Genomic DNA, 144,179 nt, shown 5'->3' with positions numbered 1-144,179 from the left:
TCTAGGGATTGTACAATGTACGAGAGAGAAACTAAAGACTTGATAAAAGTGTAATTCTATTCAAATACCAAGATGAGTATACTCATGGATTTTATATGGATTAATATGCCTCTTATACCATGTTATGTGAGTGAACCACTATTTCTTATATTTCAGATGCTTTGTGATTGTTTATGATGTTTACAAGTATTGGATTTTTGTTTTATGCTTTAATATGAGTAACATGCCATGTATGTATCATGAGTTTAGAATTATATGAATGTGATGAAATCCTATGACAGCATGTGTTAGAATCTCATTCAGAATATAAGGAAAGAATTGGAAATAAAGTCCTACAATCAGACATTTAGAATTCAGAACTAGAACCCAGATTGCACCCCTTTCCAACTGGGGATTAAGTGCTGGATGAGGAACCAGAACAGAATTGAGGATAAGACCTCCCACAGGGAGCACACTATCCTCCAAAACCAGAATCGAATCTAGACCTCCCACATGGGAGCGTTCTTAATCCCAGACCTGGTCCCTATGGTGTTCAACCGGGTAATACAAGAAATGGTAGCCTTCAGATCAACGGTCGTGTTCCTCACATTTACTAGACGTGCACATGCAGTAGAACAAAAAAGACTTGCATTAATGTACTTAGTTTGTTACTATAATCCATGCATTGTTTGTATGTATAAGTTGTGCCTATTAATGCATGTATTATTTGTGTTTTGTCTCACTGGGTTGTCGAGCTCATCCCTTTATTTTTCAGACACAGATGATAGAACATGTCAGTGCACAGACTGCACAGGTGACCAGGAGCAGCAGGATGGTGATTATGATGCTTGTTAGGATATTTTATTAATTGAATTTGAATTTAATGGTTGGATGTGGCACAATTTGACTTAGATACTGTTTATTTTCTTTTATGTTAGCTCTTATGCTTGTGAGATGAACATATAATGATTATTTGGAATTGCCACCAGATTTGGACGAAAACATATATTTATTCGATGATATGTTGCTTGATAATCTTCTGTGTAGTTAGAAAAGGTGGCATGCTTGTATGCTAATAAAATATAAAAAAAAAATTTAGCCAATTTTTAGACACATGCTAAGTTAAGAAATCGTTCGTAAGATCACCGCCCGTGAGGGTTGTACTCTTACCCTTATCCCGGGTTTGGGTCGTCACAGCTGTACCTCGAAAAGCGGGATAGAAGCCGACGGAGCGTTTCATGTAATGAAGCGGGAGAAGATGCGTGGAAATGAAAAGTTGTCATCCTGTCACATGTCATCTCAAAAAGGGCAGGTGGTTGGAGAAATTTTCGTGACCGAATAGGCGTGACTGTCTTGAACTTTATAGCCCCGTTCAAAAAGGTCACGAGGGGCATATTGTTTACGCCCCAAAATGGTTCGATCTAGAAAATGAACCTAACGACCCAAGAAATGGCCGGTCCAAGGTAACTAATGACCATCAAGCCTAGGGGAACCGTCACGGCCCATAAAAGAAAGTGGCCCAGGAGGATTGGAGCAAACAGGACTCTTAGTAGCGGTTATCAACGAGTGGGCAGTTGCAGCTAATGATAGTGTGCATTGGGAAGTGGACATGACAGCTAAAGGGTAGTAACTGACTGCGTTGAGGGAGACGTAAGGAGTTCAACCGCTATAAAGAAGAAGCGAGAAGAGATAGAAAGGGCCTTCAACTGATTATCCAAATCTCGCATTTAATTTCTATCTAGGAGTTGGAGTAACTTAGCATAGTGTAGTAGAGTTCTTTCCCTTGTTGTAAGGATTGTTGATGTATTGTTCATCGTTCTATGCAACCATTTCAATAGAGTACTCTGTTTTTTGCCAAATATTGAGTTATTCTTTTGTTTTCCTTGCCTTTGTGTGTATTCAAAAGTCCTTTGAGCAATTGAGGCAAAGGTAGAATCCGTCTATTGCCTGAAGAAGGGTGGGATGATCCCTACCCCCAACATCTTAGTGGTTCTCGATCAGTAGACCAAAAATTTTCAAAAATACAAATATGTTCTATAAAGTAATTGCCCGCTTGATAACCTTACGGGTGTTTCTGTTTTGGTTATGTGCTGAGAAACAGCAAAACAATTTTTTCATTTTCTGTGCTGAGAACCGGTTTTGACCCGCTTGGTAAACCTGTTATTGGAAACAAGCAAAACCCTTTTTTGTTTTTTTTTTATAAAAAAAATTAACAAAAGGATATGTTTAGCACACTTTTCCAATTTTACAAAAGAGCATAGTGAACGAATAGAGGAATTTTTACGGGCATATTTTTTCAATTTTCAGCCAAGAAACGACAGAACATATTGGACATATTCTGTCAAAAGTCTTCCAGGGAGCATAAATTTTGATTTATGTTTCCAAAAACACTGACAAAAAATATTTCATTATCAAGCAATTTTTAGGTGTTTTTCCGTTTCTTAGAATAGAAAAACACCAAAAACTGTTTCTTGTAAGGTTATCAAACGGTTAATTCCTTCTTTTTCTTCTTAACATTGTGATTAAAAGCCCTTGGAGTGATCGAGACAATGAAAATAACTCATTCTTTCTAACTTCCGAGCTAGAAGTCAATTTCACTTAATTTTTGAATCCTTGCAACTCCCGCACGCCCGCACATTTTCAACTTATGCCGTCGTTTGCCGAATAAAAAAAAGATGACCGATATCAGGCCAATTACAAAATCCTTGCCTAGTAGCCCGTAGGTCAATTTTTATAAATAATTTTCATTTTCCGTTTCCTTGACCCTGGGAAAAATAAAAGTTCCCAAACCGCCGCAGGTTAGCTGCTGACAAAGCAAAACCCGATTTAACAAACCGGCACCTATCTAGTCCGACCGGTCATTTAATCCTAACCGTTGCCATCCTTATCGCCTTCGGTTTGCTTACATAACGCTGCAACTTCGTAGTTTCATCTTCCATTGGGATTGCAATTGCATCGGCGTCCTTCTTCGTCATTGGAACACTCATCAAGCTAAGGTCTTACCTCTTACCTTTTCTAGGCTTTGATTTCCTATTTCCTAATTTGTATTTCCTGTTTATATACTGATTTGTAGAGACCCAGAATTAACATTTAGATATTTTTTAAGGTGCAAAGGCTGATGCTTCCCATATTCTTAATATTGGAATAGCAGACGTTTGATATATTTATCCATTTAATTCTATCTATAATCTATAAAGGATACAATCTGGATGCTCTCAGCAGGGTTTGTTTGCTTAGGAGAAAATAAATTTTGCTTTAGTTGAAGTAACTAGTTACTTTGGTTATGCAAACTCATAACTGGAAAACAGATGGTTTTAGGAGGGGGGGGGGGGGGGGGCGTCCGCTGCTATGCATGTCAATTAGTGGATCGTTTGATTACTTTTGATACGTATTCTTATTCCTTATGTCTAATGTTTACATATTTTTATGTTTTGATTTTTTACGAACCGAGTTGCAGCGGACTCGCCTGGACCCTTGGCTCAGCCTGATCCTGAGTGAATTTATCTTTTGAGTTTTAAACTATTGGACCAAATTACAGGGGCTCAAAAATCATGTATGTTGGGGAGCTGATGAGTGGTGATTACTCCACGGAGAAGGTAAGCACCAGAAGAATAAGTTGGACAAAGGGGAAAGGAACTGGACCTATCCATGATTATTGATGACTAAAAGGAAGAAGTAAGCACCAGAAGAATGAAATGGGCTAAGGGAAAAAAAGAAACTGGACCTATGCATGATTATTGATGACCCTTCTATTTGTGAGATATTCATTCCATAGGCTTATAAATCTTTGCCTGAGCCTAGAGTTTCTACAGTGAAGGTATTGGAATAGTCAGGCCTCATTGGGGAGGGGGGGGGGGTTATCAATTAGTTTTGTAGTTGTTTGGATCCTTTTTGCTTTTTCTGGGGTACCGAGCTTATTAAATTGTGTGTGCTTGTGTGTGGAAATGGCTGAAAAAGCAGTAGTTTTCTCTATAATAACAGATTTATCTATTGCATTAGTTTGGTGCTTATTCCTTGTTGCTTGCACAAATTTGATTAGCTTCCAAATGTTCTGGGTCTTGTGAATGTGACTTAGTGACATCTTTCATGAATAACTTGATCATAATTGCAGCTCCCATTTATTATTGTTGCTTTTCAAAGTTTTCCTTCCAATGTTCTCAATATGCCAAAGTTATGATCTTATCCAAGTCTGCCTGACTTCTATTAATTTGGCATTATTTGAACACTAAAAATGGATTTGATGCTGGATCAGGACATGATTTAAAGCATCCCTGACAGATATCTGCTTTTCTCCGTACCCCGCCCCAGCCTGTCATGAGATGTATCTGGTTATATGCTTTATGCTAACCACTTGAGCTCTAAGGTTGGCTTAGGTCTCCTGACTCAATTTGATTTGATGGGTTTTACTCTTCAGATTTATTTCCTAGATTTTCTAAAATCTCTTTAGTTGCTGAACCCTGAAATTCAGCAAGTGTAGGATGATCTGACCTATTCATACAGTAACCATTAAGGACCATAAAAGGCTGTAAGCTGGTGTGGGTCCTGCTTTTTCAGGGCAGCAGGGCCCTGGGAGGGGAGGATTGGAAACAATCCTTAACTTTGGCATATTTTGCAAAGAAATGGCTGCTTTGAAGACTCAAATCTGCATCTTCACATTGGTAGCCTGAGGGTTTTACCATCTAACCAAGGAAGTAGAAAATTAGAAGATAGAACCAATCAAATGCATAGTTTTTTCCATTCTTTCTATGCAAATGTATTCATTTTTAAAGCTCTTATGAAGCTGCAAGCTATTGCTAAATTTGTTTAGAAATATGAGATGAAGCCTCGTGCAATTGGAAGCCAAACAAAGTAATTTACAAAAGTGTGCAAATCCAGGTATGTGATTATTGACCAAATCTGATTTGAGACAATTGATCTACTCCTTTGCTCTATTTTCCTCAATGGCTGTGTGTACTTCATCTGTAACCATAGCTATCACTGCGACAACGCGACCCAATGTGGTGGCCAGGCGCCCAGGCACCTTGTTGCCTAGGTTTCTTAGGCTTGTCATGTAAAGTTGGGGGGCGGGGGGTTGGGCGTAAAGTACCTTATTTATTGTCCTTACATTTTAATCTTAAAAGAGGGTTTATGTCTAAAATTGAAAGTTTGTTTCCTTTATTTATAAAAACATAAGGATTTATTTTTAAAATGAATAAATATATCCTTTTATACAAACACCATTCAGCCATAATCCTGTAGTCGAGTCCACCAGTGTCTCCGCAACAAAGAAGAAGACTTACCTGTTGGTCAGCCAGATCATCGCAGACTCACCAGAAGAAGCCGTAAGCTGCAGACAAGGGCTTGGAGTTTTCGAACCTTTCGGTTCCCCCGTTGTTCCACACTTCCATGATTCCTCACCTCCTCCCTTTCTATCTTTTGCTGTTGTTTTTTTTTTTTTAATAACAGAGGCATGATCCCATGCTCCACACTTCACATAAACAGTGTACGCAAATCCAATCAACATATTAGGAAAGACATTAACTTTATGTAACCAAAAAAAAAAGAAAAAAGAAGAAACAATCAGGCATTCATACAATAAGGCATTTGAACACCCAGGTCTTGGAAGTACGCTTTGCTGCCTAGGCAACGCCTTGACAAGTATGTCTGTAACTGTTTCTTTTAATGAAGTTTTCATTGTTGCCTATCAAAAAGTGGGAAAAAGGAACTTGTTATTCAAGTTTTAGCCTGATTCTGAATGAATCATTGTTGATATTTTGTAGGTTACTTGTATAGGTACTCAAAACACTTGGCCTGGCCAAAGGATCTGCATGGCAATAGATATGCCTATGTTATATCAGTTCCCGGTACCGTTGCCCCTCCTAAAATATTTCCAAAGCTCAAGTTCAGTGTCGCAACTGCAAAATCTCCATTCATTCAGGTTTAGCTTATAACTTTCATCATTCTGAATGAAATTGAGTCAAGAAGTTAATATGGAACTTAAGTTGTAGACATGGGGATAGAATTGCTGTCAACATAGGTCCTTTTGCCCCCCACTACGACGCACGGGTGGGATTCTTGTTTATCTCATCAGCTTACTTCAGTAGCTTTTGTACAGAATCAGCAGTATGGACATTTGGCACACCAGAAAAACTTGGGTTAAGGGGTTTCAAGACAAACTTGATCCACTAACAGTATGCAAAGTGTCAAGGAGACAACTGTTGGAGTATACGGGATTCAATACAACAGTATTTTGTGTACTTCCTGCTCTCGCGGCACAACAGCTAGATGTGATGGAGCCTGAATTTATCAGGTGAGAAGCTTTTATTTGTTTTCTTTCTTCTTTCAAGCTCTCATTTAGCTAAAAGAAGTTTTGAATACATTAAGTCTCTACCTTTTGATACTTGTGATTGGTTCTTTATGAAAATTGGGTGCATCAAATCTGAAGCATCCAGGACTTGGAAGCTGGACAGTGGTGTGAAAGTTCAAGGTGAGAACTTCATTCCTTAATTTTATTTTCTTGGTGATTCCCAAATGGCAGGATATTTGTTTATCAAACTTGTTTGTGAGATGACTTAAGTGGCACCAGATGAAATGTACGCCTAGGAAAAAGTTCATTGAAGTTTAAGGGGAAATTTAACCCTCTCCTTTCCTTTATTTGACTTATCCTCCTTTCCCCTTTTCTGTCTGCAGTTCCACCTTTGGCGATTGTTGCATCTCTGCCAATTTATCTTCTTGTCTTGTCTCCTGCGATCTATCTCCATCTCCATCTCCATCTTCGGAAATGTCAATCCCTTGATGTCTTTGATGATCTCTATTCCTGTGTTTTGCCAGCATTCTTTGTGCAAGTCTGGTGATCTCTCTTACTCTTTCTGTGTCAGTGATATTTTAGCAACTTGGGCAACTTTGTTGATGGAGGGTTTCATCACTGACGGCTAAGTCCACAGTGGGGTTAATGGGTTTGGGCTTCAAGAATAAATTTAAGATTTAGGGTCTAAGGTTCAGGCTTCATGACATTTTTGAGCTAAATCGCTAGAGAAGTAGAAGACATTATGAATGATCCACCATGAAGAGATTTGGAAATAGACAGTCCTGATCCATTTTGTCACAAAACAAAATGTCACAAACATCAGCGTATTGGGACCCATGAATTTATTATCTATATGGACTCTGTTGTATAAGATAATCACATTGAGCCTGATATATCCTTATAAATGTTTGAAAGCATTAACAATTTTCTGGTAAAAGAAAAACAGTGCCTACCATGAACACACTGCAAAAAATTTAAAAACAGAAGTTGCTTCTATATTTTTTCCAGCTTCACCTTTTGTTTTCCTTTTCATTTTCATAATGCTCAATATTTTCAGTGTAGTAGGGCCAGCATCTACAAAGGGATGAACTTTCTCATAGTATAACACCTTGTTAAAAATAATACATATTTAAAGCCTCTTTCTGTGACATGTGCTTCTGCATTTTAGGATGATCTACCCTTATCCAACACCACCCACCGCCTTTGTTTCAAATCATTACGCGACCTACTTGCCTTTTTGTCATGTTGTACTACTCTTACTTGTTTCCTTCCATGGCTCCTCTAGGATTGTGTTTGTACAAAAAGATAAGAAAAAAAAAAAAAAAAGAAAAGAAAAAGAAAGACCAGTTTGAGACAAGAATCACCTCCCCTTGTTAAAGAAAGGCTTTATTCCCAGCCACGGTTGGCAGGGTAAGAGGCCTGGGTGAGCAGACCTATTGCCCATGTTCATTACACCAAACAAGACGTATGTAGTCAATATCTGAAGAAAGCATACATGTCCCAAAGATGGATCTCCAGTAATCTCCGAACTATACTGTTGATGCTTGTGAATTAATCATGCTCAGTCCATCAAGATGTAGCATATATATTCACATAATCTAGGAGGGGTAGGAGGGCACCACCTAGTTCCTTTGAAGATCCTTTTATGGACGATGGACAAGTAATTGATGACATTTCAGCATGCTATTTTGCATATCATTCTTAAACTTTATAAGTTTCGGTTGCCAGACATTGTTGAGGGGCAAGGGCCAGAAGCTCATGAAGGAGATACGGTAGAAGTTAATTATGTATGCCGCCGTTCAAATGGATACTTTGTTCATAGGTAGAGTGTTCTCAACACCCCCGATTCTGTATGTCCTTACTAACATTTCTTTCCTCTGTATTGTTAATTCTGATTGTACTTTTTCCTAAATTTTTTTTATATTTATTTTATCCCTGTAATAAAGGATGCCATCTTGAGCTTTAATTTCTATTATGTTTTAATGTAGCACTTTGGATTCATTCAGTGGAGAAAGCACACCTGTGATACTTACTCTGGACAGCAAACAGGTTAGTCTCTGTCGTACCATTCCATATTTCGTGGTATCATGAACTTTTCATTTTTTCTCTCCTTTTTTTTCTGGACATGGGGGGGGGGGGGGGGGTTGGTGTTGAGAATTTAAATTCAACAGAAAGTTAATAAATACTTGTTATTAGTCATTGAATATTCTATGCATATCAACATGTTGGTTATATCTTGCTCCTTCAAGGTAATTTAGAATCCTGAGAAGATTATCCTCCCTCTAAGATAGGAAAACTTTTCCTTAATAGGTCCGAGATTGTCTCCTTTTTGTTAAGCGAGAATACATATAATTGGGAAATGGAAGTCAAATCTAGAACGTCAGTTTTGAAGCTGTGTTACCTAGTCCCTTAAGCCTTTTTAGGTTCTACTTATCTTGTATGGCCATTCTTTTGACAGATCATACAGGGCTTGAAGGAAGTCTTACTTGGCATGAAGGTTGGAGGTAGGTCTCCCAGCTCGAGCTCTTCTTGTTTCTTTTTTGTTTGGGAAAATTACGTTTACCACCCCTGTAGTTTGAATCTATTACGTCTCCCACCCCTGAAAATTTTCAAATTACGTCTGTACCCCTGTGTGCTAACTCTGTTAGTTTTAATTTGAAAAGACATTTTTGCCCTTCATTTTTTCCTCCATTCAACGTCTCTCTCTCCCGTCTCTCCTCTCTGGCTCTCTCACGAACGACCTGACCAGAGTTCTCAGAGGTGTGGTTTCCCTCCCTGCGACGGAGAAACCTCACGGCGGCGCAACCTTATGCGACAGAGCATCCTCTCGCCGGTGCAACCTCATGCGATGGAGCACCCTCACGTGAACTAGGCTTCGAATCCACTCCTCTATCTCTCAGGGATTGTGGTTTCCCTCTCCGCGACGGAGAAACCTCACGGCGATGCAACATCATGCGACGGGGCACCCTCACTCGACTTCCCTATTTCTATCATTCCCGGTTCCTTCTTTCAAACCCTTTTTCCCATTTGATTTTCAAAACCCCAACACCTTTCCAAAACCAAAACCCATTTCTTCTATCCTATTTTTCCCAAAACCCATCGACTAAATCCCTGTACCAAACCCAGCCGAATCCATTTCTTTGATCTTCCATTTGTTTCCCAAAACCCACCGACCTCAAAGCTTTCTTCTCTTCCTATTTGTCCTCTCCATTTCATGTTCCCATTTCTGATCTCCATCTCCATCACCTAGCACAGGAAGTGGTTTTGGCCATCCGACAATGAAATTAGGTACCTTTTTCTCTGGAAAATTGAGGGTTTCAGAGAGTAGAATACCACCAGTTGATCCGGAACCGTAGGTGATTATGTAAGGAGGGCAGATCTGTGAACAATTTCTCGAATTGGGTTCGTAACCACTGCATCTTGATTGAACGTCAGAGCTGTGAAGCCAACTGCATTTCGGATTTTCGCAGCCTACAATCTTGACGGAAGACACGACAATTTGGGGATGAAAGTTGGGATACTTGAGGGGTTTTGGTTTACGAAAGAACAGTTCACACAGGTATAACAGTGGGTACAGGGGAATCAGACCAGATCACTACCTGTGTCCATGATAAAGGGAACGGTCTGAGGTGGAGTACCGAAGCTGAGGGAAATGGAGTATCCTCCATAGCTGTGAGGGAAAAGAGGGGTTTTAGAGAGAACAGAGCTTTGAGGGTTCTTTAGGTGTTTCCGTGTTTGGCTTTGACTAAAGTGAGAGAGAGAGAGAGACAGCCAATTTTCAAGTCTCTCTCCACCAACACGGATAAGCTCACCTCTCACAACCTCTCTCTATCCTCTTCGTCTTCTTCTGCTTCTACTTCACTCAACCTTCCCGTGTTGGGAACTTCTCCTAACACAAAGGAAGAGTGGTCATGGCACAGTGTGAGGGAAGGTCGGCGATGGGAATGGCTGGCGATGGTGGCGTCGGTTGATCGGAGATGGGAATGGAGGCAGAGGTCCTCTGTTTTTCATTTTTCTTTTTCAGTTTGAGAAGATGATGTTTTGGGGGTAAAAAGGTATATTACTTTATTCCAAGTGGGGGTAAATAAGGAATGAGGCTTTATTAAGGGTAATATGGGCATTTAGATTAAAATTGGGCGATGCCATAATCACTTAACTGTTCTAATCTAACGGTAAGGGTACGGTTGTAAGGTTTTTCCAAAATACAGGGGAGGTTTTTGAAATGGATTAATTTACAGGGGTGGTGAACGTAATAGAATCAAACTACAGAGGTGGTAAACGTAGTTTTCCCTTTTTTTTTGGGGGGGGGGGGAGGAGGATGTGGGATAAAGCTATGCTATTGGGTTCTGTAATTTGTGAAACAGAGTATAGTAACATGCAAATTACAGAAACCTTGTCCACAGGGAAGCATCGTACACTACTTATTCTTAAAGATCCTACTTTATGAAGCCATTCTAGTCTCTCGTTAACCATAATTTGGTTGTTCTATTTCCCCTACCCATGCAAATACAATATGAGCTTCCCAGTTATTGAACCTTGGGCAAATAGATAAAAAATAATATGCTAAAACCTATGAAGGAACTAAATACTTCCCACAACCACGAATCAAACTGTGTCTGGTAATCAATTCCTTGGCCTGTAAGGCATCAGTCTGTTCTTCTAGTTGTCTCATGTTCACAAGACAAGCTTCCCCCAGTCCTGTGATTGCCTGAACCTCCATATCCAGAACTGTCTCTGTGCGGAATACTGGGACCAAGCCCCAATGAACACCCTTATCACTTATCATTGATCAACCACATGATCCTTTACCTCTGATGCATCTTAAGGTGGTGCAACTGGATCTTTTTGAAGCAGCAACTGTTCTTCATGTTCTTTCTCCCTAACCTCTTCCACCATTAGCTCTCTAGTAGATATGCTCTCAAAAATGTTACTGTCCAGGCCTTGGTCTGTGAATGATGATTTATACTTAAGATCTCCCTTGGATTTGGTTCTATTGTTTGGTTGCTACTTTGTTTCTATGATTCCAAATTTCAAAGCAAATATTGGTCACGTGGTCTAAGATTGGAAGTTTGTCTTTCGTTATTTGACATTTGTGGGGAAAGATACTTTATTAAATCAGTGAAATAATTTATTGGAACTCAATCTGTGTTACTTCCCAAAATGGTGGCTGTAACAGAAAGCACCACTAGAAAACCAGAACTGAGAAAAAAAGAGGAGAAGTGGGAGAAGAGAGGAGAGCTGTCAAGAAAGATAGAACTTGTCTGTCTCCCTCAAACTGCTTGTATTTACATGAAATAGAGTACAGTCAAAAGGGGAGGGGGGATTCCTAACCATATTAGGAATCCTTGTTACAATAGAAAAATAGAAACCAAAGAAGAATTAGAACTAGGACTACCAAAATAGAAGAGGCACATAAGGGGGGGGGGAATCTCTATCAGAATAATGGAATATTCTAATCGAGATTACCCTTCTTCTTATGTGCTCAATCCACTTCAACACTCCCCCTCAAGCTGGAGTGTACAAATCACCTAGGCCTAGCTTGGAACAACTCCTACGAAAAGCAGGTCTAAACTGTGGCTTGGTAAACATATCACCAAGCTGATTGGTAGTGGAAACAAATGGAGTAGAAATCAACTTCTGCATAACGGTATCCCGAACAAAGTGACAATCGACCTCAATGTGCTTAGTCCTTTCATGAAACACTAGTTGATGGAGATCCATGGGAGTATCTACTGGTTTGGAAGCAAGCATTCCATAGTCAGTCAGAAGGTCAAGAACATATTTCCTTTGAGATAAGCTAACACCTTTCTTGCTTCGTAAAACTTCAATACCAAGGAAATCCTTGAGAACACCCAAGTTTTTCATTGGAAAATGTTGATGAAGATATGATTTAACTTGAGCAATACTAGAAACATCATTACCAGATATAATAATATCATCCACATAGACTACCTTCACCACCAACTTTGAACTCAGACGATGAACAAAAACAAAATGATCAGAATAACGTGTGAGAACCCAACCTGAGTGACAATGGAGCTGAACTTATCAAATTGTGCTCTTGGAGATTGTTTCAACCCATAGATTGCCTTACAAAGCTTGTAAACCTTGGTAGAATTCTCCCCTTGAGCAACATACCCTGGAGGTTGCTCTATATAAACTTGCTCTTGAACATCACCATAGAGAAAAACATTTTTAATATCCATCTGATATAAGGGTCAGTCGAAATTAACAACCAAAAATAAGAATATGAACTGAATTCAGGCGGGCAACAAGTGAGAAAGTCTTAAAGTAATCAACACCATAAGTTTGAGTATAGCCTTTAGCAACCAATCAGGCCTTTAGCCGCTCAATAGAACCATCCAGATTGTATTTGATGGTATAAACCCATCGACACTTAACAAGTTCCTTCCCAGTAGGTAGTGAAACCAGAGTCCAAGTATTTCTAGATAATAAAGCATCCATCTCGGTAACCATGCAGTCTTCCGTGAGAAAACGCCTCATGGTGGGTTTTAGATACAAAGTTAGTAGATAAAGTATAAGCAAGTGGGTGATATTGGGACAGAAGATGAGAATGGAAACATACTACTCAATAGGATAAACAGTTAAGGATTTGTGGGACTTGTGAGTACAAGAGCAAGTACCTTTACGGAGAATGACTGGTTACTCGATGGAGCCCTCAGCATCAGAATCAGATTGAGTGTTGGGAGGAGCAGCGTCTGCTGTAGTAGATGGTAGGTCCGGAACACTGAGAGCAGTGTGTAATGGACCGGTATTGTTGTTGGGACAGTGGGGGTTGGTATAGTAGTAGTGATGGATTGTAAGGTCAGTAGTCGACGGCGGGGACAGTGATAGACATGAACCGGTTGAGGTGAGGGGATGGGAATGATCACAGGTAATGAAGGACCTAGAAGATCTTCATTATTCACTATAGACGGTATAGAAGAATGAGAAAAATAAGGAGTGTATTTTCATAAAAGGTGACGTCAGCACTAATAAACTGTTTATTAGAAACTAGATCAAAACATTTATACCCTTTTTTAGTCTAAGAGTAACCAAGAAAAATACATTTAATAGAACGCGGAGATAGTTTATCAATGGCAGGTTGAAGAATGTGAACGAAACACACGCAACCAAAAACCCGTAGTGGAGAGGTAAATAAGGAACTATCCGGGTAAAGAATAGAAAAAGGAATTTTATTATTTAAAATAGAGGACGACATATGATTAATAAGGTAACAAGCTGTAAGGACAACATCACACCAAAAACGATTGGGGACATTCATGTGGAGCATATTGGACTGGGTCACTTCTAGTAAGTGCCTATTTTTGCGTTCGGCCATTCCATTTTGTTGTGGAGTGTATGAGCAACTAGTTTGGTTAATAATACCATGAGTAAGGTAAAAATCAGAAATCTCAGTTTGAGTATCCTCAAGAGCATTATCAGAACAAAATTTTTTTATGGATGTGACAAACTGAGTTTTTATTTCCTGATAAAAACTTTTAATACAGTAAGAAATTGAGTCCGGTATTTCAATAGATAAACCTAGGTGGAACAAGAATAATCGCCCACAAAACTAACAAAATAAGAAAGTTCTAACCTATTAGGAACTCGACATAGACCCCAAATGTCAGAATGCACAAAAGAAAACAATGAAGAGCTTCTAGGTGTAGTACGGATAGGAAAGGAGGCACAATGATGTTTGCCTAGTTTATAGGCTTCACATTCAAGACGAGATGTAGACTTGCAACTAGAAACCATTAATTGGAGTTTAGGTAGAGACGGGTGACCAAGACATAGATGCCATTGCATTGTAGATGGTATGGTAGTAGATGTAGCAGTAGTAGAAGTTCCTATGCCATTTAGGTAATACAGCCCATCACGCTCAAGCCTCCACCAATCATCTTCCTTGTCTGAAGGTCCTGAAAAACACAGTCAGAAAGATAGAAAGTTACCGAACAATTAAGAAACTTAGTAAGTTGACTGATAGATAAAAGACTTAAAAGGTAATTTAGGAACATGAAGAAACCAAAGTTGGTTTCAATACCGACTCAAAGTTTGAGTGGGGCCCCCTCAATGATGTCAGGAGGACGCCACCCAACAAACTCCCCCTCCGACTCACGAGAAACTCCAGAAATCTTTCATGTCAACATCTATGTTTCCCTGCAACATAGGCTTTTCACCATAACAAACATCAGACTTCTCATATTGTAGGAATGCCCACTGCATCTTGCCAATCCTACAACATGGTTCCTTTGCCACTTCAAATAGCATACTCACTTCATTCTTTACCATGCGCATCCTCAGTGCATGTATCATTATGTGTGCATCACTGTCTAAGCATGCACAATTCCGTATACACCACTATCAGTGCCATTCCGCGTACACTATTTGTATACCATTTTGTGCAACACTAGTCCCTTAAATGAAAAACTCTGGATCATGGAACGGATCAAACATCGTACCGATCAAGGCTTGAACTTCATCATGCAACTACTCTGTTAAGAATAGTTGTATCAGGGGTATCTATGTACATAACCCCTCTTTTATGTATTCTTTATATCATTTGTATGAGGCCAAGGGCCTGTGTGTAATTATATATTCTTTTCAATATAAGCATGTTAGTCTCTTGTTTTGAGACATAACACACCAAACCAAAACCGTGGCTGCTCTCTTGAAGTTTCTTCTCTTCTTCTTCTTCCACTCTAAAAGCTAACATGGTATCAGAGCCTTGATCCTGCTGTTTGCAAGTGTTCGAAGGAAGTTTGGAGTGTGAAGAAGGGTTTCATTCACCTGTTTTTTGCTGCTGTTCGAAGGACTGGTTAGGTCATTCTTCTCCAGCTTGTTTCTCTCTCGTTTGGAATCCAAATGGAGTGCTTCTTGGTGCTCTAGTTTCGTTTGGGGGTCCTCTTTGATCTCTTTTGCTTCTCTCTAACCTTCTGCAAGCACCCATTCATCAGGTTTGCATCTCGGTTTGGCTGTTCTGCCCAGAATTTCCGCCAGCTAGAGTTCTTGTTTGGCACCTGCTCTTCAATAGAGCCTTGTTTGGCCATTTTTTATGGTCCATTTGCATCGTTTTTGGGTAAGGAGCATTACTCATCTTTACTCCGCTGCTATTTGAGTATTTTCTGAAGATCTACTAGTGTTTCAAGCCTTTTTTGGCTATTGTTTGCCCTGTTTTTGTGCCTACTGTTTTGAGACAAACCTATTTGCTAGAAGTGCTGTTGTTTCCTCCTTTTAAGTGGCTGATTTGAGATCAAATATGGGTGAGAAAAATGTTGAAACACCCTTGCAACTTGTGGAAACAACTCCATCTCTCCCTTCTTCCTTTGAGAGCCCCAATATCCAACTTCCTATTGCCAAGCTTGAGAACCACAACTATTTGGATTGGTCCCGATCCATGAAATTGATTCTTTGGTGTAGGGGGAAGATGGGGTACATAAATGGTAGCATCAAGGCCCCCCTCCCTTCCGAGCAAGGGTACTCCAAATGGGACACTGAGAATTCTCTTGTGATGGCTTGGCTTCTTTTCTCAATGAAGCCTGAGATTGGAAGAAGGTTTATGGGCAAGGAGACTGCCAAAGACATTTGGGACAGTGTGACCCGTATCTTTGATCGGGTTGGGGACTCTACAAAGGTGTACAAACTTCTCCAACAGATTGTTAGCCTGCGCCAGGGTGATAGAAGCATATCTGACTACTATAGTCTTGTTGTGGGCCTGTGGGAGGAGTATGATCACTATAGAGATCTTCAGTTGTGTCCTGATGATGAGGTCAAGGTACACCGGTTGCTTAAGAAAGAGAGGGTCTTATTTCTCCTTGGCGGCCTTAATTCTGACTTTGAACCTCTTAGGGTACAAATCCTTGGCCGACCAAGTCTTCCCTCACTGGAGGAGGTGTGTGGATATCTACAGAGTGAGGAGACCCGTAGGGGTGCCATGGGGACTACTCCCACTGTTGAGCGTTCTGCTCTTGTTTCTTCCACCACTCAGGACTCCACTAAGGGAGCTACGAAGGGCCGATTCTTATGTGACCATTGTGGCAAATCTGGGCATACGAAGGACTTTTGTTGGGGTCTCCATGGGAAGCCCCCTTCTGGTTCCTTTGGGGGACTGAAGGGACAGCGGAAGAAGGGGCCTAAGGCTCATGTTGGAGTCATTGAATCTGATCCATCCTCTCTTTCTAAAGAAGACATTGCTGCATTTCGCCGGATTGTGGCCCACCTGGATGGTTCCTCTGCTACTCCTACTTCCACTGCACTATAGGCCTCTTCCTCCTCCGGCACCACACCTTGGTTCATTGACTCAGGTGCTATGGATCATATGACCGGTAGGTCTCAGCTGTATAATTCCTACTCTGTTTGTTCTGGGAAAGATAAGGTAAAAATTGTTGATGGTTCCTTCTCTTCCATTTCTGGTAAGGGAGATATCCAAGTTACACCACTTTTACCCTTGAAGTCTGTCTTTCATGTTCCCAACTTTACCACTAACCTGTTTCAGTTAGCCAATTGACTAAATCTTTGAACTGCTTTGTCACCTTCTTTCCTACCCATTGTCTTTTTCAGGATTTGGTGACGAGGAGGGTTGGCAGTGGTCGTGAAACTAACGGCTTGTATATTTTAGAGACCGGTGCTTCCCTTGTTGTGCAAGCTCAGTCCTGTGTTTGTGGGCAAGAAAGTGGACGTACTCAGGAAGCTTTGGCATCGTCGTTTGGGGCACCCTTCTTTTTCTATTATGAGAAAACTGTTGCCACATTTATTTACTTCTTTTCCTATCACTCATGTTTTTCATTGTGAACCTTATCTATTTGCCAAAAGTTGTAAAACAGTTTATGCATCTAATGGTAATAGATCTATTTCACCTTTTCATCTTATCCATACTGATGTTTGGGGGCCTTCCCCTGTTACCTCTTTGCGTGGCTTCCGCTGCTTTGTTTCTTTCATTGATGACTATTCTCGGGTTACTTGGGTTTACCTTTTGAAACACAAAGTGATGTCTATGTTGCATTTAAAAATTTTTATGAGTTAGTGTATACCCAATTTCAAACTCGGATCCAAATTGTTCGTTCTGACAAAGGTGGGGAGTATATGTATAGTGGTTTGGAAACCTTTTTTTCTGACCATGGCATTATTCATCAGGTGGCCAATATTGATACCCCACAACAAAATGGGGTGGCTGAAAGAAAAAATTGCCATCTCCTTGAAGTGGCTAGATCCCTTTGGTTTACCATGCATGTTCCAAAAACTTTTTGGTCTGATGCTCTCCTCACTGCTGTCTTTCTTATTAATCACATGCCGTCTAGTGTCTTGAACTTCAAGGTTCCTCTTGATGTCTTACCCTCACGGTCTTCTTCTTTTTCTCTTCCTCCAAGGGTGTTTGGTTGTATTTGCTATGTACATATTAGCAAATCTGCCCGCACTAAATTGGATCCTAAGGCTCTAAAGTGCATCTTTCTTGGGTATTCCTACACATCCAAAGGGTATAAATGCTACCATCCTCCTACTCGTCGGTGGCTTCTCTCCAAAGATGTCCATTTCTTTGAAACCATACCGTATTTTCAGTTACCTCTTCAGGGGGAGTGTTCATCTCTTGGTGGTGGTATTGAGGGTGAAGAGGTTTCCGAGTTTGTTTCATTTCCTTTCTCCTCTCTTGTCCCTATTTCCCCTTTTCAAATTGACAAGGGAAAGAAAAATTTTGTGGATACTATTGTTGAGGGGGAACCTTCTGTGGATACTGTTGTTGAGGGGGAGCCTCCTAGTGCACAGGTGAACAGAGAACAAGGGGAGCTACTGGTGTATACGAAGGACAGGAGAATGCACAGGTGAACAGAGAACAAGGGGAGCTACTGGTGTATACGAAGGACAGGAGAAATCCTTCTTCATGGCTTCCTATAAAGAAGGCCTGCCAAAATCCTTCTTCGTCTCCTCATCCTGAGCCCCCATCCATCGAGACAGGTATACCTTCCTCTACTTCTACATCCTCAGACTTAGATCTTCCTATTGCTCACCGCAAGGGAACTCGGGCATGTACTAATCCCATTGCCAAGTTTGTTTCCTATGATTCTATCTCCCTTACAGGTATAGCCTTCACTGTAGCTATCTCATCCATATCTGTTCCCAAGAATGTAGCAGAGGCTATGGCAGATCCAAAATGGAGAGAAGCAATGAACACAGAGATGTTGGCTCTTGAGAAGAATCACCCTTGGGACCTTGTTGAACTCCCTAAAGGGAGAATCCCTGTTGGATGCAGATGGGTATTCACAGTCAAGTTCAAGTCTAATGGTACTGTGGAGAGGTATAAGGTAAGACTTATCGCCAAGGGGTATACACAGGTGTATGGCATTGACTATCAGGAAACCTTTGCTCCGGTGGCCAAGCATAACTCCATTTGTGTACTTCTCTCAATGGCTGCAAACCTTGATTGGCCATTGTACCAGCTTGATGTAAAGAATGCATTCTTACATGGTGACCTAGAAGAAGAGGTATATATGCACTCTCCTCCTGGGTTCAAGCATCTGGTGACAATGGGAAAGTGTGTCGTCTTAGGAAGGCTCTCTATGGACTCAAATAGTCTCCTAATGCTTGGTTTGAGAGATTCAGACAAGCCCTCCTGCAAAATGGATATACTCAAAGTCAAGCTGATCACACATTGTTTATACAAAGGAAGGGCAGCACTATTACGGCTCTCATTGTTTATGTTGATGACATTGTGGTCACGGGAAATAGTGAAGCTGAAATCTCAAAGCTTAATCTTTATTTGGCTTGGCAGTTTGAGATCAAAGATCTCGGTCCATTAAAGCATTTTCTGGGGATTGAAGTTTCAAGATCCAAGCAAGAGATCAATGTTTGCCAAAGGAAGTTTGTTCTTGATCTACTTACAGAGACAGGCTACTTAGGATGCAAACCAATCTCCTCCCCTATTGAGTAGAACCACAAACTAGGGGAAGATTGTGGTGAACCTCGTGGATGTTGAAAAGTATCAGAGATTAGTAGGTAAGCTAATCTATCTCTCCCTCACCCGGCCTGACATCACCTACGCTATTGGAGTGGTGAGTCAGTTTATGCATGCACCCAAGATGGGACATCTTGATGCAATTTACAGGATCCTCAGGTATTTGAAGTCATGCCCTGGAAAATGCCTTCTCTTCTCTAGGAATGGTCACTTGAGAATTGAAGTATATACAGATGTTGATTGGGCCGGATCTATCTCTGATAGAAGATCCACCTCTGGATATTGTACCTTTGTTGGGGGAAATTTAGTCACCTGGAGAAGTAAGAAGCAACCTGTGGTAGCTAGGTCAAGTGCTGAAGCAAAGTTTAGAGCCACCCTCATGGTGTGTGTAAACTCTTGTGGTTGAAGAAACTTGTTCAAGAATTGGGATTTGAGACGACTGAACCTATGAGTCTATATTGCGATAACGAAGCAGCCATAAGTATTGCTCACAACCCAGTTCAACATGACAGGACAAAGCATGTTGAGGTTGACAGACACTTTATCAAGGAGAAGATAGACTCTAAGACTATTTGTACTCCTTTTGTGAAGACAAATGAACAAGTGGTAGACATCTTTACCAAAGGACTTAGCTTTCATCACTTTAGTTTTATGTTAGACAAGCTGGTTATGTATGACATATACCGCCCAACTTGAGGGGGAGTGTTAAGAATAGTTATATCAAGGGTATATATGTACATAACCCCTCTTTTATGTATTCTTTATGTCATTTGTATGAGGCCAAGGGGCTGTGTGTAATTATATATTCTTTTCAATAGAAGCATGTTAGTCTCTTGTTTTGAGACATAACACACCAAACCAAAACCGTGGCTGCTCTCTTGAAGTTTCTTCTCTTCTTCTTCTTCCACTCTAAAAGCTAACATACTCTTCTTGCATGGCTTCAAGACTCATCAGTTTTGCTTCTTCAAAACACTCCAGTTTACCTTCATATATTGATGTGGGGAAGGAACTCTGGTAGATAGTTGTCGCTTCTTGGTAGATCATCTCATCAACTGAGGTTCAACTGGTAGCTCTTGAGATATCATCATCATCATCACCATCATCTGCATCCCATTATTTTGTTGTACATCTCCCTTATCATTACGTGCCATGGGAAGAGGATCTGAAACAAAATCAATGAGGTCATTAGTACGAACACCCCGGTGAGGAGGTGTGATAGGATCTAAATAATATCGTCATCTGAGTAGACAACAGTGGTGGAATCATTTTCATCTGTCTTCTCCTCATCCTCTTTTTCTTTCTTTGAATCTCTTTTGAGCTTCCTGGACTTCTTTTTCATTGACCCTTCCTTTTTGTAGTAGTGACATGTATTCTCCTTGATTTGTTTTTACTTTTCCCCCGGTTTTCTGTGACAAGTGTTGTTCGCTGAGGTGAGCCCAAGGTTTTCCTTCTTGTCTCTTCATCCAACAGACTTCTTGTTACTTGACTCATGGAGAGCATCCCATCTGGTGCAGAATTGCTAAGAGACACCACTAATGTCTCCCAACTATTAGCTAATGAATTGATAAGTAACAAGGCTTGTACTTCATCTTCATGGAGGAGAGTTGATTCACAGTACTTTGTGCTTCGTTCAAATGTTCTGCAACTGAGCTTCTTTCTCTGCACTTCTGTTCACAAGCTTTCTAATCAAGAATTTGTTGCTAGCAATCTTCCTTTCATACATCCCTCCTAATTTCTTCTACAATGAATGCGCTGACGTCTTTGTGGATACGTGATGGAAAATGGTATCATCCAAAAATTGATTGATAAATCTAACGGCTTTCCCATCTATGGTCTTCCATTCAGCATCAGTCATCTTTTTAGAATTCTCTGTATCACCCTCTATAGGTTTGTACAAATCCTTATAATTTCTCCGTATCACCTTCCATTTAAGTTGATCATCCTTGTTGTGGTGTTTCGTCCAGGTAAAATTTCCACTATGATACATAATGGGATTACAATATCTTCTCTCTAGACAATACTAGAGGCTACCAAAACATCCAGAACAATAACCCTTCTTGGATTACAAAGCAACTCACCAAACAAAGATGGATCCACAAGATCACAGTACTCTCACCTCAAAACCCTGATGTGACAAATACGGAGAAGCCAAAACACCTTCCCTTTCTTCCCTTGACAAAGAGAACGTCGTCACACCGCAACCCAATACAAGGAACACAAGAGAGTACCTTTTCTTCTTTCTTTCCTCTCCTCTTTCACCCATGATGAAACTAGAGCCGAAAAGAGATCTTACGACTCCACCACCATACACCCTCTTACCGTTATTATATATGTAACAGAAAAAGAATCCATAGCTTAATAGGATACAGCGGTATGGAGAAACCAAAGTTGGTTTCAATACCGACTCAAAGTTTGAGTGGGCCTCCCTCAATGAAGTCAGGAGGACGCCACCCAATACTCGTATCATTTAGCTCCCCTTTTTCTTCACTTTCTTCATCAGACAAGGTGGTGACTTCACTCTGAAAAGGGTCCCAGTACAGATTCGTTTTGTGTCATCCATTCAAAATTGCTCAGAGAGAGAGAGAGAGATCATTTATTTGTGAGAGATTACTGAAACTGTGGCTTTCCTTATTTTGCAGGGAAGAGGAGAGCATTGATACCTCCTTCTGTTGGATACATAAATGAAAACTTGAAACCAATCCCTGATGAGGTTTTTCCTTTTTATTGTTATTTTTGCAATTGACTAATTTCTTCTTAATAGACTGCTAGTTTATTCATCTTCTCAAGTGCTCCAAAACTAACTAAAACCAAATTTGAGGAAATAGTATGCTATAAATTAATCTGTTATTGTATTTTGATTCTGGTTGCAGTTTGGCCCTCGACGTAGCCTTCTTTCTCATGCAAATGAGCCTTTGGTATTTGAAGTGCAGCTCCTGAAGGTACTATGAGTTCATCTCATGGTTTTTTATGGTCAAATTTAAAGCTGTGTTTGGCATGCATTCTTGGAACGCATTCTAGGTTGATTTCACATTCTTGGATGATAAAATAGAATGCATACCAAACAAAACCTATATTCCTGATGATTTCTTATATGGTGCTGTTTGATTTTAGCCCAAAGGCTAATATTTCATATTAAGAAATGAAGCTTTTCATTAAATTCCAGTTTGAGATGTATCCTCTTATTGGTTTGTACTCAAAACTGTATCTGTTTCTAGTTTATTTCTCCTTGTAGTTAACAGAAGTGGCATTAGGTTGTGTCAGGTTAAGCGCTGAGGGTAATTACTATGTAAAAACCCGTACTTAGTTCAAATTGTCTCGAGTTTGATCAAACTGCAACCTGAAAGAACTGAGTTGTTCTGGTTGGTATCATACAGTGTTGCAAACCGAAAAAGTAAATAAGATAAGGGGAAAGGTTTTGTGCATGGTCGTGCACGAGCATGGTGCACGACTATGCACACAACCATCGGACGGGGTTGAGAAGGGTACACCGTAGACCCTCATTCTACATCCAACGGTTATATGCATGGTTGCACGATCGTGCTCAAAACACGTTGCCATAAGATAAAATAAAGTAAATGGGATTACGCCCAGTCTGTGGTGTGGCTTGAGAGAGAATTGGTTATTCACTGTCACTTATTTCGTGTGTTATTCATGTCAACCCTCTGGTAAGTTTCAGCTCTTCCCATGTTCCCGAGAAATAAAAAGTTTAGAACAGGTTGGAAAAATCAACTCTATATGAGTTTATTCAAACTTGTATTCTTTAATCAAATTGTAACCATTTAGCTGTTAATTTTCAATTGAGAAGGTTTTTGTATGTTTTTTTTGATGAAAATGTAATCACACAAACTACACACCAATACCAAAAGGTTAAATCGACTTTTAGGACCGTGGAATGATGGATATACACAACACACATCTTACTCCCACAAGGTTTTTGTGTGTTGTGTCGTGGACTTTCAAATGTGAGAAAAAGTGGGAATGGAGGGGTGTGAGAGGTTGATTTTATAATAATTCCGTAATAAAGTGTTCAGGTGTTGCAATGGTGAGCCCTATAGGTTGCAATCTTTAAGGCCAGTGTTTGAATACTGCCTTCCTCTCCAATTCCAGCTTGCCCCAGCATGCTGGCCCAAAGATAAATGTATTCATTAGAGGGTATTATGAAGTGATTTTCATTATATTAAGATCTCTCCAATGAGATTGAATATTTATAATACAATGAATAAGAATCCTATAGTCTATTCCAATAACTAGGAAAGAAGAGATTTTGTGTGAAACGATATCACTTGTGATATAGTTTCCATACAAAAGAAGTGCAATATATTGAGTGTCCTAATATAGATGGAGTCATGTGATCATGTGTGTTGATACACCCCCTCAAGGTGGAGAATTGGGACTCCGATTCTTGAGCTTGTCCCGTTGGAACTTAAAATGTGAAGTGCCTATCGGTTTGGTGAGAATGTTGGCAAGCTGATCTTGTGTAGAGATAAATTGAACCGATGGCTAACGGTTGGCCATACGTTCTTGAACAGTGAAAATCGATTTCCACATGCTTAGTGCGAGCGTGGAAAACAGGATTGATATAGATAGGTAGCACCAATGTTGCCACACCATAAAATAGGTAGGCCACGTAGTGGATAACCAAGCTCATGGAACTAGGATTCCAACCAAATAAGTTCAGTCGACGCATCGGCAAGGGCCTTATACTTAGATTCAGTGGAGGAACGGGCGACCGTCTTCTACTTGCGAGATGACCAAGAAATAAGATTGGGGCCTAGGAAAATTGCATAGCCCCCGGTGGAACGCCGGTCATGGGAACTGTCAGCCCAATTCGCATCAAAGAAGGCCTCAAGGAATTGGGAAGTGGATCGACCAATGTGTAACCCATGATTGATAGTTGTTTCAAGATATCGAAGGATGCATTTGACCATGACCCAATGATCGGCTGTAGGAGATTTCATGAATTGGCAAACTTTATTAATTGAAAACGAGATGTCAGGACGCATTAGAGTGACATACTGCAGAGCCCCAACAATGAAGCAATACTGAGTTGGGTTCGGATGTGGGGCACACCCTAAGTCAGTACCTGATGAGGAAATCGCCATGGGTGTCTGAATTGGCTTACAATCAATCACACCAGCCTTATTGAGTAAATCCTTGATGTACCAAGTTTGAAATAATAATACACCATTCGACTGACAAACGACCAATGCCTAGAAAGAAATGGAGATCACCCAGATGAGAATTCATTTGCAAGCTTACGAAGAAGCAATGATTCCAATGCAGGGTTGCTGCTGGAGACTAGGATGTCATCGACATATATTAAGATAACCACATGAGAACCAGCCCTGAGAATAAACAAAGAGGGATCTGTCTTGCTTGCGGTGAAGCCTAATCTGATGAGATACTGAGATATGTGAAAATTAGGCACAAGGTGCCTACTTTAATCCATACAAAGACTTGTGCAGGAGACAAAAATAATCAGGGGGAGTGTGTGTGAGGACAATAACATGGCAGGGGATTATGTAGGGAGTCGCCACCTAGAGAAGGGTCTAGGACCCGAAAATTGTACTGTAATGACTCTCATACTACGCCCTTTTGGGGACAAATGGTCCGTTGGTCTGGGTATGGGTCAAGTTATGGTCTGGGAAAGGTATTAGGCACCCCAGTCCACTCGGACTTGCTGGTCTTTCTATTGCTAGGCAAGGTTGGATCATAACATGCTTTTGGGGAGGGATGCAAAGTACAAGTAAAATAAATAACATACAAAAGAAGGCGAGGAAATATACCTGGGAGCTTGGCTGCATGGTGAAGGTTAGTATACATGAAAAATAAGAAACGAATCAAAAACCTAGACAACCTAAGCATGATAGAAACTAAGCTAAACATGATAGGGTGATGAACATATGAAATCAAGGTCAGCAAATTGATACATGTGCGTGTAGAAGCATGTTAATTAAGGGTAGAGCATGAAAGCATATGCGTGGCATGTGAAAAGATCGATATGAACATTTGCATGGGGGAGTCTTAAACTACGGGGGATGAGGATAATGAAGATATGCATGCATGTAGGTAATATACAACATAAAAGGAAAAAGAAAAAGGTAAGGAGTATGTGTGATCACCATCTAGGGAGCTGGGATCACATTCCTCTGAAGATGTAAAACGAAGTGAAAGATAGAAACCACGAAAATCAAGTGAGGTTTAAAAATAAAGAGAGACCTACTTAGTTTGAAAGCGATCAATACGAGGCATGGAGGTTTCCCTTTTATAACTCGGGGTGTTTGCACGTTGAGTAAGTATCACCGCTTGTTGTGGCTTCTCTTGTCTCTTATATGCGGTGCTTCGTTGCCAAGACGATATTACTGGATGTGTGTGTTGAATTGGAGAGAATAGGACTTGTGTCAATATGACACTGGTCCTCTTTATTTGTAATATCAGGAATAGGATTACAATGAATACAAAATATAGAAACTACCCAAAATACCCTAATTCCCTATTTACGACACTCCCCCTCAAGTGGGTGCATAAATATCATGCATGCCCAACTTGCACATAATAGGACAAAAAACCTTACTAGCCAAACCCTTTGTAAACACATCAGCCAATTGATTTGCTGATTTGACAAAGGGAGTACAAATCAGTCATTGCTCTAATTTTTCTTTAATAAAGTGTTGGTCGATCTCCACATGCTTCGTTCGGTCATGTTGGACAGGGTTGTGGGCTATGCTAATGGCAGACTTGCTGTCATAGTAAAGCATCATAGGCAGTTGGACCGGAATAGGCAAGTCTTGTAAAAGACTTTTAATCCACAATAGTTTGCAAATGCCATGAGACATGACACGAAACTCTGCATCAGCACTTGATCATGCAACCACAGCTTGTTTTTTGCTACGCCAAGTGACTAAGTTACCTCCAACCAAAGTGCAATACCCAGAGATGGACCGTCTATCATCAAGAGAACTAGCCCAATCTGAATCAGTAAAAGCCTCAATCCGAACATGATCATGTGGAAAGAAGAGTATACCCTTTTCTTGTCACACCCCAAACCACCCCCTGGGAGGTTTAGGTAGGTGACCTGAATTGCATAACGGCAATCCGCCAAATCCCACGGATCTAGAAGCAGTTAATACATTCACGGTCCCACATTCGTAACATTACTACAAGTAAGATCAGAGTACTACAAATAATCTACAATGATAACAAGAAAGAAAGCGTAGCGATACGGGAATGATGACGATATATATATATCCATATATATATACATAAGTGAGATCTGATACATTCCCTCCCAGTACAACCCACAACAGAAAGATAAAGCTGACAAAAGCTAAAAGGAAATACATACATATATATATATATATATATATATATATATATATATATATATATATATATACAGGGTGAGATAACTCGACCCCAAAAAGAAAGAGAAAACTACAAACTAAACCAGAAGCAGGGACGGGGATAAACTCCTGTCAAAAGCAAAAAGGAGCCCCCAAGACAAAAAGCATCAAAGGCACTCCTCACTGGTCTTCATCAATGACCATTGAGAATGCACACATCATCAGCACGACCTCCGTCGGGGTCCACACCAATATCATCATAACAACTAGGGCTCTCCTCCTCGTAATGAGCCGCCATGCCACAGTGGCATCCACCTGCAGAATCATCTAGAAGAGAAACATATATAACAGAGTGTGAGCCCCACTGAGCTCGTGAGCAAAACATATCATCATGCATGCACATGCAACCACAATCCACATGACCCTACATGATATGCAAGTCCAGATTATTTATTAGCCACCTAACAATACAACTAAGTTAGGTTAGTGCTACTACAATCCCCAATACATGTATCCCTGGTGTGGGCTTGGTTACCCTTTTCGCGATACACCCATTGAGTTGTCGGAGAGAACCAGCCGTGTCACACCCCTATCCTGACAAGGGATAAAGTACAATATCAGGGTATGATTGGGGTGACACGGGTCATCCCACCTCACCGCCAGGATCTCGATGCAGTGGCCAACTCACAGTCATAAACCAATATTAAAATACAATAATATCAGAGTGCTAAAGACAAATGAATATTACATTCCAAGATAGGTCAGTGTTTGCGAAAGCATAAATGAAATAATTATAAGATGTTCATTGGCTAATGATAATAAGTAAAATAGTTACAAAATTCCTATGACCATCAAGTAGCTACCAAAAAGGCAAAACATAAAAGTTTATACAAAGCACAAGGCTCTCAAAAATAACAAAATGGGAACGATCCCAAGTAACAGTACAGCCCGTAGGCACAATCATCATGGGCAACCATCGCCATGATCCTCAGTCACGCTCTCTGGCTCCACAATAATCATCTGCATCAAAATCTAAAAAAAATGTCTACACGGGGGTTAGCTCCACCGAGCTAGTGAGAGAGAAAAGGGGATGCACAATCACACAATCACAAATAGTCCATGGTGCATGCCATTATTAATTCATTTACCACCTAACACACAATGCTAAGTCAATGGGTATTTGCTACTGCAATAACTCGGGAAGACACTGTGGATCCTTCTATTCTCACCACAATGCAACCTCAATTATTACTATGGAGCCCGCGCCGATCGTAATCATCACTACCCAGAGGCAGACCCCGATAACCATTACTACCCTTGGCCTGGCCTCTCTAACTCTCCACAGGCAGTAGGTGCTTTGGCTACCCAACACCTAAACCCTTGTTGGTAAGGGTCGTAGCATAGGAAACTGAGCCTAACCACAGATATACTACATGAATCCTATCATGTTGAGAGATACATCCGGGTGTGTCAACGTCCCATTCCATCTAACACCCGGGTACCAGCACAACACGGTGCATACAGGCAAGAATGAGATGCAATATACAATTTCACGTAATCCGGAGGTTCCGGTGCCAGTACTTCCTGGCACCATAACCCAACACAAATCCATATCATCCAAATTATCATCATCATCATCATCGAATAAGAGTAAATGCAAATATACAATCATGCTTGAATGATAATGTCACAATATAATTCATAAATGCATAAATAAGCAATAGGAAACAAGCTCAAATAGTCACCCAAACCCACTCACCAATTACTTCAAATAGAATTTGTATAAGCGCAACGATTCCCGCTCAAAATCACTCCATTGCACATATGTTGGCGCCTATGGAAGTGAATAAGAGTGTGAGAGAGTGTAGGGGAGGCCTCATAGAGAAACCCCATAGTTTACATAAGTTATAAGTCTTGAAAACTGTGTCGGAGGCAATGTCGGACTCAGTCCGAGATCAGCTGCCTCCGACCTTGAGTCCGACCTTCCCGTAGGCTCGAGGCCACATCGGAGGCAACGTTGGACTCAGCAGGCTTGCCTCCGACCTTGAGTCTGACCTTCCCTGCAGGCTCAGGCCACATCGGAGGCAACGTCGGACTCACATAGAGCTCTGCCTCCGATGCAACCTAGGTGCGATTTTTAAGGTCCTTAACAGCCCAGATTTACCCCATTTGGTTTTTTAAGTTCCAAGGGACTAGGGAGGGGGTGTCCTATGGTCTATTAAGGTCTTAGAAGTACCCATCATCAAAATATTGAGGGATTTAAAGGATCAAAAGCTCAAAAATCCAGATTTGGGGTTTCCTTTGGTGGTTGAAGCTTTAGAATCAAATAGATTCAGCAAGAGGTCAAATAGAGATCTTTATAGGACTGAAATACATTAATGGAGTCCCAAAAACACAACTTAGGCTAAGCCATTTGGTTCCAAGAGAAAACCCAAACTCAAGACTGAAACAAGGAGAGCCATCTAAGCTCAAAACTAAAACATGGAGGGCCTCCTAAGCTCAACCGAAAAGAGAAGGGAGAGAGACAAGAGTGTTCTTGGCCTACCTGATTTGAGGTACACAAGAGGTCCTCCTTGTAAATCCAAGCTCAAGCAGCCGATCCCACCTTCTTCTCCTTCTTCTCCTCCTTGCTGCCTCCTCTCTTCAAAGCTCTCATCTCCTTTCACGATTAGGTTAGGAAAGAAAAAGAGAAAGACTAAGAAATAGCCCTAGCTCTCATATCTATAGATGTGCCTTACTAAGGCCTGTTTGGCTAGGGCCTCTTAGCTATAAATCTAGGGCTTGTTTGGGTAGGGTAGTTTAAATGCCCACATAGGGGTTGTTTGGGTAGGGTCTCTTAATGAACCACAAACATATTACCCATCTAAACTCATTACCCACCTAAACTCAATTAAACACCATTAAGATACAACTTGGACCCAATGGGCTTCATTTTAGAATAAAGCTTGGGTCTTGTTTGGCTAAGGTCTTTTAATGTCTAAAGTATATTAACCTATTTCAAGCATGACTTAAGCCCAAGGGCCCACTTAAGAGCTCACCAAAATAGAAGGGAGGCTAGGGTAGTAGTCAACCACGACAAGACACCAACAACATGCTCGATAAAGGGCATGTGGGCCCCACATAAGGTCTCACTCAAATTAGCCACAGCAATAGCATCGGATGCACATAGGACCCTGCATCCTATGCAATAGAAAGGGAAGATAAAGTATCAAAAAGGTCCAGGCTCGGGCCCATACCTCAAGGACTTCGAGAAGAAGTAAACAAGTAATAAAATAGGTTTACCCTTTGACCATCACGACGAAAGACACACCGGAAAACAAGGCAGCATACTCTACTCACCACAAGGATAAATAATAAACAAATAGGCTCTTGGGTGCGGGTGTAACAAATCGGCTCCAGTAGATCCCTACCCAAGACAGCCCGACCGGCCCTCTAGATTAACTCCTGTGAAGTAACCGACTCAATATAATTCCACCAAACCAGTGCATAATCTTTATACGTGGTATATAGTTAAAAAAATTCACCTTTCGGTGCTTCCCAAGCTTGTAGCCCGAGGCTTCCCGACAAATTTGCCCTGGGGCATCCCAGCTGTGATGAGGCTTCCCGGCATAAATGCCTCTAGGGTTTTATGGTAGTCCTCACAGTTATCCAACACCTTAACCCCTGTTGGCAAGGGTGCGTAGCACGGGTGATGAAACTCTAGCCCCATGTCTAAATGGCATCGTATGAGTCGGGCGGTGTCAACCGTATCCCATACTACGGGCTACCACCGGCCTCATTTCCAAGCCAACTACGGCATCTAGTCTAACATTCACAATCATCATGTAAAAATCACAGTGTTGATCAACAGACAATCAATGTGTAATAATTTTGAATAATTGAACAGAATTTAAATAACACAACATTTATAATTTAATAATTTAATTTCCGGCATAATAATAATATAGTTACACATACATACACGATAATATTTCACTCACCTAGGTCTGGTTCTAAGAACTCAGTTGCAAAATTAGTTCCGGCTGCAGTCTGGCTGTAGGCCTCGAGCGCGGGATCAAATCCTAAATTTAAATCAGAAATTTGTCATTTAATAATCCAAACTATTTTTGGAGGTCCTAGGGTTGATCTAAGCTCACTAGGTTGACTCGGTGTACAATTGGTCATCACTTGGAATTCTCTGGGTCTTGCACTGGGCCTTAGGCCTATGTCCCGGTGCATCATCCAGAGTTGGTGGCCTAGGGGAGAATGGCCATTTGTTACATTGGTACATTTTCCTAGGTCACATTAGTCTTACAATGTTGTCCTCAGCTTGACAGTGCTGCAGGACCATCACAGGCAGGGTTTCCAAGTCCTGCGGGACCCACTTGGGTTCCCAAAGCACTCATACGCATGGACAGATGTGGGGAGGGGCATTTTGGTCATTTTCCACCTCCCTACACTGTATCATGGCCCTAGGGTGAGGATCCCCAGGCCAGAGCATCAAAACAGTAAAATTTCCTTCACTGGGCGATGCAGCATCGCCCAAAGATTGCAAAACCGTGAGATTCCTAGGTTTTGAACCATGGGCAGTGCATGGACCTTCTCCCAATGCATGTTAGGTCATTTTGGACCCCCAGGGGCATACTTTGCACTGGTCCATGTGGATTTTTAGTTGGGCCCACCACTTGGCTGCTAGAGGCTGTCCAGACAGCCCAATGAATAGTAATTATGGGTTTCTTCAGATGCAAATCTGGGTTTTGGCTGCCTCCAAGGCTGGATTTACATATGAAATGGTAATCCAAGGCTGCTACCACCTAGGGCTAAGTCCCATGCAGCCAGGGCATGCAATCAAGACTCCAAACAGCTAATTTTCAGTGTAACATAGCAGTGCAGCCAGGCACAGCTCTGGTTTCGGTTCTAGATTTGTAAAACAGATATATAAATCCTCATAAAACACTCAAATCTTCCATGCATCATGCTTGCATGGTAGATCTGAGATAGAACATGGCAGTCCCCAGCTGTTCTGGGCTGCCAGTGGTTAGAAATCCATCAAAACACAAGAATCAAAGAGAGCAGCAGGTATGCGCATATGTGTTTATACATGCGCAGGTCTGAGAAGGCACGAAATCAGGGCCTTTGGGTGTAGGGCTGCTCCCTCCTTCCTTCTTCCTCTTCTTCCTCTCTTTTCTCTCTTTTCTTTCCTCTCCCTTCTCCAACGATTTGCACAGTAGCCAAGGGTTTAAAATGAACCCAAGGCACTGGTATTTATAGCCCAGCTCATGACTAGGGCCTATTTGGCTGCTAAGGCCTGTTTCCAAAATGCATTTTTGACTGCATTCTCAGCCATTTTGGGCACTCAGGTGGGGTCCACAGTGATCCAAGGGTATGAGGTGGTCCCTCAAACTCCCCTCAACCTATGGAGGGTGCTCATGTCCAATATGGGTGGTCCCCATAGATTAAATCATTAAAATAATGCAGTTTTGCACTCTGGGCGATGTCTCTAGGTGATGTCTGCATCGCCCAGTGCATTGCCCAGAGAATCCAGCAAGGCTGAGACTCTGTGGGCTTGCACAAGGGTTTGACCCAGGTTCAGGGCCTTGTACCCACATGTCATTTAGGGTTTTTTGCACACATTTCTAAGTGTGGTTCCCACATTTATGAAGAGGAGAGAGAATACTTGGAGTTCAAGAAGTACATTATGCTGTGGGCCATGCAACTGCAGGGATCAGCTGTCCACCTTCTGATAGGTATGTAGGAAGACATGCACAGGGTTTCTTCATCAAATTCAATCACTGGAGTGATACTTCACAATGTGCTTGGATGCCATGTCAGGGGTTCCTGTCCTTTAGTCAAGATTCCAGTCAGTCAGGGGCAGGGTTTGACATTTCTCCCCACCTTACAAAAATTTCGTCTTCAAAATTTTCTTACCTTGTAGTTCGAAGAGTTGGGAATATTTCTCTTTCGTTTCTTCCTCACGCTCCCAAGAAGCTTCCTCTATGGGATTGTTTCCCTGTCGAACCTTTACACCGTGCGGTTACGAAGATTATGCTCCTTTCTTTCCAATATCTCCGTAGGCTGTTCTTCGTAAGTCATATCCTCGTCCAACTGCTCAAGTTCAGTTGACAGTACATGTGTCGGGTTATTGATGTACTTTCTTAGCATCGACACATGGAAAACATCGTGGACGCCCAGCAAAGATGGTGGTAATGCCAGTCGGTAGGCTACGGGTCCCACTTTGTTAAGAATATCATATGGACCAATGAACCTTGGACTCAGTTTACCCTTCTTGTTGAATCGTAGCAATCCCTTTGTTGGAAATACTCGGAGGAACACTTTTTCCCCGACTGCAAATTCTATGTCCTTCCTTTGATTATCCGCATAACTTTTCTGTCTTGACTAAGCCGCCTTGATTTTCTCTCTAATGACATCCACTTTGTCACAAGTTGCTTATATCATCTCTGGCCCGAGATATTTCCGTTCACCGACCTCGTCCCAATATAATGGGGTTCGGCACTTCCGACCATAAAGTGCTTCAAACGGTGCCATGCCAATGGTGGATTGATGACTATTATTGTATGCAAATTCCACCAGAGGTATGTGGGCATCCCAACTATCACTCATTTCTAAGACACAGGCTCTGAGCATATCCTCTAGAGTCTGGATAGTTCTTTCTGACTGTCCGTTTGTCTGCGGATGGAAAGTTGTACTAAGATTCAGCTGAGATCCCAATGCCTTTTGTAAACTCCTCAAAAACCTTGAGGTAAATCGAGGATCTCTATCAAGTACTATACTGACAGGCACGCCATGTAAGCGGACTATATTTTCAATATATAGCTGGGTAAGCTTCTCCATTGAATAACTTATCTTGATTGGTACGAAGTGAGCTGCCTTTGTCAGTCCATCTACAATCACCCAAATCACATTCATGCCCTTCCTGGTGTTGGGAAAATTTGTCACAAAGTCCATAGTAATCCTTTCCCATTTCCATTCAGGTATAGGGAGTGGCTGCAATAGTCCATACGGTCGGTGTCTCTCTGCCTTTATCTGTTGGCAAGTGAGGCAGTTGGACACGGATATTGCTATGGTCTCTTTCATCCCAATCCTCCAGTAGTACTTCTTCAAGTCTTTATACATCTTCGTGCTTCCGGGGTGAATTGTATAGGGTGAGTTGTGCGCCTCTTTAAGGATTCGATCTTGGGCATCATAATTGTTAGGCACACACAATCTGTCTCAAAACTTCAATGCACCTTCATAGGCCAAAGAAAAATCTGAGTCCTTATGGACTCCTTGTTGTACTTCCCAAATAATCTTGGCCAGCTCGGGGTCCAATGGTTGCTTCGCAATTACTTCTTCTCGTATCGACGGCTATAGATCCATGGTTGCTAATTGTATAGCCGTTCCTTCGATCATGAGTTCTAGATCAAACTTTTGAGCTTCTTCTACCAACTGCTCGCTTACGACCAAGGAAGCGAGAGATGCAGCCTGAGATTTTCTGCTTAACGCATCTGCTATAACGTTGGCCTTGCCAGGGTGGTACTGGATTTCACAGTCATAATCTTTCACTAGTTCTAACCACTGCCTCTGCCTCATATTCAGCTCCTTCTGGGTGAAGAAATACTTCAGACTTTTGTGATCGCTGAAGATTTCGCTCTTTTCACCATATAGGTAGTGCCGCCATATCTTTAACGCGAAGACTATTGCTGCCAACTCTAAGTCATGAGTGGGGTAGTTCTTTTCGTGTTCCTTCAATTGCTTGGAGGCGTAGGCGACCACTGTACCTCTCTGCATTAGGACGCCACCCAATCCTGTCCTGGATGCGTCAGTATACACTACCATTCCTCCAGTTCCATCCGGAATGGTCAAGACTGGAGCCGTTACTAACCGATTTCTTAATTCCTAAAAGCTTTTCTAGCATGCTTCATTCCACTCAAACTTGGCGCCCTTCTTTGTAAGTTTTATCATAGGTGCTGAGATGCTCGAGAAATTTTCAACAAATCGGCGGTAATAACTGGCCAAACCCAAGAAACTTCGGATCTCAGTGGCACTCTTCGGTGTCTCCCACTCGAGAACCACCTTCACTTTATTCGGGTCTACTCTAATGCCTTCCTTGGTGATGATATGTCCCAGGAATCCATTTGGTGAAGCCAAAATTCACATTTGCTAAATTTGGCATAAAGCTGGTGTTCCCGCAACCGCTGCAACACAAAGGTAAGCTGTTGAGTGTGCTCTTGCTTACTCTTGGAGTACACCAGAATATCGTCAATAAACACAATGACGAACTTGTCCAACACATCATGGAATACTCTGTTCATCATGTCCAAGAACGCTGCCAGGGCGTTGGTTAACCCGAACGATAAAACCAGGAATTCATAATGTCCCTATCGAGTTCTAAACGCCGTTTTATGAATGTCGCCGCTCTTAATCTTCAATTGATGGTATCCCGACCTAAGATCAATCTTGGAGAAAACTCTTGCTCCTTGTAGCTGGTCAAATAGGTCATTGATGCACGGCAACGGGTATTGATTCTTAATGATCAACTTATTTAGCTCGCGATAGTCGATACACAGCCGCATACTACCATCTTTCTTCTTCACGAACAGCATGGGTGCTCCCCAGGGTGATACGCTGGGTCGTATAAAGCCTTTCTTCAATAGGTCTTGCAATTGGACCTGCAACTCCTTCAATTCAATAGGTGCCATTCGATATGGTGCCTTGGATACAGGTGCTGCACCAGGAATTAGGTCAATCGTGAACTATATCTCGCGGTCTAACGCTAGCTGGGTCAGATCTTCTGGAAAAACATCAGGAAATTCTCTGACGACGTCAAGTCCCTCCAAGGGCTTTGTCTTTGCCTCGGTGTCTATCACTGTGGCCAAAAAGCCTTGACATCCTTCATCTAATAACTTTGGCGCCTGAAGGGCGGATAAGGTTATCCTTCTGGGTTTCCTTTTCGGTTCACTTTGATAGGTGAAAACTGACCCATCTTCCAACTTGAATACTATCTTCTTTTCTGCACACATGATGCTTGCTCCATAGGCAGACAACCAATCCATGCCTAATATTATGTCAAAATCCTTCATATCGAGCTTTATTAGCCATGCGGTTAAATTCTTCCTACAAATTTCTACTTGACAGGGGTCATAGACTTCTTTCAAGCTCACGACACTACCCATCGGTGTGCTGACTACTAACTCGTGCCGGATGTCTCTCGGTTGATCTTTCATCCTACTCGCAAAGGTGGTAGAAAAAAAAGAGTGGGATGCGCCCGAGTTGAATAACACTCGTGCTGGTATGGTTGAGACACTCAAGGTACCTAGGGTTCGTATGTAATTTAGGTTACATGAAGTAAACCAGTTATTCCCTAAAACTTAGTAGTGTTCAGCGAACTTACCTGTCAATACATCGGGGTTTGCCTCAGCTTCCTCATTTGTCATAGCGAACACCTTTCCTCGCGTCCGATCATCCCGTGGCTGAAAAGGTCTAGCGTAGGGCTGGTTGGGCGAGCTGTTGCTGTACCCACGCAGTCTGCACTCCTTAGCTATGTGCCCTTCCTTGTTGCACAGGTAACACTTATAGGGTGGAACAGCTGGTGTTGAGGCTTGGCTCACTTGACTTGTAGCTGGTCGAGCTGCTATAGCTGCCGTTGTCGCCTGACTCGTAGTCGGTTGAGTAGGTCGATTGAAAGTGGGGCTAAAAGGATTCTGGCCCACGTTCAGCCTACGGTACGGAGTCAAATTGGGGTACGAGCTTGTTCCTCAATAAACTTTGTTCAGCCAACCGAAGGTCTGGAAATTATTTGGCCTCTTGCCTAACCTGGGCGACGTCACAGCTTTCTCTTTCTCTTTCTCTTTCAATCTATCTTCCATTGTCTTTGCCTTGTCGACCATCTGAGCATAGTCCCAGATGTCCATAACTGGCAGTACTGATCCAATCTCAGTTTTGAGTCCCTTCTCAAATTTCTTTGCCTTACTAACTTCCCCTCTCAGGTGCTCTGGAGCGAAATAGAATAGGTCTTCAAACCGCAGTTGAAAATCCAACACTGACTTGGTCCCTTGTACCGGTGCAGTGAACTCAGCTTCTTTCCTGTCCCTGAAGCTCTCCGGGAAGTAGTTCTTGAAGAAGACTTCTTTAAATTGCTCCCACGTGCGATTTGGATGAGTGGCTTCCAGATTTGGCTTAGTAGCCTTCCACCAAGCTTCAGCCTCATTCTGTAGCTGATAACCCACACATATCAGCTTTTGTGCATCCGTGCACTCGAGCACTTCAAATGCCTTCTCTAGGGCACTAATCCACCGCTCCGGTTGCATTGCCTCGAAAGTCAATTTGAAAAACGCGGGTGGTTGGAGTTTCTTGAATCTCTCCATCACCTTGGCGGTGGAGTTTTCCGCTAAGTGTTGAGGCACAGGTGGTGGGAAAAGTACGGGTCGATTAGGTGGTGGAGGTGGTGCCACACGCTTATGCATCATGGTTGCAAATTGTGTAGACATCTGGCCTAGCAATTCTTGTTGTTGCTGCATGGTTCGTATCATAGTGGTCATGAACGCAGTTACGTCGTCGGCTGCCACATTCGGCTGAGGTGCCGCAGTAGTGGCTTGTGCAGCCGTTGGTGCCTCTGACGAAGCAGCATATGCTTCAAAATTTTGAGCCTCAGTTCCATTTGGGAATTCAACCTCCGATATAACACGAGGGTGTTTTCCCTTACGACCACCTCGTGAACTTCTTATGTTGACCATGGTTGCTTTTCTGAAAAGAGCAACACACTCAGTAACCCAACACTTCCTTTGAGGTCAACAAATTTATTCCTAGTTAAGACATGTATACACCTATTCCACCGTTCCAGTGATTCTGTTGTCATACCAGCAAGTTGGATTATTATCTTCGTGTTTGTTATTGCTTATATGCATATTTTTTTTTTGAATTGTTTCTCTTATTTGTGTTCTATTATTTAAGTATTTTATGCGAAGACAAGCTATGCATGACACTATATGATAGATTTTAAAATTTTAACCAAAAGCTTTTAAATGTTACCTGAGTCTAACAGGCAAGTCTCTGTAACTGCCAACTAGTCACAACGTTCTGCACGTAAAGGTAGGCTATATCACCTCTAACTTCGTCAGCTAAGGATAAGTAAATGGCTCGATATTCGGGTTCGCTAGCGTCCGCAAGAGCTAAGTAGACTACTAATTGGTTCTCGGCACGAGCTCGTATCTCACGTATCTTGATCAGTCTTCTCCTCAGTTGTCTAATGTACCGCATGCTGCCGGGGTCTCTAGGCTTGGATGGGGTGATATGATCCTGTCAGGAAAAGTTTCTAAGCATCAGGTTACTATACATACTTAATTAAAAGAATTAAGTACATGTCTACAGGAATCTAAATGACTACAATCAATAAAGATATAAATGGGTTGGCTCGAGGCATCTTAGCATCTAGGGTTTCAACTTGACTGGACAACCTATTGAACCTTAGTCTTGGTTAGCCTAGGCTGTGGGTGTGGTAAGACCTACGCTCACTACACGTCGTAAATACGTATTACAACATACTTACATATCTATGTTCGGTTTTGCATAGCATCACACCACTCGGTTTATACATACACAGTATTAGGCACATAATAATGAATATTTACACACTATTTCTTATAGGCGTATATATATTTATCCATCATTAGGTATTTAAACACAAGAGAAAAAAAATTCCAAACTCCTATGTGTTTTATACTAGAACCCCCAAGTAGTGATTATATTCTCCTAAATAGGCTATTTAGAAATATTTGTATTCATTTAATTAATTAATTAATATATTTTCTTTTTATACATATCATGATTATTTTATAAAAAATTTATATTTTCATGTTTATTGGGGTTATTTTAGGCAATACCAAAGTTTCCATGAGTTGTTACACAAAAACAGCAGCAAAATAGTCTCTGGGCTATGTCTCTGGGCGTTAGATGCATCGCCCAGTGCTATCGCCTAGAGAATCGGGGCTCAGATATAACAGTCCGAGAGGGCCCCATTTCATCCTATTTCTTTTCTAAAACTTCCTAAACATCTAGGGCAGTCCTTTAGAGGTTAGTGTGACCTTTTCCACACCAAATCCTCACATTTCCTCGGGTTTTCCGCGAATCTACATAAGCCTAGGTAAGATTCTTTAACTTTATTCCCTATTTTAGGTTTTTTTTCCCCTCATTTTGGTTAGGGTTTTCTCACTTTCTCATGCCCTAACTATTCCTTTTCCTTTCTCTTTGTAGCCATTAGTCTACTAGCCACCGAACAGCACAAAAATCCGTAGCACGCAAGAGGCTACGGTCCGAGAGCGAACACTCATCTTCTTCTACGGTGCCACCCTCTTCTCCTAGGAATGATTCTTCATCGGAGGAGCCGGAATTCAATCGGTTCCTATTCTCTAGGTATGAGCATTCTAGGGATTGGGACAAGTTTAGGTCCCTAAAGATTGTTAATGGCCAGGTAGTACAGGTGGATGACTTCCATCAGTACAGTTTGTTTACTAGGTTCAACACCTTGGGTTGGGCCTCTATGTTATCACCCACTGAACCTTGTTATCCCAACTTGGTTCGGTATTTTTACTGTAACTTGATGCCATCTGGGGCACAAGAGTTTGGATTAGAGAGCAGAGTGAAGGGGGTGGATATTAAGCTGACCACTACCTCACTAGCAGGGATCTTGGGGCTGCCCAACACTGGGGAGTGGTGCTATTACAAGCCCCGGATTGACATTTCTGAGATGTTCTCTTTGGAGACCAGGAGGAGGGTCTTCAAAGTATTGACTGGGTCTGAGAGCACACCCAAATTTGAGGCTTCCTACAAGCCTAGTGCTCGCATTATCAGTAGGTGTGTAACCTACAACATCTACCCTAAGGGCGGAAACAGGGGTAGCATTTCTATGATGAGGGCCTATATTAATTACTGCTTACTGGGAGCGGGCAAAGGAGGTCCAGTGATAAACCTCCCATATTTACTTCTTCAGGCCATGTTGTACCATACATAGAACCCTTCTGATGGGAACCTTCCATATGGGAAGTTCCTTACTTTGGTCTTCCGACACTTCGAGGTTCCTCTAGATGGCGAGTACATGGAGAGAGATAGGTCTAGGCCCATCAACAAGACCTCAATACTGAAGATGAAGGTGCCAGGGGGTGATCCACAGGAGGAGGAGTAGATGGAGGTGCAGGGTGCTGATGAGCAGGAAGATATTGAGGGAGACATTCAGGGTGAGGAGCATGGCGACTTCGAGGGGATTGGCACACAGTTCACAGATTTGCCTGCTCATGAGGCGACAGGGGCCACTAGCTCGCACGTGCCAGAGCCATCTGAGTGGGCACAGGTGATGTCACAATTTCAGGGTCTCAGTACTCAGCTCATTGATATGGCGACTAGGATGGATCAGGGCTTCTCATCTCTGGAGAGCAGAGTGGTATCTGTAGAGCAGCGTCTGGACTCTTGGGACAGAGTCTACCGCGTTGACTCTCGCCAGTCTCATCCTCCACCGAGCGACTTGCCACCGACTGAGTAGTACTCCCGATAGCTTCTACATGTGCAGCCTGACTTATTATGTAGTTTAGACCCTTATTATTTTTTTTTATAGTTTATGTAGTTTTCTTTGGGTGTGGTGTATATATGTTTTTTTTTCTTCTACTGATGTAATCTTGAAGGTAGTACCTTCAGTCAAACAGTTTGTAGTGGTTCGGCCATAGTTATCTTTAAATTAATGGAATTATTGCATCTTTGTCTTTTAATTATTTCTACCTCCCCTGTAGATTTTACTTGATTACATGTTTTAATGTTGGTAGCTTATTATTCCTATTCTGCATCCCGTGAATGTAAGAAGAGCCTCACGCTCTGATACCAAGCTCTGTCACACCCCAAACCACCCCCTGGGAGGTTTAGGTAGGTGACCCGAATTGCATAACGGCAATCCACCAAATCCCACAGATCTAGAAGCAGTTAATACATTCACGGTCCCACATTCATAACATTACTACAAGTAAGATCAGAGTGCTGCAGATAATCTACAATGATAACAAGAAAGAAAGCGTAGCGATACGGGAATGATGAGGATATATATATATATATATATATATACATAAGTGAGATCTGATACATTCCCTCCTAGTACAACCCACAACTGAAAGATAAAGCTGACAAAAGCTAAAAGGAAATACATACATACATATATATATATATACAGGGTGAGATAACTCGACCCCAAAAAGAAAGGGAAAACTACAAACTAAATCAGAAGTAGATACGGGGATAAACTCCTGTCAAAAGCAAAATGGAGTCCCCAAGACAAAATGCATCAAATGCACTCCTCACTGGTCTTCATCAATGACCACCGACAATGCATGCATCATCGGCACAACCTCCGTCGGGGTCCACACCAATATCATCATAACAATTAGGGCTCTCCTCCTCGTAATGAGCCGCCATGCCACAGTGGCATCCACCTGCAGAATCATCTAGAAGAAAAACATATATAACAGAGTGTGAGTCCCACTGAGCTCGTGAGCAAAACATATCATCATGCATGCACATGCAACCACAATCCACATGACCCTACATGATATGTAAGTCCAGATTATTTATTAGCCACCTAACAATACAACTAAGTCAGGTTAGTGCTACTACAATCCCCCATACATGTATCCCTGGTGTGGGCTTGGTTACCCTTTCCCATGATACACCCATTTAGTTGTCGGAGAGAACCAGCCGGCTCTAGCATCTCTCTACCCAAGACAGCCCGATCGGCCCTCTGGATTAACTCCTGTGAGGTAACCGACTCAATATAATTCCACCAAACCAGTGCATAATCTTTATATGTGGCATATAGCCAAAAAAAATTCACCTTTCGGTGCTTCCCAAGCTTGTAGCTCGAGGCTTCCCAACAAATTTGCCCTGGGGCATCCCAGCTGTGCTGAGGCTTCCCCACGTAAACGCCTCTAGGGTTTTACGGTAGTCCTCACAGTTATCCAACAGCTTGACCCTTGTTGGCAAGGGTGCTAAGGCCTGTTTCCAAAATGCATTTTTGACTGCTTTCTCAGCCATTCTAGGCACTCAGGTGGGGTCCATAGTGATCCAAGGGTATAAGGTGGTCCCTCAGACTCCCCTCAACCTATGGAGGGTGCCCATGTCCAACATGGGTGGTCCCCACAGATTAAATCATTAAAATAATGCAGTTTTGCACTCTGGGCGATGTCTCTGGGTGATGTCTACATCGCCCAGTGCATCGCCCAATGCATCGCCCAGAGAATTCAGCAAGGCTGAAACTCTGTGGGCTTGCACAGGGGTTTGACCCAGGGTTAGGGCCTTGTACCCACATGTCATTTAGGGTCTTTTGCACACATTTTTAGGTGTGGGTCCCACATTTATGAAGTGGAGAGAGAATACCTGGAGTCCAAGCAATACATTATGCTATGGGCTATGCAACTACAGGGATCAGCTGTCCACCTTCTGACAGGTATATAGGAAGACATGCACAGGGTTTCTTCATCAAATTCAATCACTGGAGTGATACTCCACAGTGTGCTTGGATGCCATGTTAGGGGTTCCTGTCCTTCAGTCAAGATTCCAGTCAGTCAGGGGTAGGGTTTGACATTCCTGGTGCTACCTTCAAGTAGCGGAGTATCTGAATGACAGCTTCCCAATGTGAGGTGTATGGATCATGCATAAATTGGCTGACCATATTAACAACAAAAGTAATGTCTGGACGTGTATGAAACAGATAAATCAAATTGCCCATCAAACGTTGATACCGACCTTTGTCTACTAGCTCACCTGTTTGACTAGACAGACGAGCATTTGGTTCTACAGGAGTATCGGCTAGCTTACATCCCATCGTACCTGTCTCAGTTAAGATGTCTAAGGTGTATTTCCGCTGAGAGAGAAACACACCCTTTGTAGACCGGGCCACCTCAATGCCAAGAAAATAGCGCAACTGTCACAATTCTTTAATCTTAAATTCTTGACCAAGATACACCTTGACGCGTGTTATTTCTTCAATATCGTCCCTAGTCACCACTATGTCGTCAACATAGACAATTAAGATTGCTATCTTAGTCCCCGTCCGCTTGATAAAGAGACTGTGATCTGCGTTGCTTTGAGAATAACCAAACGAGATCATAGCACCATGAAAACAGCCAAACTAGGCTCGAGGAGACTGTTTTAGCCCATATAACGCACACTTGAGTTTACATACCTTGCCGTCGGTCTCTGAACTAGCAAACCCAGGAGGAATATCTGGATACACCTCTTCTTCGAGCTTCCCATGTAGGAAGGCGTTCTTCACATCAAGTTGTTGCAAGGTCCACCCAAGATTGACTGCACATGAAAGGATGACTTGAATGGTATTCATCTTTGCAACTGGTGCGAATGTCTCCTGATAATCCAAACTATATGTCTGTGTAAATCCTCTAGCAGCCAGCCTCTCCTTGTAGCGATCGATAGATCCATCAGCATTGTGCTTGACAACAAATACCCACTTATAGCTCACAGTCCTCTTGTTAGGAGGAAGAGTCACCAAATCCCATGTACTGTTCTTCTTCAAGGCTTGCATTTCTTCCACCATTGTTGCCTTCCACCTTGGATCTCTGAGAGCCTCTTGCCAATTCTAAGGAATGGAAACAAAATACAAAGACGATACAAAGGAACGAAAATGTGGAGACAGATACCCATACGAAATAGCCTTGGAAATAGGATGTTGTGTACAGGTTCTAGTCCCCTTACGGAGGGCAATGGGAAGATCAAGAGATGGTTCAGGTAAAGGGGAATCTAATGATATGAACTTAGGGGAAGAATGGTCATTACTTGATGGAGCTGAATCTAGGATCGGATCTGATGTAGGAGTCGGTTGGCTAGGTAGAGTTGATGCAGCTGTGGTACGCCTATTTTCTTGTCCCGAGGTCGCCGAAGATAAACAATGTCATAATGGATAACAATAGGAGAAACAGGCTGAGAGGTAGCTGAATCATCCAAGGGCTCCCCCTGAATAGGATCAATGGGAAGAGGGGCTGGACCCGAACCATGAGGCACATCATCAGTGAAAACCAATGGCCCCCCTTTTGATGAGATGCCAAAGAGAAGTAGGGAACAACCTCATTAAAAATTACATCCATGGTTACATACATCCGCCGTATGGGGGGTGATAGTAGCAATAACCTTTCTGGGTTGGTGAATAGCCCACAAAGATGCACTTCAATCCACGAGGTTCTAACTTCCTAGGGTGTTGATGGTTGGGGGTAAAGCAGAGATAGCCAAACACTTTAGGCAGAACCGTGACGCTAGTAAAGCCCTGGAGAGCAACCAAATAGAGTTGTATTGTACCCCCTGCTTCAGGAAGGACGAGGAGAGGGGGAGAAGAATGATAAACTTTCAATTTTTCAAATGTGGCCTGGCACTCTGATGTCCATGCAAACCCTTTTCCCCCTTTCAGGGATTTTAAGAAAGGAACACATCGATCTCCTGAGGTGGAGATAATTCTTCCTAGGGCAGCCATCCGACCATTCAGCTCCTGGAATTCTTTGATTCATCGGGGAGTTATCATGTCTTGGATGGCTTAAAATTTTTATGGATTTGCCTCGATGCCCCGTTTACTTACCATATGGTCGAGGAATTTTCCTAAGGCTACATCAAAAGCACATTTAGCTAGGTTAAGCTTCGTATGTCGCCTTTTCAGTACTCCGAAGGATTCTTCGAGGTGAGTGACGTCTTGGTCCATAGTTTTTACGCTTTAAACAAGCATGTCATCTACATGTACCTTTATAGTACTACCAATCTGTGACCTGAACAGCTTATTCACTAGTAGTTGATAAGTTACCCCTACGTTTTTTAGGCTGAATGGTTCATCAAGAACATCTCCCTCTTGAAGAACAAGTTTGATGTTGGGATCCATTGGGTTGTCAAGGGGTCAACACCCTAGCATCGATCAGTCTCTGTAATTAAATCAAGAGTGTATTTTCGCTGCGAGAGGGATATTCCCTTCCTTGACTGAGCCACTTCAACACCTAGGAAATAATTTAATTTCCCCAAAATTCTTGGTCTGAAATCTCTGTTGTAGGTGAGCTTTCAAACTCTTAATACCTTCAGAATCATCTCCAGTAATCACAATGTCATCCACGTACACAATAAGGAAAATCTTACCGGTACTGGTCTGACGATAAAATAGAGAGTAATCATTGTTACACCGTGACAACCCAAATTCAAGAACCACCTCTGTAAGGTGACCAAACCAGGCCCTAGGAGATTGTTTCAGGCCATATAATGACTTTTTCAGCTTACAAACCATACCAGACTCCCCTTAAGCAATAAACCTAGGAGGTTGCTCCATATAGACCTTTTCTGTAGGTCACCATGGAGGAAGGCATTCTTGACATCCAGTTGATGCATTGGCCACCGATGAGATGCGGCAAGGAAGATCAAAACTCGAACAGAGGAGAGTTTAGACCGAAGAGAATGTATCCAAATAGTCCACTCCATACATTTGTGCATAGCCTTTGGCCACTAATTTGGTTTTGAGGCGAGCAAGAGAGCCATCAACATTAACTTTGACAACATATACCCACCGACAACCAATAACAGTTTTCCCAGTTGGCAATGGAACAAGATCCCATGTCCGGTTATGTTCCAAAGTCTGCAATTCTTCCTCCATAGCTGTCCTCAAACCAGAACTAGATAAAGCCTCTGCAATGGTCTTAGGGATAGGGTGAGATGCAACTGTAGCAAGACATGTCCGAAAAGTAGAAGATAAACTAGAATAAGAAACATGGGATGAAAGGGGGATGTTGAACACAATGACGTGTACCTTTGCAAAGAGCAATGAGAAGATCCAAGTCAGAGGGTGGAAGACTAGGGGCTGGTGTAGGATCCGTAGACGGCAAAGACGTGGGAGCAGGCGGAGTATCAGTAGGGGCAGCTTTTGCTCGTGGGCGACAGCTGTAAACATTTGTAAGAGCAGGATGGGTACACACGAGACTGAACAATATATGTAGGAATATCATCATCCAAACCAGATTACACAACAGACTCATCCGTATAGGACCGAGACTCAAAGAAAGATATATAAACAGTGATGCAATATTTACAAAGAACAGGAGAGTAGCATTGATACCCCTTATGAACATGAGAATATCCAATAAAAATGCATTTAATAGTTTTAGGGTCTAATTTAGATAACCCGGGATGATGGTCCCGAATGAAGCAGACACACCCAAACACACGGGGTGGTAAATGAAAAAGAAGATCAAAAGGAAAAAGTAAAGTATGAGGAATGCCACCACCCAAAAGAGAAGAGGGCATGCGGTCAGAACGGCATCAGCCCAAAAGGATTTGGCCACCTTCATTTCAAAGAGAAGGGACCGGGTGACTTCCATCAAGTGGCAGTTCTTCCGTTCTGCCACACCATTCTATTGGGGTGTGTCAGGACAAGAAGATTGATGAAGAATACCATGAGTAGTCATAAGGTCAGTAAATGGGGTAGAAAAATATTCTCGAGCATTATCACTGCGTAAAATTTTGATGTAACAACGAAACTGATTTTTAATTTCAGCAACAAATGCCGAGAATATAGAAAATAATTCTGACCGACATTTCATTAAATAAAGCCAAGTAAAACGAGAGTAGTCGTCAACAAATGTAACAAAATACTTAAAGCCAAGTGTAGACGTTACAGGATAAGGGCCCCACACATCGGAATGAACTAAAGAAAAAGGTTGTGTGGACCGATTATGGACTCTAGGTAGGTAACTCACACGATGGAGCTTCCCAAACTGACATTACTCACAATTTAAAACTGAAAGAGAACGAAAACTAGGATAAGTTTTTGTAAACTCTATAACGAAGGATGACCCAACCAACAATGTATCTGATGAGGGGATAATGTACTCGAACATGCAACAGACGATGTGTCCTCAAGAAGATATAACCCCCCCGATAGTCGTCCTCTACCAATCGTCTTCTTCGTCTGGAGATCCTGAAAACACAAGAGTCAGGGAAAAATGTTATAGAACAACTGTATACCTTAGTGAGTTGACTAACTGACTAAAGATTAATTGGAAATTTAGGTAGATATAATACTGAAGACAAAGACAAGGTGGATGTGGGCTGAACATTACCAATGCCTTTGACTGTTGCAAAGGAACTGTCAGCTAGGGTAACATTGGAAGAAGAGGTTTGTAAGGAGGAAAAGATACCTAAAATTCCAGACATGTGATTTGAGGCTCCTGAATCAATGATCCAGGTCCTAGAAGTGGAGAGACACGCAGTGGCATTACTTGTTTGAACAAAAGTAGCAGTGGAAGAAGACTCCTGAGATGCCTTAGACTGATTATGCCGAGCATATTCCTCCTCTGTCATAGTCAAAGTCACACGATGCTCCTCCATAGGCAAGAATGGTGCTGCTGGTTCAATATTAGCAGTGTTGGCCACCTTTGGTTGAGAAGGTTTGCCATGAAGCTTCCAACAGAAAAGTTGGATATGACTAGGTTTGCCACAATGGTGGCAAGTCTTCATAAGGCCAAATTTATCAGACTTGTGAGATGTGTCCTAGGCACTAGATGATGGAGGTACACTAGAAGTTTGAATTTTACCAGTACCAGCACGGCCTCCTCCACGGCCACTACTAACATGTGCAGTACTATCACCAGAAGTAGAATCACGGGTAGTATCTCGAGATACACGGAGAACCCGAGAAAAAGTGCCTACAAGAGAGGGAAGCTTGTCACCACCAAGAATCAGAGATCGAACGGAATCAAACTCTAGTCTCAAGCTGCCCAAGAAACTCATAACTGCCAACTGTTCACATTGGTTCTGCATCTGTGTCACATCAGATGTAATGGGCAGCAGGGCATTCAACTCCTCATACATTTGTTTAAAAATCAGCAAAGTATTGTGTAGAGGACAACCCTTCCTATCAACACGATAAAATTCTTGTGACAACTCATAAATCCTTGAAAGATTATTATGTCCAAAATATAACACAACCAAGTAATCCCACAACTCCTTGACTGTATTAATATGTGTCACAAGATCAACAATATGGCTCTCCATAAAAATCAGCATCTGGTCTAAAATACGAGCATCAGTAATCTCCCATTTAGTCTCATCTGTACCCTCAGGTTTCAGCCCTGTCAAGTAATGTTTATCCCCTCGTCTTGTGAGAACCAATGACACAATCTTCTGCCATTGCTGAAAATTAGAACTGCCTTCCAACTTTTTGGAAGTAAGTGTTAGCAAAACAAAAATTGAGTGAATGGCTTGAATGATCAATGATCACCCCCAAGCCTATATTTATATTGTTGAAAATAAAAGACAGAATTATATGTGAGCAATGTGGGATTAAACCCACATAAAAGAAGTAAAAATAAAACAGTAAAAAAGGTCCAGAATATCCCCACGGTATTCTGCCCCATATAATCCAACACTCCCCCTCAAGTTGGAGCAAATATGTCAATCATGCCCAACTTGACTAGATTAGCATGAAATAATTTTCCAGATAATCCCTTGGTGAAAATAGTAGCAAGCTGATCAGTAGACTTCATAAAGGAAACACAAATCAACCCTTCTTCCAATTTCTCCTTGATGAAATGCCTATCCACTTCAACGTGCGTAGTGCGATCATGCTATACCGGGTTATGTGCAATACTGATTGCAGCCTTGTTGTCACAGTACAACATCATAGGAAGACGAATAGGAACCCCAAGGTCTTGTAGCAAGCCTTTGAGCCAAAGTAACTCACAAATGCCTTATGCCATAGCACGAAATTCTGCTTCGGCACTAGAACGAGCAACCACATTCTGCTTCTTGCTATGCCAAGTGACAAGATTGCCACCTACAAAAGAACAATACCTAGAGATAGTGTTGGTTAAACCGTGGGTCAGAGAGAGGAAATAAAATAATAGAATGACTTGTATTAATGATAGAAAGGCCCCTCTATTTATAATAGAGGGGAAGTTACAAATAGTCTAAGCTAGGCGATGTGGGACTAAAACCCACATAGCCGACATAAGCTAACTACACTTAATAACATAAAAATAACCCCAAAAGGACCAGAATACCCCCACGGTATTCTGGTGTACATTATTCTAACACTCCCCCTCAAGCTGGATTATACAAATACTAAAGAAAGAAGATCCAGCTTGGACTAAAGAAAAAAACTCTCTCCATAACAATGCTAACACTCCCCCTCAAGTTGGCGCATACAAGGTACTAATGCCCCAACTTGAATAAAATGAGAAAAAAAAAAAGTTGTAGCAGAATCCAGCTCCAAAATGAATGCAGCTCCCAAATAGACCTTCAAGAACTTGAAAAAAATAGACCTTCAAACTTGGACAGACTTGATCAGCAAAAAATGCATCTCTCACCAATCTTTGTCCAATAATGAATCTCTGAATTATAATCTTGAAGATAAGTAACTAGGGTAGCCGGCAAATGAGTCAAGCAGCAGTAAAGATTAAGCAGCGGAAAAAAAAACCAAACTGTAGGATCTCATATGGGCAGGCAATAACCAAACATCTTCAAAACTTTAAGGCCAACCTCCCCCTTATGACAGACTTTAACCCAATAACAAAGTAGATACCTATTGGCAATGGTGAAACTTTTGACCTTCTATGTTTTGCACCAAGTGTCTCTGCATGTTCTACTCTTTGCAATGGCTGCAGGTATACTGTATATAATCCCCCCCTCACGTGTAGTGCACGTGGACATAAGAGAGATGATGTAAGAGAAAGGGCAAAACACAACATTCCAGAATTTTTCAATGGCTGCCAAGTGTAATGGAAAAAAGAAGAAATGGTAAAGAAGAGAATACCATTAACTTCCAAGGTGGTCATGGGGAATGCCAAAGGTATGTTTTGGGAGGTGGTGAAGGAAAAACAGCAGTGGGATAATGAAGTAGGAGTTATTTATGCAACATATAAAGTTCCAACCATCTTCCATCGATCAAACAAACACTTTTGATGGAAACCCCTGCATGGGAGAAACTCCTAACTCCAATATTCAATTCTGAGAAGTATATAGATCTGATTTGAAGTAAGGAAATACTCCATTCTTCAAGGCTTGAGCAATCTTCAAACAAGGAGGAACAAGTGTGCAAAAATTCCAATGTATAAAGTCCCACATGCTAAACAGTACTAACGAAGATATCTGGACAGTAATGCATTGAAGCATCTTCAACAAAAAATTGGATCAGATCTGAAGTAGTAACAATGCTAGTATTCAAGCTCCAAAGTGAGCCGGATATGAACCAGAAAAGCTCCATATAACTGAATAGGTTCGTAGGTGCAGCCAATAACCGTGGAACACACTGTTGTAGTCCCAAATAAGCTGATCTCTAGGGTAGTAGATTCGAGTCTTCCATAACGAAAGAAATTCGATCTCCAATAATAGGAAACTCAGTCACAATCGTAGGGCAGCAGTATTCCACATGAAGGCAACAGTAACACATCAACCAATCACGCTTACAGAAGCCAATCAATATCACCAGCCAGGTAGGTAGTGAAGCTCAAAATAACTAGCAAATATAAAATAAATATCTAGACAAATCCATAGGTAGTTGAAGCAGCCAGCCATATAGGAATAAGTAAAAACAGGTTGATAATTGAAGAAACCAAGCCAACAGAATGAACTGTAATTTGTGCAAAAAAAACCTGATGAATGATGCTGAAATATGGGCTGAATACTCCTTTGATGGTTATAAAACTCTCCTAAAAAAATCAGCAATAGTGGACTGCCCTAACCCTTAGATCGATTATTGTAAAAAACCCTGAAAGTGAATATCGATTGCAGGGAAGGGGGCTTCAACAAAAGTGAGGATGACTTGGCTAAGGTAATTTCTTATGGTAATAGATGTTGACCACAACTGCTGAAAGGAGGCTCCAGTTCGAATAACCAATCTCCTTGGTAATTGAGACTTGGTCTTCACGTGGGAGAAACACCAAAAAATCTTAGAAAAAGAGGGCAGCAGCTATCTTGTGCAGTAGACCTTCTTCGAGCCATAAATAGTTGTCCTTCTTGATGGTAGAAACACCAACAAAAAACTCCAATAGCAGCAAACAACCCTAACCTTAAAATCGATATGGGTCAGGGTTTTGAAAAAAAACCCTGAAAGGAAGGATCGATTGGGGTTAGGGGTCTTCAAACATTTGGAAAGAGGCAAATACTGAGGTCGAGTGGTCTCTGTAGGTGGAGTAATCATCCCTCAAAAAAGGCAGCAAGAACTCAAACCTGTAACCCTAATGTCGATTTGAGTTAGGGTTTTAACAGGGAACCATAAAAGGCAGGATGAGAAGATTTTGCTGTAGGGACAGATCCAGCCATCAGATTGTGTTCAAACTGAGGTTGATTAAGGCTTGGATTAGTTGGGAATTATCCCTGAAAAATTGGCTGCATCTGACAAGGGAAGCCCCAAAATCGATTGGAGTCAGGGTTTTGAAAAGCCTTGATAAGGTGAAATCGATTTGGGGATTGGGGTTGGAAAACTCAATAAAAGATGGAGAGAAAGGAAAAAGGGAAGTTAGGTTTTGGAATAGGGCAGAATAGGGCTGGAAAAGGCTGCATAGGGTGCTCCAAAATTAGAGGATCAGTTTTCATAGAGATCTGATCTCAAAGAAGGGGAACTCCAAATCGCAGATGTGGCTCCAGCAGGTTTTTTTTAATAAAAACCGATAGAAGAGAAAGGGTGGCAGCAACTAAATCATCGATATTCTGTTTACCTCATTAGTGCTGCCCCTTTATAGGCTGAGAGGAAGAAGAACAGGAGAAGGAGAAAACCGAGAAAAGGGAGAAGAAGGGAGTGATCGATTGGAGGAGAAGAAGGGAGAAATAGGGTTTTTTCTTCTCTTTAACCTAGATCAGACCATCTCTGATACCATGTTGGTTGAACCGTGGGTCAGAGAGTGGAAATAAAATAATAGAATGACTTGTATTAATGATAGAAAGACCCCTCTATTTATAATAGAGGGGAAGTTACAAATAGTCTAAGCTAGGCGATGTGGGACTAAAACCCACATAGCCGACATAAGCTAACTACACTTAATAACATAAAAACCCAAAAGGACCAAAATACCCCCACGGTATTCTGGTGTACATTATTCTAACAGATAGACTTGCGATCTGTAGAACCAGCCCAATCAACATCAGTGTACGCCTCTATCTGTAGGTGACCATGAGGAGACAGGAGAATGCCCTTTCCAGGAGCTGACTTCAGTGAAGGATACGAAGAACACCCTCCATATGAGAAGAGTAGGGATCATGCATAAATTGACTCACAGTACTCACAGCAACAGCAATATCCGAGCGTGTGTGTGAGAGATAAATCAACTTCCCCACTAGTCTTTGGTACCGGCCTTTATCAACAGGTTCACCCTCTTTTTCCTTGAGACGAACAGTAGCATCCAAAGGAGTATCTGAAGGGTGACATCCTAGCAAACCAGTTTCAGCCAATAAATCTAGGGCATACTTCCTTTGGGAGAGAAAAATGCCTTTAGAAGATCTGGCAACCTCAATCCCAAGAAAGTACCGTAGCTTTCTTAGATCTTGAATCTCAAACTCCTGGCCAAGAAAGGACTTCAACCGGCTGATCTCATCACCATCATTGCCAGTGACCACTATGTCATCAACATAGACTATAAGAACAGTGAGTTTTCCACCAACCCTCTTTATAAAGAGAGTGTGATCAGCATTACTCTGCTTATAGCCTACAGAAATCATGGCCTTGTGAAACCGGCCAAACCATGCCCGAGGTGACTGCTTCAGCCCATAAAATGAACGCTTCAATTTACACACCTTACCTTGGTTTTTGTCATAAGAGAACCTGGTGGAATGTACATATATACCTCCTCATCTAGTTCTCTATTGAGGAAAGCATTCTTCACATCCAACTGTTGCAATTCCCATCCAAGATTGACTGCACAGGATAGCAAAACCCGAACAGTGTTCAGCTTTGCAACAGGGGCAAAGGTCTCCCGGTAATCAATGCCATATGTCTAGGTGAACCCCTTTGCCATGAGTCATGCCTTATACCTATCCACAGTGACCCAGGAGGAATCAGCAGGAATGGAGACAGTCCAAATGGAGTCATTCTTGTGGAGGTGGGAGTAAACCCACTGGACCCAAATGGAGTCGTGCTTAGAGAAAATTTTCCAAATAAGTTTCATATTCCCGCAGTGTTGGAGTCCTGGATCCGACGAATTCCAAGGCCTCCTTCGGATTTGGGGAGGCAGATTGATTTCCAGCTGACGGGGTGAAGGAATCTTCCAGATTCCTTTCCTTTCCAAAGGAAGGCACAAAAGAGGGATTCCATAGCTTTGGTGGTGGCTTTAGGAAGGGCAAAGATACCGCACCAATAGATGTAAGAAGATTGGAGAACCGATCTGATACATTCGAGCCTACCAGCATAGGATAGAAGTCTACCCTTCCAGAGTTGGAGACGCTTACGAATATTGTCAAGCATGGGGGTGCAATGGTGAATAGAGAGTCTAGCAGGGATAAGGGGAAGGCCAAGGTATTTCACTAGGAGGGAACCTAGAGAAAAGCCAGTGAGGTGGAGGATGTAGTCTCTGTCGGAGATAGAGACACCAGAGAGGAAGAGTTTGGATTTAAGGAGTTTAATGCGAAGGCCAGAGAGACTCTCAAAGAGGTGAAGGGAGGACATGATAGCGGAGATGGAAGAGGGGGAAGCTTTGGAGAAGATCATAAAGTCGTCTGCAAAAGCTAGGTGGGTGAGGTTGAAGTTCTTGCACTTAGGGAGAGGGAAGATAAGGTGAAGATCGGTTTTGGCTTGGATGCTTCTCCAAAGAACTTCTAGGGCCAAAGAGAAGAGAAAGGAGGAGAGAGGGCATCCCTGGCGAATTCCAACTTTGGAGTGGAAAAAGCCAGCGGGGGAACCGTTGACGATAACCGAGAAGGAGGGGGAGGAGATACATGCCAGAATCCAACGGATGAAAGCGGGGGGAAAGCCCATCTCAGAGAGCACATTGCAGATGAAGTCCCATCTAAGGGAATCAAAAGCTTTGTGAAGGTCAATCTTCATGAGAGCGGCGGGAGAGTGAGATTTTCAGTCAAAGCCACGCACAATTTCAGAGCCGAGGATAATGTTATCCGCAATGCTTTTGCCAGCAATGAAGGCAGATTGGTTGGTGCTGATCAGGGAAGGGATGACAAGTTGGATTTTGTTAGCCAGGATCTTGGCAATGAACTTATAGAGAAGATTACAGAGAGAAATAGGTCTGAAATCAGAGAGAGAGGAAGCTCCATCTCTTTTAGGGATGAGGCAAAGAAAAGTCTGATTGACCTGGGCAAGCTGACTGGGGTTAAAGAAGAAGCTGCGGACGGCTTTGATGAGGTCATCCTTGATAGAGTCCCAACAGCTAAGAAAGAATCCTATGCTGAAACCATCAGGGCCGGGGGCCTTGTTTGATTTGTGGGACAAGATAGCCTTGGTAATCTCCTCATCTAAAGGGATAGAAAGGAGGGAGCTAGCTAGGGAGGAGGGGACAAATTTGATGAGGCCAGGAGGGAGGGGAGAGGGAGGGGGGAGAAGGGGGTTGGAAAGGGAGGAGAAGAAGGAAGCGGCCTCGGTCTTAATGTCATGGACAGAGGAGAGGGGGGATCCATCTCTACCAATTAGCAGGGTGATGGAGTTAGAGCTTAACCTGGCTTTAAGAGATCGATGAAAGAAAGCCGAGTTAGAGTCTCCTAGCTTCAGTCATTTAATCTGTGATTTCTGGCGGAGAAAGCTTTCTTCCAAGGAGGAAAGGGAGCAGAGCTCATCAGAAAGCTTTCTCTCTTCCTCAGCCAGTAAAAGATTGAGGGGATCCGACTGGATGCGGGTTTGCATGGAGGCAAGGTCCAAACTGCAGGAGGAGAGACGGGAAGGAATATTGCCAAAGGTGGTTGTGTTCTAGATTTTGAGGCTGGATTTGGTGATACGAAGCTTCTTGGCGAAAGCAATGAGAGGGAGGGAGGGGCAATGGACTGGGAAGCTCCAAGCTTTAAGAATGGTAGGGAGGTAAAGATGATGAGAGGTCCACATGTCGAAGAACTTGAAAAGTTTGGGACCGAAGGACGAATAAGGATGGATGAGGAGTTGGCAAGGGCTGTGATCAGAAAGGCCCTGGAGAAGGAAGTTAGCATGGGAGTGGGGGAAGGAGTAGAGCCAAGCATCATTTATGAGGAAACGATCCAGTTTGCAAGCAATACGGTCGTTACCCCCCCTACGATTGTGCCAGGTGAGGGGGGTACCAGACCAGCGAAGATCATCAATACCAATGTCCTCGATACAATCATTGAAGGCCTTGACGGACTGGAAGTCAGGGGGTAAATATTGGTGTTCATCAGCCCATCGATTGGTAGTTTTAGAGTCCAGTTTTATTTTCTGTTTTCTTCTATTTTACAACTTCATACATATATTTTAATGGCTCACAAGCCTCCCACGATTTGAATGAATGGATTAAGAATTAGTTAGGTTTTAAATTGAGGCTATAGCCTCCCCGTTCTCTCTTCTCTCTTTCCTCTCTCCCCTCTCTTCGCCACATTTCCTTCCCTCCTTTTTTCCTTTTATCCCTGCTGCCCACCCCTAGCAGGTCATCTCTTGGATCTGCATCATTTTAACTCCTTTAATCTGTACATTGTTTCTCCTTTCTGGTGCATTATCTTAGTTGAGTTTCTCTTGACTTATCATTTATTGGGTTGATCCAAAATTACCTCTAATATTTTCGTTTCTTATCTTTGTTTTTTTTGTGGGTTAAATAAAAAAATTCATTACCAAAATCCCCAAGGGAGGGCGGGGGGGGGGGGGGTGGAGAATATACAAGAGGGAGAGAGAGAAAGAGCCAAGACACAACCTACCCCTAGGAGAAGGGGAGAGGCTGAATCAAGGACTCCGATAAACCCTAGGAGACAACAATAAGCATGTTCCTTGGGGTATCTGGAACATTACAATGAGGTAAAATAGAAAGCTTGGAGCTAACATCAAAACTCAAAAGAGATGGATTTCCAAATCTTGTCAAAGGAATGAGAGTTGGAGGTCGATCTTTGAAGATTGCGCTCCATCTAGAGATGTGAGAAATAGTGGCACCGAAAGCGAGCTTCCCCACAATGTCACAAATCGAGGTCCTTGAGAAGTTAATACCAACCCAAAGCCATTCCCTGGAGAAGGGTAGGATTCTTTTGTGGCGGGGCCAACAGCTGCCTAAAACCTTTTTCCATATAGAGGCTGAGGAGGGGCAGGAGAAAAATAGGTGGTCAATGTCTTCTAGGCCATTCCAACAAAGGACACGAGGGGGGACATAGGGATGTGTATATGGAGGAGGAAGGCTTGGGTAGAGAGGTAGAGAGAAGAGGGTTCTCCACACTGTAAAGCTATGGCGGGGGATGTGGCCTTTAAACCAAACTATCGTGCATCACGGAATGGGAGGGGCTCTGGGTCTCAGGAAGTTCCAAGCAGAGAAGGCATTGAAGAGTTTGGGGGGAATGAAGCCAGGATATATTGAGTCTGATAGAAGAGGGAGACCCGACCGGGCGAGGGAGGAGAGCAAACCAAATGGGGAAAGGCCTGGGGGGAGTGGAGGGGGGGACCAGGCACCTTGGGAAATGATGGAGGCCACAAAGGAGAATTTAGGGATGCCGAAGGAGTAGATGGTCCTGGCACCCACAACAGAAAGGAGAACACCCATCGGGTTACAGTTGTCAAGCCAGAGAATAGTGGAGGCCCATACACAATTTTGGAGGAGATTGCCCTTAATTCAATGGGTCTGAGGGAGAGGATTTTACACCACGCCCAAGAAGCGTTAGAGGGTGGGAAACAGTCCAAAGGGAATCATGCTTCAGGGGACCCGAGTAGATCCACATGACCCAGATACTGTCTTGCTTATCCATCTCAACATCCTCATCTTTGCTACAAATTTTTTTTTTTATCTGTTGTTTATTTACCACCCAACATTGAGCTCCATACATCTTTGTTGGGCGTATAGTTGACCTGTAACAACATGCTAGATTGAGATAAAAACTGAAACGATTATTGGTTGCTTTCAGAATTAGAATTTTAATATTGCGCTATTTTTAAGTTTATAAAGGGCGTACCCAGTGCACGAGGCTCCTGCCACTGTGGGGTTTGGGGAGGCTCATATCGTACGCAGCCTCCCCTGCTTCGCATAGAGGCTGTTTCCAGACTCAAACCTGTGACCACTTGGTCGCAATGGAGCAACCTTACCGTTGCACCAAGGCCCGCCCTCGCTATTTTTAAGTTTGTTTAACATAATTAATCCAAAAAAATTGTACATATAGAACAACATTGGTCCTTCCATATGCAACTTAATGTGGATCTAGTGGCCAACACGAGTTCTTTGACTTTCCCCCCTTTTTTGTTGGTACTACTGTTACATGTTTTCTGTTTATGGTATATAGATCAGAAATGTTTTCATTATCAGTCTTTATGATTTAGCTATAAAATCCTCCTTCAAGTTAAAAAATAGATCACTTCACTAATGATTTTTATGTTGACTCTAAATATGGAAATGGGAAAATAACTAACCACTTGTACCGTAGATTTTAGATTGCATAATTTCGTTTCACAAATTTATTTCTCATCAATGTTAATAAATTCACTTCAATTAAGCCTTATACCAATTCAGTAATGATAATAGATATACTAAAATAAAAATATTCATTAATGGAATATTTTGTTATACTCTATATACATTTTTGTAGTTCGTGTCATTTACCCTTTTTCAGTTCTATAAACCTACAATAAGAAGTTTGGGATATGAGCATTTTGTCTCCTAGAAAATACAAATGCAGAAACATTGTTGACTCAAAAGGTTCCAAACTTTTGCCTGCTTTGAAGGATTATTTAATCCCCTGACAGTCCAGCTAATGATTGATTCCATGAACCTTAAAGAAAAGAAAAAGAAAGGAGGGAAAAAACAATCAAAACAGAAAACCATGAGGTTAGAAACCAAATAACAAAAGCTCATCGATTTCCTTTCTTCTTCGCATGAAGAGAAGAGGATTTAGGGGGAGGGGCAGATGGCTCACTAGAGTCTCTAGGAGGAGGTTGCGAAGCCTAACAGACCTACAAGGACTAGTAGGCTGAGCAGAACCCAAGGCGGGAGGGACAGGAGTTGAGGAAAGAGGAGGCAAAGAATGAACCGAACCTGAAGGGGTTGGTTCAGAGAAAGGACAACAGTAGCAATAGGAGGGGGAATAGAAGAAGAGGAGTGAAGAGGTAAATCTGAGGAGGGTGATGAAGGTTCAGGAAGAAGGGAGACATTAAAATGAATTGGAAAAGGATAGTTTAGATTATTCAGGGGTTGGGTAGGAGGGGAACAGTGAGAAGAATTGGTGGACTGAGAAATAGGAGGGTGCTGATACATAATGTTTGCAATGAGGTTCGACTTAGAAATTGTATGGCCAGAAGGAGAAGGGACACACGATTCCAAGGTATTAACCAAAAGAGAGGGTTGGGTGTCAAAGGTTGAACCAGGGACTGAAACATGGTGGGCCTGGATAATTGGACTTTGGGATCCACCAAGATGCAAGTGCTGGATCACAGGGTGGTTCAAAAAAAAAAAAAAAAGATGGGTAAACCTATGTGCATGGGGCTATGCTTAGGACATGGGTCTCGGTTTGGGGTGGGCTTAATCAGGTTCCAAGGATTAGGATATGAACTACTAAGGGAATCAAATCCTGATTTGAACTCAAGGAGGTTGCGGCTAGGACAGCAGTTTTGGAATCTGTGGCTGAATTAGTGTAAAGAAGCCGAACTGATTCAACCAGCAAAGCAAATCTGTTGCCAGTTAGAAGATCTGTTAGTTTATAGTTTATGGCTATTATCATGGAGGAAAGGTTTTGAAAATTTGAAAGGTGGATTGGGAATCAAGGGGAGGATTTGGGGCAGCTGAATAAGGTAACTGCTGAGAGCTACTGCCATGGCATATCTCCAGCGGCGAACCATTATTTCCAGACACCGATCTGGCTGAGCTGAAGAAGCCCTACCAATGATCATCGCTGAATTTGTTAGGACAGACTTCTCCCTTGCAGATTGATTTTGGACCTTCTAAGAATCACTAAAAGTAGTCGGATCAATTGGCAAGCTTGAACACTGATTTCCAAAAATGATATTCGAACACTGCTTGTTTCATGTATTGGGGATTTAATTGCATTGATGCATGAAAGTTCTTTTTGTGAAATTGTGCCATTTTGCCAACATTCTTGTTAACCGAGTACACAAGAAAACCTATTGTACTTGTATGCTCTCCAATATCCTCAGTTCGTAACCACAATGACTTACATAGTAGGAAATTCAGTAAGTGACACAGAGTGAGTTAATTACTGAACCTGGCTGCGTATTAATTTGGTGGAGGATCTAGCTATTGTGAAGGCCTTTAAGCTTCATATTAATCTGATTCCACCCTCAAGAGTGGTAGACATTTTCTGGACTAAACCTGGCTTGGATGTGCTAAAATTTAACTTGGATGGCTGCTCAGATATCAACTCTGAAACCGAGGATTTCGTTTTCATGACCAATGAGTCTACCTCTTCCCCAGCCATAGAGATTACCAAAATATCTGAGGCTGAAACAGCTTCCGTCTCTCTTAACGACCTAGTTAGAGAAGACGTCTCTTTTGATCTTAATCTCTTTAACAAAATAAAAGAGATCAACCATAATGAGGTCAAGCTGAACCTTTGGAGCAATCGTTTCTTTGACCAAGCCAGCGGAAACACCACGGCCCAGTCAACGGACGATGCCAGCCTTGAAATCAACCTTTTTAACCCTGACCAAATCAAGAGGTTAATTAAAAAACATCCTAAGTTACGATATATACATATCGGACTTATACAGGTTGAACTCACGGCCCTGTTCCGTCAAGGTATAGATACACCTATTGTGGTGGCTATCTTTGACAAAAGATTCCTCAGAGAGCCACTCAACGCTCTAATTGGTGGAATCGAGTCCAACATGGTTCACGGCACAGTTTGGTTTAAGTTAAAACCAAATTTCTTTGTCTCCATCCATGACCCCAATCTTTGTGATTCTGCGGTTTTAAAGATTAAGACTGGATGGACCGGCATGAAGGCAGATTGTCATAATCTTGCAGTTCGCTGGACTTGCTTGCATGAGTTGACAAATGTCACCTCTACTAAGCTTCTTCCTCCTCCCGATAAAAAATTCGTGGAGCTCTTTGAACCTCGACCGTTTGAATCAGAAATTCAACCTCAAGTTCTCAATTGGAGGGATATTAAGTTACCCAAAGAATGGTTAGTTAACGATATCCTTGATACCCCCCAGCGTCATAGGTTAGAACAAAATCAGAGCTTTGAATTACAGTCTTCCGAGAATAATCTCTATATCAAAAGGAGAAATTCCATTTCAGGCCCCCCTCCTTCTTCCTTGCCTATAACATCTACCTCGATGGCTTCCACCTCTTCTTTTCGTAAAGGTAAACAACCTTTGCTACCACCTAAGCCACCTAAGCCCCCGGCTAAACCGGTTAATTTGCCTTACTATTTACCTGCTAGATTATATAAAAGTAATCAGCAACAGGATGAACAGGATGACGAATATGGTGTTCTTACATATTTAAACACTGCATTACTGACGGTTCTGATATGATTTTTTCGACTTCCCAAAGTCCAAAGAATTATACTTATGTTAAAGGACAATATATCTTTCTCGGATATAAGTCCTATACCCTTGATATCCTTATGGATACCGGTGCCACCGGTTGCATTTGCAAATATAATGCACTACCACACCATTTCTGGACAAAGATGGACAAACCTGTTTTTGTCAGTGGCATTTCTGGACCCTCAGTCACCTTAGAGTACAAAGCTCTAAATATCCCCATTACTCTTGGCGGAAAGCAATTTATTATTCCCAAGATCACCTGTTTTCCTAATATGCATGGTGATTTCATTCTAGGCACAAATTTTCTCTTTAATTACATGCCCATTACCATCTTACCTCGTGCCTTCCGAATACAACATCCTACAGGCATAGTTGATCTCAAACTACTTTCTTCTCATTCTTATGTTTGTGATAAAGGTTTCACCCAAGAGCCTATCATCGTTTCTGTCATAGACCAAAAACATTGGATTTATGATAAGCTTAAACCCAATTTCAGTAATAATCCCCTGCTACTTTGGGATAAAAGCCCTCGGTTTTGCTCTATTAAGTTGGATCATCCATTTAAGATTATCCGAGTTAAACCAATTCTGTACTTTAAAACTGATATTGAGGAATTTGACAAACAGATTCCTAAATTACTTAGGTATGGATTAATTGAACCCTCAACTAGTCCTCATACCTGTACGGCAGTTATGGTACGCAACCATGCCGAGATCAAGCGTGGTAAAGCCCGCATGGTTATTAACTAAAGAAGGTTAAACCAAAATATTATTTTTGATGGATACTTTATCCCACGAAAGGATGTTTTAATCCATCGTGCTAAAGAAGCGGTTATTTACAGCAAATTTGATTGTAAATCCGGCTTTTGGCAAATTAAGCTCACGGAAGAATCTAGGCCACTCACGGCTTTTAGTATTCCGTTTAACAGGCACTTCCAATGGACGGTTATGCCCTTTGGATTATGCACGGCCCCACAAATTTTCCAACGATGGATTGATTCCATTTTCGGTAATCTCCCTTTCTGTGTTGCCTACATTGATGATATTCTTGTCTTTTCCAAGACAAGAGACGAGCATAAACATCATCTTAAGATTGTTGCGGACTTATTCCTACAACATGGAATAATTTTGTTCCCTAATAAAATTGATTTAGAACAAACCAGGATTGAATTCCTTGGTTTAATTCTTTCTGATCAAGGTCTCCAACTCCAAGATCATATTTTAGTTAAGATTAGAGATTTTCCTACCGAACTTGTTGATAAAAAACATTTACAACAATTCCTTGGAATTCTTAATTATGGCCGAACATACATTAAGGGTCTTTCTACCAAAGAAAAGAACCTTTTATTAAAATTAAAAAAAGATGTTGAGTTTACTTGGACCCCCCAAGATTCCAAAATTGTTCAATCCATTAAAGATGAGATACAACAATCTTGTCCAACTATTTACTTTCCCGTTGCCGGTGATCTATGCATCTTAGAAACAGATGCAAGTAATGAACACTGGGGATGTGTCCTTAAAGCATGCCCTCTCAAAAATCCCACTGAGGAACAAGTGTGCGGCTATAATTCCGGAAAATTTACTCCCCCTCAAATTAATTATCTCATCTATGAAAAGGAAATCCTTGCCATCGTTAATGCCTTGCAGCGATTTAGGATTTACCTTATTCCTGAAAAATTCCTTATACGCACTGACAACCAGGCCGTAAGAGATTTTTTAAAATCCAAAAAGCGAGAAGAAAATTCTAGAAGGATTAATTGGTACAACACCATTAATCAATATTATTTTGAAATTGTTCATATTAAAGGAACTAATAATTTCTTGGCTGACTATCTTAGCAGAGATGAATCCTCGACGCCCTCCGGACAAAGGTAAAGGTAAAATGCCTTACGAAGGTAAAAAGAAGAAAGCTTCCTCCTAAGGAATACTTCCCTTTCCCCCTCATCCTGGTGGAATACTCATCCGAGATCCCCAGTCAGCAGTGGCAGTTCCTACCCAAAGGTCTGCATTTGGAGCATACAGCCCTACCCAAAGGTCTGATTTTGTTCGAATTCCTGCCACAACAGTATAATTCACTCCATCCGTTTTTCAACCCTACAGTCCCTATTTCTACCCCGGAAATAGTCAAGAACAGGACAGTCAGGATCCTTTTTATTTATGGAATATGACCCCAGTCAGCTATTCACAGGCAGTACAACAATTGCCAGCAATGACTAATGTTCCATCTTCCTTCTCTCGGTCTGTTACACAAACGACCGATTTTCACAGACATGATGGAGTACCTACCAAATGGTACGAACCAATCAATAATCTCTGGCATGCACATTTGTCCGAACAAAAGAAACCTTTCCGGACAATTCTAACTCATTTCTCTAGATCTCTAGGAGCTTTCTACCAAAAACACCTAGATTTTCAAAACATTGTTCTCGACTCAATTAAACAAATTGATTGGGACGATACTGTTTCTCCTGAGAAAGTACATCCGTATTTCTGATTTTGTTGATAATAATCTAAAAGACCCCCTTTTCCACAAAATTAGAAAAATATGTTTATATGAAAAAGCACGGGATACCCTTCCAAATTTTCCCATTGATACAACGTCAATGTGATGAAGAACAATGTTTTCTTTACAAAAAATTTATGCTTGAGTATCCTAAAAGCATTTTTCGAACACATCACCAACAACATAGACTTATCTTCTACCCCGGACATGAACCCTGGAGTATTGCTGCTGTTGAATGGGGACTCGTCGGACAATTAGTTTTCCAAAGCGACTGTACACAGGTCCTCGATCAATTACCCATGATGATCCGCACCATGGTTGCTCACGCCACTTCTAATTGGCGATTCTCCGGTGGACTCGAATTCACCATTGCCAGTACGTTGGGATGGCGACAGAGAGAGCACTTCTTTCAGCCATATCAAATCTGGCACCTCCGACCGGCCTCCTGCTATACCTTCCAGGAACCTTCGGTCATCACAGATGAAGATGAAGCTGCTACCATCGCAAATCACTTCATCCATGCAGACCAGCTCTTCAAGCAGTCTCTCATGGCTCTACACAAAGAAGCCCTTACTCTCACTGCACAGCATGGTCTACCCGCTTTTCGGTATATTGTAGCTGACAGCAGACGTATTTTCGTCACCCAATTTCCTATGGACTACGAAATTCCTGATGAAATTGCAGCTGCTTCCCAAGACTTGGTCCTTAACCTACAGAGACTCACTCTGTTGGATGTTCCGGTTGCCCTTCTCTATGAAGTCGAGGAGGTGCTAGCCGAACTTGAAGCTCTGGCCGCAGCTGACGAAGCAACTGCACCGCCACTCACAGCTTCGGACTTTCAAATGGATTTGGATGAACTCAACAACGGATCCGATTGACTTTTTGCTTATGTCACCACCTATGTCAGCAACGCATTTTTGAAGCATCATGAACAGTACCCGACAAAAAACACTATTCATGAATTTATTAGGATGGAGATCTCCTCCTGCTTTTTAGTTAGGATACTAGTGACGGATAGCAGTCAGACTAGGACTGGGATGCTTCTGATCGGCCTAGATATGGATTTACATAATTTTCACTTTTGCCTCTCTTGCTGACCCTTTGAATACCGATGGAGGGTCTTCAAGTTTGGTTAGGTGTGTGTCCTTTTTCTCTTCTGATGGCCATGCCGAAGGTGGAGACTCAGGGAGTCAGGGTAGCCCTTCTCTTTTGTAAATTGTCCGGGTGTTTCCTGGAGTTCTTTCCTGTATCTTATTGTTACTATTAATATATTTCTTTGCTGATCATTTAGCAATAAAGACACAGAGTGAGTTAACTGTTGGACTTAACACTTTAAGTGTTTGTTTACGTATTTCACCTTCCCAATATACAGAATTGCATTGGTTGAGATCATCTCATGATCAGTGCAAGATTGTTTTCATATAATCTGATATTAGAGACTTGGTCATATCTCATAAGGACTTAATAATCTTACTTGTTTTTGGTACCTGTCGGAAGTTTTGCTGGTTTTACATGTCATATCACAGGATGGCCCCAGTAATAACTTGGTACCTGTTTTCTTGCAACAGTCAAAATGGAAAATTCAGCTATGGATATGCAAGTTCTCCAGGAAAAAGGTCTTCAATGGAAGATTTTTATGAGACCAGAATTGATGGTGTTGACGGGGAGATAGTTGGACTATTTGGAGTATTTGATGGTATGAATATATTTATTTTCATAATCATTATTATCAATATCATCGTTCTTGAATGCCTTAATATCACAAAATATACAACGAGAATACAGTTGTAAGGCATGGACGTCTTTTGCCCATAAAATTCCTGGTTATTCATTTTCCCTTTATTATTGCTTGAAAGTATATTTTGAATTTTGTTAGAGTCCAGTTGAATAATATTTAAATTTGCACCTTACAGATATCTTGCTGAAAATAGCTAAAATTTCTGCATATGTGATTGTTTTAGGTCATGGGGGTGCTCGAGCTGCAGAATACGTTAAACAAAACCTCTTCAGTAATTTGATCAGGCATCCAAAGTTCATCTCTGATACGAAGTCAGCTATAGGTGCTTTTCCTGTTTCTGTTACGTGTGTATAGTAAATTATATTAATCTAATGCTCATTGAAGAAGTTTCTTCCTCTCTTCCATTTGGTATCGAAGCCGGAGACACCTTCCTTTTGACCGAGAATGCATCTGGTTGACCAATGCTTTTAAAGGCAGCTCCATCTGTGACAGTATTGGCAAGCTTGTTTTTGGCTCTGTTGTCCATCATATTTGGATGAAGAGGAATCTTAGGAGATGGACTTCCAAATCTAGATCTTTCGACTTGATTTGGAAAGACGTCTCCTTTGAAGTTTCCTCTAAGATCAGCACTATTCCTCACCGGTCCCTCATGGATACCCCAAGGAGCAGACACATTGTTGTTACCTGGGGTCTGGATAGTAGTATGTTGCAGTCCCCTTCTAGTTTAAGGAGGACTTGACTCTGGTTTTCTTTCTCCCCCCCCCCCCCCTCTTTTCTCCTTCCGGCCCCCTCCTGGGCTTTGATAATACTTATTTATTCACCAAAAAAGAAGAAGAAGTTTCTTTAAGGTTCTTCTGATTACTCTTTTTTTCTGCAGCTGATGCCTACAATCATACAGACTCAGAATTTCTCAAATCGGAAAATAATCAGAATAGAGATGCCGGCTCAACTGCTTCCACTGCTATTCTGGTTGGTGATCGTTTGTTAGTTGCAAATGTTGGTGACTCCAGAGCTGTTGTTTGTAGGGGTGGAAATGGTGAGCCTCTAAAATTAGCTTTTCTGATTCCCATACTACATTTCTTTCCTATTTTTGTATATAAAGCATGAACTGGACTTGTGACGTTCACAAATCCAATTTTCAGGTTATATTCCCTATGGATGCACTGTTTATTATTACCAGAAATGAGAAAGCTTCCTTCCCTTTGTTCCTTTTAACCCTCTCCTTTTGTGCGCGTGGTGGACACTTGGAATTACTAACAGGATCAAAAGAGACCAGTTGGCCCAGCAATTTAGGTTGCTAAGTTAACAACTCATGGAACATGTGTTCTACGAGGTCTTTCCAAAATATTTTGAAACCTTTGATTCACAATTACCTCTTATTTTCTGCTTAATTTTGAGAGTTTCAGTTACCTCTTTCATTAAAGGCATGTATAAACATGAGAACACAGGATTAACTAAGACTGATGGAACTATCAGTATGATTAGTATAGGTAATTACTTGATCATTGGTTACTTAGGCTTTATTTTGACAGTGGCAACTCTGTGCTACTCTGGCTCAGTTTGTGGTTTTCTTTTTTTTTTTTTTTTGCTTTTAGAGTAAATTGCAGTGAGGTACCCTACATTTAAGAAAACTACGTTTGGGGTACCTCATGTTTGAAATATTATGTTTGGGGTTCCTTATTTGCCAGTTCTATTTAAGACTGGAAATATTTCTGGCTCTGCCCCTGGCCGGTTCTCTCACCCCGCCCCCATCTCCGTCTTCTGCCCCCACCCCAGCATCTCTCTCACCTCCCCTCTGTCCTTCCTCCCGCACCCCGACCCACCTCCCTCTGCAATTCCCTGAGCCAATGTATGAGATATAACATATATCTCTCCCCAGAAGCGTGTTGGAAGTATCTGTTATATGGCATGTAATTAATTCTGGGAAAAATTTAGGCTGTGTAAAAGATCCCGTAGCTGTATGGAGTATGGACAGAAGTTATGGTCTGGTGTTTCTTCACAAGTTATTGCAGCAGCACCATGCAAACTTGAATTCTTTGAGAATTGGACTGATTCTACATTGGAGTTCATAAGTTCAGTGCGCAGCACGAGAGACCTCTGAAGCCCCAAGCCCCCTCCTCGTCTCCAGCTCGGTGACGAGACCTCAACTTGGAAGACCCATTTTGTTGCTGAGGTCACCTAGATCACCCATTGCCCAGGGGAAGAAGATCTTTGAAGCGTTCTTGCTGAGACAAAGGAAATATTTCGACCCATTCACAGCTGCAATCGAAGAAGCACGTAAAGGTTCAGATCACAATCGAGGCAGAGAACGAGCACCCATTTCATTGTCTTTGAATTCTAGGCACAAAGGGACCAGACTGCTCTTGCCTTTAGGGTCTCGGAATTCATGTGGGAAGAACAATATCAACATCAGCAGCAGCAAGAGATGATTTTGAAAGTCTTTGTCTTCATCAACTTCATCTTCAAGGAAATGGAGACTGAAGGATCTGCTATTGTTTTGAAGCGCATCAGAAGGTCGAGCATCGGAGAAGGAACCATTGAGGAAATACTCGGCCTTACCAAAGAAGCAGCAGGAAGATGTGATGAACACCAGCGTCGACCGACAGCAGCGGCTTGGTGTCTGGTTCGACCTCGACGAGGAGAGGATCAGGTGGGGTGAGATTGCACAGAGGGTGGTGGGGTTGCGGGGCAGGGTAGGGTTGGAAGAAGAAGAATAGAGGGCAGGGAATGGGGAGATAGATCCTGGGAGTGCTTCCTCAAAAGGGGGGGGGGGGGGCAGAAGCCCGAGATAGGGGCGAAGGAAGGGGTGGAGGTGGGAGGGGGGGGGGGGGAGGGGTTTGAGAGAACTGATCATGGGCAGAGTTGGAAATATTTTCAGTCTTGAATAGCACTGGCTAATAAGGAACCCCAAGCATAATATTTCAAACATGAGGTACTCTAAACGTAGTTTTTTTAAACATTGGGTACCTTGGCTGCAATTTAACCTTGTTTTTATTCCACTTACATAATTGCATGTGTATGTAGTTTCTTTATTTTTCACTCTTTTGCGAAAGCGTTCAATTCATAGTACATTATATAGTATATATTCCTTTATTCTTGTCACTAGATTGCTAGTGCAAAATACTTAATTATTGATATGTTAATACATCAATTATATTATCAGGGATATTCTACCTGGATATTCCCTTTCCCATTTAGGTGATATAAATAGGTGTGGGGTTGGTGCAGACCTAAAAGGACTACAAGACAAGATCAAAATCTGGTAGAGAAGAGGGCTAGGACAAGGCCACGGTTTAGGGGGTTTATAAAAGAAAGGCTGCTGGTGGAAAGGAAGAAGAGAAGTTAGTGAATAAAATGATAGCATCAAGTTCTTGCTGACCTGTTGAAAGGAGTCAGCTGTTTTGATGGCTGACTTTAGCTGATAGGATGAATAACTTAGACAACTAGAGTCCCACTAGTGTCCCAGCCGTAGGAGTCCCACCTAGGTCCGCTGTAGGAGTCTCACCTAAGCTCGCTACAGGAGTCCCATCTAAGCGCACTTGAGTTCCACAAGTACTCTCACAAGAAAGTGTTTTGAAACCAAGGACTTGGGGTCTCTTCGGTACTTCCTTGGGATTGAAGTTGTAGGGTCGGACAAGGGAATTTTCATCTCTCAATGGAAATGTCTTAGACCTTCTACAAGAAACTAGCATGTTAGGCTATAAACCTGCAGATTCTCCCATTGAGGTCAATCATCAGTTATGTAATGGTATGGTTGAACCAGTTGATAGAGAGCAATACCAGAGACTTGTGGGAAAGCTGATCTACTTATCTCATACAAGACCTGATATTGCATATGCTGTGGGCATTGTCAGTAGATTCCTCCATGATCCCAGGACTTGCATCATCCTGAGATACTTAAAATCTGCCTCTGGGAAGAGAACTATTTTCTCTAATAATTGCCACTTGAAGTTTGAGATATTCACAGCTGCTGATTGGGTTGGATCCATCGATGATCGACGATCCACCTCTGGTTATTGTTCCTTCCTTGGACGAAGCCTTGTCACATGGCGTAGCAAGAAGCAGTCTATTGTCTCCTACTCCAGTGCGTAACTTGAATTTCGTGCCATGGCACAAGGGATCTGCGAGCTGATGTGTTAAGGGTTTATTGAGTGATTTGGGAATTGTCAGTGAAGACCCTAAAACAACAACAACAACAACAAACTCAGCCTTATCCCAACTTAATGGGGTTGGCTACATGGATCCAAACAAAACAAAGTGTGGAAAACATAGTTTTAACCAAAAAAAGAAAGAAAAGATGGGTAAAGAGAAATGGGGAAAGAGATGAGAGATAAAAAAGGAAAGGACACAAGAAAGATGGAAAATAAATAGAAAAATGAACTATGAAAGATGAAAGATAGTAAGAGGAACGAGGCATAGCCCAACCCGTCAGGAGAATCTCAGCTAAATGGGGTCTGTGACATAGATCCTTGACCTCAGTAGGCTCTGTCCGAGGTTGAAACAACTCACCCAGCTTGTCACAATCCTGCATGAGAGGGAAACAGGGAAGTTACCTAGCCAACCTGAGCCAAATCCTAGGCATCAGGTTTGTATTCAGCAAGGTACCCAAGCTCCTCCACTCAATGTTGCACAAGGCCAACAGCATCAAGGGCCCTCCAGCCAGGTTAATGCTATATATGCTTTAAGGAGTGGTCGTGAGTATCAACAGGTTAATACACCTCAATCTTTACCATCTCATACTCCTGTTGACTCTCCCCCTTCTGAAGAGGCCATTGTAACGCCTTCTGTTCCTGGTTCGTCTGATGAACCTGCAGAGATTCCAGATGATTTGGTTGAGGAAACTAAAGATGATTCTGTTGAGGAAGTGAAAAGGACCACCCCTGAAAGAGTTTATACCCCACCTGCCCCATTCCCAAATAGGTTGGTTGGCAAGAAGTCTCTTTCGGTGGAGAAAATATTGGATGTTTTTAAGCAGGTTCAGGTGAATATTCCTTTACTGGATGCCATAGCCTAGGTCCCCGCTTATGCTAAAGTCCTCAAAGACTTATGCACCCAAAAGCGGACTACCAATGTGCCCAAAAAGGCATTCTTGGCTGCTAATATTAGTTCTCTTATCGCACAACCAGTAGCAGCCAAGCATAAGGACCTAGGAAGCCCCACCATCTCTTGCACTATAGGCAACACCACTATTGATCATGCCTTATTGGACCTTGGTGTAAGTGTGAACCTGTTACCCTTTCATGTCTACCAACAGTTGGGATTGGGCGAGCTGAAACCGACCAGAATTACTCTTCAACTTGCAGATAGGTCGGTTAAAGTTCCTAAGGGGATGATTGAGGATGTCCTGTTAAAGGTTGGGGAATTTGTCTTTCCTAAGATTTTATTGTCTTAGGGCGCGTTTGGTTGTGTAAATCTTTTGGATGTGGTTTGATTGTGGATGGTCATCTACTTGAGTTACCATCTGTTGAATCGTAATTCCAGAAAATAAACTGTTTGGTTATCATGATTTGGTGACGTGATTCTTCTTGAAAAACTGTTTGGTTACCCTGAGTCTGTCAGTTGGAATCACCCTGAATCTATTTGAAAAACTTTTTGGTTACCCCGAGTCTGTTAGTTGGAATCACCTTAAATCTATCTGAAAAACTGTTTGGTTACTCTCAGTCTGTCAGTTGAAAATTTTATTTTAATTTTTTTTTTTTAATATATGGCCCCAAGGTTATTTGAAAAATGTTCTCAAATAAATAAGTGATTCAATTATCACCTAAAATTACTAATGTCATTGCTTGATTTCTTGTGGTTGACGTATAAATTACAAAAATGTGACTCCATACACATTTATATTAAAATGATTGGAACATGGTTTTAGTCACATAGTTAATACAAATATTAGGATATCTTTGTTTTTTGGTCAATAATCCATATCAAGTAGGCCTTGAGTGCAAAGACACAATTATATTTAATTACATAAGTCACAAATGTTCGGCAAACGCCCCCTCTCAACCTCCTCCAATGAGTGTATTATCAGGAAACGCAATCGCTCCAACTTTTTTTGATGGACAATTGCTCCAACTTGGAATACTGAGAAAGCCAACCTTTCAACCGTAGATAACGAATTGGTGAATGATTTGATAGCGTCGACACTCTTCTTTAAAGAATACACCGCAGGTGCACACTTCACCAGAAGTAGAGATTCGTGTTGATAGTGAACCGTGAAGAGAAAATGAACAAACCAAAATGCAGTTGCAGTATCCAAATCCTCATGTGGATGAGGATGAGAACATGAGACCGAGCCGAGATAGAATGATAGATACCATCTTTTTAATTTCCATTGCCCTCCAGGCCTCCACCACCCATCACTCGATTAGAGGCAAGAAAACATTTAAATGGCGTGCAATCAGAGTAGAGAAACACTCATCTATTAAGGATTTTTCTCTTTTCAATCCATGCTATTGATTTTATCTGTAATTGTATGTTGTTGAAAAGATTCTTGCTTTAAGAGAGAGAGAGAGAGGGGGGGATTCGAATCAAAGAAGAGCGCAACAAAACCCTTGAAAAATAAACAGGTGGGATCATACACTGTAAAGACTGAATTGTATAAACATAATTTAAGGAAGCAAAACCCTAAAAAAAAAAGTGGCATCATACTAGGTGATGATAGAATGGTATAACCATAAATTAAGGAAGCATAAGTGAAGAAAATTAACAAGAACTCAAACTTCCATTTCCACTAGAATACAGATCAAAGTCTACCACATCTAAACCAGTCCACAAAGTTGAGGTTGCATGGTTTTAAATATCAGTCCTGATAACATCAGCCAACTCAGCTCAGCAAAACCACTATTTACCATTCATAGCCGAATCTGCATGGACTGCATTTCCATCATCTAAAATCTTGCCATTGACTTGTGTTCTGTCTCTGGACCAACAGAATTCACCAATGTCAATGTCAGCAAACCAGCGTGTTTGGGCTGGGTTGGTAAGAAATGTGAGGGGGGAAGACTATTTATAGATATCATACCCAATCTGCAGAATCCCCAGAATTTCCATTCAAGAGGACATGGTGCTCTGGTTTAGTTGTGCTTGCCTTGTCTTTACCACTCAACGGAAGCAAAGGAGATAATGAAGCATTGGTCTTATCGGGGAGTTCTGTATGGAGAATAAAACCAAACAACTGATTAAAAATAAACTCTGGCATTTTTTGGGGGTGGGAAATTACAAACTCTCAGCATTCCAAAGTTGAACTATTCATTTGTACCCCAGAAATAAAATGTTTAAACTAACTATTTGTCAAAGGGATCCAAACATGTCACCAAAAAAATCTTGAAGAATGGATGTTGATTCATTTAAAGAAAGATCAATGCCTCACTATTGGGGGAAAAGCTAAGAGAAAATCAAAGCAACAGCAAGGGTCAAATATTCACCTGCCAATTTCTTATCCACGAAGCAAAACCACCAGATTTACAGTATACCTGCAGGTAAATCAAATTGATCAAAGTCAAGAAAGAACCAGTAATATTCTTCGAAAATCAGGAGCCAAGGATAAGGCTTTGAACAATGCAACAACAATGTCAAGAAAGAACAAGTAATGCTTGTTTCTTCAGTTGAGTTTCTCCATTATGACATGCTATACTTTATTTTTAGAGGGTTTTTTTTTCAACCCCAATTTCTGCAATTAGTCTGCATCTAACCAGCAGACCTCTATAAGATTTTTGGGATCTTATTTCTCCCATCTGGAAGGACATTCGAAATTTCGAATCTAATTTTATGTCATTCTGACCTGCTGATTTGCTGCTATTGGTGAACACCTTTATTCTGAACTTTTGGGCTTCAGATTTGACTAATATACTCTTCCTGGTTTTTATATCTTCATCTATTGCATCTCATCTTGTGGGGACTTTGTTTCCTGTTGGTTTTACTGTTATTCTCCTACTTTAGAGACATATCAGTCAGTGTTGCTATTGAGGATTATTTGCTGGCCAGAGGTATCTTACTTGGATTTTTTTGGTTCTAATTGCTATCTATAATCTAATCACATAAAGGCTGCGATTGGAATCCAAGGCAGATTCTAGATCGGCAGGTAAGGAATTAGGGCCAAAACTGGAGAAAACTAGTAACCAATCCAATAAGAATCAGATCTGGTCCAAGTTTAGGTCAAGTGGTCTAGATAGGGTGAGGAATAGTCCTGCAATACAAATTTTTATGTTAATTCAAGTGTAAGATCTTGAATTATAAGGGCAAACTTCCAACACTAAGTCTCTACAATAAAGTAAACATAGTAGGTTCAATACATGCTACTTGTTCCCTTGTCTAATTGCATAGTATCCAGGCTGAACGACAGTTTAATACCCCAACCTCCTAGAATAAAATATGGCTTGAACACAGGACTAGACAATTGGAATAAAATTGACAGGAACATAGGACTCTGACAATTGGAATAAAATTGACTTGGAACAGGACTGGACATATCCCAGCCTCAGTAAGAAACTTAAAAACATTAAAATAAAAGTACATAGTGTCCTACAACTATCCCACGATTTCAGGTTCCTTGGGAACTAGAATTGAACCGCAGGTGCTTGTTTGAACCAGAAAACTGGTCCAAAGTAGAACCAAACATCTGCAGGTTCTTCTTCTTTTTTCCTTCTACCAGTAGCTGACTACAGTACCACAAATGGTGGGGTTGCCTATGTCATTGTATCAATATCAGCAACTTTATCAACCAAGCAAGCATGCATACTCAATGAACTTTTACTAGTCTCAATAATCAGTAACAGAATCGATTATCTACATACACAGATATCAGCTAATCCTCATCAGAAACATGTCTATATATGGACATGTGAAGATACACAAAGATCAGACCCAAAGTCTCACTGATCCCAACCAAAGAGATCTCAAGGGCCCAAATCAATCCGGTCAGAAATTGAATGGTCTCCAGGGCCCAATGGTTCTCTCTTTTAGTAAACGAAAAATGAAAACAAAATGAATATGCCATGTTCAGTTGGATAAATTACACCTAAGAAACTAATCATGACAGCAATAACTAGTGAATCAGAATTAGTAACATGCAGAAAAAAAGAAAGTACGGATGGAACCATGTTGTAACAGGACACACAGGTTAGCAGTAAAATTACAACAGAACTTCAAATCTATACCAGAGAGAGACCAGCGAGCACAGAAACAGAGAAGCAAAAAAAAATAAAAATAAAGGAAAATTCCAACAGAACTTCAAATCTATACCAGAGAGAGACCAGCGAGCATAGAAACAGAGAAGCCAAAAAAAAAAAAAAGAGGAAAATTCCAACAGAACTTCAAATCTATACCAGAGAGAGACCAACGAGCATAGAAACAGAGAAGCAAAAAAAAAAGCAAAAAAAAAAGAAAAAAAAAAAGAAAAAAAAAAAGGGGAAATAGAAAAGAGAAGAATGAAGAGCCAGAGAGAGACCAATGAGTATACCTGCAATCCAAAACTTGACAAAGCCCTATACCCAAGTATCTCTGCTCCAAAAATCCCTGCAATCCAAAAATTGAAAACCTAAAAACCAAAAACCCTAAATCGTAGAGAGAGGGAGAGAGACCAAATAACGAGAGAGATAGAGGGCCAGAGAATACTGCTCACCAAATTTCAACGATTTCCAGGTTTCTAACGAGAGAGATAGAGGGACAGAGAAGACCACATCCACAAATCTCTTCTCACGATTTCGAATTAGGGCAGCCCTGAAATCCAAAAAATGAAAACTGGAGAAGAAAACCCTACCATCTTAATGTAGAGAGAGGGAGAGAGATCAGATAGAGAAGCAGATAGAGAGACAGAGAAGACGCAAGCAACCAAGCACCTCCTTTATCTTGCAGGTCTTCTTCGTGCGTCGAGATAGTAGAGAGCTTTTCGCCTTTTTTGAAAATATGAGTCGAGTGCTCTTGTGATTTTCGAATTAGGGTAAAGTCAGATATGGACCACACTATTTATGTTTAGGCTTTGAATCATCATCCATATCTGAGTTTACCTATAAAGGTGAACTCAGATATGGATTGTGTTTAGTTATAAAATTGGAATTATGTAATTCTGGTAATCCAATAGAATTAGGCAACCAAACAGTTTAATTTTTTTAGAATTGCGATCTAAGTGAATAGCGTTCTGTTGATTTACGCAACTAAACGCACCCTTAGATACCCAACCTACAGCTAATTTTAAGGACCAAATCCCAATTATCTTGGGTAGACCTTTCCTTGCTATTAGTAATACTTTAATCAATTGCAGGAATGGTCTCATGAAATTATCTTTTGGCAATACTTGTGTGGACTTTAATGTGTTTAGGTTGGGCAAGCAGCTTGATATGGATGAAGAGGTACATATGCTTCAAGGATTTCCTGATGATGTTGATATTTTCTTTGAGATTGATTTTGATACGGGATTTCAAGAATGTAAGCAGGAATTGGAAAGTGTTGATGATACCCCCTTATCTAAGGTCTGGAGCATCCAACCACCATTAGAGCCCCTTGAACCGTTATCCACCTCCATTCCTAAACCCTCTATTATTGACCCCCCCACATTAGAGTTGAAAGCATTGCTCTCCAACCTCAAGTATGCCTTCCTAGGGCAAGATGATACTCTCCCTATAATTATTGCTTCTGATTTGACTTCTATACAGGAAGAAGAGTTGATCAAGCTTCTAAAAGAACATAAGAAAGCCATAGGTTGGACCATGTCAGACCTCAAAGGTATTAACCCCTCCATTGTTCAACATCATATTCATCTAATGTAGAGTTCCAAACCTTCTAGGGAACCCCAAAGGAGGGCTAATCCTGTTATGAAAGAGGCAATCAAGAAAGAGATCCTAAAGTGCTTGGATCATGGCATAATTTATCCTATTTCTGATAGCCAATGGGTGAGTCCTGTGCAGGTTGTGCCAAAGAAAGGAGTCACTGTAGTTGAGAATGCAAATAATAAATTGATTCCAACCCGTATCCAAACGGGATGGAGAGTGTGCATTGACTACGAAAAATTGAATGCGGCAACTTGGAAGGACCATTTCCCCTTGCCTTTTATTGATCAGATGTTAGAGATTAGCTGGCCATAAATATTATTGTTTTCTTGATGGATATGCAGTTTATAATCAGATCCCTATTGCTTTGGAGGATCAATATAAGACTACATTCTCATGCCCTTATGGAACCTTTGCTTACCGGCGTATGCCTTTTGGGCTTTGCAATGCCCCTGCTACATTCCAAAGGTGCATGATGAGTATCTTTTCTGATATGGTAGAGCACTTCCTAGATATGTTTATGGATGATTTTTCTATTTATGGCTCTACCATTTCTAATTGCTTGCATTACCTTTCTTTGGTTCATAAAAGATGCATAGAAAAGAACTTGGTCTTGAATTGGGAGAAGTGCCACTTCATGGTGAAGCAAGGCATAGTTCTTGGTCACATTGTGTCCAAAGATGGGATTCAGGTTGATAGATCTAAGGTGGATCTCATTGTTAATTTACCACCACCCAAGAGTGTGAAGGACATTAGATATTTTTTGGGCCATGTAGGTTTTTATAGAAGGTTCATTAAGGACTTTAGCAAGATAGCTAGACCTCTAACTTCCCTTTTGGCAAAGGACTGCCCATTTGAGTTCTCCCTTGAGTGTCACAAGAGTTTTGAGCAATTGAAAAGAGCATTGACCTCAGCCCCCATTATTCAAGCTCCAAATTGGACAATGCCATTTGAGCTTATGTGTGATGCCTCTGATTTTGCAATAGGGGCTGTTCTTGGGCAAAGAATCAACAGATTGCCTCGTGATTTATTATGCAAGTAGGACTCTTGATGATGCACAGCTTAATTATACCACCACTGAGAAAGAATTTTTAGCTGTTGTATTTGCTTTAGAGAAGTTTAGGCCCTACTTGATTGGTTCACATGTGATTGTTTATACTAACCATGCAGCTATCAAATATCTTGTGCAGAAGAAAGATGCTAAGGCTCGCCTCATTAGGTGGGTCCTCTTGTTGCAGGAATTTGATCTTGAAATTAGGGATAAGAAAGGATGTGAAAATTTGGTTGCAGACCATCTATCCCGGCTGCCTAATTCCTTGACTGTGGATTCTCCAGTCAACGAGAATTTTCCTGATGAGTTTCTGATGGCAGTGTCTAGTGAACCTTGGTTTGCTGACATTGTCAATTATCTGGTTACGGGTGTGACATCTGCACATTGGTCCACCCAAGATAAGTATCGTTTCTTTTCACAGGTGAAGTATTTCTTTTGGGATGATCCTTATATTTTTAAGACTTGTCTGGATCAAGTAATCCGGAGGTGTGTTCCTGATCATGAGCAACAATCTGTTTTATCTTTTTGCCATGATCAGGCTTGTGGAGGCCATTTTGGGCCCAATAAGACAGCGGCCAAGGTTTTACAGTGTGGATTTTATTGACCTACTCTTTTTAGAGACGCTTTTACTTATTGCAAGGCATGTCCCTCATGCCAATCTTTAGGGCGTCTCACCAGGAGAAACATGATGCCCCTCCACCCAATTCTGGTGGTTGAGGTATTTGATGTATGGGGGCTAGATTTCATGGGGCCTTTCCCTAATTCTTTTGGTTACCTGTACATATTACTTGCTGTGGACTATGTGTCCAAATGGATTGAGGCAGTTGCTTGTAAGACCGATGACCACAAGGTGGTTGTGAAATTTCTGAAGAACATCTTCTCCCGTTTTGGTACTCCCCGTGCTATTATTAGTGATCGGGGCAAGCACTTTTGCAACCGGCCCTTTGAGGCCCTCATGAGGAAATATGGTGTCATTCACAAGTTGGCCACACCCTACCATCCCCAGACCAGTGGCCAGGTTGAGGTTTCAAACTGGCAGATAAAACAAATTCTTTAGAAAACCATCAACCCAAACCTCAAGGATTGGTCTATAATAGGTTGGTAGATGCTTTGTGGGCCCATAGGACCGCCTTTAAGATCGATCTTGGTCAATCTCCATACCGTCTGGTGTATGGAAATGCGTGTCACTTACCTGTTGAGCTTGAGCATAAGGCCTTTTGGGCTATCAAGAAGCTCAACTTTGATCTACCCACTGCAGGTGCCCATAGGAAACTCCAACTATCTGAGTTGGAAGAGCTTAGAAATGAGGCATATGAGAATGCCCGGATTTACAAAGCAAAAACCAAGGCTTTCTATGATAGGCACATTTTGAGAAAATCTTTTGAGGTAGGCCAGAAAGTTTTGTTGTACAATTCTTGTTTACACATCTTTCCAGGTAAGTTGCGCTCTAGATGGGATGACCCCTATATTGTTCAGACTGTTTATCCTCATGGGGCTATTGAAGTGGCAAATCCAAGTACAGGTGCTACATTTAAGGTAAATGGCCAACGTTTGAAGCCATACATTGAGATGCCTGCTCCAGTTAAGGAAGAGGTCATGGATCTCCATGAGTCTCTTTACCTTGAAGACTGATTTCCTGGTATGTATCCCCTCCCTTGTCCTTATTCCTTCTTTTCAGCATACATTGAGAACACTGCATGAATTAAGTATGGGTGTGTGTGTTGGACTTAATTGCTGAAGTTTGTGAATTTTGATTATGGCGGTAGTTTGGTTTTGTGCATACGTTTCTTTGATTGCGAAGCGAGAGAGAGGGAATTAGGTGCCCTAGCATGCGAAATAATAAAAAATCCCTTTTCAAGGACGGTAGTTGGTTTGTATCCGGTGAGAGGGATTGAGTTGGAAAATATGAGCGTTATTTCATTTGATGGCTAGATTCCTATATGTGTTTTTTGGACTCTTTGATCTTTTGGCTACTAGTTGAGACCAATTTGTTTGTGGCAAGGCATGAAAATGAATGAAAAAAAAAAGAAAAAGAAAAAAAAAAAGAGACAAGAAAGGAAAGTGGAATTCCTTGGGACTAGACAGGGCACTGTTGCCTCAGGAAGCAGGATGACTTGTTCGAAATTCCTTGGAAGGAAACTCAAAAAAAAAACCCTAAAGCATCAATGTCTCAATGTCTTATGAATATATGCAAAAGCAAAGCTACTAAGTATTTGTGTCAGTGTATGCTCCACCATGTCATTCGAGAGAACAAGAGTGAGTAGAAATAGAGTTTATTGTGGAAAGAAAAGCTATGGTAAAAAATACTCAAAGCCTAAGTCTTTGGTTCCATCGATGCTATGAGTGGTTTACCTGAAGGTGAGTAGTGTTCAAAAAATATGAGGAGATCCCTTAATCTTGATGCATGCTTGTTGCTTGAATTGATGTGGGGTAATAAAATTCAAGTGTGGGGGAACCTTTGGCTCCTTGATCTTCGGTTGAGCATTCTTAGAGCTTGTGTGCACTATCCTACTCATGCCATGATTAAAATTCGCATCATCTTTTGACTTATTGAATTTTGGGTGTACGTTCATTGCAAACACCTACGAGACACAACTCGTCCACTAGGGGTAACCTAGGGGTTTAAAGGTTTGTTGCACATGCTAAGTGCAACAGTGATTCCTACAAAAGTGAGTTACGATTTCTGTATTTTAGGATAGTTTTTGTTTTGTTTATTTGAGGACAAGTAAAGTTCAAGTGTGGGGGAATCTGATGAGCACATTTATGTGTGAAATCTTAGGGCCATAAAGCATGCATTTTTATATTTGGAACGGAGCTACTCGAGGTTTTTGTTTGTGTTTTCAGGTTTTAGGTGAATTCTTGTGAAAATGGGGCAAATGATGCTAATGACCCATTTTTAAGCTGTTTAGTGGTGTTTGGCAGTGGTCGGAAGCGTCCAGGAATCGAGAAAATCAAGTTTGGATTGAGCACTGAAAGAATCACGCCAATTAGTCAAATTTGAACGTGATTACCGTGGGCCCCTTAGCATAATTTTGAGGTGTTAATAGTATGGATGCTTAGCCCATCGAGTCAGCTTCGTAACGGTTCAAACGACATTTGATTCCGAGTTGAAACGAAGAATTTATGGCCGTTTTCGTAACAACGCGCAAAAATGGCATGTAGGGGTTTGTTTGTAATTATCAAAAATTGGTCGGGGACAAAGGAAAGCGAAAGTTCGGATTCGAGGGGCTTTAGCGCAATTATAAGAAGTTATCCTTTGTGTTAGCCAAAAGATTCCATTTGAAAGGCTTTGGAGCAGTCCAACTTCAACTTGAGATATCTTGGGCTCCCGAACTCCAAATTGGACGAAATTTGGGTCTATTTTGGGTGATTTTTCGCAAGGAATGCAACAGTGAGGTCTATATAAGCATCCCATGCTCCACGTTTTTTGAAGGACATATTGGGGATTTAATTAATTCTTGAAGGGAATCCTAGTCATCACCCTTATTCTCTCTCCTCCAACTTTCCAAGGGCACCTTTGGAATTGTACTATGGATAGATTTCTTTTGAAAAATATTCTCTCATCCATGGAAGGTTGAAAAGTCAAAGATGCCTTGATCTCATTGCTTTGAGAAGACATCTACAAAGAAAAGGAATGCACAAGAATAGAATTAGAAAGTCACTTTTTGAAAAATAGAAAGTTTATGTAGCTAAGATTTTTATCTCTCCCTTTTTCTATTTTTCTCTTTTTTCTTAGGGATCAAGCTATGTAAAGGAAGGAGAAGGCAGTATTTCTCCTACCTCTTCTCCCTTCTCCTCTCCTTCCCTACAAATACCCCATGGTTCTCTCGTGTAAAGTTGTTCAATTCATTAGTGAAATTTCTTCTTCTCTTCTTCTAGTTTTTGGCTTTCTAAGTTCTAGTTTGATTTTATGATTTCAATTCCATGGTTGTAATGCTTTTGATTCATGCTTTAATTTTATGTCGTCAATTTGGTTGTAATAATTTAATTCTAGTTTAGTTTTAAAGCTTTCTAGTCTAGGCTTCTAATTCTAGTGAAAAGAGTTAGACTTAGAAGAGGAAGCCATGCAAGGATTATTCAAGTGTTCAAGCTTCTTCAACTACATTCATGCAAGGCTTAATTAATTCATGCACTTTCAACTTTGGTAAGGCGCCAAAAACTTGTTTGCACAAAATAATAACTGCAAGTGTACGGATTAATCGTAGCTATGAGTCAAAATCAAGGAGATGTACGCTACTCTATTTTACTCACTTTAAAGCAATGCAAAGTGAACCAAATTAATTAAAGGGTGGAATTAAACTAATGATAATTAAATTAACGTGTCCTAACTCACAAGCATCTATCGAAATTACGCATCTAAGGAATTGAATTGGCGTCCTAACACATAAGCATCTAACCTATCAATACTAACGTAGATTGGAAGAAATAAGCCACATACCACAATCACATAAAAAAAAAACAAAAGAAAGAGATTAGAGAGGGAGAATGAGACTAAGAGATTAGAGATGTAAAACCCGAAGGGGCTTGAACCGGATTGAAATTACTTGCTTCTCACACTTGAAATGGCGCTACCAAATCTGAAATTAAAACAAAAATAATTAAATTAAAATCCTACCATAATGCATAATGATAATAGTAACTAAAAAAAATAAAATACTAAAAGCATGATTGAATTAGGGAGATAGAGAATGAGAATGAAAATAAAAATAATGGAGGATGAAAATTCCTAATAGAATGGAGGGATTAATGGAGATGAGAATACTAATAAAATAAAACTAATAGATGAAGAAAGAGGTAGAGAATAAGAAGAAGAAATTAGAAGCTAGAAGAATTAAGAGGTTAAGAAGAAGAAGAACATAAAAATAAAAATAAGAAATTGATACTCCCTTCTACTAAAGTTGAAAGTGCATGAATTAATTAGGCCTTGCATGAATGTAGTTGAAGAAGCTTGAACACTTGAATAATCCTTGCATGGCTTCCTCTTCCAAGTCTCTAACTCTTCTCACTAGAATTAGAAGCCTAGACTAGAAAGCTTTAAAACTAAACTAGAATTAAATTATTATAACCAAATTGAAGACATAAAATTAAAGCAGTACAACCATGGAATTGAAAGCATAAAATCAAACTAGAACTCAGAAAGCCAAAAACTAGAAGAAGAGAAGAAGAAATTTCACTAATGAATTGAACAAGTTTACAAGAGAGAACCATGGGGTATTTATAGGGAAGGAGAGGAGAAGGGAGAAGAGGTAGGAGAAATATTCCCTTCTCCTTCCTTTACATAGCTTGATCCCCAAGAAAAAAGAGAAAAATAGAAAGAGGGAGAGATAAAAATCTTAACTACATAAACCTTCTATTTTTCAAAAAGTGACTTTCTAATTCTATTCTTGTGCTTCCTTTTCTTTGTAGGTGTATTCTCAAAGCAATAAGATCAATGCATCTTTGACTTTTCAACCTTCCATGGATGAGAGAATATTTTTCAAAAGAAATCTATCCATAGCACAATTCCAAAGGTGCCCTTGGAAAGTTGTAGGAGAGAGAGAATAAGGGTGATGACTAGGATTCCCTTCAAGAATTTATTAAATTCCCATTCTATCCTTCAAAAAACGTGGAGCATGGGATGCTTATATAGGCCTCATTGTTGCATTCCTTACGAAAAATCACCCAAAATAGACCCAAATTTCGTTCAATTTGGAGTTCAGGAGCCCAAGATATCTTAAGTTGAAGTTGGATTGTTCCAGAGCCTTCCAAATGGAATCTTTTGGCTAACACAAAAGATAACTTCTGATAATTGCACTAAAGCCCCTCGAATCCAAACTTTTGCTTTCCTTTATCCCCGGCCAATTTTTGATAATTACAAACAAACCCCTGCATGCCATTTTTACACGTTACAGAAACGGCCGTAACTTCTTCGTTTCAACTCGGAATCAAGTGCCGTTTGAACCGTTGCGAAGCTGACTCGATGGGCTACGCATCCATACTATTAACACCTCAAAATTATGCTAAGGGCCCCACTATAATCACGTTCAAATTTGACTAATTGGCGTGATTCTTTCAGTGCTCAATCCAAACTTGATTTTCTCGACTCCTGGACGCTTCCGACTATTGCCAAACACCACTAAACAGATTAAAAACGGGTCATTAGCATAATTTGCTCCATTTTCATAAGAATTCACCTATAACCTGAAAACACAAACAAAAACCTCGAGTAACTCCGTTCCAAGTATAAAAATGCATGCTTTATGGCCCTAAGATTTCACACATAAATGTGCTCATCACTCATACTTGGAACAAGCCCTAGCCTATGCATGCCCTTCCTTACCACTTCTCCTATGGTCATTTTAGGTCTGCCCCTAGCTCTTTTAGCTCCTTCAATTGGAATGATATCACTCCTCCTTACTGGAGCGTCACTAGGCCTCCATTAACGGCCCTATGTGTCTCTATTGTGATAACAAGGCTTTCATTAGCATCCTCACAACCCTGTCCAGCATGACCGGACGAAACATATTGAGATTGATAGACACTTTATTAAAGAGAAGCTTGAGCAAGGAACCATCTGCATCCCTGTTGTCAGTTCTGTTGATCAATTAGCTGATGTCTTTACTAAGGGCTTGCATTGTAAAATGTTCCACCCACTGGTCTCCAAATTGGGCATGTTTGATATCATTGCACCAACTTGAGGGGGGTGTTGAGAACCATGGGATTGGAATAATTTCTCTTTACATTAGGGTTTTATGTATTTTATTAGTTTTTCCTAGTGAACTAATTTGACCTTAGGCTGTAATTCTTCATTATAAATAAAGTGGACCTCTGTCATTAGTGACAAGTCATATTATACTCACAACTCTAATTCTGAATTCGTTCTCTCCCAAGTATCTTATAAAACTTGGCCTCTTTTGGGGTTTGATAGGTGAATATCCCTATAATGGTGGTTCAGTTGTGAATCACAGAAGGAGCAGGTTGTGAGAGAAGAAGAGAAGAGAGAAATAAGAGAGGATTTCAGAAGACTTAACTGAGTGATGATGTCACCTCAGCCTTTTTACTTAAAAAAATGTTTTAAACTTAAATACCAGAAATACCCTTACAGACTCAAGTATTCCCCCATAAAACAGCATTACTTATATTCCCCAATATAATCATAATCTAACATGCCCCCTCAAGCTGGGAAGTAGATATTGTACATGCCCAGCTTGCTCAAAAGTTTATTTAATGGTGAGGAGTTGAGTTTTTTTGTTCGCACATCAGCTAATTGATTTCCAGTCTTCACAGAGGGTGTGCAAATACCCCCAAAGTTGATCTTCTCCTTTATGAAGTGTCGGTCAACCTCAATATGCTCTGTGCAATCATGTTGCATAGTATTCACGAACTCCGTATGCCATTGCTCTAAATTCTGCCTTTGCACTGGCCCTGGCAGCCACAGTTGTTTCTTGCTCCTCCAAGTAACCAGATTACCACTTACAAATGTACAGTAACCTGATGTAGATCTCTTGTCTATTACAGATCCAGCTCAGTCTACATCAGTGTAAGCCTCAATTCTCAAGTCATAATGTTTAGTATACAAAGAAGATACAGTCTGCACCAGTGTGGTAGCACTTGTGGCCCTTCATAGTAGGAGAGTACCCAAAGAAGATAAATTTAAGAGCTTTAGGATCAAGTTTGGTGCGGTCAGATTTACGAATATGGACATAACACACATAACCAAACACTTTGGGAGAAACAGGGGAGACGAGAGTGTGGGGAGAAAGGATTTCTAAAGTATATTTAGATTTTAGACCCAAGAATATCTGATGCCATGCGTTCATCGTAAACATGGTAGCAAGGAGAGCTTCAGACCATAAGGTTTTGGGAACAAGCATGCAATAAAGTAAACTCCTTGTGATTTCCAAGTGGTGGCATTTCTTTTATTCAGTTTCTCTATTTTGTTGAGGAGTATCATCACATGCAAGCTGATGGTGAATACCATTATAACTAAAGGACTTTTGGAGGCCCCCAAACATATATTCTCCCCTCTATAGGACCTGAGAATCTTGAGTTTGATTTCAAATTGAGTGTAAACCAGTTTGATAAAAGGTCTTAAAGCATCAAACATATCACTGTTATGTTTCAAAAGGTAAACCCAAGTAGTGCACGAGTAATCATCCACAAATGTAACAAAATACAACAACATAACCTTATCCCAACTTCTTAACAAAACAGAATTTTATGAATGGCTTAAGTGATCAATGTGATCACTAAGCAGCTTTATTTATAACTTTAATGAGAGGCAGAATTACATGTAAGTCCCTGCATAACCGATTATATAAGCTATGGGGAAAAATAGAGAACAAAGTCCAAAATACCCTTATCAGGTTTACATAACTCAACACTCCCCTTCAAGTTGGTGCATAGATATCGCACATGCCCAACTTGACTAAACAAGGATGAAACAACTTCCCACTTAGCCCTTTGGTGAAGACATCAACAAGTTGATCACCGGACTTCACAAAAGGTATACAAATCTGCCCACTCTTTAACTTCTCCTTGATGAAGTGTCTGTCAATCTCCACATGCTTGGTACGGTCATGCTGCACTGGATTGTGGACAATGCTGATTGCTGCTTTGTTGTCACAGTACAACATCATTGGACGATGAACAGAACCACTTATATCTTGGAGTAAACCCTGAAGTCACAATAACTCACATATGCCCTGGGCCATAACACAGAATTCGGTTTCTGCACTGGATCTTGGCGTAACATTTTGTTTTTTACTCCACCACGTGACAAGATTACTTCCTACAAAAGGTACAATAACCTGAAGTGGATTTTCTGTCAGGATTAACACCCCAGTCAGCATTTGTGTAAGCTTGATTGCGAAGATGATCATGCGGAGATAGGAGAATCCCTTTTCCTGTTGCTGACTTCAAGTAATGGAGAATACAAAGGACAAAAACCATATGAGTGGAGTAGGGATCATGCATGAACTGACTGACCAAACTTACTGCAAATGCAATGTCTGATCTAGTGTAGGAGAGATAAATCAATTTTCTTACTAACAGTTGATATCGACCCTTTTTAACCAGATCACCATCCTTCTCTTGCAGATGAGTAGTAGATTACAAAGGAGTGTCACACAAATGACATCCTAACGAACCAGTCTCTGAGAGTAGGTCTAGAACATACTTCCTTTGGCAGAGAAAAATGTCTTTGGGAGAACGGGCAACTTCAATCCCAAGGAAGTACCTGAGCTGTCTAAATCTTTTATTTCAAATTCTCGTCCCAAGAAATTCTTCAGGTGAGAAACTTCATCTGCATAATTACCAGTCACAACTATGTCATCGACATAGACTATAAGAAGAGTGACCTTATCTCCATTTCGCTTGATGAACAAGATGATCAGCATTACTCTGTTTGTATCCTACAGAGATCATTGCTTTATGGAACCTGCCAAACCAAGCCCGAGGAGATTGCTTCAGCCCTTATAATCCCCGCTTCAGCCTGCAAACCTTCCCATGAGTCTTGTCACAAGAAAAACTGGGAGGAACCTCCATATAAACTTCCTCTTCCAGCTCTCAATGAAGAAATGCATTTTTTATGTCCAATTGCTGCAAATCCCAGCCTAGATTGGTAGCATATGACAGCAAAACCCAAACAGTATTCAACTTTGCAACTGGGGCAAACGCCTCCTGATAGTCGATCCCATAAGTCTGAGTAAAGCCCTTGGCCACAAGTCTGGCCTTATATCTGTCCACTGTCCTGTCCAGCTTCTGCTTGACAACAAACACCCATTTACAGTTGACTGGTTTGTTGCCTGGAGGAACAACCACTAGCTCCAACATCTCATTTTTGGATAAGGCTGTCATTTCTTCCATCATGGCTGCTTTCCACTTTGGATCTGCTATTACCTCCTGCCATTTCTGAGGAATAGAAATAGAGGAAAGAGAGGACACAAATGCACGATAGGAAAGAGAAAGAATTATCGGAAACAACATTGGAGATGGGATGTTGGGTACAACCTAATGCCTTTACAAACAACAATAGGTAAGTCAAGAGAAGGATCCTTACCAGGGTCTGGATTTGGATCAAGTTTTGATGATTGAAGAAGTGGTACAGTAGTGGTAGTCTCAACTTGCTCTTTGTGCTTCCGGGTGTAGAATTTATCAACAGGAATCTGACTCACAGGTCTACGCTTCCCCTGAATAGGAATCAAATTAGGGACTGAAGTTGGAGGTTCTGGAGAAGAAGGCTCCCCTTGAATAGGATCCGGAAGGATAACAGACATATCTTCAAAACCTGGATCATGCTGCCCCTGAAGAGGTGGCTGAGAATAATACGCTAAGGATTCATGGAAGACAATATCCATAGTAACCAAAGTACGCTGAGTGGGCGGGTGATAGTACTTGTATCCTTTCTGAGTGGTGGAGTAGCCCAAAAAAATACACCGAATGCTCCAACAATTGAGCTTTGCCATGAGGATGATGGTTGCGGACATAACAAATACAACCAAAAATTTTTAGGGGGACCATAAAAGAAGAGGAACCCTGGAGAATGTCAATAGGGGCATGGCCATCAAGTACACGGGTAGGCATTCGGTTAATGAGGTAGGTAGCGGTAAGTATAGCATCACTTCAATATTGAGAAGGAACCTGCCGTGCAAACATAATGGCCCGAGCCACTTCCAAAAGATGCCGATTTTTCCTTTTAGCCATTCCATTATGGGCCGGAGTGTCGATACAGCTGGTCTGATGAATAATGCCATTTTCAGCCAAAAAATTTTGAAACTAGCCCTCTATGTATTCTCTGCCAATATCACTCCACAGAATTTTTAAGGTGGCATTGAATTGGGTCTGAACCATACGATGAAAGAGCCGAAAACAGTGAAAAACTTCACTCTTGTGCTGCATCATGTACACCCAGGTAGTACGAGTATAACAACTATAAATGAAACAAACAATCTATGACCAGAAATAGAAGCACGACGGGCAGGGCCCCACACATCAATATGAACTTGTTGAATTATGTACTCCAGAATACCATGGGGGTATTTTAGTCTTTTTCTTGTCTTTATTTCATGTACAGCCATGTCGGCTATGTTAGGGACAATTCTATCCATGTATTTGTTAGAATTCTGTACCTGCTTGATGATGGTCGTCTCACTCTGCCTCCATTATCATCTCCACATTAGAACTCCTTAGTCTCTTCTGAAATTTACCAGTGGCACTCTAGATTAGGTCACCCTCCATTAGGCATATTAGCATCTTTATTTCCTACTTTGGTCAAAACATGTGATAAGACCGATTTTTTTTGTTAGGCTTGTGTTCTGGCCAAACAGACACGTTCTACTTATTCGATTTCAAATAAAAGGAGTTCTTCACTTTTTCAATTGGTGCATTCTGATGTTTGGGGCCCTAGTCGTAAAAATTCCCTTTCTGGTCATCGTTGGTTTGTTTCTTTTATTGATTGTCATTCTAGACATACATGGGTTTATCTTATGCACACCAAGAGTCAAGTTTTTTCCTGTTTTCAACACTTCCATAAAATTATCCAAACTCGATTCAGGCTACTCTCAAGGTTTTGAAAAGTGATAAATGGCACCGAGTATAAGGAAAACCAATTTCAAAAGTATTTTGCTGATAATGGGATTATTCACCAGACTAGTTGTGTCGATACCCCAGCCCAAAATGGTGTGGCTGAAAGGAAGAACCGACATTTGTTGGAAGTGGCCAGGGCGTTGATGTTTTCGCGCCATGTTCCCTCCCAATATTGGGGGGATGCTGTCCTCACTGCAACCTATCTCATTAATCGGTTACCTTCTCGTGTTCTTGACTCCCGTAGTCTGGCCGAACTTTTACATGGGAATTCCACCTTTGTGGTTCCTCCCAAAGTGTTTGGTTGTGTGTGTTATGCCAGAGACGTGAAATCTCATGGCAAACTTGACCCTCGTGGGTTGCAGTGTGTTTTTTTTGGGTTACTCTCCAACCTAGAAAGGTTATAAGTGTTATCATCCCCCTTCCCGTCGTACTCTGGTCAATATGGATGTCGTTTTTCTTGAACGTCTTTCCAATTATCCATCCCTACATCTTGAGGGAGAGAATTCTGGTTCTAGTGAAGATGTGTTTGTGCTTCCTCCCCTTGAGGTTCTTCCTCTCCCATCTACTTTGGAGCCTATTTGGCTGCTGCCTAGCCTCCTTTGCAGCCTACTTTGGCTGCTGCCCAGCCGCCTTTGGCTGTTGCCCCTTCTTCCACAAGGATTCCTTTACAGGGGGAGCTTGTAGAAAATAATGATGGTCATGTTCCTAGTGAGGGGGAGTTGACTCCACTCCAGAGAACCATCAGTGAATTTCAGAAGAGAATTGACAACTCTAATGTTATCACCTACCAAAAGAGATGCTCCAAAAGAGGGCAGCATCAATCCACTGTGGCACCAATACCTATCCAATTGCTGGCTCAGGATCCAAATCCTCATCCTCCTCCTGGTGAGACCTCTCCTTCCGAACTACCTATTGCTCATCGCAAAGGTACTAGGACTTGCACCCTGCATCCCATTTCTTATAGTTCTCTTTCTCGGTCTTTTCGTGCATTTGTGTCTTCTCTTTCTTCTGTTTCTATTCCTAAAAATTGGTAGGAAGCTTATGCAGATGGAAAGTGGACGGCAGCTATGATGGAAGAAATGAGAGCCTTGAAAAAAAATAATACTTGGGATCTTGTAGATCTTCCTCCAGGGAAAAAACCAGTGGGATGTAAATTGGTGTTTGTGGTCAAACAGAAGGTTGATGGGACTGTGGATCGATATAAGGCACATCTGGTTGCAAGAGGCTTCACTCAAACATATGGGATTGACTGCCCGGAGACCTTTGCTCCTGTTGCAAAGTTGAATACAGTTGGGGTTTTGCTATCTTGTGCAGTCAATCTTGGATGGGATCTACAACAGCTGGATGTGAAGAATGCCTTCCTAAATGGAGAACTTGGTGAGGAGGTGTACATGGATATTCCACCAGGGTTTTCTTATGATAGTAATCAAGGTAAAGTGTGTAAATTGAAGGGAGCACTTTATGGGCTGAAGCAGTCACCTAGAGTATGGTTTGGTTGGTTTCACAAGGCCATGATTTTTGTGGGCTATAAGCAGAGTAATGTTGATCACACTCTCTTTATAAAGAGGGCTGGAAAAAACTCACTGTTCTTATAGTCTATGTGGATTACATTATGGTTACTGGCAACAATGGTGATGAGATCAACCGGTTGAAGTTTCTTGGGTTGGAGTTTGAGATTAAAGATCTAGGGAAGCTACGGTACTTTCTAGGGATTGAGGTTGCTAGGTCCTCTAAAGGCATCATTCTCTCCCAAAGGAAGTATGTCCTAGACTTGTTGGCTGAAACTGGTTTGTTAGGATGTCACCCTTTAGATACTCCTATGGAGGCTGCTGTCCGTCTCAAAGAAAAGGAGGGTGAACCTGTTGATAAAAGCCGGTACCAAAGACTAGTTGGGAAACTGATATATATCTCACACACACGTCCAGACATTGCTGTTGCTGTGAGTACTATGAGTCAGTTTATTCATGACCCCTATTCTTCTCATATGGAGGCTGTTCTTCGGATTCTTCACTACTTGAAGTTAGCTCTCGGAAAAGGCATTCTTCTGTCTCCTCATGGTCACCTACGGGTAGAGGCATATACCGATGCTGACTGGGCTGGTTCTGCAGATCGGAAGTCTATCTCTGTGTATTGTTCTTTTGTAGGGGTCAATCTTGTCACTTAGCGTAGTAAGAAACAGAATATGGTGGCTCGTTCTAGTGCTGAAGCAGAGTTTCGTGCTATGACACAGGGCATTTATGAGTTACTGTGGTTGAAAGGCTTGCTACAAGACCTTGGTGTTCCTGTTCATCTTCCTATGATGTTGTACTGTGACAACAAAACTGCAATCAGCATTACTCACAATCCAATACAGCATGATCGCACCAAGCATGTTGAAGTGGACAAGCATTTTATTAAGAAGTTGGAAGAAGGATTGGTTTTCCCTTTGTGAAGTCTACTGATTAGGTTGCTGATATTTTCACTAAGGGATTGTCTGGGAAATTGTTCCATCCTAATCTAGTCAAGTTGGGCATGATTGACATATTTGCTCCAACTTGAGGGGGAGTGTTGAATTATGTACACCAGAATACCAATACCGTGGGGGTATTCTGGTTTTTTTCCTGTCTTTATTTCATGTACAGCCATGTTGGCTATGTTAAGGACAATTCTGTCCATGTATTTGCAAGCTCATATTATAAATATATGGCTTAGGGTCTACCGTAGATCAACTAAGCATTATTCTCTAATTCTAAACCCTCCCAACAGAACTAAAGCAAATGGAGAAACACTTCTTATATTTAATGGAGAATAACTGGAACGAGTCTGTTTGGCCAAAACACAGGCCTCACATAACAACTCATCCATTTTACAATCTTTAACCAAGTGGGGAAATAAAAAAGCTAAAGTTCTAAGTGGAGGGTGACCAAGCCGACAATGCCATAGATGGAGATCAGTAGAAGTGGCTGAATGTAAGTGATGAGGTGAAGATGAAGCTGATGGAAGAGGAGGCTGACCCATGTCGAGGCAGTAGAGACCACCCTGTACCTTACCACCCCCAATCGTATGGCCTTTCACTAGATCCTGTATGACACAATGAGTGGGAAAGAAAGTTAATTTGCAATTCAAATCTTTGGTCAAACTACTAATTGAAGGAAGATTAGTAGAAAAGGAGGGAACATGCAAAACAGAATTTAATGTAAGGGTAGGAGAGCAGCGAATGGACCCCTTTCCATTGATAGGAGAAAGGGAACCATTAGCCACTCGAACACTATCTTTACTAGAAGAGGGAGAATATTGGTGAAACACATGGGAGGAACCAGTCATGTGGTCAGTAGCACCGGAGTCCATAATCCAAGGACTGGAGATAGCCGATGCACAATGACTACCGACTAGAATACCTGAGGCAAAGCGAGAACCAGGAGGGGCAGCAAGTGCAGATGCCATTGTAGGTGCAGCAGAAGAAGCTTGTAGCATGCGACGGAAAGCCAGGAGTTCATCCTGAGTAAGCCTAATGTCGGTAGAAGGGGTAGCAGCAGCAGCAGCAGGAAATTCAATAAGATTGGCCTTGGGTTTGGACTTCCCACGTCCCCGTTTTGCCTCAAAGTCAGTAGGCTTCCCATGTAACTTCTAACATTGAGCCTTAGTGTGATAGGGCTTGTTGTAGTGTTTACACTTGACAAGCTCTTTGGAGGCAGCATTACCACCATCAGTAATGGTAATAAAAGTAGGGCTGGAAGTAGCTTGTAAGGCGGAGCGATCAATAGTAGAGGAATGCAACATAGCAGCCCGACAAGTCTCCTCTGTATGAACCAAAGCAAAGGACTGCTCTTGTGTAGGAAATGGAGACCGGCTACGAACCTGTACTCGAATGGGGTCATATGCCACATTCAGACCTGCCAAGAAGTCATAAACACAGATTTTGTCGATGTGTTTGCGATAGGCAGCATTATCATTAGCAGTAGATGGCTGAAAATTGGAGTAATGGTCCAATTGCTGCCATAAGCTTTTGAGGGCAGCATAGTACTTGGATACAGACAGCTCCTTCTGAGTGGTGTCATGAACCTTCTTTAGAGTCTCATACACCTGAGCATCATTCCCTACCCGCCCATAAGTCTCTTTGGCAGCACTCCAGATTTGATGGGCTGTTTCCAGTAGCAAATAGTTGCCGGAGAGGTCTGGTTGCATAGAGTGGATCAAATAGGACATCACCATAGCATCATGAGACATCCACCTTTCTTGCAGAGAACCAGGGTCAGCCAGCATGGGGTTAGTCCCAAGAATATGGCCAGTAAGCCCATGACCAACAATGGTCAAATATCTAGACCGAGATCACATGAGATAATTTGTACCATCAAGTTTGATAGGAGCAGCAAGGGGAAGAAAATCAGTCCGGGCTGTCCATCAATCCCAGAGGTTGCAGAAGAAGAATCTGAGCCTGTCATTGTGGCAGCCAATTAATGAGATGAACCAGCAAGTAACCGATGCAGCCAGCCAAGAAGAGCCAAAACCCTGGAATTGTTCCCAAGAAAAGGAGATCTGAATTTTTGCAAAAAAAAATTCATAAGATATGGCTGAAGATGATGTCGAGTGACCCTCTTGGTCAAAGAAACTCCTCTGAAACAAAAGCAGCAAAAGTAAGCAGCCCTAACTCAAAAATCGATATATGTCAGGGTTTTGGAAAACCCTGAAAGAGGAGATCGATTGGGGTTAGGGGTCTTCCAAAAACTTGTAGAGTTTGAATAGATGCTGGTCAAGGTTGCAGATGAAGCTCCAACAATGGAAAATCAGCCTTCAAAAGTGATAGAGGCCTGATCTTCAAAAATCATGGAGGACTCCAATATCGCAGAGATGTGTTCCAGCAGCTATCGAGCAGAAGTAAACATTAGGTCATGAAAAAAAGAGAAGAGATAGGTTTGAGGGCAGCAAATAGATCATATGATCACCTCATTAGTGTTGCCCTAAGGGGAAGGATGAAAACCAAGAAGAAAAGGAGAAAAAAAATTGAGGGATAGAGAGAGGGAAGAAAAAACAATGGGAGGATGGTGGGTTTTGAAAACTTAGATTAGAGAAGAGTTTTGCTCTGATGCCATGTTAACAAAACAGAATTTTATGAATGGATTTAGTGATCAATGTGATCACTAAGCAGCTTTATTTATAACTTGCAATAGGACAGGCAGAATTGCATGTAAGTCCCTACATAGCCGACTATATAAGCTATGGGGAAAAACAGAGAAAAAAAGTCCAAAATACCCTTATTTCTGATCAAGGAATTAAGTATCGGTCCGTATCGTATCGTACCGTCTCGGCCGATACGTCTCTGTATCGGTCGGTGGTGATACGATACAGACCGAGACGTCTATTTTTTTTTTTTAAAACTGGCTCGACTGTATCGATATGTATCGACCGATACATATCAATACGATACGATACGGTCGATACGTATCGATATAGACGAGACGTCTTTTATCCATTTTTTTATTATTTTTTTAGTGTATCGGTACGTATCGATATGTATCGATCGATACATATCGATACGTACCGATACTTCTCGATATGCCTCGACCCATTTAAGAAAAAACCTGGGTTTTGTTCATTCTTACCTGCAAAACACGAAACAGAGCCTTCCAGGCGGAAAAAATAGAGTCCAGCCAAGGGAAAATTCCCAAAATCAAGGCCCAAACCCCTTTTTTGAGCAGTTTTTTTTGAAAAAAACTTGATTTTTTTGTTCAAATCTTTGATTTTTGGTTTTTTTTTTAGCTATGATTCATATAGAATAGGTTAAACTAATTTAGTATTGCATTCTTTGTATACATTTACAAAGATATGAACTCAAATCATTGTATTTTTCACCCAACATCATCCTAGTTGCTCCTATTCTTGAAGACCCTTACAGACATGACTTTGATCCACTCTAGCATTCTTCATGGCAATAGAGTGACTCTACATGTAAGAAATCTCATCTTTTAATCTTGTATAACAATTTCAAAGTGCCGCACTTGTCTGGTTATTGATTATTCACAATTCTTAGTGTATATGCATGATATATGACATAAATTGCTTGTTTATATTGTTTTTTGTGTCCAAAAGTGTATTTTGATCATTTTCATGCGTTTCTGCACCGATCGATACGTATCTCCGATACGATATGATACGTCTCTTAAAATCGCCCGACCGATATGATACCCGATACCGATACTTTAAACCTTGTCGCCGATATCGGGTTTACATAACTCAATACAACTAAATGGGGTCAGCTAAATAACTATAGCCAAATAAGGTAGTGATAATGATTAACGATAGCCAGATAAGATAGTAATAGGAGCTGGTCCCCAAACATCAAAATTAACAGTATAAAAGGGAGTACCAGATCTACTACCATGATATGAGTAATGAGATCAACAATGTTCTGTAAGTTGTCAAGGCTCACATTGAAGCACATGTGACTAGAGATTGAAGAAAACAAGTGAGGTTAATGTTTTTTCATAACATAAAAGGAGGGATGCTCCAAACGTTGATGCCTAATCATCACATTCTCAATTGAACAACTACTCTCACTCCTGTCTCAAATATAAAACTGTGTTTCCTTTATGGCCGATGGCTCACTTTGTCTTACCTTTTGTGTTTGATTTTTGCTAAATTCTGAACAGAACACATCTAATCCATGTTGGAATGTTTGGGACCATGTAGTAGAGTAGTGATGCAGCGCAAAACAGATTGCAGGCTTTGCTACAATTGCAACAGGCAATTTTGGGAATTTTGGTTTGTGGGGTCCAATGTCGGGTAGTTTTTAGGGTTGAAGTTTATTTCAATAGAAAGGGTTCATGCTTAAATAAGTAGTGATAGGAGGGGCTAAAACAATTGTCATAGGTCAATTAGATTAGAACTCATGGTCTGTCAAAGTTTAGTATTAAATTGCAGTGGAAGTAAATTATGGTCTGTCAGACTTTAATTTAGTTTTACTGTAAGTTTTGTAATATGTAAAAATAAGGGTGTAATACGTAAAAATAAGCTTGTGCCAAAGGTTTGTTGGCTTTCCTCCAACAATGGCCTCTTTAGCTTTAAATCGGCCTGGAACCTAGTTAGGCTTCAAGCCCCTTCTGTCCTTTGGCACAAGCTAGTCTGGTTCAAAGGTCACATCCCCCGCCACAACTTCCTTGCCTGGAGAACCCTTGACCATTGCCTCCCAACCCAAGCCTTCCTCTCCCACCGAAGAATCCCTGTCCCCCCCCCCCTCTTGCATTTTCTGTTGGAATGGCTCCGAAGACATTGACCACCTTTTTTTCACCTGCCCTTCCACCCGCCATTTGGAAAAAAGCCCTGTCGTTCATCTGGCCTTGCAGCAAGGGTCTTCTTCCATTCGCTCGAGAGTGGCTTTGGATGGTCATGACTTTCCCTGGATGCACCACCTGCGACATCATTGGCAAGCTTGTGTTTGGCGCTACTCTTTATCACATTTGGATGGAGAGGAGCCTTAGGAGATGGACCTCCAACTCTCGTTCTTGGGATGTCTCCTCTAAGCTCAGTCTTCTGCCCCACAAGGCCTTTTTGGATTCCCCAAGGAACAGGCATATTGTTGTTTCCTAGGGATTAGATAGTGCTCTGTTACGCCCCCTTCCCCCCCTTTAGCGGGGAGTGGGGTATCCCCCCCCCCTCTTTCCCCCTTTGTACATTCCCCCCTCCCCCCGCTTTCTCCCTCTCGCCCCTCTCGGGCTTTGGTAATATAATTTTTGATTCACCAAAAAAAAAAAAAATTTCTTTTGTAGTTTTTTTGTGGTTTTGTTAGCTGGTAGGACTTTCTTGGTTGTTTGGGGATTTATCTTTTCTATTTTGTAAATTAGTAGATTATAAGTTGGGATAACTGAATTAAAAAGTAAGTTGTCATATGACTTGGGCTTGGCAGCAACTATGTGCCATATTATCCACATGAATTAAAGGATGGTTTAAGGATGGATGTAGGTTTTTATCTTCATTCATTTTTTATTCTTCTCTTCCCTTCTTAAAAGTTTCATGCCACTACTATGTGGATTCACAGGCCATCTTTGAAGGAGGATGCCCCTAGGTTTTTCTCTTTTTTTTGTCATTCAGTTGTTTCTTTGAATGCACGTATAACAAAAGCACCATTGAATTTCATGCAGCCATAGCCGTGTCACGAGATCACAAGCCAGATCAAACTGATGAACGGCAGCGGATTGAGGATGCTGGAGGATTTGTGATGTGGGCTGGTGAGAAATAATCTTATTAGCATCTATTTTTTGAGTTATGCCTAGGTGATTCAAAAGTGCTACTGCAGGCACTTGGAGAGTGGGCGGTGTTCTTGCTGTCTCTCGGGCATTCGGTGATAGGCTCTTGAAGCAGTATGTTGTTGCTGACCCTGAAATTCAGGTCTGAAAGAAAAAATATACATTATGGATACTACTTATTTTTTTTTGCCATTGATAGATTTATTTAGTATTTTCAATTTCATAAGCACCTCATTTCTAGAATTGGCATAAAATGCCCTATTTAGTACATTATTTTTATGTTCAACTGCTTGTTTTCAAGTAGGAATTTTGTTTATTAACTAAGAAATCCACTCACATTCAATGCAGAAAAAATAAAGCTGAATGTGGGGTGGGGTAGGATATCACTCATGTGATGCCAAAGAAATTAGTGCTAAGTGGGTTAAATTTTCCTATAAACATTTAACATATCAAAGCCTCTACGCTGATCCTTTAGCTGTATGATAAGTAGTACAGAAGCTCATATGACAGCTTGCTAAAGTCATAGTTGTTAGACATGATGCGGGCATTGACTTGTTTTGATGGCTGGGTCATTGGTTAGCCTGATTTGTAAACTGAAGTAATCGCAATGGATACCTGATCATCCTATTCTCCACCCACTCCCGAACTACCCACCCACACACAAGGAAAAAATAAATTAATAAGGGTTGATGTGTGAATTAGCTTGTCTATGAACTGGTTGACTAATCAATTAGTTTACAACTGTCTGTTCAGGTCTGATGACTATGATAACAACCATCTGCTTAAGCTGCCTGATGTGGGAAAAGGGATATGATTAGTTAGGGTGTAAAGAAGTGGAAGAAAATAGGGAAAAGACAGACAAAAACTAAGATACTGTTATGGTCCTGTGAGAAGTACATATGAACAATCTCTTTGAGAAAGAAGAAGAAGATGAAGGAAGGAAAGAGTAAGAGCTGAGAGAGAAACATTTGAGCACACCTCAGGCACACAAACACCTTTTGTTTTTTTTTGGGCATTTCTACCACTAAAACTACGGGGGATTGATTGGGGGAGCATCCCAGTGCCCCAGTTGAGTGGTTTGGATGCTCTACAGGTCATCAGATTAGTTTTTGGGAGCATAATATGACAGGAAATTGTATTATTTCCGTCACTGTTCTTTAAGAGTATTTTTTGAATGGTCAAAACTTCTCTATTTGAAATGAAATTGGTGTTGGTTGTTAGGTTATTGAGTTACCTATCCAACAACATTAAGATCTTGCTATTCCACTTGTATCGCGAGAGTTATGACCAGTTTACTGACGGGGTGTTGATCAGTGACGAGATTCTATTTTAGGAAGTTTATTTAATGTCTAATGTAGTTTAAATGTCTTTTATTGAGTTCTTGTTGTAATAGGAAAGGAGTTGAGCACTCGTGGGGATGGTTATATTGTAAAAAGGATACCCGGTGCACGAGGGTCCCACCACTGCGGGGTCTGGGGAGGGTCATAATGTACACAGCTTTACCCCTGCTTTCACAGAGAGGCTGTTTCCAGACTCGAACCCATGACCACTTGGTAACATGGGGATTGTTATATTGTATTAGAATATAATTAGGAGTGTTATTATGAAAGAGAGTTGGGTTCCTAATTCCAGGATTTTGTCATAGAGTCTAAATTTAATCACGATTTTGGGATGTGGGTCTATATATAGGGCTGTAAACAAGCTTATTTGTGGTGTTCAGTGGTTTAAAGTAAGAATCATGATGCAGATACATCATCAAAATGAGTTTATTTTATTAGAAATAAGCATAGGGTTGGGTTCTACACATGTTGGGCCTTTGGTCCATTGGGTTTTTAATGTAGTAGGCCACTTTGGTGGGCCTAAAATATGGATAGGAAGAATGAATACAGGATTCCCTTTATTAGTTAGTTTTATTTCATGTTAAGTTGTGTTGGTTCAGTCCTATTGAACCATGGTCCAATGTTGGTTCAATTTAAGTTTGTTTTGATATCCTCCAATTCTGTCTCTTTGCTTCCAGCAATTTTACAATTCATTCACCATTAAATTGTTGAATTGATAGTGAGGTACTGATCTGATTTCAATTCTGCCCTTTCTGGTAGAGTGGAAATAAGTCTCATATTCCCACCATAGGATGGAACACCATATGCAGATCCACGAAATCGGGTGGGCTGAATTTAAAATTCTCATCTATTATAAATCTGGCCTTGCTTGCCAAAAAGGCCTGGCAGCTTCTCTCCCCTTCTCGATCAATGCGAGGCACTTAAATGAAATCCAAATACTTCCCATCATCACATTTTTTTATGCCCCTCCCCATTACACTGCTTCTTAGGGTTGGTGAATCTCGATCTCTCCTTTTGAAGGGCCTCCTTATTCGTGTGGATTATGGGCGTAATATCAATCCGTGGGCAGATCCATAGATTTCTGGACTCACCCCAGCCTCCACCCCCTTCCCTTTACCACAAAATGCTCCCCTTACTGTCGGCTTCTCACTGACCCAATCACCAAGGAGTGGAAATCTGATCTTATCTATCATTGGTGGCCTGATGACATTGCTCAGAGTATCTTGTCCATCCCAATTCTTCTTTTTGAGGTCGAAGACCCTTATATTTGGCATCCAACAGCTAGTTGTAAATTCACAGTAGCATCTGTATATAGACTCATGTTGCAAGAACAAGATCAACAAATTAATCCTATCTGGCTGAAATTGTGGCATACTCTCTGTGCTCTTAAAACCAGATCTTTCTTATGGAAGCTACTTCATGATTCTATCCCTCATCTTTCGCTGCTACAGGAAAGAGGAGTTGATATTCAAACTCACTACCCTTTTTGCCCTCATCAGGTTTCGGGTTTTGGAAAAGGCGAAAAGATGAATTTCTAGGATTTGGCTGGACAGAAGTTAACCTAACTTGAATGGTTTTCTTAGGAGGGTATGAAGGATAATCGGTCAAATTTGTAGACTGTTCTGAATGTTGGTTTGGGCTGGGCAGAAATTAGGGTTTTGGGTTTTGATTTTAGATGGGGGAATTAGGGTTTCAGTGGTTGGGATGGGCAGGGGGTGTTGTGGTTGAAGTTTGATGAAGTTCTGATGGCTGGTTGGGTCTGTGGGGAATTTAGGGTATGGGAAAACTGAAAATAACAAAGGGAAAAACTAGGGTTGGGGTTGTAGAGGATTAGAAGGAGGATGGGGATGGGGATGGCTCAAACTTATTGTAGTTGCAGAGAATCCTTGGCAGCAACTTGTTTGAATGGATAAACTTGAATAAAAATTGAATCTTTAACTAGAACTTGAAGGAGATCTTCAAAACCACCTGAGCTTCACACTGCAAGGTATCGATTGGATCAAACACTAATCTCACCAACAAACCACCCGGGCTTCCCACAACAAGTTGTCGATTGGATCAAACACCAATCCAACCAGCCTTGATCAAACACAAGACAAAGCTTCAATGGTGAAGAAGAGCAGCAAAAAAGCTTTTCATTAATATCAAAATTTGTGTTCTATACTTGCCCCCCTTACAACCTTACATAAAAGACTCAAAAATAGATTGCTACACTAACAAGAAAAGGCCTAACCCAATTATTAACCTATTAGGTAACCTAAATTGATTAGGAAAGTGAAATAACAAAGGAAATAGGCTCAAAACATGGTTGGACTTATAGAGTCCTTATCCAGCCCAACTTAAAACTTAGTCAAAAGACCACTTAAGTTGTCATATGGTTACATGACCACTTAAGTTGTCATATGGTTACATGACCACTTAACCAAGTCACATGATCACTAAAAATAAAACTAAGGAATCCCGTATGTAACCTAATTGCCCATATTTTAGGCCCATAAAAGTGGCCTATTACAATGGAAACAAAAGAAGGTGAAACCAAGAAAGAGAGAAAGGAGGGAGAAGTCGATTAAAGAAAAAAAGGTTTTTTTTTTTCTTTCCAACCTAGATCAGACCTGCTCTGATACCATGTTGGCATTTCCCAATAGTCACTGTGGAAGTTTATGGTATAATCTACTTTGCCATTACTTCCTCTTTTACTTCCTCTTTTCCATTATCTATAGCACCTTTGAAGAACTCTGGAAGGTTATCCTTTTGCACTATCTCATTCATCATCTCTGTTATGTCCACGTGTACTACTACACATGAGGGGGAGATTATGTACAGTACACCTGCAGACATTGCAGAAGCAGAACATGCATGAACACTTAGTGTAAAACATAGAAGATTAGTGTTTCCACTATTGCCATTTGGTATCCTTTGTTATTGGGTTGAGTTTTCCGTAAGGGGGAGATTAAAGTGTTAAAGTGTTGAAGATATTTGGTTGTTGCCTACCTATATGAGGATTTACAGTTCGGTTGATTATTTCCGCTGCCTGATTCAGTTTATTCCGCTGCTTGCTGCCCTAGTTCTACACTTCAAGATTTTATGTCATTATGACAATCTGAGATTCATCACTGGACAGCTATTGAAGATTGGTGGAAGTTTGCTGATCAAGTTTGCTCAGGTTTTGGAGATCAATTATTTCAAGTTCTTGAAGGTTTATTTGGGAGCTGCATTCATCTGTCAAGTTGGACTTTGCTGCAACTTTGTTTCTTCCCGTTTTGTTCAAGTTGGGCATTAGTGCCTTGTATGCGCCAACTTGAGGGGGAGTGTTAGCATTATTATGGAGTTTTTTTCTTATTAGTTCAAGCCGGAGCTTCTTTTTACTTATATATATAATCCAGCTTGAGAGGGAGTGTTGAAATATGTAATCCAGAATACGGTGGGGTTATTCTGGTCCTTTTGGGAGTAGTTTAATTCTTATGTCATTAGGTTAAGTTACTGTTCTTATAGAGTCAGTTAGTTAGGGGTAATTATGTCTATTTCAGTCCCTTTGTAACTTTCCCCTCTATTATAAATAGAGGGGCTTACCTATCAATGAATAATACATTCCATTCTCTAATTCTCTCTTTCTAACCCATGGTTCTACCAACAGAAACCCATGGGATCAAAGGCCCAACATGTATATAACCCCACCCTAGACTTATTCCTAAACAAACGTGTCCTATTTGGTGATGAATCTGCATCAAGGATTAGAAGTGCACAAAACACAACCCCTTTTGTTACTGCATCGAAAGGAGGGAGGAGTTGAGGATTTTCACCATTATAGGATTGGCTGGGTTACAATGGAGTTCTTTCTAAATAATGAGTAGGTTTTGTTTTCAGCTGGATTTTATTGATTAAATGGGCCATTCTCAGGTATATCATGAATTATCTGAGTACCAATGATATTCTCCATATCATAGTTCGAGAACTCGCGAGATCTCGCCGAGTTTCTCGGTTTTTCAAAAAGTTGAGTTGAGATGCCATTCGCATTATAGAATTACATTTTCTCGGCGAGATCTTGCCGAGATCTCGGTATCGGCTCGACCCATACATCTGAGACCAATTTTGAAGTTTTTTTCCTGAATTTTTATGTCATAAAAATGCAATTTCTCGCCGAGATCTCGGCGAAATCTCGGTATCAGGTATGGATATGGGTTTTAGCCCATTTTTTCTCCCCACTTCACCCATCTAACCCATTTTATAAACTAAGCTACATGGACAGAACTCGAAAATCTCGCTGAGTTCTGTCCATAGCTCCAAAGAAAGAGAAAACAGCCCATTTTGCTCCATTTTCTTCCTCTTTCCTTTAAATCTTGGGTGGATTGCATGGTTTCAAGTGAGATTCAAGTGCTAAATTGAAGATTCAACTCCAACAGTCCAAGAATCATCACCTATTTCAAGAATTTTCAAAGGTATTTTCTAGTTTTCCCCAAATCTATTGTTTTCAACAAAATTTGTGTAATCCTTGATAGATTCATGTGGTTTTGATATATGTTAAACATCTTTGGCCGATCTATCACTTGATGGAGTCGGATTTATATTGTCTGATATGTTGAACAACTTGGGATGCTCTACAGCCCCATGGATCAGTTTTTTATTTTCACCCATTAAAAAATTTATTTTATTTTTCAGATTTAATAAAAATATTATAAAAATTAAAAAAAAATATATAATATTAAGGAAAAATACTTGTTGTTTATGGAAAATTATGTATAACATATGTACATACTGTTCAACTTCAAATGGTGTCAAATACATCATTACATTATCTTTTTCTTATACTTTAAGGTATAAATATTTTTAATAAAAATTATAAATATTATTTTTAATTAAGAAATAAATACTAGGGTTAGGGGATAAATAAGAGATAGTTATTTCATAGTTCTAGTAGCTTAACATTATGTTTAACAGTTATGAATAGCATACTATAAGTCTTGAATACCTTACTTTAAGTGAACCATGGTTATTAATACATGCTTTTTTATGTAACAGTGTAAAATATAAGACATTTTGTACATAATGTTTGATATAGCATGGCAACATGGAGTCCCGATGTCCGCAGTCAAAAAGAAGTCCAAATGCAATTATTGTGGGAAGTTGCTATTTGGAGGAGCCACCAGGTTAAAGCAACATTTGTCTGGTACAGGCAAGGATGTTGCCTCATGCCCAAATGTTCCTACCCAAGTGAAAGTGGCAATGACACAACACTTGAAAGGAGGAAGAATAAAGAAAGCTGAGAGGGAAAGAATGCAACAATAGTTTGATGAGGCAGTACTAGAGAGGCCTGGTGTAGAGGTCCGTGGAGGAGATGATACTGACTTTAGACCTCCACCTGGTGAGTTTCAATCAGAGGCTGAATGGAGAATTTACCAGCAGACTTTGGCTGAGAGTAGACAGTTTTCATTTTGAGAATATAAGAGCATATGAGCAAGCAAGAGGAGTTGGTGGATCTGGCTCAGCTGTACCAGTGCAAGAAGATGAGAGGAGGAAAAGCACTAGGACAAGAAATATACCACGACCCCCAACCCGACCATGGGCACATTCTCTAGATCCCATTTTTGAGCAGGATCTAACAATTTTTAGGCAACAAGATGCCTACTAGCCAACCATCCCGCATTCCAGCCAATGTAGCACAAGGAACATACTATAATGCATTCCTTGATGCTGCAGGGAGGGCTAGCCCAAGATGGAAGGGGCCTTCACCACATGAATTATACAATGTATATTTGCCTTAGGAGGCACAGGAGCTGAAAGATTACATTGATGGTTTGAAGCCAATGTGGGAGACATATGGGATTACTCTTATGGTTGATGGTTGGACTGGACCTACTAGACTCTCCATCATAAATTTCATGGTGAGTTGCGATGGGAAGACTGTATTCTTGAAGTCTATTGATACATCAAAGCATATAAAGGATGCATCATACTTGTATAAGGAGTTGAAGCAAGTGGTGGAAGAGGTATGACCAAAGAACATTATCCAAATTGTGACGGATAACGGTTCCAACTTTAAAAAGGCTGGAGAGAAGTTGATGAATAAGAAGAGTAAGAGGATCCGGCTCTTTTGGACTCCATGTGCAGCCCATTCTATTGATTTAATGCTGAAGGACATGGGGAAAAAGACTTTGGTGGCGGGTGTGGTAAATAAGGCAAGACAAGTAACAAATTTTGTGTATAACCATGGTTATGCTTTAGCCTTATTGAGGGACAAATGCAATGGAGATTTAGTGAGGCCTGGTGTCACTCGATTTGCCACTAATTACATTGCATTGAATATTTCAGACGAAGGTGATAGGTTTGAGGTCTATGTTTGCAAGTGAACAATGGTTTGGTTGGCAAGGTTCTAAGTCAGAAGAAGGGAAGGCAGCAAAACAGACCATTGCAAGTGATGGATTTTGGAAGGACTTGCAGAAAGTGGTTGCCATATTAGAGCCAGCGGTGGCAGTACTGAGGATGGTTGATACAGAGAAGAAGCCTACCTTGGTCGACATTTATGCTGCCATTCAAAAAATGAAGGAAATGGTTAGAGCTGCTATACCTCGAAGTGCAAAGTCCTACATTAACATCATTGATGAACGGTGGGAGAAGCACTTGAGTGATCTATTGCATAAAACTGGTGAGTTCATCATAATTTACACTTTAAATGTTAAAACTTTTTTACATTTACATATTCAAAACCCTAAGGCATTAAGTCACTAACAAATTATATTTGTGGTGTCTACTTTACCAGCATACTATTTGAATCCAAAGTATCAGTACTCCCATGATCTTGGGCTAGACACAGATTTGTTAGAGGCAGTTCAAGCTGTTACTGAGAAGTTGGAGCCTAATCCAAAGATACAAGCTGCCTGCAATGATGAGGTGAGAGTATGGGACTTTGGTACTCCATTTGTTAGTTTATGAATGTAATTACTAAATAGTAAATACCAATGCCTCTTAACAATGTTTGAAATTTAAAATGAAAATAGATCAAATACTTCAGAGAGGCCTCAACAAGTTTTGGTCGACAAGATGCAGTGGAGGGTAGACAAAAGTCAGACCCTGGTAGGTGGCATGATATTACATTTATGAATTATAATTTTATCCCTTTAGAATGTATATATTTTTAATATTCTATATTTGTAATGCAACCGACTGGTGGGGTGCTTTATGGCACAAGTTCACCCAACCTGAGGAAGGTAGCAGTGAGAGTGCTCTCACAAACCTGTTTATCCTCCGGATGTGAGCGCAACTGGAGTACATTCTCATTGATACATTCAAAGAGGTAGAACAGGTTGGGTATCGAACGACTGGAGCAGCTTGTGTATGTGCACTACAATATGAGATTAAGGATGAGGCACATACGTGAAGGAATTGAGGCCAATGATAAAGAACCCATTGAACTGTTCAACATTTTCCAAGAGGACTTTGATGAGGATGAGGATCCCCTATTCCAGTGGGTGAGGGATCGTGGTGCACCCGATATGGATCAGCCTGGGGGTAGGCCCGACCCTACCATGGCGTTTGTAACCGGTACTGATGTTGACGAATATATGTCTTCGCAAGAGGGGCGTGTACATTCAGACTCACCAAGACCTTTTGAGCCTGTTGTAGGAAGTCCTGCTGATGATGATGATGGTGGTGATGATGACAGTGGTGATGGTAGTGGTGGTGGCATGCAGAGTGGTGGTTATTATGATGATCGTCATGAGGGGATGCGCGAGCAGTACCAGTGTGAAGTGGGAACGCAGGAGGACCCTGTGCGTTTCACAGGTGAGTCTCAGTTTACGCATGCCACTCAAGATCAAGACCATGGTGGCTACTCTAAAACATACAACAGAAAGAAGGGTCGCAAACACTCACATGCTCAGGATGATGACAGCAGTATGAACACCATGCTTGCAAGTTTCGGAAGCACGAGTATAGATACTACTAGTGAGCATCAGTCATGGCATTCATCTCAGCATCATCATGGTTATAACTATGGTCAGGAGAGCACCGGTTCTGAATATAGTAGCTATGGTCAGTATAGGCAGCTAGCAGTTGAGTTTGATAGTCAAAGCTTTGGGTCAGGTTTTGGGTACATATTCCCAATCCCAAACCAGTCATACATGCCTCAAACTCAATATGACAGTAGCAGTGGATCTTACAGCTCATACCGACAGCCTCCCATGTACCCTAAGATAGGGAGGTTGGTATATGTTGATGACAACACTTATATAGAGGCTGTGCCACACTATGTGCAACATTTCAGCAATTCTATGACGTGGGAATTCTTTGTGGATCAATATGGGGATGAATTTATTACTCGATCACATTTTATGTAACAAATTCAGAGAACATTGATGTAATGTACTTTGTATTTGAATGTTTTGATTGATATGTACTAATTTGGATGGTTTGATTGCTAATTTGCTATGTATTACTAAATTATGTGTAGAGTAGGTTGTTTTAGTACGACTCGTAGCCTACCAACTTATGGTCCAAAGTGAAACTCATATTTGGACTTGTTTTTGGGAAATCTGGGCATGCCATTGTGTTTAAATGGCCTGAAATAGGCTGCATACCAAGTTTCAGACCCAAAATATGTGTAAAACCCACCGAGTTGGGGATCCGAGTAAAAAAAACAAAAGAAATGCTGCAACTCGCCGAGATCTCGACTCGTCTCGGTTTCTGGCTGGGCCGAGATGCCACCGAGACCTGAGTTTTAGAACCTTGCTCCATGTTTAACTTTGGAAGTTCTGTGGGGGTAGTGTACAGCCCACGCCCAGACACAGACTAGGGAGGTGCAAATGACCGCCCCACCCCCCATGATGCCAACGTGTGTGCACTCATTGGCCCCAGCACGCACATAGGGACCACACTCTCCCACAGAGAACGCCAACCCTTTAAGTTTATATGGTTAAGAAATTTTTTTTTTTCATTTGAAGCATTTAACTTCTTTAATAAGCGAGATGATGGTTGGAAACTTCAAAATTCAATTTGGAGAGCCTTCAGGTTTCTTAGGAACAGGCTGCGGTCTTCCCAACCTTGGCTGTGTGGTCAAACCCATGCTTCTGTCTTTCTTCTGCTCTTAACCTGTTATTGCTATTGTTGATGTTTTCTATTAGTCTGGTGCTGTTCATCGTCTTTTATGCTCTCTGCAATAAGTTCTTTGGTTCTGTTGTTCTGATCTTTGATCTTTTGATTAGATGTCCCTGAATCCTGTAGGTGTTCAACTCTCAGATTGTTCTATGATCTAGTCTTCCAGAGCGAGTATAGGTCCATTACTGCTGGTTGTTTCATTTGAATGAAATATATTTTGTTTTCCTCAACCTGGCAGTGCTTGGGGTCATAATGTTTGGCCATGTCTACTTAACCCTGCTTCTTTGTTTCTGATGTTTTGGGGTTTTGAACACCTAAAATAGTCACGCCACTAGCAGTGTGTGATCACCTTTTGCCTTAAAAATAAAATCCATTTTGTCCCTTTTGACCTGGTCAGTCACTCAGTTGTACAGATGACCTACTGCGTTGCTTACTTAACGGTGAGCCGGGTGAGCCTGGTTTTAGAAGCTGATAATAGTTGTTCCCTTGTGTGAACTCTCTCACCATGGGAATCCCCACACTAAAATTAGACCAGAATAAGTGTCTTACACTTTCTCTTCCATCTGTAGAAGTGTTCTTACTGTGGGATTGTTCCCCTGAGAGAATTTTGCAACTGGGAACTGAATTAGGAAAACATGAGAAGTAAACATATACTTTCTTTAGTTAGCTGTGAAAATGAAAGAGGCCTACTATACCAGGAATGCCATTCTGTTTCTAGGATTCCAAAGTTACTTGTTTTACAATTATTGATTTGTTAGATTTTTTATTTATTTTTCATATTTTTTTTGGGGTGGTGGTGGTTGGGAGGGATGCTCTGGGGAACGAATTTCTTAGCTTATGCTGGGAATTGCTCCTGTATTAACATTCCCTTTTGTTTCACTATTTTGATAAATTGCTTTTTTAATCTTTATAAATACCTTTTTTTTTATTAAACTTAAATTGTTGTTATTTAAATGCACTTCCATTGGTAATCAATCACCTTTCAAACTGCCAAGAAATTTTTTCTGGCACCTGCTGACCATATATATAGGATACTGTCCCTCCCAAGTTATCTAGCACTGGGTTTTACTGTAAGTGTAGGAACGCTGTCAATATTTCTAGTAGTGATTGAACATTTGGGTGCTTGTGTTTAATTAATGAATTTTATTGCTACCGAATTGGCAGGAAGAAGTGATTGACAGCTCCCTTGAATTTCTTATCCTTGCAAGTGATGGACTGTGGGATGTCGTCACGAATGAGGTACTGTTGGGTTAATCTTACGTCGAGTTTCTAGTGTGATCCTCAACACTAGGTTCCACAATATTTCAAACTTTAACCCCTTGTATTTTCAGGCATTGAACCCATGTTGTCAAAGTTGATTTTTAGACTAGTTTTGTATTTTCAGTCATTGAACCAATGTTGTCAAAGTTGATTTTTAAACTAGTTTTTCAAGCTTTATGTTGCCATGTGAGAAATGCATTTCCATTTGTGCAATGAAACCTGGCAGTGTTGAGAATAACCTCTTGCAAGGCAATGTGCCAAGATTCTGGATTTGCTTGGTTGGAAGGGCAACTGATATGGTTTAGGCTATTTCTACCTTCGAGCACGATCTAGGATAATAGATGGATGTGCCACAAATATGAAATGACATTAAGGTTTTTTTTCGTTTTTCTGTCACGTACAAATATTTTGCTGCTTAGTCCAAAAGTTGACTCCACACCTTTGGTCCTTGAAATTTCAGGAGGCTGTTTCTATGATCAAGTCTATAGAGGATCCGGAAGAGGCTGCCAAAAGGCTGATGCTGGAAGCGTACCAAAGAGGAAGTGCAGATAATATTACTTGTGTCGTCGTCCGTTTCTTGGCAAATTTGAGGGAACCACCTGCTCATGTCGATCAAAGAAAAGGTGGACCTGCTAATAGCCGCACTGGGTGAGCGTCTACTGTAGCTTTGCTCTTGGTATTCTACTATTTCTCTTTACCTGAATGGAACGAACTGAAATGAAATTGACATTTGCCACAGGTAAACTAACATCAAAGTTTACGCGTTAGAAGACAAAGGAACCTCTGGTTGAGAATGTAGTTTCATTTTTTCAGCCACTTGTGTAACTCAGTTTACAGTCACACAAGTGGTGTGTGAATCTGTAAAGACAAGTTTCTGTGTACACATATATTCTACTGTGAGTAATAACATGCTGTTTCTCATAATGATGATAGACTTCTAGCTCAGGATCATGGAGTGTTGTGTTACTATCTGAAGCCTATGATTCTAAATAGATCATGTGTGATGTTTTTTTTTCCTGGTAGAAAGGAAGACTAATTAAACAGAGATAAAACTAGCTACATTGTCCAGCACAACTAGATGTCCCTTAGATCTCAAAAAACAAGCACTACCGCGAAAGGAACAAGGGCGAATCCTAGCACGCACAGCAAGATCATGAGCTGGAGCGATATAAGATTAATATATACAGATGAGAATGTATCCAAAATAGCTTTGATATCTAAAAGAACAGAAAAGATCTCCCATTGAGGAACGTACTTTGCGTAGTCCTTGGAGCAGTTCTCGTGCTTTTGCATCTGGTGTTGTCCCTGTAACACCGAAGTCCAACAAGCAACAATAAAAAGATTGTTGTGTAATAATATAGAAGACCACCCAGCTTCATGGGAGTGCTCTAAAAAACTATCATTGCAAATTAGAGTAGCACAACCAGGCCTTACGAGTGTCAATGTATCTCTGATGGAGTTAAATAAGGTACCAAGGAAGTGCTTGTAGGGAAAGCAGCAAAGTAGTCATGGAGAAGATTTAAATCAATAATCCAACGTGCAATATTAGATGAGGCTTGATGAGAGGGTTAGGTTATTACGAGTCTGTCAGATAAAGTAACAAGTGATTGAGAAAATGGTCAGAAAAGGACTTATTTGATATTTGGATAGGGCGGGAGAATAAGATGTGGGACACAAAGTTGGGATAGAAGAGGCTACAATATGTCCAGTTCGGAGCCCTAATAGAGCAACTGCCCACAACCTATTAATGAAACTACTAGCAAAAAATAAATGCCAATCAATTTCATCATGTTCATGGCAGAAAATACACAATGGGTTTAAATGGAAGAATTGTTGGTTGTAATTCCATTATTGAGTAATTTGCACATAAAGTACTGAAATTTGGGATGCATATTTGTTTTCCAAAAGAGGCACCATATTGGTTGGGATGGTGATGGGTTAGAGTTGTGAAAATCAAGGGAGTGAGAATTGCATCAATAATCGAGCAGCTGCCCTTATGGTCAAACTGCCATTTTTAGAGTAATGGTAGATTAAAATATGATCATGCATTGAGATTGATAAGGGGATGCGGGAATTTTGATTATATAGAGAGGGAGTGAGAAAGAAGATGAGACGTAGATTCTGGTTCCTGTTGGAGACATAGTTCAAGAACTCGCGAGATCTCGCCAAGATTTGTCGAGTTTTTCGGTTTTGGAAAAAACCGGGATGATATTGCCTGCAAGTTTCAAAAGTGCAATATCTCGTCGAGATCTCGGATCTCGGTTCGGGTCTCGGTTTCGACCTATTTTTTAACCCATCTACCACTTAAATACCTCACCTAACTCGACAGAACTCAACATATCTCAACGAGATCTCGGATCTCAGGTCCAAATCTCGGGTTGACCCATGGAAATGACCCATCTACTATGTATTTACCTAACTCGATGAAAAAAAAAAAATGCACCAACTCGGCGAGATCTCGACTCGACTCGATTTTTCCAAAAGCCAAGTTGGTACCGAGAACCGAGTTTTAGTATCTTGGTTGGAGATATGATCAGAGATTCCTGTTGGAGATAAGATCAGAGACTCTTTGAAGCAGGGGAAGGGGTTGGACCATGGGAGCTAGGTAAAGGTGGTTTCATCTTGGAATCCAAGGATCTGTCCAAAAGTTGATAGATTCCCTTTTACCTACCTTCCAGCATACTAACTTTCTTAAAAATAGAATAATTCTACTGATGTTGTGCCAAAACCAAGAACATGGTTTAGCTTTAAAGGTGGAAATAATTAAAGAGGTGGAGAAGTATTTGGCTTCAGGATTTGACCCCAAAGAAATTTGGATTGGATAACATATTCACCGTAACCGGATAAGGATAAAGGCATTATGTGTGGAATTCAGTTGAATGCCCAATCCACCATAAGATTTAAGCTGCAGACTTCAGCCCAAAAGATATGGAGAACTATCTGTGGTCCTTGGTATCACCTCTTTCAAAAGAAGGCGTTTATGGAATCCAATTTAGAATGGACTTAGGAATTTGGAAACAGGGCATTAAGTAGGTAGGGACTGAAGCAAGGACATATTTGATGAAGAGACATCTGCCTACTTGGGAGAGTAGAGAGGCTTTGCCGGCAGTTGGCTTCTTTTGAACTCTGTGGAAAGGAAGAAAAGACGTGCGGCGAGCTCGAGATAGGAACAATGGTGCTCCCAAATAGAAGGAAGAGGATGACATTTCACGCAAATCCACTGTGGTACAGATATCATGACAGAGAGAGATGGAGTGTTTTTGCTGAAAAAGATATCACTTATAGAGGTGTTGTTGCATAACCCAGATAAATCCTCAAATAAATGCAGAATTTCCTAGACGGAATGAATATCCTCAACTTTTGCTCAACAAAGTTGATTCCTTATGTGTTAGAAACCGTGACATGAAGATAATTAATCTTATCCTGGTAGAGATGTCAATGTCAATGGAACTTCGAATTTTACTAAGAGTATAGGAAGAGAAGGTCAACCTTCACTTGTTTCTCTCCCATCCGGGGTGATATACAATACCATAAAAGCCTTCTTAATAGCCAAAATCGCAAACTGATTTTCCTTTAAAATTCCTCATAATTCATTTCCATTCTTCTTCAAAGGATAGCAGAGGAGTGTGAGATGGCAACACTTTTGAAGAATTCCATTCCAAATGTCCAAGGAGAAAAGACAACAGAAGAATAGGTGATCAATGTCCACCGTATTCCAACAAATACAACAGTTAGGAATATTAATAATATTCCTATTCTGAAAGAAAGATTGGGCCGGCCAAGTACTAATCAAGGCACACTACATGATGAAACTATGTCCAGGAATATGATGCTTGAACCAGACAGGAAGGAGCCAAGGGGCGGGAGTACATTTAGACCGAACTAACTCCTAGGATGAGGTAGAAGTGAAGAAAATTTGTGGAATTGAGCAAATTGGACCACATCCTCACTACCAGAAAGCCACCTTGGGATCAAGTGAAGTTGGTTCAAACCAAGGTAAGGTCCATTGAAGCATGAGGGTCCACATTCTTGAACCATCAAAGATAATTGAAGGGACTGAAGCTAGTCTTCTTACCTTGCATCATTTCTGATCCTAACTCCAAAATCAAGAAGGACTCCACTTGGCTGCCAATTATCTAACCAAAGCGTTGTAGAACTGCATCATCAATCTTGCACTTAATACCTCCAAAGCAAGGGTTCTAGCTTCAAGAATTTTCCTCCAAGTCCAGCTAGCATTTGGAGCTCAAGAAACTATCAAAATAGAGTCAATCTTAAGGTACTCGGAATAAATCCACTTCACCTAGAAGTTATCCTTCTTAGCAACAATGTTCTAAAGGAGCTTCAATAGATTAGCATTATTGTAGGTACCGCGACCTTTGGAACGAGTTTTTTTCCGCCTTGTGGGCGGGTCCAAACTTTTAGGATCCTTTAGCGGCAAGGGGTTTAAAATCATAATATATATATTTTGAAATATCAGGAGTCGCTACCTAGGATTAGGGCCTAGGACCCAATGGGGGGTAGCCCCATCCGTGGGGAACAGAAAGGGTTACACATGATTCCATCATGTGAATTCACCTAGAGGGGGTGAATAGGTGAAGGTAGTGGAATAAAAAATTATTGCAGAAATAAACAAGTTATCAATGAAATACAAATAACAAAGATAACACAAGAGATTTATAGTGGTTCGGGCAACACTTGCCTACGTCTACTCCTCTCATCTAAGAGAGAATTCCACTAAATAGAATCTTGAGTATGAGCAAGGGAACTCGTACAAATCTTAAGAATGAGCAAGAGAACTCAACTAATCTTGATTGGGAGCAAGATGACTCAATCAATCTTAATTCCGAGCAAGAGAAATCAACTTAACACATAGAAATGAAAAGTGTACTAAAATTAGGATTACCTCAACCTTAGATGTGTAAAACTATCTTCCACCTTTGAAGCTTGAAGCTTGAAGCTAATTGAGGTAGAGTAGTCTTGAGTGTGTGAGCTTGTGATGATTTGATGCTTATGATCAATGAATGGCTCACTTTGGTGATCTTGCAATGTATCTTGTATTGAATGCTCTTAATTGTGATTAGTAGTAGTGATTAGAACCTTAAACAAGTGGGTATTTGTAGGCTAAGTAGCTCTAATTATTATGGAAACTGTCTTAAAATCAGATTGATTTAGACATCCATAATTCGGTATACCGATTCCCAATCCGGTATGCCGGTTCACCAAATTTTCTTATATGAACTAAGGATTAATAGTCAAATTATAACAGTCATATAGTAATCCGGTATGCTGGATAACCATTCGGTATACTGTTTCAGGGTAAAAACAAAGCCAGAAGTGATCTGGTATGCTGGGTCACCATCCAGCATGGGCTGGAAGGCTACTGTGGCGTGATTCCTAAGACCAATACTGATCCGGTATGCCGGATTAGCTAATTTCTGCTGAAATGAGCTAGTTCCTTTAAGGGGCTATCTTGGGGGGTCTCAAACTTAAATAGTCACATGTTTAGGGGTTCATTTAACTTCCTAAGGTCATTCTATATGAATGTATGCGTGCGTGTGTGCGTTACATTTATTGTGACCTTAATTTACAAATATCAAACAAATACAAAGTCTTCAATCTTCACACTTGACAGTCTTCAATGTAGACTCTTTTGTTCGACTTGGTCTTTGTCTTCAAGACTTGATTCTTTGACTTTCATGTCTCTGAAATCAACTTGAGCAATAGTCCAATTTATTTGAGTGTGAACTCTTGTATGCACTTGTATATGCTCCCCCTCACTTGGTGCTACGCTCTTATCTAAACAACTTAAACAAGTGTTAATCCAAGAGTGGTTTTATTTGTTATCATCAAAACCTTTATGTCATCATGGTGGATGAGTTGGAGTATATGAGGTCATCCTCAACAATCTCCCCATTTTCGATGATGACAAATAATCCAAGTGAATAAAATAATAGAGTAATTTTAAATTGAAGCAATGTATAGAAAATTCAAAGAAATTGCACATATCATTAAAGTCAAGAAAAGTTGCACAATCATACAATTTGAAAAGTTGAAATCAAATATGCAAATTACATTCAAAAAGTTTCAAAACATAAACATTCATTCCAATTCCAAACATTCATTACATTTTATTCCATTCCATACCCATATGCTTCTCCCCCTTTGTCCCCTTTGTCATTGTCAAAAAGAGGGTAGAGATAATTCAAAGATTTGGGTCAAGGTTGAATGGGTGAACTTGAGCTTGATTCACCGGGGGTGGGTGCTCTAAAAGGTGGTTTAAATCCTTGATGAGTAATTCCTTGAGGTGTAGCTCCCGGTGTGTCAAAGGTTAGATGTCCAAGATTGAAAGAGAGATTGTGGATAGCATTTAGGATTCCATCTTGGCGAGAGTTGATGGAGTCAAAGCCGGTCTTCACTTCTTGGTAAAGAGAGGTCACATCTTCTTAAATTCTTTGTTGGCCAAATTCAAGTTCCATGATCCGATTGTAGGCTTCGTCCATGTACTCATCAATGTTAGAAACCCATTCTTGTAGAGATGTCGGCATCCCTTCTTGTGCTTGACGAGGAGGAGGCGTATCATCATTTAAGTTTTCTTCGGCTTCCACAAAGACATCAAAAGGAGGAGGAATAACAATGGTGTGAAAACTATTGCGGGTGATGTGTTGGAAAGACAAAGTGGATGCCTCCTCACGTTCAAGGTCGATATCAAAGGCCCGAAATAGGGGAGTGAGAAGCCGGCCATAAGATAGATTAGTGTGCTTGCGGGGGTGAGTACACGATTCCATGTACCTCATAATGAAGTATGGAAGACAAGTCGGGGTATTGGTATAGAGACAATAGGTGAGATAAGCTTGTGGTGTGAGACACTTACTTCTATCACCTCCTCTAGGGATAAAATTGTGTTGGATGATGTAAGAAATCACATGAGGAATGAGCCAAAGTCGTCCGGTGACAACGGTTGCCGCATTAGCATCGAATTGCTTGAGGATGGAGGAATAGACTTCTTCATGGTTGATGAAATCTCCAAAGTTGGGGTTCTTTGGAGTCTAAAATATGCACGGTCCATCACTTGAAATTTGAAGGAGTCGGGCAAAATCATCAATAGAAAGCTCTAAGTGAGTATTTTTCACATAAGAGAGGAGTTTCAAGCTTTGCTCTGTCCCGCTAAAATAGAGGTTTGCATAGAAGTATTTGATTAGGTTGGGGTAACAAAGCTCCAACATGTTGAGAAGGGGTTCCCATCCTATGTCCTTGAACCTTTCTTCAAGCCGAATGCTATTGAAAGAGAACACATCAACCTCACATCCTTCTTCTATCTTTCGGGCAAGGTAGAGAGGCCAATTCTCATGGCATTCCGGAGATCGAAAGAGGCGGTCTTTGATGAGCACATTTATGTGTGAAATCTTAGGGCATAAAACATACATTTTACCACATTGGACAGAGTTACTTTGGTGCTTTCTTGTGCTTTTTAGGTTTTAGGTGAATTCTTGTGAAAATGAAGCAAAAGATGCTAAGAATAGCCGGAAGCGCCCAGGAGTCGAGAAAATCAAGTTTGGATTGAGCACTGAAAGAATCACACAAATCAATCAAATTTGAATGTGATTATAATGGATCCCTTAGCATAATTTTGAGGTATTAATAGTATGGATGCGTAGCCTGTCGAGTCAGCTTCGCAACAGTTCAAACGACACTTGATTCCGAGTTGAAAAGAAGAAGTTACAGCCGTTTCCGTGGATAGGGGTTTATTTATAATTATTGATAATCGACAGGGGACAAAATAAAGCCAAAGTTCGGATTCTAGAGGCCTTAGCATAATTATCAGAAGTTATCTTTCTGTCAGCCGAAAGATTCTATTTAAAAGGCTCTAGAGCAGTCCAACTTCAACTTGAGATATCTTGGGCTCCCGAATTCCAAATTGGACAAAATTTTGGTCTATTTTGGGTGATTTTTCGTAAGGAATACAACAGTGAGGCCTATATAAGCATTCCATGCTCCACATTTTTTGAAATACAGATTTGACATTTCATTAATTGTGAGTGGAATCCTAGTCATAACCCTTGCTCTCTCTCTCCTCCAACTTTTCAAGGACACTTTTGGAATTCTACTTGGGACAGATTTCTTTTGAAAGATATTCTCTCATCTATGGAAGGTTAAAATGTCAAAGATGCCTTGATCTCATTGCTTGGAGAAGATATCTACAAAGAAAAGGAATTACAAGTTAGAATTAGAAAATTACTTTTTAATAAATAGAAGGTTTATGTATCTAAGATTCTTTTCTCTCCCTCTTTCCATTTTTTTTCTTTTTTCTTGGGATTCAAAGCAATGTAAAGGAGGAAGGAGAAGAGAATATTCTCTTTTCTTAGGGAATATTTCTCCTACACTTCCCTCTTCTCTCTTCTCCCCTCTTCCCCTCTCTTCCCCCTATAAATACCCCTACCATCTCCTTTGTAATGTTGTTCATTCACTTAGTGAAATTTCTTCTCTTCTTCTCCTTCGAATTTTTTATTTTTGGCTTTCTAAGTTCTAGTTTGCTTTTATGACTTTTATTTCATGGTTGTAATGCTTTTGATTCATGCTTTCAATTCATGTCTTCAATTTGGTTGTAATAATTTAATTCTAGTTTAGGTTTAAAGCTTTCTAGTCTAAGTTCCTATGTTGATGACAAGACTTGGAGATTTAGAAGAGGAAGCCATGGTAAATTTATTCAAGTTTTCATGCAAGACTTAATTAATTCATGCAAGCAAGTTCAATCCGGTTCAAGCATATCTAGGTTTTTATTCTCTAAACCCTTAATCTCATTCTCCCTCTCTTCTATCTCATTCTCCTTCTTCTTTTATTTATTTTTTTTATGTGGTTGTGGTGTGTGGCTGCAATTTATCCTTTCCAATCCGCGTTAGTTTGATAAGTTAGATGGATATGTGTTAGGATGCCAATTTAATTTGTTAGATGCTTGTGAGTTAGGATCCGTAGTTTATTAGTTTAATTAGTTTAATTTAACACTTTAATTTGGTTCAGTTTGCATTACTTTAAAGTGAGTAAAATAGGGTGGCGTATATCTCCTCGTGTTCGACCCGTAGCTACGATTGACCCGTACGCTTGCGGTATTATTTTAATTCAAATAAGTTTTTGGTGCCGTTGCCGGGGAGATTATTGTCCACTTTATTTGTTTGAATTTTAAGTAATTCGAAGTGCTTTATTTTATTTTACCTTTTCTTCTAAAAAAAAAAAATCAGTTTTTGAAAACCTCTTCTTGTTTATCTTCTATTTCAAATAGTGTGCGCCCAATCTAAAGTCCTTCATATGCTCCAACCCTCCATCTTTTTGTATCCCTTATAGGATTAAGTTACCTCTGACGCTACATTTTTGACTTGGTTGGATGGATTGGCATGTGACTTATCTTTGGAGGTGACCACTCTTGATAACAGGAAAACGACATAATGAGTGATTTTAGAGACAAAAACGTATAGTAGTCCTCCACCCTACATTAGAATCCATTTGGAGTCGCACGTAGGTAGCTATAGAAGACTATACGGGTTTCCTTGCTGTCAACCTATATGGCATCCTTACAGCTTTGGAACCATTGTTTCGATTCTTGAGGGATAGATGCACTATCTACCTTGGACTCCCTCTTGTTTTTGGTGATTTTTTTTTCTAAGTCTTATTTTTTCTTTAAATTTTCTAAAGGAGACCTCATATCTATTTAGGTGGCTTCGGTATGGACTCGTGATTCAAGTAACCATCTTATTAGAATACCACCTTCTCCACTACCTTTGACCCCACCTTTGACCATGGGTGACCAATAACCCAAGACTCTTAAGGATAGGTTCTACCCTACTAGGGCTGCACAACCTTCTTGCATCAACTTACCACCTGTTATAGAAAACAATTATGAACTCAAGACCAACTTCATTGGCATGCTACCCCACTTCCATGGGATGACCAATGAAGATGCATATCTCTTTCTTAGGGAATTTGAGGAGGTTTGTGTTCTAATTAAGGTCCAAAATTTAATTGATGATGCAGTTAGGCTTAGGTTTATATCCTTTGCCCTGAAAGATCAGGCCAAGAAATCGCTCTATGGACTGCCAACAAATTCCATTAATACATGGGATGAGTTCACCATTGCCTTCTTGAGAAAATTTTTCCCTCTTTACAAGACCAATAAACTCAAGAGTGACATACTCCAGTTTAGGCAGAAACCACAAGAGTCCTTCTCTAAATTCATGAAAATATTCAAGGACCTCCTCTTAGAATGCCCTCACCATGGTTTTGACTTGTGGCAGCTATGCTAAATTATTTATAAGAGCATTGACTTTCAGACCAAGCAACTTGTAGAGTCTATGTGTCCTGCAGGCTTTATCTCTTTTTCAGAGGAGAATGATGCATGGACATTCTTAACCAACTTGGCTGGAAAAACTAGGGAGTGAGAATCTTTCCAAGAGGCTGAAAGGACCACTAAGGGGTATCTCATCGAGGGTATGCCAGCCAAGGAGGCCAAACTTGACAGCCTCATAAAAAGGTTGGAGTCCATAGTTCTTAAAGAGTCTATACCAGTTAACCAGATCAACCATGTGTCAATATGCAGTTGGTGCCAAACCTTTGGACATCTTTTGGAGGAATGCCCCAACAGCTTTGTGGGCAATTCCAACACTGAGAATGTAAGTGCTCTCTATCAAAATAACCCATATAGCAATACTTACAATCTAGGATGGAGAAATCACCCCAATTTCTCCTGGAATCAAGGGAACCAAGTAGACCCATCCAACTTTAACCATCAAGGCCAGCTTGATGTCCAAAGGCCCAACTTTGCATCACAAAACCAAGGGATGTCTCGTAACCCCTTTCCCCCTCGTTCTCATCTAGGACCTTTAATGAATTCTTCTAGGCCTCCTCTCCTTGCACCTTATCAACAACCCCTAGGGTTTACCAATACAGGAGAAGCACCAAGAATAGATGAGATTGAGAAAAGAATGGCCCTTATGGAGAAGCAACTCACCCAACTTGTCACAATCTTACATGAGAGGGAAACAGGGAAGTTACCTAGCCAACCTGAGCCAAATCCTAGGCGTCAGGTTCATATTCAGCAAGGTACTCAAGCTCCTCCACTCAACCCGATATAAGGCCAACAGCTTCAAGGGCCCTCCAGCCAGGTTAATGCTATATATGCTTTAAGGAGTGGCCGTGAGTATCAACAGGCTAGTACACCTCAGTCTTTACCATCTCATACTCCTGTTGACTCTCCCTCTTCTGAAGAGGCCATTGTAGTGCCTATTGTTCTAGGTTCGTCTGATGAACCTGAAGAAATTTCAGATGATTTGGTTGAGAAAACCAAAGATGATTCTGTTGAGGAAGTTAAAAAGACCAACCCTGAAAGAATTTATACCCCACCTGCCCTTTTCCTAAATAGGTTGGTTAGCAAGAAGTCTCCTTCTGTGGAGAAGATATTGGATGTGTTCAAACAGGTTCAGGTGAATATCCCCTTGTTGGATGCCATTGCCCAGATCCCCGCTTATACTAAAGTCCTCAAAGACTTATGCATCCAAAAGCGGACCACTAATGTGCCCAAAAGGCATTCTTGGCTGCTAACATTAGTTCTCTCATCTCATAGCCAGTAGCAGCTAAACATAAGGATCCTGGAAGCCCCACCATCTCTTGCATTATAGGTAATACCACTATTGATCATGCCTTATTGGACCTTGGTGCAAGTGTGAATCTCTTACCCTTTCATGTCTACCAACAACTGGGATTGGGAGAGTTGAAACCCACCAAAATCACTCTTCAGCTTACAGATCAATCGATTAAAGTTCTTAAGGGAATGATTGAGGATGTCCTGTTGAAGGTTGGAGAATTTATTTTTCCTGCAGATTTTATTATTTTAGATACCCAACCTACTGCCAACTTCAAAGACCAAATCCCTATTATCTTGGGTAGGCCATTCCTAGCTACCAGTAATGCTTTAATCAATTGTAGGAATGGTCTCATGAAGTTATCTTTTGGCAATACTTCTGTTGACTTTAATGTGTTTAGGTTGGGCAAGCAGCCTGATATGGATGAAGAGATGCATATGCTTCAGGGATTTTCCGATGATGTTGACACTTTCTTTGAGATTGATTTTGATTCGGAATTTCAGGAATGTATGCAAGAATTGGAGAGTGTTGATGATACCCCCTTATCTGAGGTCTAAAGCATCCAACTACTATTGGAGCCCCTTGGACCCCTATCCACCTCCATTCCCAAACCCTCTATTATTGAGCCCCCCACATTAGAGTTGAAGGCATTGCCCTCCAACCTCAAGTATGCCTTCCTAGGGTAAGATCACACTCTCCCTGTTATTATTGCTTCTGATTTGACTTCTATTCAGGAACAAGAGTTGATCAAGCTTCTAAAGGATTAGAAGGATGCCCTAAGTTGGACCATGTCTGACATCAAAGGTATTAGGCCCTCCATTGTTCAACTTCGTATCCATCTGATGGAGAGTTCCAATCCTTCTAGGGAACCCCAAAGAATGGCTAATCTTGTGATGAAAGAGGTAATCAAGAAAGAGATCCTAAAGTGCTTGGATCATGGCATTATTTATCCTATTTCTGATAGCCAATGGGTGAGTCATGTGTAGGTTATGCCTAAGAAAGGAGGAGTCACTATAGTTGAGAATGCCAATAATGAATTAATTCCAGCCCGTATCCAAATGGGGTGGAGAGTGTGCATTGACTACAGGAAATTGAATGCGGCAACATGGAAGGACCACTTCCCCTTGTTTTTTATTGATAAGATGTTAGAAGACTAACTGGCCATGAATATTATTTTTTTCTTGATGGATATGCAGGCTATAACCAAATCCCTATTGCTCTAGAGAACCAACACAAAACCACTTTCACATGCCCTTATAGAACTTTTGCTTATCGGCGTATGCCTTTTGGGCTTTGCAACGCCCTTGCTACATTCCAAAGGTGCATGATGAGTATCTTTTCTGATATGATAGAGCACTTCTTAGAGGTGTTTATGGATGATTTTTCTATTCACGACTCTACCTTTTCTAATTGCTTGCATCACCTTTCTTTGGTTCTCAAAAAATGCATAGAAATGAACTTGGTCTTGAATTGGGAGAAGTGCCACTTCATGGTGAAGCAAGGCATAGTTCTTGGTCACATTGTGTCCAAAGAGGGGATTAAGGTTGATAGATCTAAGGTGGACCTTATTGTCAATTTACCACCACCTAAGAGTGTGAAGGATATTAGATCTTTTTTGGGCCATGCAGGTTTTTATAGAAGATTCATCAAGGACTTTAGCCAGATAGCTAGACCTCTCGCTTCCCTCTTGGCAAAGAACTGCCCATTTAATTTCTCTCCGGAGTGTCATAAAAGCTTTGAGCAGTTGAAAAGAGAGTTGACCTCAGCCCCTATTATTTAAGCTCCAAATTAGACAGTACCATTTGAGCTTATATGTAATGCCTCTGATTTTGTAATAGGGGCTGTTCTTGGGCAAAGAATCAATAAATTGCCCCATGTGATTTATTATGCAAGTAGGACTCTTGATGATGTACAGCTTAATTATACTACCACTGAGAAAGAATTTTTAGCTGTTGTATTTGCTTTAGAGAAGTTTAGGTCCTATATGGTTGGATCACATGTGATTGTTTATACTGACCATGCAGCTATCAAATATCTTGTGCAGAAAAAAGATGTTAAGGCTCGCCTCATTAGGTGAGTCCTTTTGTTGCAGGAGTTTGATCTTGAAATTAGGGATAAGAAAGGGTGTGAAAATTTGGTTGCAGACCATTTATCCCGGCTGCCTAATTCTTTGACTGTTGATTCTCCAATCAACGAGAATTTTCCTGATGAGTATTTGATGGCAGTGTCTAGTGAACCTTGGTTTGCTGACATTGTTAATTATCTGGTTACGGGTGTGACACCTGCACATTGGTCCACCCAAGATAAGAATCGTTTCTTTTCATAGGTGAAATATTTCTTTTGGGATGATCCTTATCTTTTTAAGACTTGTCCGGATCAAGTAATCCGGAGGTGTGTTCCTGATCATGAGCAACAATCTGTCTTATCTTTTTGCCATGATCAGGCTTGTGGAGGGCACTTTGGGCCCAATAAGACAGTGGCCAAGGTTTTACAGTGTGGATTTTATTGGCCTACTCTTTTTAGAGATGCTTTTACTTATTGCAAGGTATGTTTCTCATGCCAATCTTTAGGGCGTCTCACCAGGAGGAATATGATGCCCCTCAACCCAATTCTGGTGGTTGAGGTGTTTGATGTATGGGGCATAGATTTCATGGGGCCTTTCCCTAATTCTTTTGGTAACCTGTACATATTACTTACTGTGGACTATGTGTCCAAATGGATTGAGGCAGTTACTGTAAGACCAATGACCACAAGGTAGTTGTGAAATTTTTAAAGGAGAACATCTTCTCCCATTTTGGTACTCCCTGTGCTATCATTAGTGATCGGGATAAGCACTTTTTCGATCGGTCTTTTGAGGCCCTCATGAAGAAATATGGTGTCATTCACAAGTTGGTCACACCCTACCATCCCCAGACTAGTGGCCAGGTTGAGGTTTCAAATAGGCAGATAAAGCAAATTCTTGAGGAAACCATCAACCCGAACCGCAAGGATTGGTCTAACCAGTTGGTAGATGCTTTGTGGGCCCATAGGACCGCCTTTAAGACCGATCTTGGTCAATCTTTGTACCATCTGGTGTATGGAAAGGTATGTCACTTACCTGTTGAGATTGAGCACAAGTCCTTTTGGGCTATTAAGAAGCTTAACTTTGACCTACCCACTACAGGTGTCCATAGGAAACTCCAACTATCTGAGTTGGAAGAGCTTAGGAATGAGACATATGAGAATGCCCGGATTTATAAGGCAAAAATCAAGGCTTTCCATGATAGGCACATTTTGAGAAAATCTTTTGAGGTAGGTCAGAAAGTTTTATTGTACAATTCTCGTTTGCACATCTTTCCAGGTAAGCTGCATTCTACATGGGATGACCCCTATATTGTTCAGACTATTTATCCTCATAGGGCTGTTGAGGTTGCCAATCCTAGTACAGGTGCTACTTTCAAGGTAAATGATCAAAGATTGAAGCCATACATAGAGATGCCCACTCTACTTGTAGAAGAGGTCATGGATCTCCATGAGCCTCTTTTCCTTGAAGACTGATCTCCTGGTATGTGTCCCCTCCCTTGTCCTTATTCCTTCTTTTCTGCATGCATTGAGGACATTGCATGAATTAAGTGTGTGGGGGGGGGGTGTGTTGGACTTGAATGGTGAATTTGATAAATTTTGATTGTGGCAGTAGTTTTGATATTGTGCATACGTTCCTTTGATTGCGAAGCGAGAGAAAGAGGGAATTAGGTGCCCTAGCATGCGAAATAATAAAAAAATCCCTTTTCAAGGATGGTAGTTGGTATGTATCCGGTGAGAGGGATTGAGTTGGAAAATATGAGCGTTATTTCATTTGATGGCTAGATTTCTCTATGTGTTTTATGGACCCTTTGATCTTTTGGCTACTAGTTGAGACCAATTTATTTGTGGCAAGGCAAGGCATGAAAGTGAATGAGAAAAAAAAAAAAGAAAAAAAGAAAAAAAAGGGGAACAAGAAAGAAAGTGGAATTCCTTGGGACTAGACAGGGCACTGTGCCTCATGAAGCAGGGTGACTTGATCGTAATTCCTTTGAAGGAAACTCAAAAAACTCTTACATCAATGTCTCAATATCTTATGGATATATGCAAAAAATGAAGCTACCAAGTATTTGGGTGTCTGGTGTATGCTCCACCATGTCATTCAGAGAACAGTAGTGGAGTAGAAATAGAGTTTACTAATGTGAAAGAAAAACTTTTGCCTTAATCCTTGAAAAGTAAGTATGATAAAAAATACTCAAAGCCTAAGTCTTTGGTTCCATTGATATTATGAGTGGTTTACCTGAAGATGAGTAGTGTTCAGAAGATATGAGGATATCCCTTAATCTTGATGCATGCTTGTTACTTGAATTGATGTGGGGTGATAACATTCAAGTATGGGGGAACCTTTGGCTCCTTGATCTTTAGTTGAGCACTTTTTGGAGTTATGTGCACTTTCCTACTTATGCCATGATTAAAATTTGCAGCAATCATTTACAATTGAATTTTGGGTGTATATTCACTGCAAACACCCACGAGACACAACTCGTCCACTAGGGGTAACCTAGGGATTTAAAGACTTGTTGCACATGCTAAGTGCAACCATGATTCCTACGAAAGTGAGTTAAGATTTTTTGCATTCTAGATTAGTTTTTCTTTTGCTTTACTTGAGGACAAGTAACGTTCAAGTGTGGGGGAATCTGATGAGCACATTTATGTGTGACATCTTAGGGCATAAAACATACATTTTACCACATTGGATAGAGTTACTTCGGTGCTTTTTTGTGCTTTTCAGGTTTTAGGTGAATTCTTGTGAAAATGGAATAAAAGATGCTAAGAATAGCCGGAAGCGCCTAGGAGTCGAGAAAAACAAGTTTGGATTGAGCACTGAAAGAATCATGTCAATCAATCAAATTTGAATGTGATTACAATGGACTCCTTAACATAATTTTGAGGTGTTAATAGTATGGATGCGTAGCCTGTCGAGTCAGCTTCGCAACGGTTCAAACGACACTTGATTCCGAGTTGAAACGAAGAAGTTACGACCATTTCCGTGGATAGGGGTTTATTTATAATTATTGACAGTCGACCGGGGACAAAATAAAACAGAAGTTCGGATTCTAGGAGCCTTAGCACAATTATCAGAAGTTGTCTTTCTGTCAGCCGAAAGATTCCATTTGGAAGGCTCTAGAGCAGTCCAACTTCAACTTGAGATATCTTGGGCTCCCGAATTCCAAATTGGACGAAATTTGGGTCTATTTTGGGTGATTTTTCGTAAGAAATACAACAGTGAGGCCCATATAAGCATCCCATGCTCCACATTTTTTGAAGGACAGATTTGACATTTCATTAATTGTGAGTGGAATCCTAATCATCACCCTTGCTCTCTCTCTCCTCCAACTTTTTAAGGGCACTTTTGAAATTCTACTTGGCATAGATTTCTTTTGAAAGATATTTTCTCATCTATGGAAGGCTGAAAGGTCAAAGATGCCTTGATCTCATTGCTTAGAGAAGATATCTACAAAGAAAAGGAAGCATAAGTTAGAATTAGAAAGTTACTTTTTAATAAATAGAAGGTTTATGTATCTAGGATTCTTTTCTCTTCATCTTTCTATTTTTTTTCTTTTTTCTTGGGATTCAAGGCAATATAAAGGAGGAAGGAGAAGAGAATATTCTCTTTTCTTAGGAAATATTTTTCCTACACTTCCCTCTTCTCTCTTCTCCTCTCTTCCCCCTATAAATATCCCTACCCTCTCCTTTGTAATGTTGTTCATTCACTTAGTGAAATTTCTTATCTTCTTCTCCTTCTAATTTATGATTTTTGGCTTTCTAAGTTCTAGTTTGCTTTTATGATTTTTATTTCATGATTGTAATGCTTTTGATTCATGCTTTCAATTCATGTCTTCAATTTGATTGTAATAATTTAATTCTAGTTTAGGTTTAAAGCTTTCTAGTCTAAGTTCCTATGTTGATGACAAGACTTGGAGATTTAGAAGAGGAAGCCATGGTAAGTTTATTCAAGTGTTCATGCAAGGCTTAATTAATTCATGCAAGCAAGTTCAATCCGGTTCAAGCACATCCAGGTTTTTATTCTCTAAACCCTTAATCGCATTCTCCCTCTCTTCTATCTCATTCTCCTTCTTCTTCTTTTATTTTTTTTTATGTGGTTGTGGTGTGTGGCTGTAATTTATCCCTTCCAATCCGTGTTAGTTTGATAGGTTAGATGGATATGTGTTAGGACACCAATTTAATTAATGCCAATTAAATTTGTTAGATGCTTGTGAGTTAGGATCCGTTAGTTTATTAGTTTAATTAGTTTAATTTAACACTTTAATGTGGTTCACTTTGCATTACTTTAAAGTGAGTAAAATAGGGTGGCGTATATCTCCTCGTGTTTGACCCGTAGCTACGATTAACCCGTACGCTTGCGGTATTATTTTAACTAAAATAGTCTTCTCCTTCCGCATCTGGTTGTCTTGAGGAGCCTCCTCTTCCTCCGGCTCTTCCTCTTTTGGGTTGCCTTTCGGTCATAGCCTCCTTGCCTCTTCTACTCATGGTGAAGGAGAAGGTTGAAAGAGAGAAAAACAAGAAAATAGAGAGAAATTGCTTGACAAAGTGTAATTAGAGTTTAGAGCAAGAGTGGAGTGAATAGTGATTAGGAAAATGACAAAGAGAGGGGTTTATATAGGCTTAATTAGGTGATTAACAACTATAAAACGGTGAAAAAGCCTAATCCGGTATACTATTTGGTGATCCGGTATACCGTTTCAAGTCCAATGGTTAAAATAACAACTATATTTATTGAATTGGTATACCGTTTGGTAATCCGATATACCGTTTTAGCAGAAATAGTGAGAAAAACCAATTTTAAAAGCATATTCAATCATTCAAAAGGGTCACATAAGCCTAAGTTTCTTCTAAGAGAATAGAATCTTTCTTCACTTAAGGGTTTTGTGAAGATGTCCGTGAGTTGCTTCTCGATCTCAATAAAGTCAAGTAGGATTTCACCTCGTTGAGCTGTATCATGTAGGAAGTGATGACGAATATCAATGTGTTTATCTCTTGAGTGTAAAATCGGTTTCTTGCTTAAGTTTATTACACTTGTGTTATCACACTGGATAGAGGAAGTGTCAAACTTAACTCTATAGTCTTGGAGAGTTTGTCTCATCCATAGCACTTGTGCACAACACCGTCTGGCTGCGATATATTCGGCTTCGGTGGTAAATAAAGCAACAGAATTTTGCTTCTTACTAAACCACGAAACCAAACATGATCCTAGGAAGTGACAAGATTCACTTGTACTCTTCCGATCAACATGACACCCGAAAAAGTTGGGGTCGGAGAAGATAACAAGATCAAAGTCATTGTCCATAGGGTACCAGAGTCCAATGCTTGGAGTTCTTTTCAAGTACTTAAAGATTCTCTTTACAGCACTCAAATGGGATTGCATAGGTTTGGCTTGAAACCTAGCACAAACATAGACACTAAATATTATGTCCGGTCTACTAGCCATTAGGTAAAGTAAACTACCTATCATGCCTCTATATTTGGTAGGGTCAACAGGGGTTCCATCTTCATTTTTGAACAGGGTTATAGATGTACTCATTGGAGTACTAGAAGATTGCTGTCCATTAATGTCAAACTTCTTTAATAGCTCTTTAAGGTACTTAGTTTGACTGATGAAAATCCTATTAGGGGTCTATTTTATTTGAAGTCCTAGAAAAAAATTTAATTCTCCCATTAGATTCATTTCAAATTCACTACTTATGGATTTACTAAACTCATGGCAAAATGATTCATTAGTAGAACAAAAAATGATATCATCTACATAAATTTGAACTATAATTAAATCATCTTTCTTATGCTTAACAAAGAGAGTAGTATCAATCTTACCCATTGAAAAACCATTATCAACAAGAAACTTACTTAACCTGTCGTATCAAGCTCTTGGGACTTGTTTCAAACCATATAGGGCCTTCTTTAGCTTATAGACATGGTCAGGGTACTTTGAGTCTTCAAATCCAGGGGGTTGGATAACATGCACTTCTTCATTTATAAAGCCATTTAAGAATGCGCTTTTCACATCCATCTAATGTAACCTAACATTCTTATGACAAGCAAAAGCAAGCAGCATTATAATAGATTCAAGTCTAGCTACAGGAGCATATGTTTCATCAAAGTCAATGCCTTCCTGTTGGTTATAGCCTTGGGCAACCAATCTAGCCTTGTTTCTAGTTATGGTACCATCTTCATCAAGTTTATTTCTAAATACCCATCTAGTTCCAATTATCTTGGTGTTCGAGGGTCTTGGCACTAAGTCCCAAACTTGATTTCTTTCAAACTGATTAAGTTCTTCTTGCATAGCAACTATCCAATTACTATTCAAAAGGGTTTCCTTTATGTTCTTTGGTTCAATGGTAGAGATGAAGGCTACATTAGAACAAATATTTTGAACTTTACTTCTAATTTGTATGTCTTTCTCTAGGTTCCCAATGATAAGGTCAAGAAGGTGGTCTTTAACAGTCCTTATCTCTTTTGGAAGTTGATGTACTTGATCATTAGGTTCTTCTAAAGAGACATTTTCAACTCTTTTCTTAATTTCAAGTACTTTATCTTCATCATTTTTTTCTAAGTCTTTGTACTTATCTTTGGCCATAGATTCATCAAACTTTACATTCATAGACTCTTCCACAATTAGAGTTCTTTTATTGAATATTCTATAAGCTCTACTATTTGTGGAGTAGCCTAGAAATATACCATCATTGATCTTTTCTTCAAACTTTCTTAAGTTGTCCTTAGTATTAAGAATAAAGCATGCACAATCGAAAACTTTGAAATAATCAACTTTAGGAAGCTTATTATGAAGGAGTTCATAAGGAGTTTTCGAAAGTATAGGTCTTATCAAAACTCAGTTTAACACATAACATGCCATATGAACAGCTTCAGCCCAAAAGTACTTTGGCAAAGAATACTCATTGAGCATTGTCCTTGCAGTTTCTTAGATGATTCTGTTTTTCCTTTCAACCACATCATTTGATTGTGGTGTTCTAGGAGCTGAAAAATTATGGGTTATACCTTATTTTCTACAAAAGTCTCCAAATTCATGTATGTTATCAAATTCACCACCATGGTCACTTTTGATAGAAGTGATCAAGTAACCCTTCTAATTTTGTATTCTCTTACAAAGAGATACAAACTCCTCAAATGCATCATTTTTATGTTTGAGAAAGAGGGTCCAAGTGAATCGGGAGTAGTCATCTACAATAACAAAAGTATACTTCTTACCTCCTAAGCTTGTGGTTTGTATAGGTCCAAACAAATCAAGGTGAAGTAATTGCAAAGGTCTTAAAGTAGCAACAGAATTAATGGCCTTGTGAGAAGCTTTAGTAAGTTTACTTCTTTGACATGCTCCATAAGTGTGTTGCTTATCAAAGTTCAACGTAGGTAGATTTCTCACCAAGTTCTTAATAATAGGGATCTAATTATTTTAGGATTAATATGTCCCAATTTCCTATGCCATAAGGTAGCATCATCAGATTTTGAAATAAGGCATGCATCATGAGAGTTTACACTAAATATGCAAGTATAAACATTATTTCTTATATATCCTTCAAGAATCATATTATCATTAGAATCCTTAATTACATACTTAGAGGCATTGAAGTTAACAGAGTATCCATTGTTGCATAATTGACTTACGCTAAATAGATTATACTTAAGGTTATCAACTAGACTAACATTGAAAATTATTGTACCTCCAAATTTTATAGATCCATTTTCAATGATTTTTTCTTTGCTGTTGTCTCCAAAGGATACCCATCCTCCTTTTTGCTTCTTGAGCTCCGAAAACAGCTTTAGATTGGATGTCATGTGTTTTGAGTAGCCACTATCGATGTACCATTCCATGTTGCTCATATGCACCTACAAAACAAAGACACTTAATAAAACTTTGGTCCCCATTGTATGTTGGGTCCATCATTGTTAGTATCATACATTTCTCTTGGTCTCCAAACCATTTGGTTTCCATTTGCCTTTTGGTTGTCATACCAATTTGGGTATGATTGGGGGTTCCAAGGTCTTTGGTTTTTGGGTACTCTATATGAACCTTGATTTTTGGGTGGTCTTTGCACATTACGTGGAGTTCTAGTTGGTCTTTACATCTTTGGATGACTCCTCCTGTTTTGACCATTGTAAAGTCTTCTAGGGTGGTGGAAGGATTGGTTCATGTGATAACATTCCCAAATTGTATGTCCCTTCTTATTGTAATTATTGCATACAATAATTTGAGGGATATATGGAGTCTTCCCTTTGGGATTGGGTTTGTTAACTTGAGGGCTCTTTTTCTTAGAGTAACATTCCTCAATGGAGTGTCCTTTCTTCCTACAGTAGTTACAAAATTTCTTCTTTGCTTTCTTATTTGCCATTTTACTTGTACTTGGCTCTTTGATTTGATTTAAACTTTTGTTCACATCATAGCCTACCCCTTCCTTTTTGAGAGGTGCTTTAGATGTAGTTCCAAGTAAAATGTCGAGGGTCTTTTTACCATTAGTGAAAGATTCTAAAGCTTTACATAACTTTTCTTTCTCTTCTTCTAAGTCGTTAACTTGAGAAGTTAAAGTTATGTTTTGGTCTTTAAGGGTACTTATCTCTTTTAAGAGATTTTTTTTTGTAGTAGCTAATTCCATACTACTTTGATAAATGTCTTCAAAAGCTTCTTCTAATTCTAGAAAGTCTTTATCCTTATGAGATGGAGAAGTGGGGATTACCTCATTTTGATTCTCTTCATCTTCAGTAGCCATAAGAGTAAGGTTGGTTTGCTCTTCTTCTTGAGCTTCTTCTTCTTCCTCTTCTTCATCACTTGAATCAAAAGAGTGTTCAGCTTTGTAGGCCTTTTTATACTTCTTCATTTTAGGACCGTCTCCCTTATAATGTCCTGGTTTCCTACGTTCAAAACAAATAACATCTTTTGAAGAAGAGTCAGTATTATCTTTAGAAATGCTCTTTCCTTTCCTATCCTTAGAGAATCTTTTTTTGCTGAATGAAGTTTTTTCTTTCTTCAAGAATTTTAAGAACTTCTTGGAGAGATAGGCTATTTCATCATCCGAGAGTTCTTCATCATCATTGATTTTGTAGCATGACTTGAAAGCTATGACTTTCTTCTTCGGTTCTTTTGGTTCATCCTCTTTGGTGTCCTGTTTGAGTTCCATTTCATGGGTTTGGAGTGATCCAAATAGTTCATCTAGACTCAGCTTGTCGATGTCCTTGGATTCTTTGATTGCCTTAGTTTTGGGTCTCCATTCCTTTGAAAGAGATCTCAATATCTTTCGAACATTTTCGCCATTTGAATAGATCTTTCCTAAACCTTTTAGCTTGTTTACAATGTTAGTAAAACGTGTAAACATTGCATATATATCCTCATTATTTTTCATCTTAAATAATTCATACTCATTTACAAGTATGTCATCTTAGATTGTTTGACCTCCGAAGTACCTTCATAGGTTACAACGAGCTTGTCAAACATCTCCTTAGCGGAACACACATATAAGTTCTATTATATTCCTTTTCTCTCAAAGCACATTGGATGTAACTTATTGCTACATAATTGAGTTGAACTTTTGCTTTTTCAGCGGTAGGCCACTCTTCTTTGGGTTTGTCTATTGTGTTTGGTCCATTCTCAATGACTTCTCAAGTCAATGTTATTGGCACAAACAAAGTTCATGAAACGATTTTTTCAATAGGAAAATCCTTCACCTTCAAAGAAGGGGGGTCGAGTAATGTTATATCCTTCAATCTTACGATTGGCAGAGGATCCCATGGTCTTTAACTCTTAGTTAGATTAAAAATAATCAAGTTCTTGAGCTCCTGCTCTGATATCAAATGTGAATTCACCTAGAAGGGGTGAATAGGTGAAGGTAGTGGAATAAAAAATTATCACGAAAATAAATAAGTTATTAATGAAATACAAATAACAAAGATAACATAAGAGATTTATAGTGGTTCGGGCAACACTTGCCTACGTCCACTCCTCTCACCTTAGAGAGAATTCCACTAAATAGAATCTTGAGTATGAGCAAGAGAACTCGTACAAATCTTGAGAATGAGCAAGAGAACTCAACTAATCTTGATTGGGAGTAAGAGGACTCAATCAATCTTGATTCCGAGCAAGAGAACTCAACTTAACACATAGAAATGAAAAGTGTACTAAGAGTAAGATTACCTCAACCTTAGATGTGTAAAACTATCTTCCACCTTTGAAGCTTGAAGCTAATTGAGGTAGAGTAGCCTTGAGTGTGTGAGCTTGTGATGATTTGATGCTTATGATCAATGAATGGCTCACTTTGGTGATCTTGCAATGTATCTTGTATTGAAGGCTCTTAATTGTGATTAGTAGTAGCGATTAGAACCTTAAACAAGTGGGTATTTATAGGCTAAGTAGCTCTAATTATTATGGAAACTGTCTTAAGATTGGATTGATTTAGACAATCATAATTCGGTATACCGATTTCCAATCCAGTATGCCGGTTTACCAAATTTCCTTATATGAACTAAGGATTAACGGTCAAATTATAACAGTCATATAGTAATCCGGTATGCTGGATAACCATCCGGTATACTGTTTCAGGGTAAAAACAAAGCCAGAAGTGATCCGATATGCTGGGTCACCATCCAGCATGGGCTGGAAGGCTACTGTGGCCTATTTCCTAAGACCAATACTGATCTGGTATGCCATTTTGATGATCCGGTATGCCAAATTAGCTAATTTCTATTGAAATGAGCTAGTTCCTTTAAGGGCCTATCTTAGGGGGTCTCAAACTTAAATAGTCACATGTTTAGGGGTTCATTTAACCTCCTAAGGTCATTCTATATGAATGTATGATTGCATGTGTGCATTACATTTATTGTGACCTTAATTTACAAATATCAAACAAATACAAAGTCTTCAATCTTCACACTTGACAGTCTTCAATGTAGACTCTTTTGTTTGACTTGGTCTTTGTCTTCAAGACTAGATTCTTTGAATTTCATGTCTCTGAAATCAACTTGAGCAATAGTCCAATTTATTTGAGTGTGAACTCTTGTATGCTTTTGTATATGTTCCCCCTCACTTGGTGCTACGCTCTTATCTAAATAACTTAAACAAGTGTTAGTCCAAGAGTGGTTTTATTTGTTATCACCAAAACCTTTATGTGATCATGGTGGATGACTTGGAGTATATGAGGTCATTTCCTCAACACATCTGGTCTGGTCAAAGTCTAGGTAAGTGGTCAGGTTACGAGAATGAGAAGGTGTTAGCATCCCATCTCGCCCAGGTTAAACCGATCTTTTTACTAGATGCTTGATTTCAAATATTCTCCCGTAATAATATATTCTATGCCAACATCCAAGTCTAACTTATAAAGATCAAATGTATAAAAAGATACTGAACATACTATTTTTTTTACAAGTAAAAATGACTATGTACATTAAAACGAGTTAATTTAATGGTCTATATTGTGCCAGAAATAAAGAAACAAGAAGAATTGTATACTTGAGACCGAATTCAATAAAAAATAAAGTAAAAAGAGAAGAATGCGAAATGCAGAGTATCTCTCGGCTCGGGTGGAGATAGATGAACGACTTGCCTCTCTTTTGTGGATCAGAATAACGGCTATGTGAGATTGATTTGGGTTATTCACAATTCGAGCAGAGTAACGGCTGTAAAAGGGGGTTTTGTTACTCGGACTTCGGACAGAGTAACAACATCATAAGGGATTTTGGGGGCTGGCACTCGCACCTTGGATAGAGTAATGATATCACACGGGACTAATAAGGGTTATCGAAAGGTGATTGGTGGAAAAAGTGGTAGAAATCAAGTAAAAGTGGGTGAAAGGGTGATTTTGGATCACGGGGCACAGACAGAGTAACAATAGTGGAAATCTCCAGGCGGGGATGTGACAGAATATCAGAATGGATGGAAAAAGATCTCACGGACACTCAGAAGACTAAAAAACTGACCTTAGGGCACGATTCTTGAGGCCTTAGGATCTCCTCTTAAAATGAGAAATGGAGGGCCCTCAACGATAGCGGCACCATTGAGAGCCTCGGCCCTTGGCGGAGGATGGGACCAACTGTTGCCAAGTCCAGATTGATTTCTTTTCGGGATTTTGGGTGTTTTTTCGGGTCTTTGGGTCTTTTTGGCCATTTTGGGGTTTTTGAGTGATCCCACCCGCGAACGAATTACCGGTGTTCTTCTGTGTTCAGTTCTACGATTATTTACCTCTTTCACCCTTCTAACATCAAGCCCACCACCTTCTTTCTTTGGCAAACAAACGTCCACTCCTGTTGCAATCTGTGTTTTTTTTTATTTGTTTTCAATTGAAGTTTATTAGGTGGGTAAGAGTGAAAAGGTTTTGTCTTTTTTATTTTTATTTTTAATTTTTTATGATAAAAAAATATATTAAACTAGAGAAACGAAACATATACAGAGTTTTTAGATTGAGCATGTCTAGCTAGTTTAAGGGCTATTGCCATACAAAAAGGATCTCCCTTATTATGGAATGAGATATTTTTAGCTATAGTATTTATATATAACAAGTCCTTTAAAAGTAGCCAAGGCCAAAGGGAATTGGTTGGAGATGGAAGAAATTCGATGATCTATTGATTAGAACACCACACTTCTTTTATCTTCAACCCCATACTGGAAGCATGGCCAAGGCCTATTCGGATACTAACTAGCTCTGGTTCCATACAACTGGAAGAGATAATATACCCAGTAGCAAATAATATAAACTTGCCATCTAGCAAAAAATTATAAGACTATCCATTCAATGAATGGTTGCTTAGTTAGTTTAGATGTTGTTCCCCCTTTGCCTCTATGAGTTTTATTATCAATTTTGTTTTTTTTTTTTTTGTTTTGGGACAAAAATGTGAAAGTCTTCTCATGCTAGCCAAAACAATTGTGTTAATGAAATTATTCAAATCAAATTTCATTAGGTAATTTCAGTTGTATTCAATAGCTATAGGGATACGCCCCCAACTTTAATGAATTTGCAGTGAAAAATATTTTCAAAAAAAGTAATAGGTTGTCAATACTAATCCATTCCCGAATGGATACTGGTGGTGTCACACCCCCATTCCAATAAGGAATATAATAATAATAAAAAGGGTGATTGGGACGACACACGTCATCCCACTAAGCTACCTGGATCACAGATACAGTGTCCCAATCCACAGTCCTAAACTAACATCAATATCACTTTAATATCAGAGTGTAGAAAGAAAGTAAATATTAAATTTCCCAATATCAACTGTAAGCGAAAGCGTTTAAGAGAGTAGTTACTGAGGACATAGTGTTCAAACACTAGGTGATACAATAAGTTTAACACAATGTTTTGGACTGACCATAACATAACTACATAAAAAGTAATATGATATAAGAAATGTTGTACAAGGCTCATAAGCCCAAAAAGAATCAAAAGGGAACAAGTCCCAAGTAATCAATGTGCTCCGTAAGCATAATCATCGCAGGGGCATCTATCACCGTGCTCCTCAGTCACAACCTCCGGATCCTTAGTATTAATGTCATCATATCCCGAGGGTTTAACCTCGAGTCCAACAAGATAGCCACTACTTGTATCATCATCTAAAAAGAGTGTATACACAGGGGTTAGCTCCACCGAGCTAGTGAGGGGATGGGGATGCATATACACATAGAAGCACAGATAGTCCATGGTGCATGCTATTATTAATTCATTTACCACCTAACACACAATACTAAGTCAAGGTATATGCTATTGCAATAACTCGGGAAACACTGTGGGTCCTTCCATTCTCGTCACAGAGAACCTCAGTTATTACCTTGGGGACCACACCGGCCATAGCCTCATACCACCCAGAGGCAGACTTCGATAACCATTAATAGCCAACACCTAAACCCCTGTTTGTAAGGGTCGTAACATAGGAAATTGAACCTAACGACAAATATACTACATGAATCTTATCGTGTCAAGAGGTACTTCGGATGTATTAACATCCCATTCCATCTAACACCCGGGCACCAGTACAACACGGTGCATAGTGGCAAGAATGACATGCAAGTTACAAGTTTACATAATCTGGGGTTCCGATACCGGTACTTCCCGGCACCATAACCCATCACATTCCACATCATCATCAATATCATCAATGTCAAATAAGAAATAGTTGCAATAATGCAATCATGGTAATAAGGATGCAAATGGCAATATAAATATATAGATGTAGAAAAATAAACCCAAACAATGCCCAAACCTACTCACCAAAGATTCGTGTATCGATCAGGGTGTTTGAAAGAAGTCACTTTATTACACCCTCCCCTGTACAAGTTAAATTGCTCAAGGATGCATGAATAAGGTGTTAAAGAGTGTAGGTGGGTCCCATAAAGAATCCCCACAAGTTGCCACTCAGAATAGTACAAAAACCTCGAATGGATTCTCGAATTGAGGCACACCCAGTGGGGTCCATTGGTGAATCCGTTCTCAGTAATGAAAAACCCGAGAGGAAAGGATTAAAATGGGCTACATAGATTCTCGAACGAAGGCAGGAATCTAGGTCCGTTGGTGAATTCGTTCAAGCCAAAATTCAAGTTTTAATCCTTAAAATGCTGAATAGGTTCTCAAATGGAGGCCCGATGTCTAGGTCCGTTGGTGAATCCGTTCAGGGTAAAATCCAATTTTTGAAGATGTTAACAATCCCAATTCGTTCCTTTGGGTTCTAAGGCCTTAAAGGATAGGGGAGAGCTGTCCTAAAGTCCCTTAGGTCATGAACCCAAGTTACATTCATTGCCTTGGAGGATTAAAGGATTCATTTAACCATTCTAGGTCTAGGATCATCTTAAGGTTTTAAGGATGTGTTATTGGTGCCAAAGACATCACAAGGCCTAGTTAGTGATTTTCTAAGCAAGGATAATAGGAAGCTCAAGGGCTTTAAGCCCAAGGTTTGGTCCTAGGGTTTAAGAGTTCAACTTTTGACCAAAAATGAGGAAGGGTCAATAGAGCTTCGAATGATGAGATTTAGTTCACACTAGAGCCACTAAGAGCTCAAGGTATACATTGGGTTTCAAAAAGGAACCCTAGGTCTAACCAAGTCCAATAAATGACATTAATCCAATAGGTAGAGAGGAGGGAGAGAGAGAGAGAGGGGGGTTGGGAGCTCTTACCTAAGCAAGAGTGTAGCCAATGATGGCCCCTCCAAGTGGCAAGCTCCACTCTTCCTTCTTCTTTACTCCTCCACAGTTTTGGTTGGTGTAGCTTAGTAATGAGCCAATGAATGGCTTAGGTTGTCTATTTATTGCAAGTGGCCACTTAAGGCCTGTTTGACTTGGGCCTTCTTAGCCAATTTCTCATTAATACAAATTTTGGGCCTTGTGGGCCCACACAACATAAGAGGAGTTGGGGTGGGGTCCACCACATCCGGGGACATGGCCATCGTGTCCGAAGCATAGGGACATGGGTCCCACACTAGAAAACATAACCCAATGACATGAACAGTTTATCTGACGGACTCAATAATAGTGGGTCTATTCGTAAATCCGTTGCAGCTAAAAGGGCTAAACGGTCAAGGAAATGTCACCGAGTCTTGGCCCGCACTTCAAGGACTTCAAGGAGGGTTTGATCACTCAAGATTTAGAGTAAAATTTTACCTATAGCTTAGACTCATCTCTCTTCGAGGTCGAACTCTTGAACCTCGAACATTAGTCTCTTCTCGATGCACACTACACAGAGGCACCACTTGTTGATGCGAGCGAGCATCGGGTTCTCCTTACGATCCTCTTTGCTTTTAGGACTAGTGTTGGGAGGGTAATCTAGAAATTTACCGTTTGCAAACCTTCCCCACCCTCGGTTAAGGAATCTTTCTTCAACCGCGAGTCCAGTGTATTGATCGATGATCTTATGAGTTTGCTTGACAAGCATTGCAAATAATTCACTGGTGTACCCTGCTGTCTCGCCTATGTGGCACAAAATTGAAAATGTTTATTAGGTTCTTGGATATGGTGTAGGTGGTGCTACGGTCCATGGGATCATGGTGGTTCACCTTGGGAAACTAATAAATTATATTTTTCGAGTTGCCAACTCTTGGGATCTCCAGCGTTGTCCCCAGGGAACCCTAGGGTTGCCTTAGGGCACCCTAAACTGGCTTGGGCATCCTATTTTTGATTTTGAGGGTTTTCCATGGTCGCCCATGCTGCCCTATTGGAACCCTATTAGGGTTTGGTATGACAAAGCAAAGCCCAGTCTATCTCTTTGACGTCCCATAAAAATATTAGGATCCATGTCATAGAGAAAATCACCTCTCTATTCCATCTTATGGATAGAGGGATCCATTCCATACCCGAAGGCGTAGTGGAAAATAATCGATTCGGGTTAGTTTCACACCCTATGAATAATCATAAAATTAAATCAACAGGAATTAACATAAAGTTTCTAACCTGATGAGCCTCAAGTGTTGCTCTTCCAATAGATAATGGTTCTTCCTCCAATGAGCACTCCAAGCAAACAGATCTGAACCTCCAATGGAGCTGCTAAGGTTCTTCAAGCCAATCCTAGATCCTCTTCAGTTCTTTAAGCATAGATTTGGGTTTCCAAAACCCTAACTCTCAAAACAATAGAGAGCAAGAAGAAGGAGAAAGAAGAGACCACAAGAGAGAGAGGGGGAGCCAAAAATTTGTCCAAAGGGGGGGGCAGCCAAAAACGTGGAGCTCTACTGCCCCCTCTATATTTTTTGGAGTTTTATAAAGCCAGGGTTTCTAAAACTCTGGATGGGAAAAATCTCTGTGAGAGTCTGACTCTCTCTCTCTCTCTCTCTCTTTGTTGGCTTTCATATTTAAACTCAAAGTGCTTCTAATTGATGAAAAAGCAGAATCTAAATAAGGAATGATATAATTAATTAATTATTTTAATTTATGAATAATTACAATTAGCACCATATCCATTAATTAAATAAATAACCAATTATTTTAGCAAATTCCAAATAACTCATATGATAATAAATTATCGTGTACAACCCCCCACTAATCAACACCATCATTATGGAATCTAGGGCATGTACACTAGTACTACCAAACCCCATTTCATAGTACATGTCCATACAAGAGTGTCTGTGTATCTGATCGGATCCCGCAAAACTCGATAAAACACTTTAATCAAACAACTATACATAATCTATCATTTTTTGTAAAATAGATTTTGCAAAAACCATTTCTAAAATGACACTAGATCTAGATTCCAATCCGACCATTCACAGACAATCTCAATCTTGGTGTTCCCCAATCGGGCAGTGGTGACCATGTTGAGTAACTCCTTCACTCATAAAGTGTTCACGCATTCCCAGAACACCGACTTTGACTCACTTGAGCCTCAGTCATTGATGAACCAAAGATTGCGGTCACACTTTACAGTGACAGGGTCCCCTCAGGTACAAGGCCTCGGTGACACATGTCTATCCCTTCCTACATCTGGTATACATGAGGGAATCGACAAAGTAGATTCTTTGCTAATACACACATCGAACATGTGAGTACTCGCATTCATACCCTGACATCACATGTCTTGGTATACCCAATGCGACGACTATATGATAAGGGTGCCCAGCCCAAACCCTAGTAGTGACTACCATTTTAAGTAATACTTACGGACACATAATGCTCAAAAAGTTTATATTGAATGTGATAATATTAAACCAAAATGTATAAAGGTTCAATACAAAGTAAAATCAGATTGAACCAGACCGAAACGGGTTTGATGGACACATAAATCCAACAATCTTCCACTTGTACATTAAAGCCAATTTCCCATACATTTTAAATCCATGCCCTCTCCAGGAGACAAACACTTTGTTATGGCATTTGACACATTTTCAGTTGTGTCCACTTTGGAGACATTCATGTTGCCCTGCTGGATAATCTCTCCGACGAGGTGATACTTTCGGTGTACGTGTTTGTTCCTCTGATGAGCCCTAGGTAACTTCGCTTATCCAAAGGCCCCTTTGTTGTCACATAAAAGTGGAATAGGACCCTTGACAAGGTCAGGGACAACCTCCAAATTTGATAGAAATTTCCTCAGCCAAACACCTTCTTTTACTACATCGCATGCTACAAGGTATTCTGCTTTGGTAGTGGAATCAGCTGTAGATTTCTATTTTGCACCCCCCCAAATAATGGCACCTCCACCCATTAGATACACCATCCCAGACGTGGATTTTTTGTCATCCTTGTCAGTTTGGAAATCTGAGTCTGTGTAACCCAGTACTAATAACTGATCAGTTCCAAAAACCAAGAAATAATCCTTAGTCCTTCTCAGGTACTTGAGGATATTCTTGACAGCACTCCAATTCTCTCATCCAGGGTTAGAGTAGTAAAGACTTATAATACCTACTGCATAGTAAATGCCTGGCCTAGTACATAACATGTCAAACCTGCCCCTGACTGGCTAGGAATTTGAATGAAGAACAGAAAACCCTAGCTAATCATCCAAGCACTCTGTGGAGCATCACACCAGTGGCTGATCCAATGGGAATGACCTCCTACATACCTGCCAGGAGGTGGATTGCAGCTCCATGCCACTGTACTGCACACTGTATAATGTATAGCTTGGACTCTAGGTATTCTCTCTCCTCTCCATAAATATGGGGCCCACACCTAGAAATATGTGTATTTGATCCTGGGTGAGGTATAGGTGTAAGGCCTAAGCCCTGGGCCAAGCCCCTATGTAAGCACAGTGAGTTACAGCTTTGCTGTATTCTCTGGGTGATGCACTAGGCAATGTATACATCACCTTGTGAATCGTTCAGAATGGTAAAATTGATTCTTTTAAATAGTAGAGATGTGGGGACCACTCATATTGGCCATGGATACCCTCCAGAGGTAGATGGGAGTCTTGGGCACCTTAAATTACCCCTAGACCCCTGTGGACCCCACCAGAGTGGCCAGAATGGCGTAGAATCAGTTATAAAAATGCATTCTTGGAGTGGGACTAGGCTGCCAAACAGGCCCTAATTATGGTTGGCCTATAAATAGAGGGACCTCAGCTTAAAATAGGACTCTCTACACTGTTCAAATCGTGGGAGATAGAGAAGAGAGAAAAGAGAGAAAAAGAGAAGGGAAGGAAGAAGAAAGGAAGGAGAAGAAGAAGAGAAGGAAGAGGGAAGCCTACCCCTGCATCTATTCAGCTCCAGCAGCATACCAAGACCAGATTCAAGTACAAAAACCATGTCCTTACCTGCTGCTTATGCTGCTTATTATTCCCTACCTTAGATCTCTATGTTTTGGATGTGTTTCTGGTCAAGGACAGCCCAGAACACCTGGGGGCTAACTTGTGCTGCTCCAGATCTGACACATAAACTAATTGCATGAAAGATCTGAGCATATTCAAGTGATTTTATTGTTGTTTCCTACCTAGGACTGAAATCTGTCTCTGTGCCAGACTGCACTACCCTGTTGCACCTAGAACAGGTAGTTTGGGCTTGGATCTGTACATGCAAGCTAGTTCTTTCCTGGATCTTGGTAGGGACAGCCTATTGCCATGTTCCTACACGTAAATCTATCCTTACATGCAGTCCAAAGCATGGCCTTGAGCTGGAACACAGCTGGACAACTATTCTCTATGCTGACTGGACACTGGATAGCTCCTGGTTGCCAAATGGTGGGCCCAGGTCATGATCCATGTGGACCACTAAAAACCACTCCTCAGGGGTCTACAACAACCCTACATGCAAGATGGGTCGACCTAGGCACTGCCCATGGTGAAAAATGCAAGATTTGGAGCCTGTTCACGTTTCAAACAGGCTCTGGGTGATGCACTGGGCGATGCACACATCACCCAGTGAATCGCCCAGAGAATGAAAAAGGGCTGAATGGTTGACCAGACCTTGGGGGCCCCCACCAGTGGGCTATGAAGAGTGTAAGGAGGTGGTAAATGACCAAAATACCCCTCCTCACATCTGTCCACCATTATTTACACCTTGGGTACCCAAATGGGCCCCACAGGGCCTGGCAACCCTGCCAGCTACACTGCGCCCTGAGGACTAAATTGTTGGACTGTCGGGACCATGTACTATGTATTACACTGGTAAAATACCATACTTGACCTTGAACCATATTCTTCGGATGATGCACCGGGACATGGACCCTAAGCCCAATGCAAGACCCAGAGAATTCCAATTGATACTAGATTGAGCACCGTGTCAGACCAGTGAGCCTAGACCAATACTAGGACATCCAAAAATAGTTTTGAATATTAAATAACACATTTTTGATTTAATACTTTAGGATTTGATCCTGCGCTCGAGGTGCACTGCCAAACATCGACCGGAACTGAAACAATAACAGAACCTATAGGACCAGACCAAGGTGAGTAGAATGTCATCGCGTATGTAGATGTAACATAAATGTTATGATGAATTTAATTTTATAATATTAATACTGTGACACATATTTAGTTCATAAATCTTAAAATTCAATACAATACTATGTTGACTGTTGGAAATTGTGGTTGAATTCTCTATGCTGATTGTGAATGCTAGACTAGATGCCGTAGCCGGCATGGAAATGAGGCCTATGGTAGCCCGTAGAATGGGATACGGTTGACACCGCCCGACTCATATGATGCCATATAGACATGGGGTTAGAGTTTCATCACCCATGCTATGCACCCTTGCCAACAGGGGTTAAGGTGTTGGATGTCTGTGGGAGTGCATATATATGAGAAAAGAAAAGAAATGAAATGAAAAGAAAAGAAATATGTTTGCACCGGAAAGGTGAATATGGGCTATATGCCAGGCTACAAGCCAGAAAAGAAAAGAAAAGAGAAAAAGGGATGGATGCCTCATAGGTTAATCATAGAGGGCTGGTCGGGCTGACCTTGGTTAACGAATGCAGTAGATGACTGGTCCTCTCCAACAACTCAATGGGTGTATCACGGGAAGAGGTTAAAAGCTCGCACCAGGGATACATGTATTGGGGATTGTAGTAGCACTAACCTGCCTTAGTTGTGATGTCAGGTGGCTAATAAATAACTGGGCTGCACTTCATGTAGGATCCATATGATTGTGGTTGCATATGAATGCATGATGATATGTTTCATTCATGGGCTCAGTGAGGCTCACACTCTATTATACATGTTTTTCTATTAGATGATTCTACAGGTAAATGTCATTGTGGCGGGGAGGCTTATTACACGGAGGAGAGCCATAGTGGTTATGATGATATTGGTATGGACCCCGATAGAGTTCATACTATTGACGCGAGTATTCTCAGTGGTTACTGAAGATGACCCGTGAAGGGTGTTGCGGTTGATGCTTTTTGTTTTGGGGACTCATTTTTATCTTTGACAGGAGTTTATCCCTGTTTCTGCTTTTAGTTTTCTTCTTTCTTTTTGGGGCTTGAGTTACCTCGCCCTATGTATATTTTCCTTTTGTTTCAGTTAATGTATATAATAGCTTTTACTGTTCTATTTGTGGGAGTGAGAGAGGGAATGATCAGACCTATTTATGTGTATAACATAATGTCCTGTACTACTACGCTTCTTTTATCTTTTAATATAAATATAGTTTTTCTATAGTACTTTGAATTGTACTTATTATATTATGATGGATGTGTGTCTGTGAATGGAGTAATTGCTTCTAGATCCGAGGGATTTTGGGGATTGCTGGCATTCAATTCGGGTCACCTACCTAATCCTCCCAGGGGTGGTTTGGGGTGTGGCACAACATAGCGTACATAAGACTCCCTACTGCAGAGGCATAGGGAATCCTCTTCATCTCTTCAATGTCCGTCTAAGATTGAGGACATTGAGATCTGGAAAGACTGACTCCATGTCAGAAAGGGACACTTCCCCTTTTGGAGTTCTCTATGCTAAATCTGGCCAGAACATTGTCTATATAGGTAGCCTGTGACAAGCCTAGCATTCTTTTCTGGCAATCTCTTACAAGTTTGATCCTAAAGATATAGCTAGCTTCACTAAGGTCTTTCATTGAAAAAGTTGTGGATAACCATTGTTTTACTGATGAAAGAAATCCTACATCGTTACGCATCAGCAATATGTCATCTACGTATAAAACAAGAAAACATATTGCACTCCCACTTATCTTCTTGTGAATGCATGGTTCATCCATGTTTTGATCAAAACCAAAAGATTTGATTGATTGATCAAACCTGATGTTCTAGCTTCTAGAAGCCTGCTTCAGTCTATAGATTAACCTCTGTAATTTGTAACTTTCTTTCTTCCTCCAAGGAAGAGAACCCCTTTGGCTATTGAATGTAGATTTCTTCTTGAAGAAATCCATTCAGAAATGCGGTTTGCACATCCATCTGCCAGATCTCATAATCAAAGTATGCGGCGATTGCCAATAAAATCTTGATGGACTTCATCATCGCCACCGGTAAAAAGGTTTCCTCATAATCTATACCCTCTTTCTGGGTATAGCCCTTTACCACCAGTCTCTCTTTGAATCTTTCAACCTTTCCATCTGCACCCTTCTTCCTCTTGAAGATCCTTTTACACCTAATTGGCTTAACGCCAAATAGTGGATCGATTAGAGTCCAGACCTTATTGGAATGCATCGAATCGATTTCAAAGCACATTGCCTCCAGCCACCTAGTGCCATCAACATCCTTAAAAGCCTCAGAGTATGTTATCAGATCATCATCCGATTCAACCGACACCATGTGGAACTCTTCCACTGTTTGCTTTTCTTTATTGAGAACAGTAAACCTGGTGGGTGGTCTTACAGTCCTCCCACTATGTCGAGGTTCTTTAGGTGTTTGTATTTCAGTGGGTAGGTCAATTGGTCTCACTTCTGGAAGTGAAGTTTTTGAGTTATCCAATAACTCTTTAATGACTACAGGTTAA

General features: G+C 40.7%; 3 protein-coding genes and 1 long non-coding RNA gene across 4 annotated transcripts; 3 read left to right on the top strand and 1 right to left on the bottom strand.

Annotated features, from left to right (window-relative positions):
• The first annotated feature begins 2,858 nt into the window (after nt 1–2,858).
• Nucleotides 2,859–22,465, top strand: LOC122659893 (peptidyl-prolyl cis-trans isomerase FKBP16-1, chloroplastic). The gene is made up of 10 exons (XM_043855049.1): nt 2,859–2,975; nt 5,739–5,896; nt 6,074–6,268; nt 6,411–6,445; nt 7,994–8,087; nt 8,254–8,314; nt 8,724–8,769; nt 21,854–21,924; nt 22,085–22,196; nt 22,287–22,465. Exons 2-9 carry the CDS (start codon nt 5,787–5,789, stop codon nt 22,160–22,162), a joined length of 690 nt encoding a protein of 229 aa, XP_043710984.1. The 5' UTR covers nt 2,859–2,975; nt 5,739–5,786; the 3' UTR covers nt 22,163–22,196; nt 22,287–22,465.
• Nucleotides 22,466–60,313: 37,848 nt separating this feature from the next.
• LOC122659324 lies at nt 60,314–60,919 on the top strand. Its single transcript, XM_043854449.1, has one exon. It carries the CDS (start codon nt 60,314–60,316, stop codon nt 60,917–60,919), a length of 606 nt encoding a protein of 201 aa, XP_043710384.1.
• Nucleotides 60,920–64,184: 3,265 nt separating this feature from the next.
• On the top strand, nt 64,185–108,659 carry LOC122659879 (probable protein phosphatase 2C 59). The gene is made up of 8 exons (XM_043855030.1): nt 64,185–64,368; nt 64,634–64,732; nt 65,288–65,446; nt 95,901–95,987; nt 96,056–96,147; nt 107,597–107,671; nt 108,153–108,340; nt 108,432–108,659. The coding sequence occupies exons 1-8, from the start codon at nt 64,185–64,187 to the stop codon at nt 108,433–108,435; spliced, it is 888 nt and encodes a 295-aa protein (XP_043710965.1). The 3' UTR covers nt 108,436–108,659.
• On the bottom strand, nt 71,110–71,982 carry LOC122659880. The gene is made up of 3 exons (XR_006332572.1): nt 71,964–71,982; nt 71,832–71,879; nt 71,110–71,556 (listed from the first exon to the last, which is right to left on the bottom strand). It is a non-coding gene; the product is annotated as an uncharacterized LOC122659880 (long non-coding RNA).
• Nucleotides 108,660–144,179: the final 35,520 nt, after the last annotated feature.

Source organism: Telopea speciosissima, chromosome 4 (assembly GCF_018873765.1).
Source record: "Telopea speciosissima isolate NSW1024214 ecotype Mountain lineage chromosome 4, Tspe_v1, whole genome shotgun sequence".
In the NCBI taxonomy this organism is placed as follows: Eukaryota; Viridiplantae; Streptophyta; class Magnoliopsida; order Proteales; family Proteaceae; genus Telopea; species Telopea speciosissima.
This window is presented reverse-complemented; position numbering and strand designations above follow the sequence as displayed.

Coding starts and splice junctions, on each gene's coding strand:
- LOC122659324 (XM_043854449.1), top strand. CDS start 60,314: ATGGACAAACCTGTTTTTGTCAGTGGCATTTCTGGACCCTCAGTCACC.
- LOC122659879 (XM_043855030.1), top strand. CDS start 64,185: ATGTCATATCACAGGATGGCCCCAGTAATAACTTGGTACCTGTTTTCT. Junction 65,447..95,900: donor TGTTTGTAGGGGTGGAAATG/GTGAGCCTCTAA, acceptor AATTTCATGCAG/CCATAGCCGTGTCACGAGAT. Junction 95,988..96,055: donor AGGATTTGTGATGTGGGCTG/GTGAGAAATAAT, acceptor GTGCTACTGCAG/GCACTTGGAGAGTGGGCGGT.
- LOC122659893 (XM_043855049.1), top strand. CDS start 5,787: ATGGCAATAGATATGCCTATGTTATATCAGTTCCCGGTACCGTTGCCC. Junction 6,446..7,993: donor CAGTGGTGTGAAAGTTCAAG/GTGAGAACTTCA, acceptor TTCGGTTGCCAG/ACATTGTTGAGGGGCAAGGG. Junction 21,925..22,084: donor TGAAACCAATCCCTGATGAG/GTTTTTCCTTTT, acceptor TTCTGGTTGCAG/TTTGGCCCTCGACGTAGCCT.